Raw genomic sequence first — 128510 nt, 5'->3', positions numbered from 1 at the left:
CGATAATACCTCGGCTAATATCCTTGTAAATGATCGACTAGGATGCACTTTGAATACAAATATCTACTTCTAATACACCCCACCCCCACCCCTCATTCCATCTATCTGTATTGCACACTATAAAAATATGCATCGGTTTATACGTGTATTTTAAGAGCACCGAAGCGAAATTATTGATCTTTCTTTTATTATTATTACTCTTTACGATGTATTTATAAGTCAAAAAAAGGTTGAAGCAACGTGATGTATCGGTTTTCACTCTCCTCTTGTCATTATTACGCTTTGTTTAATAGCAAATGAAGGGTAATTCTTGTTGTCGAAAAAAAAGAGAATCGAGACGAATCATGCAAAAAAGATTAATGTCATAGGTTTCCAAGAGGTTTTCCTCTTATTGTTCATAGGTATTGCCTCATGTCCTCTTGTAAGCAAGTCTGGAAAAATGGCGTCGTCGCCCCCCCCCCCCCAGACAAAGAAGAGTAATGAACATTAACAATTAAACGGGCCGGACATGGCTTATGGGGCAAAATATCTATAAAGGTGCGAATGAACGAAACGAACTTGCCAGAATATTGACCTGTTTAATACAACAACGCTAATTTCGTGATAGATTTCGGGATACTATTCAGAAAACGATATCGAATTTCGCATCTTCTTTTTTTTCCTTTATGCCGTTTTCTCTAGGTGGTCGCAGCCCCGAGCCCACCCACACACCCACACACACACACATTCCAGCACTGTTTTATTCCAGACAGCGTAATCATGGTAATGTCGACAGAAAGTTTGAGAATTATTCTGATTAAAAGACAAAAGGTATATTAGACGTATTAAGTTGCATTATAAAAATGTATTTCGGTCAACATTTGTTATGGCAGTCAACCAGGCATGCTAGGTACCTGATTGTTCTGATGACGTGGAAAATAGATGAATAAAAGTGTATGGTTATGCTAGTGGCATCGCCGTATGCAGATATGATTTCCGGGGGGCAAGACGCATTACAAAACCCACAGAAACTCGAAAATTAGGGGCGAAGCGACCGAGCTTAAAAATGTACTTGCATCTGTACTTCCTAAAGTGAACGTGAATGATTTCGTGCACACATTTAAAAAAAAGTTTTCTGAAAACATACAAGTATTAAAAATGTCTGAGGTGTAAATGAACCCCGTCCCCCTGTTGCCTGTGCCCATTGCTAGTAAAGTATAGCTTAATAAACTTTAATGATTACAACCGGCAAAACATTGTTTGATTAAATGTGTTTGCCTTGGTAGTGAAGGTTGATCATTATCTGTAATAAGTTAAACTGTTCTACATGACTTTGCATAATATTCGCTGGCACGATGCCATTCTAGTGACTGATTGCACTGCATTAGTTCTAAGCTGTTAGGTCCCACCGTGACAAAAAAAAACCACGAAAAGTTTAGGAAACTTTTGCCAATAACGATGCTAATTTCTCGTCAAGAATACAGCTATTGTTCATAGAGTTCGCTACAAATTAATCAGAGAAGTTCTCCACTTAAATTCTGAATAAGTGAAATAAGCTGGTGATCACGACAATGCTTGCTTCCAAGTTACTTGCCATTTCTGGTATATGGGGTTCGATAGCAGCCATGGCAGCACGGGCAACTTATGAAGCAACATCATTACCTTACGGAACCTGGGCACCAATGTTTTATGGTAAGTCATGACATTTGCATTTCTGTGATCAGAAAGATACATTATCAGTAGTATTTGGCAGAATATTATTCGGTAATTCATAGAAATTATAATATTGTATGGCCTAATCTCTATCTTTTTCCGACTACAATATCCTCCTTTCGAGGCCCAGGTGGCTGAACTATTATGCAGTAACTCGAAACAAGGAATCCAAACACAAGTCTGCAAGAAAAAAGGTGGATGTTAAGATAGACATTAATGTAACAAGGAAACAGCTTCCATCAGAAAACTCTCAGGTGTCACTCGGAGATTTATTTTGCAATTGAAACGAATCTTGTGCTTTCATTTTTCCTATTTCTAATGTCAAGGATTCCTTGTTGTTGTCGCTCTGTGCATCTCTGTCCTGTTCTTGTGGATACTGACTCTTCGTCCATCTCCTCAGCAGGGAGTTCTGTCGGTCCTGCATCAACTTTACTATTCTGGTACTTCTTACATCAGAGGAAAGTATCACCTCCAAAAACATAAGGCAGGATGGATAAACCCACGGTGTGTGCAAGGAGATTTTCTCATGAGAGTTCTAAAGGAGAATGGGGACACCGACTACGGAAGGAACTTTAAGCTGAAGAACATCCGGAACGTAGAAGAATTCCGCAAAAGTCATCCGTTGACGACCTATGAAGATTACAAACCCTTTATTGAGCGCGTGATGGCAGGAGAGCGTGGTGTTATGACCCAGGCAATACCAGACGCGTTTATTCAAACTTCCGGAACGACTGGTCCCTCAAAGTATTTCCCACAGAGAAATCACAAGTATGTCTTAACAATCGCACTCGATATTCTTTTCGCCAATATTCATAACATCTGCCCACGCCTCGGACTCCTTCAGAAAAGGTTATTCCAATATGTCCATCCTGTCATTTCTAGAGCTAAAAGTGGAGGGAGTATCAGGTCTGCCTTGTCATTTTACGAGGATGATGGCCTCGTTGCATCATGCTATTCGACACCACCCTTAGGCTTTCGAATCCAGTCCTTTCAAACAGCGAATTACATTCATCTTCTGTTTGCCCTCCTTGATCCGAATCTTGGAGCACTCGGTGGCGGCTTTATAGGTAGCCTCGCCTCTATGATGAATCAGTTGGAGCAATGTTGGGAGGACATTGTTTGTGATATCGAGCGTGGAACAATTAATGAGAAGGTGAAGTTTGATGATGATGGCATCAGATCGTCTCTGGAGCAGGCTCTTGGCAACGGTCATCCGGAGAGGGCGGGCGAGCTTAGACGTCAGTTCAAACAAGGGTTCGATGGCATAATGAGGAGATTGTGGCCGAATCTTGAGCTCATATACGGAGTAGATAACACTGGAATTTGGCCGGATCTTAAGAAAAAATATGCTTCAGGTATGTTAATTATGTTCTTTCTGAAAGGTAAAAAAATGCCGCCGTTTCCATCTTGTCCATATGTCCACCTCTTCAGTCGTTCATCAGTGATCTTTACACTGAACAGGATAATATGTTCAGAATACCATGAACTAAAATTGACAGTAATTATCATTATTAAAGTTAATGGAATATTTGGGTTGACGTGTCTTTAAGCCCCTTTTTTAAAATTAATTTCCCTACTGGAAATGAAATGTTATCAGTCTGACGAGTCTAAACGATCATATAATTAGTTTAAAACAAGGGTTATGTAGGCGATTGATCATGATCAATCAAATTGAAAGTTCTTTGGGATTTTCTTTTTCAATCTAGGCTTGCAATTAGTGAATCTTGGATACGGAAGTTCAGAGGGGATGTTTCTCGCATGTTCTCCTTGGTATCATGAGGATAACCGTAGTATGGTATTCTGGCCAAGCTTGGCCTTCTTCGAGTTCATCAGACTAGAAGACTCGTGAGTATATATATTTTTTTTTCTAACGATCAAACAATATTATACTATCAAGCCATTACATTACCCTTATAAGCATGATGGAGATATGATAACCTGAAAAGTGTTTCATGAAAAAAATATGTCCAACAAACTGTCGGATCTATCATCTTTCTTAGATCTTAATCGGTTAAGAGCAATGGTAAATGCCGGATGAATAAGGACTTGTCGGATAAAATGTACTGCAAGTCCTTTTCCGAATTGCTACTGACGTAGTTCTCAGCTTGCTGCGGACACGTCCAAAATAGAGACTACGTAGAGTCTTTCCGGGTAGCTGAGGAAATCGGAACATGCTAGATTACAGGCTTTTTTCAGGTTTCAAGAACTAATCGAAGACGTGTTTCAATCAGCCCCTCTGCGGGTACAGGTTCCGATTAGCACTAATCAACTAGACCAAGACCAAGTTCCAACTTGCTTTACCATGTTTCAACGGCCATGGTGCGACAAAGGTTTGGAAACGGCCGTTGAGTACACATTAATTTTCATCCCCGGTATTTCAGCAAACCAATATTTTATGCCTGCAAGCTTTTCATTAGTCCTTATAGTTGCTGAGACAAATTTACAGGACGATGAAAAAGGATGACCGTGGAGACGTTGTCGTACGGTTATCACGGGGTAGAATCCACGGCAATGATTGGTCCATGTAAGAGACCACGTGACCTATAGCATTTTAAAATGCTTGCTGGTATCATTAATTAACTAAAGAAAGTCTTCTTAGCGGCGCACCGTCGCACAGTGGGCCAGGCGAGAGCAAAAGTGCGCCAAAACTGGTTTTTGGTCATGAAACAAATTTTGTTTAACTAAAGAACTCAATGACATCAAAGACCAGATACCGGAGACTGCGATCATCGGCACTTTGGATGTTTCTTCACTGTACACCAATATTCCCCACGATGAAGGTGTCAAAGCATCATGTGAAGCCTTGGCCGCCAGCGGCCATTCCAGTCCCCCCCATTTCCGATATCAAATCTCTGATGTCTCATGTACTAACAAAAAACAACTTCACTTTCATGGACCAGCACTACCTACAGATATTCGGCACAGCAATGGGTACTCGGATGGCTCCTTCATTCGCCTGTCTCTTCATGACCAAGCTGGAACAGCAGATGTTAGATTCAGCCCCCTGTCGCCCTTGGATTTGGTGGCGTTACATCGACGACATTTTCTTCATCTGGACCAGGGAGGAAGATAGCCTCCACACATTCATTGACCACATTAATTCCTTCCACAGGACCATCAAATTCACTTCTGATTTCTCCCAACAGGAAACCCACTTCCTTGATGTCACAGTCCAGAAAAAGCCTAACGGTATCACCATCACCCTGTACACTAAACCCACAGATACCCACCAGTACCTCCACTCATCCAGCTGCCACCCTCGTCACTGCAAAACCGGCATCGCTTACAGTCAAGCCCTCAGACTTCGCCGCATCTGCTCCGAGGACCCTGATTTCTCCTTCCATACCAGGAATTTGCAGAAACATCTCTGTGCCAGGGGCCACGGGGCCAGGTCAGTCCAGCTGGCAATCAACAAAGTTCGTTCTCTCCCCAGATCTGAAGTTCTCAAACCTAAAAGTGACAAGACTACCGACAGAATACCGCTTGTGACCACCTTCCATCCCAATCTACCCCCTCTCCGCAAAATCCTGTGTGATAACCACCACATTTTACACACTTCTGATCGTCTCCAACAGGCCGTTCCCGATACTCCCCTTCTAGCATACCGACGCCCACCGAATCTCAGGGACCTCATTGTTCGTGCTGAATTGCCCTCCCTCACTAACCATTCTTCTCCCATACAGCATGGCACCTTCAAATGCACCAGCAACAGGTGTATCATATGTGAAATACACATTCATGAGGGCGACACTCTCACCAGCAACTCTACCAGCCTTTCTCACCGGACCAAGGGTAACATCACATGCACTACCACTAATGTTGTATATCTCATCACTTGCAGAGTTTGTAGGGTACAATACGTAGGGGAAACCAAGACCACACTCAAGAAACGATTCTACGGGCACAGATCCACCGTCAACACAGCAAAGCTGGACACTCCAGTTGGCCGCCATTTTAACCTTCCCAACCACTCCATCACTGACATGATGCTACAGGGCATCGAATCTTTAGGTACCCGTCCTGACTCAGTCCGTACTAGCAGAGAGAAGCTCTGGATGAGACGACTTCGCACCATCCAACCTCATGGCCTGAACATCCAAGAGGGGAACGACTGATTACCCCTTCTTTTCCACTTTCCATTTGTGTACACATATTTTTTCCCTCAGCTTTTTTAGATTAGTCACTTTATAGTTTCTTCCTCTACTTTCCTCCCATATCTCATACAACCTGAGCTCTAATTTTTCTCCCTTATTCAGGCAATATTATAATCATCATATATTTATTTATTTTTTCTCTCCACCCACCTCTTATATTTACCACTTATTTATTTTGCCTTTGTAATGTTTACTTAATACACCCCCTCTCTCATACAGCATCAGCTTCTTTATTTGCTTTTACCCTTTAGGCATTTTCTTCCCTTCCATATATACAGGTTTTTTTTTTATATATAGTCTGCTGTTTTTCCCCCACACCCAGCGGATCACTATATAAGTTTTGTCTACCATATGTATATACATTTATATATTTATTCACATAGATTCCTTCCTGGATATATTTACATACTTTTATACTTACAGATTTATTTGTACACTCACTTTCCTCTCTTAGTTTTTTTTTTTTTTGCTCTTTCATACATACTTATGTCTTTTGCACATGTTCAGTTGTTTCCCATTCTTTCCCTTTTTCCCCCACTCTTTTGCACCAGTTTTTTATGCCTTTCTTTGTTACCTGTTTGACCCACCTCTCACTAATTCTCTTGTTATTCATCTCTTCCTCATACCCTTTATCACTGTTTTGTTCCAGATCCTGTTTGATGTTGCCTGCTCCATATCTTAATCCCTCTTGGCTTGAGGTCTTTCTTTGGCCTTACTCACACCTACTTCCCTTTGTGTCTACCCACTCCTTTTCTTTCTTCCCCTTCATTAACCTGATTGGTCATCTCTTCTCACTAATGCCCCTTTTGTCTCCTTGTTTCTAGCGTTGCTGTTGGATGTTTGTGGTCTATATCATGGTTGTTTCACTTTATATGTTTGTCATTTTGCCTCCGACGAAGATTCTGCTAGGATCGAAAGCTTAGGCCCCTTTTGACTCTAGTTTACTCCATTGGCTCTTTTTTTTAGATAAGCAGTTTTCAGCAGCTTCTTTTTGCCTTTAAATTTTGTTTTTTTGTTCTAAGCAAAGATAAGAACCTGTAGGATGTCTCCATACAATATTTCTCCATGAAATTGATTATTAGTTGCCCATTTTATTCAATATTACCGGAAAAATGACCCTTTACGGCTACCGCATGTGAAAATGACACGTTTTAGATATTTCACTGTTTCAACAAAACGGATAGCTTAATTTATTTTTAATTCACGGTACTTTTTGATGAATGATTGTTTTAAGTGATCAAAAATTTTCAAGATAAAATGATGATCCCTTCAGAGGTAATTTTGGACGAAACCATTTGACAATGGGGGGTTTTAGCATTTTTTTTTTCATGAGCATTTCTTTTACAAATTGCTGCCGATTGCTGCAATATAAATACCATGACGGTCTTTGTTATAGTTCATGCTTTACAATGATACCAAATTTAGCTGCAGATACGTGCATTTTCTGGAGATATAACCAATTTTCCAACCACATGTTCGCCGTATTTATCACAAAAAGTCGTTCCAAGTTAGTGTCCCATTATGCGCGTGCCGAACGTTGCGGGTCTTTGGTGACATTAAACAAACTCCCCGCTCCCTTCGGGACCGTATAAGACCGTATCTCTGTGAAACTCACCGTCGCGTGGTGGGAGAGGGGGAGGGGGGTGTCTGGCTCAGGTGTCTGGTTCTTTAGACTGGTATCTTCCTAAAATATTTTCGTTAAACATACGTTAAGACAAGCTGTCATTTGCACTTCCACTAACTATATAGTAATACATGTAAAACAACTTCATTTTGATGTCAAACTGTTCCATCCCGTGTTGCATATATGCTGTCATTCTGAGAAGATTAATTCTTAAGGTAGGATTCCCGGGTAAGATTATTAATTTGTTTTGTTGTTCATAAACCAAGTCCTACTGTATATCGCTATCATAAAGCAAGTCCTACTGTATATCGCTATAACACACATGACTAGGGATGTGATTGGTTTCACTCAGTTTTCTGCCAAAAAATGAAAATGACAGATACGTGGGATCTATACATGTATAAAGTTGCATTATCATTATTAGTATTTCCCCCCCCCCCAAAAAAAAAATGAAGGGTTTGTAACTTCACATACACGTATGAATTCGTTTATCTCTTGGCTCATTCTAAATTTGCTATAAATTATTGTTAAAATCAATCAAGAAGGAAGTGCATATTATCATTTCAAGGATTGATTGGTCTATGACTCTTATTGACTTTATATGTATTCCACAGACTAATGGTTACAAGTGACATTGTGATTAGTAGCAAATTTTTAAGAGTACAACAAGCACAGCCTCTTCCTCCTGATGTTCAAAGTACATGTATGCTAAAAGATCCTCTCACCAAAGACATAATGGTTGTTGAGATAACAGAGAGAGACTCTGTTTCGGAATAACTTTGTATACGCTGTTCTTGGTGAAATATATAGGTAGGCCTTGTACCGATTAATCTGCAGAGGACCCGGCCTCTAGGCCTCTATTATTTATCATTGGGATAATTATTTTAAAGATTTCACTGTCCAATACTGGCATCAATCCATTTTAATTCATGTAGGTGTGGTTAATCATTGTACCCATTGAATAAAAATACCCCTTTGCATTTTTTTTACAATTTCACTTTGAATTTTACAATTCCGGATTCATGGTAGGGCGCCCTCTTTAACCCTAAATAGACTGGGCTATTTCGACGCCTAAGAAGACGGAGGGGGGCTGATTCAGCCCCCCCCCCCTTATGATCTCGGCCGTCGATCGCGCGATCGCGACGGAAATTGGCACACGCATTACCCTTGGCATTACCTACAAAACTATAACATCAAATTCTTCAAAAAATCTCATGTCTCATTAATGATGCTAATTTATGCGTAAAACCATAAGTTTGCTCTAATTAATAAAATAATGCCCCTGAATTGCTTATTTTTATTTCACATACTCTAGATAGGCATCTGATCAAATTTATTTTTAAAAATTTCAACATCACATTTATTTTCTTATGTTTTCTATTGTTTTCTAAATTTCTTATGTATTTCTTTGTTTTTCGAATTTTTGTTTTTTTATTGTTTTTTCAATGTAAATTGTCAGGGGCTTAATTAATTGATTTTAAGCAGTAAAAGGAAAAATAATGATACATTTATGAATTTTGGCTGAAAACACTATTTGCATTGGATTTGTACACAAATTCACGTTTTTGAGTAATTTGGGGTCTGCATGCACTTACAAAATGTTGCGTAATTTCGGAACCGAGTACCCGGGGGTCACAATTTTGGTCTCAAAAGTTGCCCGAGACTTAAAAGTAAAAAGTCAGTGAGCGACGCGGTCAAAAAATTTTGCGCGGCGGATTTATCGCGAAAAATGTCGAGGGGGGGGGGCTGAATCAGCCCCCAGTCTTTTTAGGGTTAAGCGATACTCAAGTCACAAATTGAATTGTTTGTACCCCGAGCACAGACTTTTTTTTTGTTTGTTTGCCTGTTTATGTGTTTGCTGTTTGCTAATATGCTTCCTTATTGCTGAAATTTCTCTAAAACTAGTTTCTGAAAATTTGAAAATTATTGTAGAATTAGAAACATGTAATTTCTTCTCAAATGTTAACAGCCAATCAGAAAACAGTATTTTAATGACGTCATCAATATTTGAAAATACTTTTATTGAATTCTACGGGTGAAATTACCCCTATCTACCAAATTTAATCGTATAAATATGTGAAAAAAAAGGGTTTTGTCGCACTTTGGGTTCATTCTGGCCCACTGTGCGTCGGTAGATGGCGCAAGAGTAGTGTTGGGCCGAAAAGTAACCAGCGTCTCTATGACATCTCCACTATGAGTTATGGAACAGGGCACACCAATGAAATCGCCTACCCACCTACCGATGATATATGTCATTTGATAGAAAGTAACAGGTTGGGTCGTTTATATAATCGGTTTTGCTGATGCGACAAGAATGCGTATAATCGGTATTCACTTTTGTTTGATATAATATTCGTTTTAGGAAACAGAGCCAACCTAAAACTCTTCTAATCGATGAACTCGAGGTCGGGCAGGAATACGAGATCGTCTTCACCCAAGATAGTGGGCTCTATAGATATCGGGTCGGAGATGTCTTACGGATTACCGGATATCACTACAACTGTCCTACATTCGAATTCATGTATCGGTGAGTAAAATTACCAAGTGAGGAAATCGTAATAAGGATAATGAGAATATAAATTGTGAAATGAAAGTGAAAATATAAATCCATGTGCACGCTGTTCCCTGCTGCAATTTATGTACAATTCAACAAGGAATGGCAAAAAGGGTTAGCGAATTAACAAATGGATGACACATCGCAATACTTCTGACGTGATATCCATATGTTATTCAATAACAAATGCTTTTTTTTCTCGTCCACGCAAAGAACCTGCGCTGGGTACGCAGTTCCCAGGAAAGTTGTGGATTGCTTCCACAATTCATCTTTAGTTTTTGGCTTTTGAGTAAACGTGGTTGAAAGATTGAGCGACTTGCCATTATCTGGTTACCTTTATTGTGATACATTCGACGGGCTGCAAGGAGTTATTCATATGACCTATAGGTGTACTTCTACTGATTGCAGAGGAAGATATGGGAACATAATGTTAGTGTTTGGGATTTCATAGAATGTGGCATAATTTTTATCCTAGAAAACGACTGCGGTTAAGTCAGAATTACATTGTGGCTATATCGAGAATGTAATTAATGTTACTTTTTAATTGGTGGTATGGATCTGTAATCGTAATCAAATGAGTGGTTATTAATCTATCACGTTGTTGATCATTTATTTTCGCTAAGAGGAAAATTTGCAAATGGCTGGTACTATAGTGACTTGTTCTATTGACTGTTCCTGGTATGTAGAGGAGAGTGAATTTCAAATAACGAGGATACCTAAAACAAGTGAAAATTAATAATCCACAACATAAATTTTATTCGGGCATAAATTATTGCACACATTTGTTACCTTTTAAACAGACCAAATACCTTCGGCTTCGACTCGGGAGTGTTAGAACTGTTCCGAAGTTACGTCGTGTGTGTAATTCTTACGACAGTAATGCGTATACGGTTTTGTGTATTATTGGTATGTCATTATAACCTCTTTCGGCAGAATGGGCTTAATCCTGAACTTGCGTTATGAGAAGATGAATCAGGTTGTCCTAAAGGAAGGTCTCCAGTCGGCCGTGGGTCAGCTGAATGGTGTAATTCTAATCGACTATGCAGTAGCCGAGAGCACCCTTATTCCGAAATCATCACCAGGTACCTTTTAATAATTACATACATTAGCGACATCGGAGAACCGACTCCGGACCTACCTTAGTCTAGATCTGTGCCGGTCACACAGAAACCTTGTTAGCCTAACAGAGAGCTAACAGTAAGCCCAGTGACATATTTCGGATTGTGATGTCAAAACATTAAGTAATGTAACACTTGGTATCGCTGCCACATTACCGGTTTTAGCAGGGGCCCTGTTAGTTGATTGTTGGCCCTCACAACGGTTTCTCTTCGGTCTGTACGAGACGTTGCTTAATTGTTCGGAAACCCTACACTCACTCACAGAAAGGTTTTCAAAACAAAATAACTACTGACGTCCAGCATTGTCCAGAGCGGCCGCACTGAAACGTTGTTAGCCAAACAGAGCGCTTACAGTAAGCCAAGTCACATCTTTCGGATTGGGAAGTCAAATCATGTATTTCAGTGTGTAAGTAGTGCATTGTTGTAATATTATGCATCGCTGCCACCGATTGTAGCTGGGCCCATGTTAGTGCATTGTTAGCGCTAACAACATTTTCTACAACGTTAGGTATTTAGAATAAATAACTACTAACGTCCAGAGCCGGCCACACAAACGTTGTTAGCGCTAACAGCAGTAAGCCCAGTCACATCTTTGGAATTGGGAAGTTGAACACTTATTGCAATGTGTAAGTAATGCATTGATAGGCATCGTTGCCCCGTTAGCGGTTGTAACAGGGCCTCTGTAATCATGGTAATAGTGCATTGTTAGCGCTAACAACATTTATGTGCGGTCAGTACGTGCAGATTTAGACCAGACCTAAAGCTATTTCCAATAGGTCATCGGTCAAGGATTCCGTATATTGATATGAATGCATCTTCAACCTTCAACTATAACACTCATTTCCTATCTGATATTCACCATGTTCACTTCCCAGCCATTATATTATATAGACCCCTCTGAAATGTCATAAATCGGTGATAAAATCTCAGTTCTGTAAAGTTATATTATATTGTATATTATGAGTTTCCACATTTTTTTATATTCTTAATTCAATCACACTGCCACGTAAGCTCAATAGCATTTTACGGGGGTCATAAGTGTCATTTGCTTTGATAAACTAATTTTATTGCTCTACACAATGTTATAAAAGTAGGTCGTACACTGTAAAAAAGGAATATTGGGTAAAATCGTGTTTACACTTCGTAATTCCGAAGGTTCGAAATTCCGAAGGTTCTTTATTCCTAAGGTTCGTAATTCCGAAACACGAAAATTCCCTATATCTCGATGTTCGTTAATCCGAAAACGTAAAAGGGTTCGTTAATCCGAACATTTGTGGGGTTATTCCGAAGGTTCGATAATCCGAAATCGAAATAAAGTTCGATGTTCCGAAGGTTTGATAACCCGAAAACGAAATAAGGTTCGTTGTTCCGAAGGTTCGTTAACCCGAAAACGAAATAAGGTTCGTTAATCAATTGGTTTTCGGACTAACGAACCTTCGGAATTACGAACCTCATTTCGTTTTCGGACTAGCGAACCTTCGGAATTACGAACCTCACTTCGTTTTTGGACTAACGAACCTTCGGAATTACGAACCTCATTTCGTTTTCGGACTAACGAACCGTCGGAATTACGAACCTTCGGAAATACTTCGGAATAACGAGCCTTCGGAATTACGAATGTATGCGAAAATTGCAACAAGCACGAGGGTAATCATGACTGTGTCCAACCAATTTTGGGCAGTATTTTTACCCAATGCGGGAAGCATATTGTCCTGTAAGGTTGAAAAATATACAATGGGCAACATTTTCATCAAACAGGATAAATAAAAATGCTCAATGTTCATGGACACATCATAATCCTCATGGAGCCTTTTTACTCCACATTTGTTTAGAGTGTGTGGAATCCGTTGCATAAACATTACGATCAATGTCATTTTGTCATTCAGCTACAATGTTAATTTGTTCACCAGCCATCCAAATCAGGGATTTCCTTGTTGGAGTATAGTTCTAGGTCGTGGGAACGGGTTGTAAGTCCACCACCCAAAAATGATGATTTGAATAAAAAAAAAGAGAAAAATCAAACTAGCAAAACGCTGAAAATTTCATCAAAATCGGATGTAAGATAAGAAAGTTATGACATTCTAAACTTTCGCTTATTTTTCACATTTCAGTGACATGCGAATGAGACAGTCGATGATGTCCATCACTTACTGTTTCTTTTTTTTTTTTTTTTTTTTAGATTATACAATATATCATGTTTTACAGATTTAACAGTAAGGACCAACTTGACTGAACCATATAGTATTAAACAGTGCTAATTCCACATGTTCAGGAGGTACCGATCTTTGTTTCACTTAACAATAAGGAGAAAAATATCATATTTCGTATAATAAAACTAAAAAGAAATAGTGAGTGGATGACGTCATCAGTCTCTTCATTTGCATACTGACCAGGATGCTCATATAACTGTTTTGTGAAATTAAGCGAAACTTTAAGATGTCATAACTTTCTTATTTTACATCCAATTTTGATGACATTTTCAGTGTTATGCTTGTTGGATTTTTCTCTTTTTATTCATGTAAAAGAAAGCAATTTCTGAAGCATTATCTTTTCCTTGAAGCAATTGCTACTCTTTATTAATCTGACAAAATACTGAAGTGAAATACATGTAATTATAAACGAATTCGATTGATTCCTGGTTTTGGGTGGAAGAGATAAGTCGGCTAACAAAACTACCATGCCAAGACAACACGAAGCACTTGCTTTTTAACAGTTCGTTCTTGGATTTCTAATTGATTTTCCCTTCAGCTTTTGAAGAGACAGAAGACATGCCGTATTACGTGATGTTCTTAGAGCTTGGTCAACAGGCAGCCACGACACCAGATGAAATCATGAAATTGGTTAGTACATATCAGGAACATCACCTGTTTGCAGTTATTTGTAATAAGTAATAGATAGTGTTGCAAAACTGGGTTCCTTACTTTCTTATGCACTTTCGGTTTAATGCCGAAAAGACGCACATCAATAATTTTGCAAAGTTAAGAATAAGCAATAGTAAATTTATTATACATGTTATAGAACAAGGTAGATATAATAGGATTGCTGTTAACATGGTAAACGATAGAATATGCCCTGTTTGCTCGACTTTTGTAGAGGATGAATACCAATTCACTGTACACTGTGAGGCCCTCGAAGAACCCCGAAATGAATTATTTAACAAGTTAAAGGAGGCACTGCCGGGTTTTAAATAACTAACAAAAACGAATTCCAATTAATATTATGTAGCAATGACATGGATATTAGCAAATTATGTGTTATAGGAGCAAGTTATATGTACGTGGAGAAACTTAGGATGCATGAAAGAAAAATATGACATTATGCTTATGAATTTGCATAATGGGTGTGTTAATGTTTAGGTATATTATGTATGTGTGAGTATGTGTATGCATTTATCTATCTCGCATCTAATATTTCATCCAAGATTGGTATTTTTTTCTTTGTATTTTTTTTAATACCTCGTTTTTATTATTTTATGCTTATGTTGTATTATTATTTTGTCTTATGTTTCTTTGATTTTGATGATGATCCTTAAATGTCAGCATGTTATATCAATAAACTTTTGAATTTGAATTTGTGTAGATTGACAAGGAGCTCCGTCATCGAAACAGCGATTACGAGAGACTAAGAAGAGAGGGCGCCATCTCCCGACCTCGTATTCACATCATGAAACCCGGCACGTTTGAAGATTTGAAGAAGTATGTAGTAAACACGACCAATACGACTGCGAACCAGTACAAGGTCCCACGAAGGCTCCGTACCGTTAATATGCTTAACTTCATGTTTGATCACGTGGTTTAGACTCGTCACCATCGTCATTAATTTTTTTTTCATTCATTTTTTTCCTCAACACGTGCACACGTATGTATCGATATAGCACATACAGACATATAGCATTTTCATTTCTTTGAGGAAAGATAAAATAGCAATGTAGATAATATTCCTTGCCAGACAACTGTGCCTATTTTAGCTGGTTATATCCCCTTTAGTGTCCCGCGATTAAAAGAATTCCCTACATAATAGTGGACTAACATAATATTCCGAACCCGGACGAACAGCTTTGACATTTCATTAGTTTACTAGGTGACCGGTAATATCGTGACTCGAGTATATTCATTAGGAAGACGTTCTTCATGAATATATGATTCAGCTCAGATGTCAAGAGGCCCTGGCTCGCGCAATATTATTTGGAAAGCCCTCGCTTCGCTCGGGAAGCAACCGCCAGGACCTCGACAAGAGGCTATGCCTATTTCGACTCTCGGACTTCCATGGTGCGGTTAGTGCCCCAGACCACTCGTCGAAACCGGGTACATAATTTATGTCTGACAGACATGTAGCATTGTCTTATTGTCTTTGTTGTTGAACGGAAGAGTTTTCAACCTTCATCCCAAAGACATCAAAAGATAAGAGATAAAAAATGATGCCGGGGGGGCACTCAGTATACGGAGGGGATCCCCATTTTTACACTCAAATTTCCGTTCCAAGGTAATTGCATTTTTGTCTTATTGAGAAAAAGAACAAAGATAGCCGCTCCAAAGCATAGCATTTTCTTCTTATCGAGAAAAAAGAAGAAAGAAATCCGCTCCAAAGCTTCGCATATTTTTCGTTACGCCGCACGAGCTGCAATTTTGGTGAAAAGCGGCCGCAGAGCACTGTCCGACCATCGCCTCTGCGCGAGCGCACCCGGCGGCCGTGCCGCCGGGCTAGCTGCATCATACACGCATACCCGTTCCATAGGGATGCGTACGCACTCACACGCTGGCGATCCGTTCCAATGACCCCCGTTTACACAAACATTTGTAGTTCCGAAGCCCGTTCCGAGGACCCTCCTTTTTACAATAATCCCGCTCCAAGGCCCCTGTTTCGCCCGCGGCATGCCCATGTCCTGTCCCTCCTTTTACTTCCATTATTAAATGCACCACCCCTTTCCTTTCCTCTTCATTTCACTCTCGCTGGTATCGATATTCTTTATTTTTTGCGATTTTTTCGTACTGATATTTGATTAATGTTTCTTTTTATTGTTTCCGTTCTCACTGTTTTTGTATATATTAAACTGGTTTGTTGAATGCTGATTTATTGACTCTTAGTCATGGGAATCGCTTCTCGTACAAGCATTTTTTTCTTGGCAAGCCCATCCTTACTATTTCATTTATTATCTTTGCCATAGTCTAGAAATAATGCCATTAATCATGTCAATAAATGGACTTGAATAAATGATGTCAAACTGGGGTGGCAAGCAATGAGTTAAAGGAGACCTGGGGCCGTTTCATAAAGCTGTTCGTACGTTAAGATCGACTTGAAGAACGACTTGTGAACCTTTACGTTGCCTGAGCCGAACGTCACGCGCTAAATAATCACCAATGAACATTAATGGTGAATATAAGAAAGGATCGCCATTCGTTCTTAAAGTCGCTCTTATAAACTTACGAACAGCTTTAAGGCCTGGTCACACCGCCCGAGCGTTGCTGGAGCGGTCGTGGAGCTGTAGGAAGAGAGGGTCGAATTTCGCTCACAAAATTGGGGAAGAAATCGAAAACAAAAATCGGAAACATAATCGAAAATGGTGAATGGTAGCGAGCGGTGATGATTTTTTTCTCTCCGCTCCACGACCGCTCGGTGTGACCATGCCTTTTAGTCCGGCAGCCCAGGAGGTTTATTCAACCGAAAGCCGGACAAGCAAATGACCCCATAGCTGGATGGCATGGACCTTGAAGTTTACAAAAATGCATTGCTGCCGGGTTCTATGCGTGGTCTTCCCTCTCAAATGACGTAATATATGACGTCACTACAAAATGGCCCTATTTTACCATTTTGCAGACATTCTACACATAGCATGAAGTCAAGGGAGAATATCTCAGCCAAATCATGCTTGTTTTGTATGAAACTTTCACAATATATTGTTCAAGTAGTGCACAAGAGATATGCAAAATTTCACGAACAGAAATTATTGTTTACATATGCAAATTACGTAATGAAATTTGCATATCATTAGTTTTGGAGATTTCTCGCATAAAAAATTGTCAAAAATCGATTCAGAAATTTATTTTCTTTTTTAGTGTACTTTATTTGATATTTTTCCTCTCAAACATAATATCATTGTCTTTATCTATATCTGTACTTTAAGAAAATATATAACAGTAATTGAAAAAGACATTATAGACTGTGATTTCAGTCCCCTTTCCCATATGGTGCGCACGTAGAAATCGTGCGTTTTTGGCCTATTTTCACCATATGGCTGAGGTGTGCGAACGATATGCCTACTTTATTGATGTTTCCTGCATATTAAATCTTCCAAACAACATATTTTCCTCTTCATTATGTCTCTGGTGATCAATCAATGATTTCAGCAAAAATTGATTGCCCACTGGGCAGTCTATAGGCTACGTTTTCAGCCTAGTTTTCAACAACGAACCTATACCATGTATGACTGCATCGTTGTAGTCGAGTCGGATAAGGGGGTTTCTATGTACCATCAAAATATTTTTCACTCAATGTTTTGGTATTTGCCTAAAGTGTCTAGTTAATGAATCTTGATGTTCCCTTCCCAAAATCGTGTCCAACAGAGTTCAAAATTGATATCTTTGGCGGCCCTCTTGGACTTTTTTTAATGAAAATCAATTATTTTCATATTTTATTGCACAAAGTCTGACAATGGGAAATTTTAAATCAATACGCATTTCACTAGGATTTGGATAGTAGAAATCGGTTGAAATTGTTTTCTGAATAGTCCGGTTAATATATTAAAAAAAAGAATTCATCAAAAATTTTGAACCAAAATGTTCATGTGCATTGACATCTATCTGTTTCATCTTGCATCCGATCGCCTTTGTTGATGTGTCTAACATGCAGAAAATAACGTACTTAGCGATCGATAGAAAGGTATGTATTACTTGTATCATGTGTATGAGGGTAAAAGGCATTTTCTACACAAAGCAATTTTTATGATAATTAAATCTCTTGAAAAAGATAGAAGTTCGAGGCATTGCTCTGCATTTTCATGTTGCATGCAATTACTCTCGGGCACCTTAAAGCATAGTCCCACAAGAACCAGTAAAATGTTACGTACAGTATCATACCATTATCCATAGCTTGACTATTATGATATCGTGCATTTCGGAGCCCCCAATGTGGTAAAATTTTGTTTTGAGTATGTAATTTTTTCCTTTAAATCACTTTTCTCTATCAGCTACATATAAAGAAATTGGGGCATAGCAAAGCCTAACCCTCAGGGGCTGCCAAAGTCACCCAATCTTTTTTTGTATCTTGCCAGTTTCTCGGAAAATTAGTCATTTTGAGGCAAACAGTGTTTCTGCCTTGCGGTAAAGCCCTTGTTTTTGTTTTGTAACCACATAAAGATGACAAAGTAGGATCTTCTTTATCAGTTACATATGTCTATTTTCATTCTTTATTGTAAAAAATGCAATGTTTGAGCCCCCATTCAGACAAAAGGGCATTTCTGCTATATTGTAAAGCTAGCTTTGATTTTGGAAACCACTTGAAAATAAAAGAAGAGGCATTTTTTTCTATCAGCTACATGTAAAAAAAAAGTGCTGGCACATCGACTGCTACCTTCTTCAGAAGCTCCAAGATTGGCAGATTTTCCCCATATTGGAAAAAATATGGAAAAGGGGTGGGTGACTTTCGGAACCCCCGGAGGGGATAGACTTTGCTGTGCAACCACTTATTAGCAGCAGATTGAAGAAAGTCTACTCCTTTAATTCCATGTAGTTTCAAAAGAATGAAACTGGCTTCACCATATAGCAGAAACGCTTTTTGCCTGAATGGGGGCTCGAAAATAGCATATTTTCCCCAAAAATAGTTAGATTATGAAATAGGGTAGGTGATTTTGGTGACCCCCTAAGATGGTATGTTCCAATATGCCAACACCTCTTTATATGTAGCAGATAGAGGAAACTCTACTCTTTCGTCTCCATATAGTTTAAAAGCAATAAGAGTAGTTTTACTACGTAGCACAAACACCTTTTGCCTCAATGGGGGCTCGAAAATAGCACATTTTACCATGATTTTGCAAATTACGTAAAAGGGGCGGGTAACTTTGGCAGTTCCCAAAGGGGGTAGGCTTTACTGTACCAGCACTTCTTATATGTAGCAGATAGAGGAAAGTCTACTCTTTTGTCTCCATATAGTTTAAAAGCAATAAGAGTAGTTTTACCACATAGCAGAAACACCTTTTGCCTCAATGGGGGCTCGAAAATAGAATATTTTCCCATAAATAATTAAAATATGAAATAGGGTAGGTGATTTTGGTGACCCCCTAAGGGGGGTATGTTCCAATATGCCAACACCTCTTTATATGTAGCAGATAGAGGAAACTCTACTCTTTTGTCTCCATATAGTTTAAAAGCAATAAGAGTAGTTTTATCACATAGCAGAAACACCTTTTGCCTCAATGGGGGCTCGAAAATAGAATATTTTCCCATAAATAATTAAAATATGAAATAGGGTAGGTGATTTTGGTGACCCCCTAAGGGGGTATGTTCCAATATGCCAACACCTCTTTATATGTAGCAGATAGAAGAAACTCTACTCTTTTGTCTCCATATAGTTTAAAAGCAATAAGAGTAGTTTTACTACATAGCAGAAACACCTTTTGCCTCAATGGGGGCTCGAAAATAGCATATTTTCCCATAAATAATTAAAATATGAAATAGGGTAGGTGATTTTGGTGACCCCCTAAGAGGGTATGTTCCAATATGCCAACACCTCTTTATATGTAGCAGATAGAAGAAACTCTACTCTTTCGTCTCCATATAGTTTGAAAATAATAAACGTGGTTTTACTAAATAGCAGAATCACTTTTTGCCCCAATGGGGGCTCGAAAATAGCATATTTTCCCATTAATGGGCAAAATACGTATAATTATCGGGTAACTTCAGCAGTCCTCAGAGGGGTAGGCTTTGCTGTACCAGCACACCTTTTTTGTAGCAGATAGGGGAAACTCTACTCTTGTCTCCACATAGTTTAAAAACAATGAAAGTGGCCGTACTACATAGCAGCAACACTTTTTGCCTCAATGGGGGCTTGGAAAAGCATATTTTCCCACAAATAGGTAAAATATGAAAAAGGGTGGGTGATTTCGACGCTCCCTGAAGTGGGTATGCTTCAGTATGCTAGTAGCAGATAGAGGAAACTCTACCCTTCTTATCTCCATGTAGTTTAAAAAGAATGAAAGTGGCTTTATTCCATATCAGAAACGTTTTTTGCCTTAATATGGGCTCCAAAGTGGCATATTTTCCAATAAATGGGTAATAATGGTATTTGCCCTTTAACTAAGCAAATAAAGACATACATACTGTCAGGAAGCGTTACAGTATTATCGGTATATTATATCTCGTGTCGAATGCTGTATTTTGAAATATTTGTTGATGTTAATGATTGAACAGATAGATCAATGCACATGCAAATTTTTGACCAAAATCATGCCCATTTCGGGATAAATTTTATTTCAAAATATATCATCAGAAAACGAATTAAATCGATTTCTACTATCCCAATCATAGAGAAATGCGTATTGATTAAAAGATTGTCCCATTGTCAGACTCTGTGCAATAAAATATGAAAATAATTGATTTTCATTTTAAAAAAGTCCAAGAGGGCCGCCAAAGATATCAATTTTGAACCCCGTTGGACACGATTTTGGGAAGGGAACATCAAGATCCATTAACGAGACCGTTTAGACAAATACCAAAACTTTGATTGAAAAATTAAGTGAAAAATATTTTGATGGTACACAGGAACCTCTTATCCGACTCGACTACAACGATGCAGTCTTACATGGTATAGGTTCGTTGTTGAAAACTAGGCTGAAAACGTAGCCTATAGACTGCCCAATGGGCAATCAATCTGTGCTGAAATCATTGATGTATCACCAGAGTCAAAATGAAGATGAAAATATGTTGTTTGGAAGATTTAATATCATGCAAAATGCAAGAAGCACTAATAAAGTAGGCATATCGGTCGCCCACCTCAGCTATATGGTGAAAATAGGCCCAAAACGCACGATTTCAATGTGCGCACCATATTGAAAAGGGGGCTGAAATCACAGTCTATAATGTCATTTCCAATTACTGACATATATTTTCTTAAAGTACAGATATAGATAAAGACAATGATATTATGCTTGAGAGGAAAAATATCAAATAAAGTACACTAAAAAAGAAAATAAATTTCTGAATCGATTTTCGACAATTTTTTATGCAAGAAATCTCCAAAACTAATGATATGCAAATTTCATTACGTAATTTGCATATGTAAACAATAATTTCTGTTCGTGAAATTTTGCATATCTCTTGTGCACTACTTGAACAATATATTGTGAAAGTTTCATACAAAACAAGCATGATTTGGCTGAGATATTCTCCCTTGACTTCATGCTATGTGTAGAATGTCTGAAAAATGGTGAAATAGGGCCATTTTGTAGTGACGTCATATATTACGTCATTTCGGAGGGAAGACCACGCATAGAACCCGGCAGCAATGCATTTTTGTAAACTTCAAGGTCCATGCCATCCAGCTATGGGGTCATTTGCTTGTCCGGCTTTCGGTTGAATATAGTCCAGGATAGGCCCCATTGAAAATTGACCAAACCTTGTTTTTTTATATATACAATATTTTTTTATGGTTTCTTGTCAATTCGAGGGTGCTGATTACGAATCTGAATGATGCCACTCGTGTAACCTTGAGCATTTTCCGCAAATTGGCAAAATCCAATATGGCCGCCAAAATATGCAAATTACCCATGAAACTCATAAAATTGTCCTCACATTGGCTGTGATATGCATGAAATTGTGTGTCAGGAGTGAAATACAGTCTTAAAAATAATTTTGACAAAATATTTATTTTCCTGATATTCAAAATGGCCGCCATAGGCCATTGTATACACTATCATGTACATTATGAATAGGAAAACTAATTTTCACAAAAATGAGCACTAAACTGCAAAAATCGCGATGTATGAACGAAACAATATATGCAAATCATCATTACTAATGAGATATATTATTTATTATGTCAAATATTGGAACATTGCTGTATTTTGATATCTAAAATAGCCGCCACTGGCCCAAAGAGTATTATGTACAATGGCAATGGCCGGGGCCAAAAAAATGACATGATTGAGCATTAAAATGCAGATTATTAAGATAAACGAGTGGAATACTGACTAAAAACATAATTGTAAAAATGCCATTTATGTGGTAAATGCTGTATTTTGAAATTCAAAATGGCCGCCATAGCCCCTATATTAATCATGTACAATGCGAATAGAGAAACTAATTTTCACACGAGTAAGAAACAAAAAATGCATGTAATTGTGATCTATGAATAAAATATTGTCTGACAACGTGTTTTATAGCAAGACATATCATTTCTTTTGTCATGCATGAGATAAATACTGTATTATGAAATTCAAAATGGCCCCTATAGGCCCTAACAGTATTATCTACAATGTGAATTGGGACATATAATTTTGTGAGAATTTGGATTTGCTTGACTATGACATCCATATACATGTAATCCTGTTGTATGAGTAAAACGTTATTTGAAAACATTTTTTTTAATCATCGCATTTCTTCTACCATACAGGTGATAAATACTGTATTTTGACATTCAAAATAACCTCTACAAGCCCTAAATAAATTATGTAACATGCGAACAGGGAAACTAATTTTCACAAGAGTGAGAATCATAAATTGCATATAACTGTGATGTACGGGTAAAGATATTATCTTAAACATTATTTCTAACTGAATACATCACATATTGGTTGTGGGCATGGTGGAGGTAATAAATGCTGTACTTTGAAATCCAAAATGGCTGCCATAGGTCCTAAAAGTATTGTATACATTGTAACATGGGACATATAATTTTGACAGAATTTGGCTTTGCTTGACTCTAAATATTGCATGTAATTGTGAATTGTGATGTAAAGGTGAATTATTGTCTAAAACCATGTTTTCTAACTAGATATATCATAATGCTGTGTAATTAGGGTGATAAATGCTGCATTTTTAAATTGAAAATGGCCACCATAAGCACTTATCGTATATATACAATTTGGGTGGAGACAAATGATGTTCACAAAAAGGGCATATGACAGCCATTTTGAATGTTGAAATACAGTATTTATCACCTAAATTACATAAGATATTATATATTTTGTTATAAATCATGTTTTCAGACAATATTCCACTCATACATCACCATTTGACCAAGCAAAGCCAAATTCTGTTCAAATGATTTGTTCCCATTCATATTGTGTATAATACCGTAAGAGACTGTAGCTGCGGCCATTTTGACTTTAAAATAACCGTATTTATCACCTAACTGGCAGAATAAATGATATATCTTAATAGAAATGATGCTTTCAGACAATATTTTACTCATAGATCACTATTACGTGCATTTATGGTGCTCACTCCTGTGAATATTGGTTTCCCACTTTGCAATGTACATAATACGGTTAATGTCGATGGCGGCCATTTTGAAAGTCGAAATACAGTATTTAACACAAACTTGAAACCTGAATGATATTTTTCGTTATAAAATACGTTTTTAGACAGTATCCAATTAATTTATCACATATCTATGCATTTTAGCGCTCAATCTTGTGATTTCTTTTTTCCCATTTCTCATTGTGTATAATACTTTTAGGGCATTTGGCAGCCATTTCGAATATCAAAATACCACATTTACCACATACATAGCATATTTATAATATATTTCGTTAATAATTATGTTTATAGTCAGTATTCCAATTGTTTAATCTTCATAATAAGCATTTTAGAGATCACTCATGAGAATTTTTTGGCCCCCATTGCAATTGTACGCAATAATGTTTGGGCCAGTGGCGGCTATTTTAGATATCAAAATACTGCAATTTTCCCATATATGACATTACAAATTATATATCTCGTTAGTAATGGTGATTTGCATATATTACTTCGTTCATACATCGCGATTTTTGCAGTTTAGTGCTCATTTTTGTGAAAATTAGTTTTCCCTATTCATATTGTACATGGTAGTGTATACAATGGCCTATGGCGGCCATTTTGAATATCAGGAAAATAAATATTTTGTCAAAAATTATTTTTTAAGACTGTATTTCACTCCTGCCACACAATTTCATGCATTTCACAGCCAATGTGCGGACAATTTTATGATTTTCATGGGTAATTTGCATATTTTGGCGGCCATATTGGATTTTGCCAATTTGCGGAAAATGCTCAAGGTTACACGAGTGGCATCATTCAGATTCGTAATCAGCACCCTCGAATTGACAAGAAACCATCAAAAATTATTGTATATATAAAAAAACAAGGTTATGCCTCTTCTATCCTGGACTAATAAACTTCCTGGGCTGCCGGACTATTTATGAAACACTAGTCCAGATCGGATCTTGGTGTTTGGAAGTTCCCTGTCCCAAAGCTAACATAGAGGGCACATGTCTCGCAATCTCTAATCAGCGCCCGGAGGGGCCACTTACATTGACGAGTGGATACCATGCGCGACCAAAAAAACACGTAAAAAGAATGTCTTTTTCACGATAGGGCACGTTACGTACGTAACGTGATAAGGGTGTCAAAAACACAAAAATAATGTTTCACTAGGAAAATTACGTGTTTAGGGTCGAATTTGCGGGGATGATAAAACAAAATTAAAATGTTTTATAAAGGATGTCCTTTTTGCCCCAACACTACGTGTTTAGAGTCCTATTTGGGCGAGGTGTAGAAAGTGGGGTCGTACTGAACCAAATAAAGTAAAGCCGACTACCGAAGGACCCGTAACAATAAAACATTCCTGTACTTGTTTAGGGTTCGGAATATTTGCCAAGAGTATCGTTTTGTTTCCGATAATTGTTAAGGGTAGGGTTTCACACGCCAATACTTGTTAAGGGGTGCATTTTCAGAATATGGAAATTACGTGTTTAGGGTGCTTTTTGAGACCCCATGGTCGCGCATGGTATCCACTTGTGAATGGAAGTGCCCCCCCCCCCCGGGAATCAGCGCCAATCCACTCATCTTCCTTGGTAGGGAGGGAAGATGAGGTCCAATCTGGACTAATGGGATATAAGCTAAAGCACTTAGTCCTCGAATCGGACACCTAATGGTTCAATAATCTGAGTGTGAATATCAACTCTATTATAAAGCCGCATCTCGAGTATGGAATTCCCAGTTTGATATTCATTATTCAAAATCTAATATTATTGTATCAATAGATAAAGTTCGGCTAACCCGGTTTCAATGGATTACCAACATGGCGCAATTTTTTTGTCCAATTGAGATTGCCTAACAAAGTATTATGTGCCATTTTGGTATAAACCCATTGGAACCATGTTGGCCAAACTCTTATTAATTGGCTTTGAATATGATACTGGATTAACGCCCTCTCATGTAGATTTTTTTGTTGTTGTTGAAACTCTTTTCTTGTAACACTAGTGAGATCAGAATCTTATGTTATTATATATACGAATATCACATTGGGGATTCCATACTCGAGATGCGGATTTATACGCCCCCCCCCCCCTCAAAAATATATTCTAAAACTCTGCCCGGACCTGTCTTTGTTTGTAAATTTTGTACCCGTAAATACCAAATTTTAGATTGCAGCTTTTCCATCGCATGGGTGTTGATACAATATTTTTAACTTGAAACATGAACAATGAAATAGTCTATACAGATAATAAATAATGAGTCCATTAAAATCAAAATCAGGGCTCCGTAACACAACGCATAATGATTGATCGTACATTGTAGGTAATGCAATCAATCGTAAAAATTTGTTCTACGATCATTGATAAGCTTTGTGTTACGGGCTCCAGCCTTCAGTAATGATACATTCGTAATTCTGATGTTACTTCACACGTGGTGGTGGTGATGATGATGATTATTAGGATAATGATGTGGTTGATGATGGTGATGATGATGAGGATCATCATGAGGATGATGATGAGGATGTTGATGATTGTGATGGTGACGATGATGAGGAGGATGATGAGGAGGATGTTGATGATTGTGATGGTGACGATGATGAGGAGGATGATGAGGAGGATGATGATGAGGATGATGATGAGGATGTTGATGATTGTGATGGTGACGATGATGAGGAGGATGATGAGGAGGAGGATGATGAGGATGATGATGAGGATGATGATGAGGATGTTGATGATTGTGATGGTGACGATGATGAGGATGATGATGAGGAGGATGATGATGATGATGAGGATGTTGATGATTGTGATGGTGACGATGATGAGAATGATGATGAGGAGGATGATGATGTTCTTGATGGTGACGATGATGAGGAGGATGATGATGATGAGGAGGATGTTAATGATTGTGATGGTGACGATGATGAGGAGGATGATGATGAGGATGAGGATGAGGATGTTGATGATTGTGATGGTGACGATGATCAGGAGGATGATGAGGAGGAGGATGATGAGGATGATGATGAGGATGATGATGAGGATGTTGATGATTGTGATGGTGACGATAATGAGGTTGATGATGAGGAGGATGATGATGATGATGATGATGAGGATGTTGATGATTGTGATGGTGACGATGATGAGAATGATGATGAGGAGGATGATGATGTTCTTGATGGTGACGATGATGAGGAGGATGATGAGGAGGATGTTGATGATTGTGATGGTGACGATGATGAGGAGGATGATGATGAGGATGATGATGAGGATGTTGATGATTGTGATGGTGACGATGATGAGGAGGATGATGATGAGGATGTTGATGATTGTGATGGTGACGATGATGAGGATGATGAGGAGGAGGATGATGAGGATGATGATGAGGATGATGATGAGGATGTTGATGATTGTGATGGTGACGATGATGAGGATGATGATGAGGAGGATGATGATGATGATGAGGATGTTGATGATTGTGATGGTGACGATGATGAGAATGATGATGAGGAGGATGATGATGTTCTTGATGGTGACGATGATGAGGAGGATGATGATGATGAGGAGGATGTTGATGATTGTGATGGTGACGATGATGAGGAGGATGATGAGAAGGATGATGATGATGATGATGATGATGATGATGATGATGTTGGTGATGATGACGATGATGAGGATGATGAGGAGGAGGATGGTGATGATGATGAGGATGAGGATGAGGATGATGATGATGATTATGATGAGGAGGAGAATAATGAGGATGATGATGATGTTGATGATGATACTGCTGATGATGATGATGATGATGAGGATGAGAGATGAGGGGAGGAGAAGCAGGAGGAGGAAAGTTGGTGATTAAGGCCGTGAATAATGATTTGGAAATTTGAAGATGTATATCCTGTTACTTGTGACAATGTTAATAACGATTATGATAATTATACTTGCTTATACAGCGCTTAACACTTTATCAGAAGTCTCTAAGCGCTCTGCAATAATGCAGCACACTTAAATCACGCATGCTGCGTTTCAAGGATTCAAGGAATAAATTCCTACCAGGTAACCATCTCACCTGGGTTGAGTGCAGCACAATCTGGATAAACTTCTTGCTGAAGGAAAACACGCCATGGTTTGGAATCGAACCCACGTCCCTCGGATTGGAAGACGAGAGTTATAACCACTAGACCAGTACTCCCGACCAGTAAATGATCACAACTCGGTTGTCAAAAAATCAAAATAATCTGAACCAAATACATGCAATCCAAGGAAACATCCAAACCCGTCAATCTCGTTCACAAATAATGCAACTCGGTCCTCATGTCCACAGGGAGCCTCTTCAGAACCGAAACACAATTATCAAGCAACCCTTACATATCCTGAAATAGATTTAAATTCTTCAAACTCGACATTTCTTTGAAAAGTTTGAATGGGGAGGTGTTCTGAAAAATGCGAAATCGATAACTCAACGCAAAAAAGTCTTAACTTGGCAATTGCTTGGATGGGCATCTCGCAGTGCTGTGTAAAGTCCCACCCCCCACGTTTAAGTATGCACTGACATATCACCAGTTTATATATGCACGCAGTTTTTAGAACCCTGATTGAAACTTTAGTCCGTAAAACGAGATTTCATGCGAATTATGCTCATTAAAAAAACTTACTATGTAATGGAAGGTATACAGATGATCACAAGCTTAGTTTTGAAGCATACTAGTAAAATTAACAAAGTCCTTGACATATACTCAAGGTCTAATGTTATTAATAAAAGTACAAAATTTCAACATTAAAAATGCTTGAAAAATCTTAAATCAGATGTTGGGTCGGGTTTATTATTTTCTTATAATTAAATCAATCATGTCTTTCCTTAATATCTCCCAAATTTCAAATGATTGCAATAAACTCAACTAATCGCCTTTCTTATTTAAAATCTCTGCTATGACATGATTTATTATGTAAGTAATGTTAAGTTCCAAATGTAGATTGCATTGTTTATTTTACATGTATATAAATTAGAATAATTGTTGTCTTTAATATGTATTTGCACGGCATGTAAACAAGAAGAAATTCAATTTATGGATAATACGTAAAGACTTATACTCATGTCAATTACAAATGTTCGTCCGAATGAGCGAAGCGACCGAGCTCCAGAAAATAGAGGTAATTTAAACCCGGGGCTACTTCCATTCACAAGTGGATACCATGCGCGACTATTGGGTCTCGAAAATCACCCTAAGCACGTAATTTCTATGGTATTGACGTGTGAAGCCCTACCCTTAACAAGTATTAAACACAACCCCTAAGCAAGTACAGAAATGTTTTATTGTTACGGGTCTTCGGTCGTCGGCTTTACCTTATTTGGTTTAGTACGACCCCACATTTTACACCTCGCGCAAATCGGACTCTAAACACGAAGTGTTGGGGCAAAAAGGACATCCTTTATAAAGCATTTTAATTTTGTTTTATCATTCCCGCAAATTCGACCCTAAACACGCAATTTCCCTAGCGAAATAGATACCCTTTTTTCATTATTTTTGTGTTTTTGACACCCTTATCACGTTACGTACGTAAAGTGCCCTATCGTGAAAAAGACATACTTTTTACGTGTTTTTTGGTCGCGCATGGTATCCACACGTCAATGTAAGTGCCCCCCCCCCGGGAATTTAAACCATAAAGCATTAATTTTCTCTCTTTACATTAGGCATTTTAAGAATTCTGTTTTTTTTATCTGTTCCCCTCTATTTGCATTGCATGCAAACTTTCAAATTGCCCCTAGATTTTAGGCCTACTTCTCTGTCAGGTCAATGCCAAACATTTAAGATTGCTGCGAAGTCCGGATCCCGAACAGGGGCCCGTTTCATAAGACTTGTCACAATATACGAATCTGCAATAAGTTACAAGCTACTGAAATCGTACAATTTGATTGGCCAATAAAATGATTCTTACAGCAATAGCGCATTTGTTGTTATTTACAACAAATCTGTATGAAATTGCACTCGGGCAAATGAACAGAAGGAAAGAAGAGGATTGCGTAAAAGGCTAAAAGTTTCCAAATATATCTTGTCAAAATCAATTCTAAAATCAGTACGATGTTGTTGTGGTGGGGGGGGGTATATGTTTTACTAAAATTGTTTCCACTCTTGCGATTATTGAGAAAATTTGTCCCATCTGTGTGATTTCTCTATTTATATACCAATTATATGAAGGCTGATTTTAATTAAATTTAGTATATACGCAGATCCATGGTGAATGGTATGCATAAGTAATTAGATTATCAAATGATTCTAGACCGAATTGCTTTCCTTCACTTCGCTGAATAATTGACCCAAATGTCCATTCATAAATCGGGAAGAATCGAGAAAAAAGAGCTTGCGAACTGGCTGATTGAGATTAAGCTTAAATTTTGATATAAATTTGCGAGGTGTTTTAAAATGTCAGTGTGTTTTAACTTCAATTTGTTTTATGTTTTTAATAATTACTTGTACCTGAATTTTCGTCCACCTTTCAATCAATAAATTTTTCACATTCTTCTGCTTTTATTAGCGATAAACTTTACCGAAATGATACTTATTCCATATTGACACCTGCATGACAGCCCACCTACATTATCAATAATGAAGGGTTCTTGGTCTATTATTAAAATCATCTTCTTCGTGCGCCCTGCTGTGTTTGAGAGGGATCGGGGGTTTCATCGTAAAGGGGCATAACAGCGCTAAACCAACTAATCCCCGGGGGTAAGAGCTATTACCCCTGTCAATCATATTCGGCTTCCCTGGGTCGCATGGTTCGATCCGCATGAAGATCGTGCCAGGAAAACGTCATACCGATCGATTTATAATTACCAAGAATTCGAACCTTTTCGGCCTTGGCGTGAATGTATAGAGCGACCTTTACAAGATTAATTAATTAATTTTTCTAGTAGGAAAAATGACAAATTGCCGAGGATGATACAGTAATCTACTTTTTTATCACTTTCATTACACGACGGGTCCAACATACGTGATTATTTTTAACACTCTAAATTTCAAGGATGCAAAATGAATCCCATTCGGCTGTAAATCGTTACTAACCGAAAGTTTGATAAAGATTTAAACCTTGTTGAATAGAATTTTAAGCTAGTACGTTTATAATCTAAGAGAATTAATAATAATGTTTTTTATCTGCACTATACACAAAATGTATCACAGCGTTTACAATAATCAGCAATAAAAAACAAATATAAATCTTAAGTAAAAAAAAAGGATATAATTATATACATTAAATTGTATCAACTGTTAGTTGGTGTTCTCAACTGCGCCAGATGAGGCCTGGTGGCCTCTTGCTTGCTGCTTCGTTCACCAACAATTTAAGGGACAAGCCCATAAAGGTAAAACTTTAAAGGTAAAAATTAAAGGTAAAACCTGAGGATTAAAAACGTTAATCCAAGTGTTGGCTGTTCCTCGTACACAGCCGATGTTTTTTTTCTTCAAATGATTAATATTAACAGATTAAGAGTAAATAGACTCGCCTCATTCATTTAATGGGCCCAATGCGTATTTTCCACAAGACTTATCTATCCATGTAATATTTTCATTTGGTTACATTTGGAAGTTTAGTTACCTCGAGTTTTTTCATAGGCCTTCATCACCGTAATTTTGGAAATGGAGTGCAATCATTGATAATATCCGAGCTATCTTACTTTAGAAAAATATACGTTACCACGTTGGTATAAATAATGCATAAAGCATTTTCATTTATTTGATGCAAGATAAAAGAGCTATGCGGTAGTGAACCCTTTGCGCGCTGATGTTGCAATTTTGCACATTCGTACAATTAAACTCAACAATTGTAATAATTAGTTTTCTCCCCTAACTTCAAACTAGATAAGCTAATAAAAGACAACAGTTCGTGGATAACATCTATATAACAATAATAAGTATTAATGGTACAATATGGATATCTTGAATTAAAGAAAATAACATGGGAACTATTGTCATTATTATCTTCCCAAATTCCGTGCCGGGAATCAAACCCTACATTTTCATGGGGTAGTCGGGCGCTATTGACCACTCGACCACGGCACCTTACTGCCAGTATTTCTTTTTAAGCAAGTGCACACCTAGTTACCAATAATTCATACAGTGGCGTACCTAGGATTTTTCCACAGGGGAGGGGGGATTCCAAAAGAATTTGACAAGCAAAAAAAAAATGTTTTTAAGCCAAAGATAGGATTTCGTACCAGAAAAAAAAATGACAAGCAAAAACAAAATAAAATAGAATTTAAAAAAGGTCTTCAAGCTCTTCAGGGGGGGGTAGGGATACGTCCTTTACATGGGTTGTGACTCGTCAGGGGGGCAGACTCCCCCCCCCCTCCGGTAGGTACGCTATTGAATGCATATCTATATTTGAAAGTAGGATAAAGGAGAATTGCTGATTAAATGCCTTGCTCACGGGCATAGGTGCCGCAGCCGGGGATCGAACCCCGGACTTTCCATGTATAGCCAGGTACCTTAGACCACTCCGCCGCGGCACCGTTTTATTCCTTTCGATTAACTAATCGCTAATCGTCCTTTTACTTCAGAAGATAGTTGGTTTGTCTTGAGTTCATTGGACAATTAAACAGTGGGAATGATCAGTTACGAAATCGACATAACAAACCATTAGCAATCGTCTCTTGACCACTTCGTTCGAACATACTGTCTTTTTATAAAAAAAAAATAATAGAAAATGGTGCCGATCAATCACTCCATCAATAACAAAATTACATGTTTTCTAATCGTTTGAAACCCTCCAAAATATAGACTGACATCTGGTCATTATAAACGGGTGGGGCTAAAAGTACTATGGTCGAAGGCGCTACATGTATAATGAGTACAAGTATGAAAGTGCGAGGTTCGAAACCATGTCACAATATTCATGTAGGCCTCCATGAACATTATCTACACTGGACCTTCGTGTCCCTCGGATGGTGACATTAAAGGTCGGCCCAACAATGATGTAAGAGGTAACAAAATGAGCGAGCAGAATTTAGCACAAGGTAGTCAAATGGACACAATTTTTATTTAAAACAATCGAGTGAGCGAATTCGTCGAATTTTGACCTTCTTGAATTGAACATCCGATTTTGTGAGATTGGGACACAATATTTAGAAGTAGTATGATGTTTTACCTTGTTCCTTTCCGCTTTTTTCCCCCTCTTTGGTGTCTTTTTATGAAATTTCATTTCTTTCTTGGGGGTGGGGGCAAGGGCCCTATGCCCACACCTAAATACAAGTCTGTCAAACAGTTAACACGCATCGCGCCTTCTGTCATTCGGAGATCATTATCCATCAATTTAACCTCGTATGTTTATACCAATATTTGGTGTATTAATGTTAGAATTTTCATTTGGTAAATCAATTAGCACCTGTATATCTTAATATATGTTTTAGTAATGGGGCAAGGGCCCTATGCCCACACCTAAATACAAGTCTGTAAAATTCTTAACACACATCGCGCCTTCTTTCATTCGGAGATCCGATATTGGGTGTACTAATGTTAGCATTTTTCATTTGGTAAATCAATTAGCACCTGAATATCCTAATAATACCATCAAATTATACACACCCCCTCGTAATCTTCGTTCAATCACTGACACTTGCAGACTTTGCATTTCCTTGTCAAAACTCTCCTCTGCCGAAAAACGGTTTGCTGTAGCAGCTGCCAAGACTTGGAATGCTATCCCTCTGCTCCCAGTGTTATTGGCTTCAAATTTTCCCTTGAGACATATACCTTTTTTCTCAATAATTAATTTCCCTTTTTTATCTTGAATATTGTAGTAATTATTGCAAATGTTAAATTGTTATTCCTACATTTTACGCGCTATTGTACTTTTTGTTTTTAGCGCCTCTAAATACCCATTATTATTATTATTATTATTTGGTTTTATCTTATTCTATTTCATTATCTTGATTTATACCAGTTTGTTGATTGTAACATCGTTCTGTCAAGTTGTTTCAAACAGGAAAAATTAGAGGGTACCTGACAGGCAAATACTATTTTTTTAAGTTGTGAAAAAAAGGGTAATCAATATTCACCTTACTACAAAACAAAGTAGGATAATAATAGCGGGCCTTAATATCTAAATTTAAAAAAATTAAAATAAAAAGTTTGTGGGTTTTCGAGAGAAACGCGTAATCGAGAGAGGGGGGGGGGGGCAGATGGAGGGAGGGGGGGGGGGAGAAAGGGGGTGAAAAAGGAAATGCAATATTTTGGGTTCCAGGAAAGTTATATGGGCCTATAGGAATGGAGTGACATTGCTCGTTTAAACTTTATATCAGGGTATATTAATGTTCTTTTGCTCAGAGGTTTGCGATAAGAAACTGACGAATTCGAAGTCCCTCGTCAAAAATGTTTCAATCATAATTCCCGTCAATTTGACAGATAATCCTAGAGGGCTACAATATGAAAAGACGTCCAATAAAAGTCTTAATGTCAGAAACCATACACGGATGGCACGCCCCTTCAATACGGCCCATGTATACAATCGACCCTAACTAACGCCAATCACCGTAAATGACAGCTGTCCGTCCATTCAAGCCAGTCCCAACAATAGCGATTCGCGTATTGTTCTCCGTGTCAGTCAGCTGAATAACAATACAGGTGTTTTTCGCACCTTTTGTAAAGAAACAGAGAAGGTACTCAAAACATGATTTAGTGTAGTTGTGATTCGCGAACCATTCAACCGGCGTACGAGTGAATGATAGACTATCGGCTCGAATTCTCTGGATTCGCCAGTTGAGCTTTGATTCTCGGACAACTCTCGTCACTTAAGTTATCAACAGAACAACCCACTGGAATCACCTTTTGCTGTTGTGCAGTTTTACGATCAGCGGCTCGTAACGAAAAGGTCATTCCGTCAAGTTTACGGCCATAAATTGGACAAAACGAACAGAGGTTCTGGAATGTAGCGCCTGACCCTATACGAACTTTTCGTCTTTATTTTGTAAACATTCTTCAAGAGTTATATTTGGTTTACCATACATCCAGAAACAGTTATTGGACCTGATGCGCAATTGAGGAACTTGCAAGCTAAAGACTGCAATGCTCAATGCAAACACTGTAGTTGTAAACAAATATCCAGAGGAATAACTATTTCTACATATTCATAATTATTCTTTCCTCGGCTGAGCTAACTCAGTTTTTTTCCCTCGTCAAGAACTTTTCGCGTCTTGTGTTCAACCTAAGTCATCCAACATCCCTAACCAGCGATGGTTCGTGTTATGGATACTGCCACGCTCTGCATCTTCGCGCTCCTCGCAGTGGTCATCGATGACGGCGACGCGTACATGTGGAATTGGATGTGGAGTGGATCTGCCACACAAGGGCGAGCTCCTCCGGGTATGATCGACGACGGCGACGAACCCGTGGTCAACGGCGACCTCGACATCAGCCATCCTAAAAACATCCAAGGTCGACTTCTTGTCAACGAAACAGAAGCTCGGTATTATGAGGTAAGAAGAGGCATCTCATCTTCCTTCGACATACTTTTTAAAACACTTCAATACCAATTTTGATGCGCTGTAGACCTAGTAAATGAAAATGTCACTTTCATGTTAAGCGAATTGAGAAGAGTTCAAAAGACCTGAAATGGCTACCCTTGCCAAATATGACGTCATTTTCATTATCATTTTCAGAATTGACCTACTTTTGGATTATTCATTACTAGTTTGGTGATTACTTTCTCATGTGCATGAGGCTTATCGCAAAATCCTCACCATTTTTGGGTAAATGCTATTCTCAGGAGATTCCAAGAAATATTTATTGCAACGCAAAATGTTACCGTCTTCTGGTCAATGATTACAACCATAAATGATATGGGATTATTAGCCACGCATTTGAAATAAAATCGATGCATATTCATTTAAGTTTTGAAGAAAAAAATATGCATACAAAGTTACAAACAAAACGATTTGCGTTTAATTTCTCAATTTTAGGCCCGAGTCTGTTGTTCAACCAGAAGTTCATAGAACAGTAGCCTAATTTAGCTTAACCCGACCTACCTTGTGTGAACTTCCTACTTTTTCCTCCATGAGAATTATTGAATCATAAAATATTCTAATAAAATCGAAACATTTCATAAATAAATGATATTCCAGAGGTTTAAAATACATATGCACCATGACATACGTAGGGAGTTTTGAACATTGTGGCTGTTGTCGAAATGCAACACTTAATCCCTTGATATCTGTCAATTAATCGGGGCGCAATTAAAGGCCTATTGTTCACTTTCACACGTCGACGTGGGGCTATTGCTAGATTACAATGGGCCCAGGGTCCAGAGTGATTAGATAGCGTTACAGTCTCAATGGGGCACGATGGGGAGTCGGGTCCTGATTTCAAAGGAATTCATTCTGGATCGATTCCTGATGAACTTTAGAATTGGAAGCGAACCGAATCATTACAGACGCCCATCAGGATTCGACATCTCGTCTCTATTAGTGTCTGATACCTTTATTTCATTATCCAAACGCAGAATGTCACAGAGACCAGACGACGCGTTCTGAAATAAAACTAAGAAAAGTAAAATCGATACTTGGGATCCAATGCCCAGCCTAATGAGGTCGACGTACAGTGCGATAGTCATTTAAAATATCCTCCGCGGCGCGATGCTTTCAGCAAGCGAAGTCCGATATTTTTACCGAGCATTGGCGAGATACCATAAAACAAACTTCTTTTCAGAAGTTTACTTCATGTCTAGGCATACCATGTTTATTGTGTGGACAATATATTTGATTATCATGAATGCTTTCTGATTCCCTTAGTAATGATTTTAGAGAAAGCAGGTTGCTGTGAATTAAAATAGAGATATATCATGATGGTTATCCTTTCACGATAAAAAATGTTGATTTTGGTTGATAATGAGTAATTTGCACACAGGTAGAGTGTGTATATAAAAAAATGTAAATAGATTTTTAATGTAAAGAGTTAATATCAATTATTGTATTTGCAATTAATGTTCTTACACAGTCGATAATCTTCAATTTATCATTTATTTTTGCACAAATAGGACCTCCCTTGCGACAGCGACAAGAAATGCGGCCGTGGCCGTTTCTGTGACCTGCATTACGGTGGATGTCATCGACATCGTCGACCAGGACATCTCTGCAGACGAGACGGACATTGCCAGAAAGGATACGATTGTATGTTTGGAACTTGCCGCGAAACCATTCCAGAAAGAACGCTAGGTAGGCATGATTCACTGGCGTATAGACCGGGGGGACCCGAAAAATATTCATGACAAAAAATGGATGGGAAAAAGGGAAAGGGATCTAAAGGTAAAGTTTGATAGTCTCTGTTCAATACAATGTCAGTATTTAAAACGACATGAATAGATAAATGAATAAAATAAGTTTAAAAGATCAAACTTTTTGTTCTCTTGCTTTGCCCGCTCCAACTTTTATAGAAAGTTCTGTCTGGCCCCACTCAAAAATTCGCTCGTTATGCTACTAGCATTGTCGCTAGATTTTTGTCCTATAAAGGCCTTCAACTGGACAAGTCATATACTACAAATAAAATCAAAGCATAATACTTTATCATTTTAATAATATTTGATAAATTATTTATCTGAGTTGACAAAATATCAAACCTTTGTGCGAACATGAGCGTCTCAAGAAAAAAAAAACAATCTTTGGTATTAATAGCGAAGTTTCCTAAAAAGATTTATCCAATACCAAATTAATTGGCAGTTTTACATATCATATCCAGTTCCTCTTCGCCGCCTCTCCACCGCAATTACCTTTCCAGCAGATATTTTCTAACATATCGAATGACTTTGCGGGAAGTGGATATTTGCACAATGTCCACAGGCGTTGTATTGGAGTTATAGTGTCAATATTTGCCGACAAAATGTCACGTTTTAGTACAAAATCGACACCCATAAAGTCCAAAATGCAACAAATGATCAGCAATAGTTAACCGTAGTCCATTTTTGAAAAAGTGTGTTCATAATGTGTTGTTTAAAATGCGTTTGAATCCTGTGGGTAAAGTTTGAAAGACTGCTGTTGCATATTTTTATTTGGGTATGCATGTATGTAGCTTCACGTGCAATGTGTGTCATATCATTTAAATTAGCATACAAAGGTTAACAAAAAAATAATAAACTTCATGTATAAAAACTGGTTCAGCTAGGGCTTAACAATACCCTGATTTGTTATATTATAGGTCTACATGAATCGCAATCGCAAACGTAATCTAGAATTAACTGAGTAGGTTGAAACACCCTGTATCATGCTAATATTTGAAGAGAGTTTGGCACTTACTTATTTAATCCAGACGAGTGGTTTAGGCGTGGAACACCTGTGGTGAGGTAGACAGTTCCCTCCGTCTCTTTCGAATGATCTATTGATTGACAGCTCCTTTATGTTTTTTACTAGCGTCACGTGTTGCGAATTTACCCAATCTAAGCACTGCTTGAAAAACTAATGTTTTTGGACTTTTCCATTGTTCTTTTAGGGGCGCGTTGCAGGAACGACAAGGATTGCGGTAGCAACATGTGTTGTGCGAAGCAGCACGGTGAGTCGGTGTGCAAGCAGAAACTCCCCCTTCAGGCGAAATGTTACATCCCACCAGGCGGGATGGAATACGTCATCGATTCGATGTGCCCGTGTGAGGATGGGCTCGTGTGCAGCGAAACGGTTGTAATGGAAAGAAGAGAGTGAGTGTTTTTTTTTCTTTCTTTTCAAATCCTCTCCTTATGCTTCTCCTCCATCTTCTTCTTCGTCGTTGTCGTCGTCTTTTTCTTCCTCTTCGTCTTCCTTCTCTTCTTCTTCTTCCTCTGCTGCTGCTGTTGTTGCTTCTTCTCCTTTTCCTGCCTCCCTCCCTTTTATTTTTTTTTTCAATTAGAATTTATTTATTCAAAATATCTATTGGTTATGTTATCTTACCATACTTTGTAAAAGAAATTGTTGGCTCTGAATAAAAATCATAACTTAACAACACCAGAGATTTGTTCTTAATGATATGTCATACAAACAACCAATATTGGCATCAATAACCAGATGAATATGTAAATATCATGAACATCGAAAGTATATGATGTTCGCTGCTGCTGCATTTAGTCTTTATATATTCGATTGATAAAAGTGATTGTTTACGCTGGGCGTGTTCAAGAAAAAAGTATTATTGTAACTTACAATTATCTTCCCAAATCAACGGTTTTGTAATAATTTTTCCTCTCCGTTTCTTTTATTCCCTGCAGGCAAGAGTTCGTTCTTCGCTTTTGGACGGATCGAGGTCATATGCGATGTCAAGCCCGGTGAAAGTTATTCTAATAAACACTAAACCTGTGCTATACATTCTTGCTCAAGACGTACTGTGTGCTGCTCGTCTGCTTCCGAAGGTTTCCGAGTTCCTCCGATGGTTGCCGATTGCAACCAGTGGCTTCCGATATCTGTCGGAAGCTCGTCATGGATAGAAATGCTGCGTCAAGATTTCCGGCAGCCGCCAAAGCGACCGTGACAGGAGAGCCACATTTTCTACGAAATCCAGCATAGTTATTCATCCATTCTTAATTTGATTGAGATGGTTTTATGTATATTTCTGTCCTTGTAAGATATAAACGTTTTGCCTCTATTTCAAATAGAATTTACAATAGAATCTTTAAAACGTTTGATATATAAATTATATTCTCTGAAACGTGAATTGCTACATGTGATAGTGTGAATTGAATTATCAAACTACGTAGGCTATGTTGATCCTATTACGAAGGTCATTCTAACAAAATACCACCTCATAATCGGATTTATATTTCACAATTATAAACTGAAACTACTCACAGAATGAAAGGAAAATAAATGCTAGAAAGTTATGCGAACTTTTCGTCTAATTAATCATATATTACTTTGAACAAGACGAACGAATGGATTTCTTCGAGTACATTTTTTTATTTATACAAATGCATTTTTTTATTGTTAAATGAGGATAAGGGTGCTTGTCGGGTATTATGTTAATTTTAAAGACCTACATAATCAAACAAGCTTTTATTCTATTCATTACTTAACATACAATGACCTTATCATGTCATGTAATAATCTTTTGAGAATGATTGATTAAAAATAATAAATTTGATTAAATTCAGCGGGACCTTTATTCAGTTATATTCATAAGCCCGTAATATACGACAAAATCAATGACAGCTCTGCATGCAACTTATAGATCAAATTGTCAGTCGATGTTGAACGATCAGAAGTGCTGATTTACACGTGATATAGACTTGCGTTTGATGTTCTACAAATGTCGCGTGTCGTTGATGGCATCAGTAAGAAGTACACACGCGATCTGCCTTTCATATAATAATTATACATGCTTTATTCAATCGATGGGTAAAATAACAATCAATCAAACATAGCGATGTTATTTTCATATATTGATCTGATAAGTTTTGCATTATGATGAATGTAATAAAAGAAAACAGATATGTAAATTAATGTTTATTTGCTTCGTTTTCATGATGTAATGGATAGCAGTTATAAGAGGAAAGGGGACATAACCAACCTTAAAGGTATTGTTTAACTTTGTGAGCAGCCGATTTAAAAAATTCTCAATCCAAGATGAAACATGTGTTCAAGTGCATGTATTAGAACTAATAAACCATGAAAACAACCATTATTGAGAATGAAAAGCTAAAACTACAAAGCGAACCCCGATTTTGTAAATAGGCGTCTTATAGACGCCTAAATAGTACACATAAGTGTATGGGATGAAATTAAGATGGTGTTTCCGGTCACTTTATATTTCAATTTTTGAAGCACTAAATAATTATTTTCGAACCCAATTTTGTCTGGGCTTCATTTGTAACATATCACAGACACAGGTGACAAGTGTGACTTTCTAGCTCAGATTTTTTAAAAGTCAAACCAATGTTAACCAATCACTTTAAGGAAAATAGTGATTATGCTCAAAGCAATTTGATTCAGACATAGATCAAGAGGTAGAGAGAGGGAGTTAATAGCAGAGAGAAACGGGCCACTGGGAACGATTTTTTTTAATGGGGGTGCTGATGTGAATTTGAAAAAAGGCCATGGAGAGAAGGGAGGTACGCTGAGAGGGAGAAATGAGAAGGGGAGAAACAGGGAAGGAGAGAGAAGCAATGGGGGAGAAAGAGAGGAAGGGGAAAAAAGAGATATGGAGAAAGAGGGGGAGTAATCGAATCGTGTCTATCACGTTTCATTAAAAACAAAAGGAAAAAGAAAGGGCGAAAATAGCTTATAATTGAACTTTAATTATAGCAGGGTATCATAACTATAGAGAAATAATTTATACCTATTTCGACGAAGTTGGAAACCAATTTAACACCCGTCTTAAAACGGTGAAAATGAGAAACGTGAAGAAAAGGGGGCGTTGGGCTACATGTTCAAGTATATATTTTACTTACTATAGATTAGGACGGGAAGGGGCCAAGGAGAGAAAGAGAAATAGAGAGTGAACGAGAGAAGGCGAGAGGGGAGACAAATAGAGGGGAGAGAGAGAACGAGGGGGACAGATAGTGGGGGGGGGGGCGTGAACGGGGGTAGGGATAAAAAATATAGCAAAGGAGCTGAAATTGTGAAAGGTTCCAATTGCGTTATTATGAACTTTAAAATTGAGAAAATCTCTAATCCTTATACTTCCGTCCATCTTCGAACATCTTTTTCCTGTCATCTCTTTCTTTGTCATTATATTTGTTTCTTCTCATATTTTTTCCTTTCTTTTAACTTTCTCTCTCTCTCTCTCTCTCTCTCTCTCACGCACACACTCTCCACCTATCTGTCCGTCTATGTGTGTCTTTCTCTGTTTATTTGCGGAATACTACTATGTGGAACTGAGGTCATTTTAAGTACGATAAGTGCATAATTTAGCTGTCTTTTGAAATATAAATGACAGTGGATAAATTAGAAAAATAATAAAGAATAAAACTGTAAATCGAGAGAGAGAGAGAAAGAGGCAGGGGCTACATTGAGAAGGATGGTAGTGGAGGGAAGGAAGAGAAGAGGAAAGTGGGTTGGGAATGGGGTGGGATGTGGGGTAGAGGGGGGGAGCAGACAGAACGGGGGTGAATAAGTGACTGACAGAATAAGACACGAGGAGAGTGAAAAGGAGACTTTGTGAGACCGCGAAGGAAACAGACATAGATTGATGATGTATAATTATATGAACACGAGGAGATAGATAAAAAGGAACGCGAGTGAGTGTTATATTTAGAAATAGTTCGCGAGCCAACAGCTAGGGTCCGCCGTCACTGGGCCTACATCCGATGACTGCTTGAGCCCGTCTTATAGCGGTCATGATCCCCGACATTCCAGACCGACTCAATACATCTCCCCTGGAATAATGGGGGCGAAGATGAAGCCCTATACCAGTGCAGTAAAGGCCTACCCTATTACAGTTGAAATCAATCTTACCAAGCTCAATAGCCTAGATGCAGACATGCGCTTTTGTCAGAGGCAGCACTCGGGATGGGGAGGGGTTACAAACCCCTGTGATTTTCAAGTAATGACAGAAGGAGAAAAGAGGGTAAAAAACGAAAAAGAAAAGAAGAATGAATTCTATAATCATACCCCTGAAATTCAATTGAGAGAGAAAAAAAAGTAATCTTGCCTTGCCCCCACACCCCTCCCCCTCCAAATAAAAATACCCGGCGCCGTCCCTTGCTTTAGGTATATACGAAATGATTAACTGCATACCCTTTCCCCGGCGATCAGCTACATCACTATTCATTCGGTATACCTCCATGTCTGTCGCTAATTATTCCCGCCAAAAAAGACGATTTGGTTAAATACTCGGAAGGATTTTTCTTTACAAATTGTAGCTGTTCCAAGGTAAGCACGTATATCGCATTTCTTCATTTTAAAAACTATACCAATATAATTTGAAAGGATTAAAGCTAAGATACCCGCATTATACACGTTATATGAGACTATGCTTTATGGTTTGTAAGACCTTTTCAATGTGCAATCTTCGTTATTTTCATATTTTGTTTATATGATGTTTAGGTATAAACTAAAAATCTGGAATTATTACTACAGTGTTTGTACTAGGGGCAAGTGAGAAAGGATGAATAAGTGGTATTCCCCGGTGGATGGATTTGTATAGTCAATGAAAAGGATGATCTTTCGTACCAGTTTTCGGAGATCATGCACTTTTATGAAAAGATAAGAACTTGGCATCGTTAGCAATGTCGTATACAGGAAGCGCCCTTGACATGCGTGAGAGATACATTGTTGCACCTTTCTGGTTTAAAAGTGAACGAATACCCAACTGGTACAAAGTTGCACCTGTGCAGTGGCTGTACGGGGCTATATGAAGCAACATGTAGGTGGCTAAAGTTTCTTACAAAAATGCTACTTTCACATCTACAGTAGATTGAAGAATGGTTTTAACACAAATCCTGCTGAAAAGAACACATTGTCACACAGTGTGTTTACATTGTGGACTATTTTATCACTCACCCTGTTAAAATACTCAAATTCAGCAGTGTGAAGATATTCTCACACTGTGGGCTCAGTGTGACTGTTAACAGCGTGTTCACACGGTCGACTGTGTGAACATGTGATTCACACTGTTGAAATGCTCAAATCTAACAGTGTGAAGGTGATTTCACATTGTGTTCCACACTGTAAATACACAGTGGGACACTGTGTCCTTTCCAGTACACTCTAAGAAAACGTGTCTAACAATTTAAAAAATACGACGAAACAAAAAAAAAGGAAAAAGGTATAAACTGAATTATGTTATGATGAATAAATGAGAGACAAAAAAAAACTTAGGCGTAAGAGGAGTAGATAGATGACAATTGAAATATCATGACTCGATCCGAAGTATAATTAAAACAACATTTACACTGGTGTTGTATACCAATTAGCGGGCCTATACATTTCTTTCAATCACTACCCCGAATATACGAGCCAAGGTGAGGTGAAGTTTCACACTCATTGACATTATCACATTACAGAGATGCCTTTAGGGTGTTGCGGTCAGGGTCTCTTAACACAAAGGTTTGCAATTGATCGTACGCTTGATTTTTTACGATTGGTCGCACATTGTAGTCAATGCAATCAATCGTAAAGATACTCTTCTACAATGATTGCTATGTTTTGTGTTACGGGCCTTAGGTTACCTTGTCGGTTGACCTTAAAGATGGGGTTATGTGAATCGATGTCGGCAGTATATGAGTTGATTAACGCGGTGGATATGTAGGTATTTAATAAAGAAGAAGAAGAAGGAGAAGAAGAAGAAGGAGAAGAAGAAGAAGAAGGAGAAGGAAGAGGAGAAGATGAAGAAGAAGAAGAAATAGTAGTACTGGTAGTAGAAGATCAAATTCGATCAAATAAAACAGTGTTTATATTCTAATTTAGAAATTAAAGATCGTATGAAATCAATTTAATTCAATGTGAAAAATCAGTTACATAACCAAAGCACAATTCTTCCCAGTAGTACTCGTCCCGTTTAACACACTATAGATGAGTGTAGGGATTATGCGACACGTTCTTGTTATACAATTTTCACTTACTAGCTTTTTTGGTTTTCTTTAATCTATATATGAATTAATCCATTCATCCTTTTATTCATTTTTATATGGATTTAATTACCTTCTTATTCATTGTTATGAAATACATTTGTTTTCGCGGGATTTTTTTTTCTCGTTCGATTGCAATATGGTAAACAGTTATGAGACTTATCCATCCGTTGAGGTCTTTTTATTGGTCATGTTTATCATGAAATGTTATGGAAGGAATGATAATGTCAAACAATAATGCACATGCATTTTTTTTCTTGAAAAAATAATCCGTTATGTAATCATGGATAATCTCGGAGAATGTTAAATTTATTATTTTTTCAATTTGTTTCCCCTCCACAGGGATTTTATTATTTTGATTATTATAACAAGATATCTTTTCAATGACAAATCAAATTAATAACAACGAAATACAGTACAACAGTAATTGCAACAAATATATAAATTGAACTGTCAGGTTCACATAATAGTAAACAATTTAAGGAACAAGCAAGGAGTAAATGAACAATAATATTCATATCATGTATTATTGTACATGGAAAGGGAACTGAACAGATCACTTCATGTAAACATGGCACGTAATTGAAACCATTTCTTTGTAAACTTTACCATTTTAAAATTTGACTCTGCGATATATTTCTCATTCTTGAAATAATTCTGAAGTGCAAATTTGATATTATCAAAAACAGGTAATTGATGTTTTACTCTGGAAGTGTAAATCATCTGCCGTATCACTATCAATAAACAATTTAATGCATAATTACTTGAACCTCTTAAACCAAATATTTTTTTATTAGAGAAAAATATTCTATTTCCAGTTTTAAGAAATATCCATTGTTCAAACCTGTCCCATATATGTTTAATACATGTACATTCACAAAGTAGATGAGTAACTGTTTCACGATGTAGATTGCAAAAAGTACATTCTTTTTGTTGAGCTAAATTAATTTTAAACAATATTTCATTTGTATATAAAATACGTTGCATTATTTTGAACTGAAACCAAGGTAAATTCACATCGGTAGTACAACTGAGGTGAGGTAGTACAACATAACAAGTGCTATTGTATCAGGGATAATAGGTTCTTGGAACTTGCTACAGTGTGTGCCATTTATTAATGTTTATAAAGATATTAATTAACATATTGCATTAAGTTTCCTTGAATGTTAACTATTTTCTTTGTGACGTGTAGTGGTTGTTTTCTTTTGATAAGATGTTGATTTTTAAAGGGGAAGATATCAAGTTTTATTTCAAAACAGAGAAACATTGAGACTCAATATCTTCTCAATTTTACTTATTGTTTTTTCTCTCTCTTTTTCTCATAATAAAGATCAGTCTACAATGGCTACAGGTGAAGACAGCAAGGAGATGAATCACGTTGGACCTGGTCCGCCTGAAAAGTAGGTATAATAATGGGTTGGTTTATTTGCTTAACTATAAGGATTCTTTCAAACGCAACAGCCAACACTGTTCCAGGGGCCGCGGAAGCGGGAGGGCTACAAAAACGTAAAAATGATCATGTGATTGTGATTTTATGCATGGTCAGCCCCCCCCCCACTTTGAAAACCGTTCCGCGGCCCCTGTGTTCTAATGTCCAAATGGCGATATCAAGTCCGTCGGTGTCCTCTCGGTGTTAGTGTTAGTTTTATTTTAAATGTGGGTTTTTTTCTTCCAATTTTGACATTAAGGATACTCTTTCAGACGAAAGCAGCTACCAACAATGCACTATCCTATATCCACATGACGATATGAAGTCCATCGGCGTCCTTTCGGTGTCAGTGATAGGTTAATTGTTATGTCAGCTGAACACCAAGTTTAAAAAGAGTCTGATCCTTGGATAACTCTTGCTAGGGGTTGAGCTTTCAATAACCTGAATAATGTGATTTTGATCATTCATGATAAGGGCCTGGGAACGATTTTTTTTTTTACTGGGGGCGCTGATTTAAATTTGAAAAGCAAGAAAAAAAAACCAAAGAGGTTCTTACTTCGAAATGGAGATCCGATGGGTCGCGGGAAATTTGAAAAGCGAGAAAAAGGTTTCCGAACTGAAGGTTATTTTTGGTTGGATGCATTTTCTTATAGTCATCTTCCAGAATACCTGGGGTTATTGTCTATGGAGAACAATACACGCATCACCCCAGAGGAAATTCTACCCCGGCCTCCCAGGGCCATGTTTATGATAACTCAGACTAGGTTATAAGCTGTACTGGGGATTGCTATCGAAATTGTGCATGCTTCCAACACCAACACCCAACTTGACCCCACACATTCTCTTTTGCGTTTTATTTATCCAGTAAAAAGTTGACTGAACGGCTCTCGGATGAGGAGCTATTGGACCTTATTCCGACCTTAGAGAATGGAGATTTCTACCCGATAGGTCTCAAGCTCGACTATGATAATGACACCCTAAATCAAATCAGAGGTAAGCAATTGTGTACCTTCACTGTAAAAACTGTGGTGTTAAAACTGACACCAGTTGGTGTTAATAGACGAACACACCCTGAGGTGTTAAAATTACACCCTAGAGATTGAACATAACACTAAAGAGTGTAAACATAACAACCAGAGGTGTTATAATAACACCTATAGCTGTTAAAATAACACTGTCAATTTAACACCGGAGTAAAATGACTGGAGTGGTCCTCTATGTACACCAGTTAACACCACAGTTTTTGCTGTGTATACATCGATCTATGCAATTTAAAATTCTTATTTAGTATTTCAATCAGAAAAATACAATGATAAATCATTACTTTGAATCAATAGAGAATGAGCAAAATAAATAAAGCGTTCACACATAGATTATTTTTTTTATTTTATACACTATTGAAAAAAATGCACCTAGATCTGCGTAAGTAGAGAAACAATATTCAAATTAGAAAGTCAAACTTACTTTATTCACATCCCTTAAAATGAATTAAAGAATCCATATAATACATGAAATATGTGAACGTAAGAAAAAAAAGAATCAATAAATGAAAAAATAATATGAATTCAAAAGGAAAGGGTATATGATAGAGATATGCAGTCGATGTAGTGGATTAGCAAGGCCTAAAGACCTATCGAAGATAATCCCTTAATTTCTACGCATAGACTTTAACAAATAGGCTAACAGGGATTAAACATTACAGCCAAAACATAACTACAAATAAACCAACCAACACAAATAATTAAACAAATGTTCTTTCTAAGAGGAAAATCAACATGTTTTTAAATCCCTGTGGGCCTTGGATTCCCCTTCTGGATAAAACAGTGTTCCATTACAGTGTCCCGCAGTGTGTTCACAGTATGGAACACAATGCGCAATCATGATCCCACTGCTAGATGGCTCAAATTGCCAGTTTTAATCACATTAAAGAGTTTACTATACACTTCCACACATTCATGTTCATGAACAATCGTACCTTAGTGGTGTCCACAGTGTGAAATTATCTGTGATTTGTGAATCACATCGTATGAACCAGCATGTAATTCCACTGTGGTCGTGAACACAGTGCGAATACTGTGATCTTTACATCAGGGATATTTGTATAGAACTGAAATAAAATGATGATGCATAATAATGCTGTGGAGCGTCGTGGTCCAGTGGATTAGTCTACAGACTTTGAAACAGTGGGTTGTGGGTTGAAATCCCAGCCATGGCGTAGTTTCCTTCAGCAAGGAATTCGTCCACACTGTGATGCACTCAAGGCAGGCAATGCCATGTGAGGTAAATGGGTGCCGGCAGGAAGTAATTCCTTAAAAAGTTGTGCGCACCTGAATCGGTAGCCTAGCTTAGCAGGGGTAATTATAATAATGGGGGCCGTTTGGAGAACATTTTTCGGAACTGTAGAGGTTACCCTGGGTAAATATACCGTTATTGTTGTAATTATTATTATTTGTCTTTATTATTCATTTGTAGCCTGTATGTATTTATGTTTTTATTATTCATTTGTACGTAAGGTGACCACCCAGATGACATAAGCGCGGCCTTCAAGGCCCTTTTCCTCAGTTGGGAGAATTACGTCACAGTTTCGCCCAAGGCAGCCAGATTAATGCTTGCTGAAGCACTCAAGTTCGTCGAGAGGAAAGATCTAGCCGGAAGAGTTATAGGTAAATAATCTACTCTTGATTCGGCGTTGATTCATGTTAGCTTGGACGGACGACATAAGCATGGTTAGGGGCTTTTCGACTTGCGAGGCCACGTCTAGTGGATGTGACGTTAGTAAGTCATAATAATGAAGCAACGCGAGATACTAAGCAAGCCAAAACTCGACCATTGTGGCCTGGCCTGGCATGTCAACTGTTAATAGCAAAGACATTCACTCTAATGCATAATTGCAGATAGATCCAGATAGATTGTGATAAGGGGCCAATCGAAATCTGGATTATCTTTGAATTACATGAAAGTAGTTTGAAATCTCCAGACATTCAAGTTTAAATTCTTTGAGATTTAAAAATGAAAATGCAAACTAAATCCACAATTCGATTGGTCTTAACTACATTCCACCTGGATACATTTATCACCCTGTAATTTACGGTTTATGTTCCATTGGTCTAATGCAAATTCGTCCAATTACCAACTCGTTTACTATAATTTGGTTTACTATTACGTCTAATAACCAGTTGGTCCAATAGCCAGTTAGTCCATATCCCATTTGGTCTAAATGAAATGAATGAAAATAAATTGGATATTAGACCAGCTGGTTATGAGACGAAATGGTTATAGACGAACTGGTGCTCAGATGAAGTGATGATTGGACCAATTGGTTATTGGACCGAATGGTTGCTAGACGAAATGCTGATGGACGGAATGGCCTAAGACTAAATGGAGGTTCACAATGTGTTGAGAGGACAAGTTGGCAATAGACGAATTGGCAATTTACCTAATTTACTAAATCACGTATTTCCCTAGGTAAGTGGACAAACAGTGCGTGCTTACGCGTGTTCGTATATCGCAAAGCTTCACTCAACTGACAGGCTTTATGGCGTACTCATGTAGCCCTCCACGAGCGGACATGCAAATCGAAATTATCAGTTAAACTAAGATCGCCATTTTGAAAGAATTCTCCAGCCAGTAATTCAATCATTGGATCTTTTTGAATTTTTCTTTCCTTATTAAGTGATTGTCCAATTGATCAATTACAATGTAACTATTCACTCTTTAGTATACCATTGACTTTCACTTATCTCTTACCCATCCTAATAACACGGCATGTAATTTATATTTGGCCGAGGCAGCCTGAGGACAAGTTGAATGAAAATTATGATTTGGAACAAAATTGCTGACGACAACGAGAATCGGTGAAAGGGGGAGGGAGAGCCCATGACCCATAGTACATCTCTATCATATTTCCACATCCAAAATCTACGTTTGTATACTCTTTAAAACAGTTACCTTACGCTATTATGCAAGCCGTGCACATTTTAGTAATATTTAAAACATCTACTCTTAGGAATGAATTTCTACAGTAGTTTTGCTAGAAGTACGTTCACTATTTATTGTTTATTCGAAGTCCAGTATTGTTTATATTAAATGACTTTCTTTTATTTTACTTCTTAGGTGAACAGCCAAAAGACGAGAAAGAACGTGTTGAATACATGTGCAATAAACACAACTTCAGAGAAGCATCCTACTACTGTAAAAAGAGTAAGGAGAAAATATGTGAGCGATGTCTGGAGGAATATGAGACAGCCAACATCGTCCCCGTCAATGATATGCACATCGAGATCAAACACAAGTTAAAGAGCAGCTTCGATCGCCTGAACCAGGCCAGAGATCGTCTGGAGAGGATAAGGGAACAAGGAAAGGGTGGCATGACCGGTATGATCACGAAGACACAAGTAGGTATCCAAGTCATGCGTGAAGGTATTTACAAAGTATTCTCCGAAGCTCATGACATGATGTCCAAGGAAAGGGATGCACTCATCGAGAAAGCGAACGTCTTGGAGAGGTCGGCGAGCCCAGAGGTGTATGGGTTCGCCTTGTCGAAGCTGAAGAAGTGCGAGCTGGCCCTGATGGAGGTGAAGGAGAAAGCACAGTATGTCAACGACGTCACCAAATTCGAATCTGCGTCTCAGAAGATTGATGTCATTCTAAATGCTTGTCTTGATAGGGGACCCCTTATGAATCTGAACAAGCTGGAGATGAAAATGGTAGCTTGTCCTTCCGTTTACCTGGGACACTTAGAGGAAGTCTCCGGATGGGAATTTGTGGAGCAGTTTGACCTTCCCGAAGACAAGAAGGAAGAGATGAACGTCTGCATCAAACTGACGGATCGGAAAATCGTGGTGGGATACAGGCTAGGTGGAGCGGATATCATAGATCTAGATACCAAGAAGACGAGCAGAATCGCCTATGATGTTAGGATCAGTAGTATGGCTCTCATGAGCTCGGGACACATTATTCTCTGTACAACAGACAATAAGCTAGGCATGATCACACAGGCAGGACACAAAATGTCTTCGTTTTTCTTCACTCAAAAGACCAACAAACCATGCTGTGTGAGCGTTGATGACAAGGATACGATATACATGGGTTACTCCGAGTTCAGCAACATTGAAGTGTTTGAGACCACTGGAGGATTCCTGAGGAACATCGCCACCGTCCTGCAGCCATGGTGCATGTCCATCATGAAGTCGGGCCACATCGCCGTCACCGAATGCACCATAGGTCTTAGAGATGCTGTCGAGATCATGAGCCAGGAAGGACGTCCCGTGGGACACATCATCGGTCGCTTGGGATGCTCTCCTTTCTCCTGCATCGACGAAGCGGGCAACATCTTCGTCGCTATGGTAACCAATGATGGGAGATGCACTCTCAGGAAGTATTCCCCAACTGGAGACCACTTGGAGACAGTTGTCGAGGAGCTCCAGTTAGAGTGGCACGAGCATCGTGAGTGGCTCCAACTAGCCAGTCTGTCACCTAATGAACTTGTTCTTTGTGATAGGGGATCTGTTTATGTGTACCGACGAAGACCAACACTTTCGATGATGACCACAATTATAGGATCGGATTGATTACCCTTGATGTTCAATAATTATGATGTGTATACCATAGCATTTTTTTCATAGCACGGGACAGTTAAGAAAAATGTTTTATACGACTTGTCAAGTCGTATAAAACATTTTTTAACCCAATCGATTCATATAGGTGACTTAGTATATTGTTTTAGTCGTGTGTACAGTCATGCACAACTTATAAAAAGCTTTGTGAAACAACACACTGGAATGTGAATTTTAATGATATCTCCACCTGACACTTCCCTGCATATTTGACAAAAATTATGATCAACTTGTGTATAGAGCCATTAATCAATTTTAAAAAGGTTACAAAAACATGGGTACGTTTTACAAGTCATGTATTTCTTCAAATCTCTTACAGTTCCCCCAAATTTGATCATCTGAAGACCTGTATGTACCCCTTATTCATTTGTCAGACATAGACAGGTTACTGAGTTAAAATAAACTAACCTTGACTATCTTCAATAGGAGGGTGGTTCATTGTGGCTAATACAGTATGTGTACATCTGTGTGTGATCATCAAGAAAGATTTTTGCTACCCTTTATTCCCTTTTCCGGCTTTTATAACAAGACCGCTTCTCATCGAATGTTAAACATTTTGCTTTTCGGTGAAATGATGGTCGCTTCTTATAATTTGTACTGAGAGTAGTATTTACCTGTTCGTTATACTTTTCCATGCCGATATTATTTTGTTCATAAGTCTGGTCTATCAAGTTCCAAATAATAAATTTAACTATGAGGTTTATCAACATTTGGTAGGGATATCTATTTATGGGATATACATGTATGTATATAACTTAAGACGAACGCACTATCATGACTATGTTCTATGTATACATTGTATGGGCGTTTTGTTGTGTGCGATTACTTTCATGTTGCACAAGAACGTATGAATATGTCTTATATAAACCAGGGGGCTTCAAACCGTCAGATTTTAGTGATATGGATGAGACGACCTAAATGTGACGTCATTCTTTTCCTCAATTAAAAAATATTAGTTCGAAAATAGGGAGTAGATAAACTACTTACATATCTCCCTTTGATCTGCCGCTACCATTCTTTCTTTCTTTCCTTCTTTCTTCTTTCTTTCTTTCTTTATTTCTTTCTTTTTCCTTCTGTTTTATTTTTCCTTCTTCGCTTTTTGCTTTTAAATTCTTCAAGAATTACAGGAATGGCCATCCCCTATCGCATCCTTGTACCCCTCCGCCCATGGACAAGCACATTGACAATTCTGTGTGTAAACCCACTGCTTTCTTCATGTTAACATAATGTAATAAAAGCTTATCTCATGAATCGGTTTTTGTTAACAATGTTTGACCGTGCATGTGGGTTGGATGTCGAAAAATACAATATTTTTCAGGGTTTTTTTTCAAAACCTGAGCGGTTAAACAAAAAATATTATATCGAAAATGGGAATTACGTTTCATTTCAAAGGCTCCATGTAAACATTATTACATGAGAAACCTAGAATTGAACAATGCAGAGAAATGTGTACGGATGATAATTCAAACCGAGAGCGTATAGTGTAAAGAGAAATTCGATGAAACAGGTGGAAAAAGGCGAAAATTAGAATAAGAGGGTGACAAAAAAACTGGAGGAAAGGAAGGAAAGAAAGAAAGAAAGAAAGAAAGAAAGAAAGAAAGAAGAAAAAAGAAAGAGAGGGAGGGAGATGTGAAAGAGGAGCAGAAGGAGGATGGAAAGGTGGATGGGTAGGGAGGGAGACATATGGCATGAGTTTTGTACTAGGATTTGGTTCCAACGTAGTTTGCCTATATCTTTGGTAATATGACAATTATTATGAATTCTACTCATACATCTCTCACATTTTCCTGATCAGATAAGCTTTCACTGATCTTTATAAAAAAAAAGCAAACAAATACCAGTGTACTGTATGAAGTAGTGATTAACTGTTCAAGCAATTACAATAACCTTTTTTATAATTATGTTTTTATTGAAATATGAATGGCTTTTAGTCGCTAATTTTGAACAAGCGGTTTGATCCGTTCAATTCATATTCATTGTTTGCGCCCTATAGAGTGCCGTCGGGGGTATGTGCCCCTTCATGTACCCCCACGGCCACACCCTATAAACCTGTTACTGGGGGTGATGCGACAATGCAACCCCAAGTAACAATATAATAATCCCGAATTGCCTGCCCTTCCGCCCCCCCCCCCCGGCCAATACGCGCCTTGAATCCGATTCAGTCAACAGTTTACATGAAACTTCCCCGAAATAAACAGTTTGATCAATTATTTGTAAGGGAAAGTCGTAAATCATCCATATTTGTAAAAAAAAAAAGACGTAGTGATTACGTGCATAATACGTTTCGATTCCTTTTGTGAAAAGACCGAATAGAAAGCAATAATGAACATTGTATTGATTGCGATACGTGCCAATCATGCCAATGCATCCTCGCGTATTTATAAACATTATATAAGCTCACATATAGAAACAGTTTCGACCGTCTAGACATATCCCAGGGGCGGATCCAGCTTTCGCCAATAGGGGGCCGACAAATATTTTCATCAACATTTTTCTCGATTGGCCGCTATAATCTGATTTTTTTTTTTTGGGGGGGGGCGGGTTCAGGGGGGTAATCCTAACTAAAGACAGAAGTCTTGAGTATATGTTAGTTCTTATTGTTATAAACAAGATAAGGTATCTCATGTGGTCTTAATATATAATGCGAACGCGAAGGGCGAGCTAAAATTCTTTGATATTTTATGTCCTTAGAACTGAAGATTCTGAGCAGTTTTTATAATCATGAACAAAGATAAGTATCCAATTAAACAATGCGAGCGCGAAGCGCGAGCCGAAATTTTATTATAGTAACGTGAAAAGGGACTCAATTAGGACTGTTTTTTGTGATTAATGAAGAGGATACAAGTATCACCAATTAAATAATGATAGTGCGAAGCGCGAGCTCAAAAATTTTGATATTTCAACCTGAAAACTGGACAGTCTAAGCGCGTTTTTATTTAAGTAAACAACAAGCTGTATATCTCAAACAATTGCATGCGAGCGCGAAGCACGAGCTTAATTCTGTTTTATATTGACATAATAAAGAAGCATTTTGACAAATTTTGGCAAGAATTTCCAAACAGGATAGGTATCTCACAAAGTAAACAATGCGAGCGCGCAGCGCGAGCTGACAATTTAGATATAACAATTTGTGTAAATCAAACAAAATAATGAAAGCTTGATGTGCGAGCTAAAATATTGTGTGCAAATTGATTTCAGAACTGGATATATGAAGTGTCATTTAATCCTCTTAAATGGGATTCATTACACAGGCTATGCGAGCGCGAAGCACGAGCGAATTTTTTTATATAAAGTCTATTTTTCAGTTCTTTCCCTTATATTTTTCTTGTTTCCTTTCGGGGTTGGGCCGGCCGTTACGAGGCTGTAAATTGCACACCATGGGTATGATATCTCTTTCTTACTTTTCTTTCTGTTTTTCGTAGTTACTATTGCAGGTTGTCAAAAAATAGGGGGGGGGGTCCGGGGCCGCCTCGGCCCCCTCCTGGATCAGCGCCTGTATCCAGTAAATACTATACGAGTAAAGCTGTATTCGGCCATTCTTTCTACCTCCATGATTCGGCGAATGAGGCTTCATCATGGCTGTCAGCAAAACACTGATCTTTTGTGTAGTGTTGTTTATCGTTGTTTCTTGCAAGGAGGTCTTCCCTGGTTCTGGTAAACGCGCTGGTAATCATGGTCAAAATGGTAAGCAGAATTTTCAAAATTTGTTTCACAGGCCTGCGAGATTTTTAAAATCTTATTCCCTTCATACTTATTTTAGAGTGTGTAACTGTGTATGTGTGTGCTATAATGAGAGAGTGCGTGAGTGAGTGAGTGAGCGAGCGAGTGAGTGTGTGAAATGTGAGTGAGTGAGTGAGTGAGCGAGCGAGTTCAGTGTGTGAGTGAGTGGGTGAGTGAGTGAGTGAGCGAGCGAGTGGGTGTGTGAGTGAGTGAGCGAGTGAGTGTGTGAGTGAGTGAGTGAGTGAGTGAGCGAGTGAGTGTGTGAGTGAGTGAGTGAATGAGTGAGTGAGCGAGAGAGTTCAGTGTGTGAGTGAGTGAGTGGGTGAATGAGTGAGTGAGTGATTGAGTGAGCGAGCGAGTGGGTGTGTGAGTGAGTGAATGAGTGAGTGAGTGAGCGAGCGAGTTCAGTGTGTGAGTGAGTGAGAGGGCGTGGGCGAGTGAGTATCAAGTGGACGGCTGTGGACGGGAGTGAGTGAGTGATTGAATAGATGGAAGGATGGATGAAAGAATGGATGAAAGAATGGATTAATTAATGATACATGAATCAATGATAAATTCATTTACAGGAGTTTAAGTAATATGAATGATTTTGTGGACCCCTATAGCAGATGTGTATTTGTCTGAACAATGCAAATGCACAAGAAAAATATCGAGGCTAAACCATAACATAATAACATCTGAAAATAGACAATATTATACCTTTAATTCAAAGTTTCAATGTCCATAATTATTTATATCTATATTTACACTCATTCTGCAAATCTTGATTTGCAAACGTCAAATCTTTTGTAGTTTACCATGTAGCAGTATACAACTGTAGCAAATCGAACTAATCCGAATGATTACATAAAAAATAAAAAAAATGCATATTCTCAATACCTTTGGTATCAAAATTCATCTCCGTACACTTCAATTACCATTATCACGTTAATGATAAAGATATACCTTTAGGATCAAGCATCCTAAAGTGATCAAATGACCCCCCCCCCCACTATTTTGAAAAATCCATAGACTGAGCTACCTCCGATGTATACGATCTAAGGAGGATAGCATACCAGAGCTGATGTTTAGGTTTTCGCCTCTTTCCCGCCTCTCTCCTTTATTTCTTTTCATATGTACATGTAACCTGTAAATCAATGTCAAATGACTTCCACAGTCACACCTTTATATCGCCTTTTGTTGAAGATGGAAAGCGTATTTTGTTAGCTTTTTTTTCCTTTCATTTCCAAAATTTTATCGACCATAGTAAGGAATGCCCTATTGATTTCTGGACTCCACCTAACTTCTTTTCTTTCCTTGTTATCTTAAGGTGAATTCTTGTGATTTAGCATTGACAATTAGTTTAGACAATGTCATTCGTCGTCAAACTTTAATTGCGTGCATTTGTTAAAAATGGTCGATAACCTCTTACTACTTTTATTCCTCACATGCAAGTCATGCTAATTTGCAATTCCAATACGCTCTTATTTAAGTCCTGCCTTGTTTCTTGGTAATCTTTTATATCTGAATTTCTTTTGATACCTAGTGAATGACGACTCTCCTCGGGGTCCACGAGTTTTTTTTTCCAAAATTCCTTCCTCATTGATAATGTTTTCTTTGATGACTTAAGGGGGTATCTCACTGGGCTTGAAACTAGTTCGCGACTAGTTCGGGACTACAAATTTTGCTAGTTGCAGAGACGTCTCCGCGACATCTCTGAGACGTCTCATGAAAATTACAGAGTCTCCGAGGAGTCGCAAGAAGATTAAACATGTTTAATATTTTTGGAGACTGTTTCTAGTCTCCGCGACGTCTCCGAGAAGTCTCCATCAGTTGCTGCGACGTCTTGGAGACTAATGATATCCGCGACTGCTGAGACGTCGCCGCGATGTCTCCGCGATGTCTCAGAGACGTCTCAGAGACATCGCGAAGACCTGCTGGAGACCAACAAAAATTATAATACATTGCGGAGACGTCTCCGCGACACTTCTTCACACTGTTTGACCCACTTCAGAAACCACGTGACTGAACGCGTGCTGATATCCCTCCTCCTGCTCCTAGTCAGGTGTATTATCTTTCAAACGTTCCATCGAGACGTCTTCTTGGTGAGAGCGCAAGCCATTTTTGTCTCCGAGACGTCTCCGCGACTGCAGCGACTGATAAGTTGGGGACTGTCGCGGCGACGTCTCCTTTGGTGAGATAGGGCCTTTCGTTCCTTTCCAATAACGTCAATTACCAGCTATTTTTTAACAAGGGATGCCCTAAAATCTGGCATAAAGATAAACAGGACATCAAATTCCAGGTAAGGCGTACGGAATGTGAATCTTGTTGCATGCTTGTCTTGTTTATTTGTGTTCGTTTTCTCTCTCTATTTATATCTCTCAGTAAACTTGAAATTTTTTCTTGCATAATCACTTCATTTCATTTGTAAATTTTTGGCTATTTTGATTTAATCGCCTTGCATGCCGGAGGTAATTCTATTATATTTAATTGAAGTTTTCTGCCATTTAAAGTACTCCTTTGTATATTGCATTTCTTGCATGCCCTCTGTATTTCATGTTTGAACTGTTCTGCATGCCGATTGTACATTTTAGTCTCCCCCTTCAAACTTCCGAATGTTTCAGTCATTGCATGCCCTCCTTTTTCATGTTCGAATTGTTTTGCATGCTGAACTGCAATTAAGTACCACATTCTTTATCATATTGTCTATCCAAGCTTTCAAACGTTACATTTTTGCATGGCCCCTTCATCTCAATTTAAAGGTGTTTTTTTCTCTTTCATAATTACGTCAATCCTAAAATAAGGATTCTTGGTTTAACTGTCTTTTCTGTTTAACGAATGTAATTGCCAAATCAAGCAATTCAATGCATACATAACCTCATCCTATATCAACTATGTTAAATCATTAGGAAATGTTACTTTTCATTCTTCTAAATTAGGTATACAAAAATGCAAACTGTCAAATGCACAGGGTTTGCTGACTCGATGAGGAAAGTGAGGTATAAATGCGCGGCCTTTCTCGTTCCAACCTCTCTCTCCATCTCCTTCCTTTGTATTCGCTCATTCCCTGTAACACTCTTTTCATTATTTTCTTTCGTTTTTTTCATGTCCTTCACTTAGAATGCCGAGTCTACGGAACCCTGTTCATTTGGCGTAATGCGTGTCTATATGTATGTGTATTCATTGTGTATACATGTGTGTGTTTGTATATGTATACCTGTTTATATATTTCTTTAAAGTTATTCCATAGAGCTATTACTTATTCAGTTTTTATATAGTAATTGACCTAATGTTGTTTCAGATACAATGCATGTCTCACCGGTCTGTTTCGTCTTTTTCTTTGGCCTCTATACTCTATACAGTTTCATTTTTTTATACACATAGTTTACTATCACACAGTCAACCTACTTTCATTCATACTTTTCGGCACGCTTTAAGGGTACCGAAATTTTATAACCTGCATTTCTGCGAGCTTTTTTCTGCCTTCAAATCTTTTTGTACTTTAATAATAATAATAATAATATAGGATATTTATATTGCGCACATTTCCACCTTGTTAGGTGTTCAAGGCGCTCCTATATTACCCGGCTAAGCTAGGCGTTCATAGCGCACACAGCTTAAGGAATTACTTCCTACCGGTACCCATTTACCTCACCTGGGTCGAGTGCAGCACATCGTGGATCAGTTTCTTGCTGAAGGATTACGCCATGGCTGGGATTCGAACCCACGACCCTCTGTTTCAAAGTCCGAAGACTAATCCACTGGGTCACAACGCTCCAACGCTCCACTTTACTATATATGCTATAATTATGATCTAGAGGCCAAAGAAAAAGACAAAGAGAATGATAAGAAAATGAAGTTGTAATGATAGTTACTTACTTAAAGCTACCACATAGCTTTTTATGTTTCATTCATAATTAGTCTCATTGAGTGAACTGCAATAATTATTTTTAGGGCATCTCGCCAGGAACTTGTAAAGATACTCCCCCTTTTCCTTTGTTCATTTGTTCGTTCGTTCGCTAAGCCTACGAAGACTTTAGTTTGATGTTATTGTTACTTGTGCGTTCATGTGATTTTTTTCGTTTTGTCTTGTGTCACTGTCATTTTTCTTTTGCATGTCAATGTTTGTTCCTCCCATTCATTTATTCATGTATCTGTTTCTCTGTAAACCTACTCCATATGTTTTAAGCAGGACTCGACATTTTCTTATTTTTCTGAGCACTAAAACGAAATTCAATTATGAGATTCTATTCAATCTTTCACGTCTGATTTAGCAGATGAGCCATTCTTTTCTTTGAATGATGATGACCTTTTTGATTTACTCCAATCTTCGCCAACTAGTCATACAAATTAAAACACTGATGCAGCATATACTGTTTTGTTGCATGCACTTTAAATTTAGAAACCGAAACTTTTGATTTGCACCCTGGTGAAGACGAAATTCTAAGTCCTTCATCTGAATATATAACCCAGTTTCAATTTAAAGAAATTACTAAACAATTCTCCATAGATACGTTTTCTCTTTTACACTTTAACATTAGAAGCATAAGTAAGCATTTTGAGGAATTCCAATTGTTAATAGATAATCCTTCCAAATTTCCCTTTTCTATAATTGGACTTTCGGAAACTTGGTTATCCAGCGAGTCTAACCTTCCATTTGCCCTGGATAGATATGACTTCATCGTTAAAAGCAGACAAAATAGGTCTGGTGGAGGGGTTGCCCTCTACGTTTCTAAAAATTACGATTATATATATAACTCATAAAGAATTTATTAAATCAAACGAAATTGTAGAGTCTCTTTTTATAGAAATTAATATTCCCACTTCTAAAAATATAATCATAGGCATTATGTATAGACCTCCAAATTCTAATTCAAATGATTTTTTCCCAGTGTTGTAGTCAAGGCTCAAACCTCCAAGGCCAAGGCCAAGGCCAAGGCTTTAATACCCAAGGCCAAGGCTTCAATAACCAAGGCTGAGGCCAAGGCATGGAAACCCAAGGCCAAGGCCAAGGCCTGAAAACCTCAAGGCCAAGGCCAAGGCATTTCAATTGTACAATACATGGAAAAAAAATTAGACAACAATGCTTAGGCGGCATACATGACACACAGGACCAATGTATAAAAGGTGTGAGCGAGCAAAATTTTTTACCCTTGTACATTTAAAACGAAAATAATTTCATGATAGATCATGTAGATTTAGACATAAAAACATTTAATTATTGTTCTAGGCGATTCACATTGCAATAATTATTATTACCAAGGTGATCTGATCCTGGTATGCCCATTCTCAACATATGTCTTTCTCCTCTACCTGGTACAGGGGAGGCAGAATGTAATTTTTTTTGGGGGGGGAGGTCAAAGCCAAAAATGCCTTACAATATAAGTCAAAATGAGAATTTTGGTGCAGTTCAGCAAAGCTTTTATAAGGGATTTCTAATTGATAAGACAGATATTTTGATTTAGGCTTTAATTTCCCGCTATAGAAAGCATAGCGAGCAAGTGGTTTTGAAAAAAAAAATCAATTTTGAAGTTGTAAAACTTGATTTTGGGTCAATTATGGTGCTAATCACTGTTAAAAGGGCATCCTTGCGAGATGTTGTAATAAGATGTAATAAGAAATGAAATTTAAATATTTTGAGCTGTTTTTGTAATCATGAAAAAGGTGTGCATCTTACTAAACAAATTAACGCGAGCACAAAACACAAGCTGAAATTTTTACTGACCAGAAAAGGAAGCTGTTCTGGACTGCATTTAGTGACTCATAAATAGGATACATAACTTACCAATCAAATAATGCGAGCGCAAAGCGCGAGCTCAAAAATTTGTAATATTTCGACCTAAAAACTAGACATTCTAAGCATTTTATTGTGTAAATTCAATGCGAACCTTACTTAACAATAATTTATGCAAGCACAATCCAAAATTTGTTGATTTTGAAACCTACAATTTTGCTCTGTATGCCATGCTTGGCCCCTCAAAATTTTTGGCTCATCATGCCATTGATGCCATAGCCCATTTGGAAATGACGAAATTGAAGTTTGTGTTCAAGTTTACCGAATCTTTTCAGAATATCATTAAGACTTAAAACATTCTTGTTGGTCAAAGAAAATAATACAAGGAAAACCTAATGGAATAGAAATCAACCTTGTTATCATTCTTTAGAGTAAGCTATTTTTAAAGTATGAAAATTGTTGTCAAAATTGCAGTCAGATCTGTCAGAATTATTCCTGTCATAAAATCAGTATAATCAGTGGCGTACCGTGGGTCACGGCATTGGGGGCACCTGCAAAAACTTGGAACTGCCTAGTGAGCTCGCAAAGCGCGCCCAGTTGCCAGGTATACTGACCTAATAGAGATATTTTTATAAGGACAGTGCCAATAAACGGACATGTATCTCACTAGTCAAATAATGCGAGCGCGAAGCGCGAGCTTAAAATTTTTGATATTCAAACCTAAAAAGGGACATTACAATCAATCTTTTGTAATCATGATACGTACCTGTCTCGCTAAATAATGCGAGCGCGAAGCGCGAACTGAAATTTTTGTAAATATTGACCCCAAACAGGAAGATTTTAAGGACTATATTTTAGGAATCTTTTATCTATTAAGATTATACACATCTCACCATAGTCATTTAATGGGAGTGCCAATAAGCGCTTGCTGATTTTGTTAGAATTACATCTAAACATGCACATAAAGCACTTGTAATCATGATTAACATACCCATCTTACTAATCAAATCTTGCGAGCGCAAAGCGCGAGCTGAAAATTTAGGAAATTCAGACCTGAAGAGTGGCATTTTAAGGCTTGTTTGTAGGAATTCAAGAACACCTTACGTAGTTCACTAACCAAATGATGCGAGCGCGAAGCGCGAGCTGAAAATTTTTGATATTCAGATCAGAAAACAGAAAAAGAGACATTTTAAGGACTCATTCTAGGAATTGATGGAGAGCAGACATCTTTCACCAATCCACTACTGCGAACGTAAGCACGGACAGGAAATGTTTTATATTAAGACCTTAAAATGGGACAATCACTTAAAGTATTCATGAAAAAGAAGCATACTATTGTTCATGTAAAAGAATAACTCGAAGTGCGAGGAAATATATTTGGTAGTTTGGTGTATATTGACTTGAAAACGGGAGGTTTTAGTATAACAGGATTATATATCTCGGTAAACAGACAATGGGAGCACCAGGAACAATGAAGACATATATGCCCTGAGCCAATTATGTTTCATTTATATGAAAAAAATGTTTCTTATGTAATGTAACATAACATAATTATGACATTATAATGAACATTAATGTCTTCTTTCCCACTACGTTTCTCTTCCTTTCTCCCTCTTTTCCTCCTTTTTTTTAGTCAGCCGATAGGGGGGGCATGGGGGCACGTGCCCCCATGCCCCCCTGTAATTACGCCACTGACTATAATCCTAATCATAATTATTATCATTATTATTGATATTGTCATTATCCTTATTAGTCATGATTACATCATATTACCAATAAATAATATTAATTTTCATCATTTCTCTTTGTTACATAATTATGTGATGATAATTGCAATTGATGGCACTGCTAAGTACACTTACTGCTTCTGCTGCGGCTGACTGGTAGTATTTAGTGTCATTAGATGTACAGAACAATTGAAACATTTATAATTACTTTTATAAAACAAATGAAAGTACAAAATACAAAAAGCCTTGAAAAAGCCTTGAAAATGCCTTGAAAATGCCTTGAAATTTCAAGGCTCAAAATCCTCAAGGCCAAGGCCAAGGCCCTCTCAATGCCAAGGCTCGAATGTTCAAGGCCAAGGCTTTGAAAAAATAGGCCTTAAGGCGCCTTAAGGCCAAGGCCGAGCATCAAGGCACTACAAGACTCCTCTACCTTTCAGATTTGTTAAAAGATCCACTCTTTGTAAACGAAGACGTCTTTATAATGGGAGACTAGATTTAATATTAATATTTTGAAACATGAAAATAATAACATATCCCATGAATTCCTCGATATATTCTTGACTGCCTCATTCTTGCCTTTGATATCGAAACCCACTCGTATGGCGACTCATTCCGCCACACTCATAGATAATATTTTTTGTAATACCCTGCCTTCGCCGGATTCTTCTGTAGTCATATCCGACATAACCGATCATTTTCCAATTATGTCGCATTTCACCCTTAGGCGCCCACTAAACAATCTACACCGGCCATCAAGGCGAAGACCAACTCATGAAAACATAGCCCGACTTGACGCTTCTTTAGAATCTTCAGACTGGTCGCGTGTCTACAACTCAGATGATGTTAATGCATCATTTGAAAACTTCCTTGATATTTTTTGTAATAAATTAGATACCTACATTCCAAAAGTAAAAGACAAAGAAACGGCGTACAAAAAACACCAAGACTTCGTTTATAAAGTTCCTAGGCATAAGTGTGATAACAAACTTTCGTGGAAATATCACATTGAAAATATTTGTAAAGCGATTTCATGCAACATCGGCATGATAAATAAACTGGAATTTCATTTTCCTCCACAAACCCTATTAATGCTTTATTCTTCTTTAATCTTACCATATTTGAACTACGGCATTCTCGTTTAGGGCAATACCCACCAAGTTTTATTAAACAGACTTCTCTTATTACAAAAGAAGTCTCTCCGTATAATTAACCATTCTTCATTTCTTTTACACACAGACCCATTGTTTGCTAAAAACAAACTGCTGAAAATAAATGATCTATTATTTTTTCACTTAGGCCAATTTATGTATAAATATAATAACAATTCACTTCCTCACGTATTTGATTCAATGTTCCCACAAAATCGTTCATTTCATCATTACCCTACTAGACAGTCTAATGAGTTCCATTTACCTCATTTAAAGCTTGTGTATAGTTTTGGTAAATCCACCAAAATGCACCTATCACTATTCCAATTCATTGCTAGCTAATATGAATGGATATGCCCTATAACAGTTATGATGTGGAGGATATGAAATGAAAATGTGTTTTACAGGATAAATTTTGCGATTTTACATGGAAATTTAACTTGATCGGGGCACCCGATCAAATTAAAATATCTGTGTGTTTTTGTCTTTCAATTAAATCCTATTCCAAATCATGGAATGGGCTGAAACTTTCAAGATATGTTCTTTGTCTGTAACTTTTGGATATCTAATCACTAAATTTATAAGATAAGTGCTTGAATGCCCATTTTTTAATTAAAAAAAAGCATCGCCAAGAGAGGGCGATTTGAATATTTGAAATTTTCTCAGAAAAGTGCAGTTGGAAAAAAATCTAACGGTCGCTACGCTTCATTAAGACTGTCATATTAGATGATATTCGATTATCAATCACATTATTGACCCTTTACCAAAGCTATACACAGGCTTTAAGAACACTATTAGCTAAAAAAAAACCATTTACATACGATGGCCCGAGATTCTGGAACTCCCTTAGTGAAGATATCATTAAAAGCCCATCCCTCTGTTCTTTTAAAATGAAACTTAAAAATAATTTTCTGAAATCATACAGGTCATCATTTACTGAATTCTAAATAATTTTATCATTAGATTCACCATTTCATGCCTCCTTAACTTATTTTTTTAATTATCATTATCCGCGTGTTGAAATCCTGCTCTATTATCTCTATTATCTTTCTTTATCTCTTTTCCCTTTTTATTTTCGTATCCTTTGTGTGTTTCCATTTTTTCTTTTTTTTTCTTTTGTTTCTTGTTCTTTGTTTTGTTTGTACTGCTGTTCTCTGTTTTGTCACCTTCGTGTCTGTCTTCGTAGGCAATTCTAAAATAATTATTTAGAGGGGTCCACACAATACAAGCACTGTTTTTTAGTGGATCCCTCCATTTTCTCAGAATTTTATTTTATAATAATTATGATATTTTGCTTATATACTATGTTTTGTTTTACTTCTACTTATAGATAAATATCATATACTGTGGATAGCACAGAACAAGCCGAGATGTGAACCATGGAATTGAGATATTTCTACAGTAGATTTGTAGATTTTATTCAATCTGAAATGATAAAACAAAACAGCATATTTTGAGTCATCTCATCCTGAATTAAAACATGCACTTTCAAACGAATATTTTGTGTAACCTGGTCTTGATGCATCTTCATTTGTCCATCAAAGTATTACTAAATATGCTGAACAAAATTGACTTTCATTGTTTATAGTAAAAGCATGGATTAAGACTAATATAAACCAACTGAAAGTCTGAATGTAGCAGACAATATTATTTTCTATCAAAATCACTCCTCATACAAAAGGCAGAAAAAATCATTGCCCAAATTTTGCAGGGCGTCATCAACGCATAGTCGAGTTCAACTATGCCGAAACAAATCCCTTATAGCTTTTAAAACTGCTTTCTCTATATTAAATGTACATGCAATTATTCATGAACCAAAACTAGTTTTCTTCCGAAACTGATTCTATTCATTTTTTAAAATACACTTCATGAGTTCACCAAACGTTTATGTATCAGACTCATGACCATGTTTTTGTATCCTTTTGTATATCTATATAAATTTATGTAATTTCACCTCACAATGAGCAATTTGTCTTAAGCATAGATATGTTTTAAAATACATCCAAACTTTGTAATATGAAATTAAACCCACATATTTTGTCTCTTTATTCTCACTAAAAAAAGTCTTATATTTTCATGCTCTTGCTAAGATTATAAATCCAAACAGAACTAAACTTCCTGGAAATGTTCATATTCACATTTTCCAACATCACTAATTGCTCCCAAAAACTAAACAAAGCTTTCAACTGAAGCTTTTCATGAATTAAATATTCAGATTTTCGACATCTTATATCTTTTACTTTATAGCACAAATTTCAGTTATGTGCATTTAAGACAATTGTAATTAGATTTAACACGAGCCTTTCAAGCCAAAATTTGTCTACTAACTTCAACCTCTTTTCACGTGTACATTTATAATGAATTTTTACTTCTATTTTTCGTCAATAACTCTCTTTGACTTTCTTGACATAATTATATAATCAACACATTATCTCCCCTATTATCTGATTAATCTACGAAACTTACTTCTATGACGGGACACAAATGAACATTGCTGAATTTTTGACATAAAGGTGACGAACTGCAACACCTCCGTTAACTCATGAACGTGAAAAATCTGACGCTGAAGATAGCGCACTGCTGTAAATTGACGTGTTGACAAATTTGCTAAGGTATCTTTGAGATAGACAATTAAAACAAACGTTATAACAATTATATGGCGTTTAATTCAAAACAAATCCATTTTTTCCAAAGTTTAATCTCCTCTCCAATTGAGACTTTCTGAAGGATTAAATTTTCTCCTATATTCGGGTTCTTACCAAAACATACTGTACATGCCTGAATTTATTTTGTCTGTATGTAACTATTTTTTACCTCATTACTTTGTTCTGTTGAAAATGATGTAAATAAATTGATGTTTTGCTCGCTAGAGGAGCCCTACAAAAAATATAATCTAAAGCACATCATCATGACACGAGTTGCCAGGGATGTTTCTCTCCGCTGTTTGTTTTTCAAACTATTGTATTTTCGTTCCACTGTCATATTTTGCACTGTCATCATAATTTTTACAAAATTCCATTGCATATCTCACTGAGTGAATCTTTTTAACAGTCAATAAGTTCAGAATTATATTGTCATCATTTTTTATCATCGTTCTCATTTTTTTTCAATTAATTAATCTATTCATGGATGTATCCATCCATTAATTTATCCAATCCTTTGGTATGAGTAGTAGTAGCAGCAGCAGCAGTGGTAGTAGTAGTAGTAGCAGCAGTAGTAGTAGTAGTAGTAGAACTAGTAGTAGTGGTGGTAGAAGTAGTAGTAGTAGTAGTAGTAGTAGTAGCAGCAGCAGCAGCAGCAGCAGCAGAAGTATGTGTAGTAGTAGCAGTAGTAGTAGTAGTAGTGGTGGTAGTAGTAATAGTAGTAGTAGTAGTAGAACTAGTAGTAGTGGTAGTAGCAGTAGAAGTAGTAGTAGTGGTAGTAGTAGTAGTAGTAGTAGTAGCAGCAGCAGCAGCAGTAGTAGTAGTAGTAGTAGTAATAGAACTAGTAGTAGTGGTGGTAGAAGTAGTAGTAGTAGTAGTAGTAGTAGTAGTAGTAGTAGTAGTAGTAGTAGTAGTAGTGATCCAATACAAAGGACTCTGGTGGAGACTTTGGTATGAACGTATATACAGGTTTATTATACAGGCCAGCTAGGCAGGTCAATCAACAGGCATGGTATCCATGTTGCGGGAGGTGTATGGAGTGCTTAGATATCCATACTGATATCGTAACATCCCCCTTCTTCTGATAAGATTGAGAATTTCAAATTTCAATGATATTGTTTTCAAACAATACTTTTGGTAGTCTGCAAATTTTGGTAATTTGGCTTAGTTATGATTTATCAGATAATAATATAGAAACTGTTTGGTTTGTGAGAATAATACCAATTTGTGATAAACTGTATGCATCTTCAATTTTACATAACTTCAATCTTGTGCAAAACTGAAAATAATTTGGATAACCGGATTGATCCTGAAATCAATATTTCCAAACAATAAGTTTTGGTTATAGTGTCTTTTTGATAATTTCGTACACTATCTTGACATACCAAAAATAATGTACAATGTTTATACATGCACATAATAAACTTAAAACTACACTAATGTCTTCAGTGTTGTCTTCTTTCTTCTCTTTCTCTTCTTTGTTTGAGAGTTTAGAGTGTTCATAATGTTCAATCTTCAAACATGAATCTCTCTGGTTTGCGAATAGTGCGTCCAGACCTCGTGGTTTGTGAGTGTGTCTGTTGAGATTGATTAGAGTTAGAGTTGGACATTGGTGTTCGTTGGACGTTGTCTTCCTCTGGTTGAGTTTCTGTGGAGTGGTCTTCTTCGAACCTCACACGCTTTGGAGTTGGGTTGGTGGATGGAACTTCCCTCAAGTGAGATCTATTTCTCCTCAAGATTCCTCCATTCGGCGTTGAAACTTCGTAGGATCGAGGTTCTTCACAGATTTTGGATACTTTGGCTGGTATCCAAGTGTTGTCTCTTGGATGCAGAACTCTCACTGGCTGTCCTACATGCAGTGGTGGCAGATCAGAACTTGCATGTCGATCATGCACTTCCTTCATTTTGTCTTGCCTATTCAAGAGAAACTCGGTGGCAGCAGAATCTCTCGAAAGATAGTGACTTGGCAATGTGGTTCGGATGGGTCTTCCAAACAACATCTCTGCTGGTGATCTCAAGTTATTGTCAACTGGTGTTGCTCTCAGGTGCATCATGGCTAGTTGACTGTCTTGGCTAGTTTGAGAACACTTTGTCAACAGATTCTTGATTGTACGAACCATTCTCTCAGCTAATCCGTTGGATCTTGGATAGTGCGGTGAAGAAGTGATGTGCTTGATATTCCACTTCTTGCACATGTCTTGGAATGGTTTTCCGACAAATTGTGGACCGTTGTCGGACACAATCTCTTCTGGTGGACCGAACAGACTGAAGATTCCCGTCATCTGTCTTGCTATAGCTGCACTGGATGTATCGGTTAGCTTAGCAATGATCGGATACTTGGAATAGTAATCAGTAACGAGTAGATACTCTTGTCTATTGAGCATGAACAAGTCACTTCCCAGTCTGGTCCATGGTGCTGGTGGTACATCATGGGGATGCAGTGGCTCTTTCTGCTGTCTTGCTTGGTGTTTCTGGCATGTTTCACACTGCTTTATCAGCTGATGTTTGTTGATGTTTGTTGATGTTTGGCCAGAACACTGTCTCACGAGCAAGTCGTCTCGTGCTTTCGATTCCCATGTGTCCTAGATGAAGCTGTCTAAGGATGTCATTCCTTAGTGTCTTCGGTATGATGACTTGACTTCCCTTGAAGAGTACTCCGTGTGATACTCCGATTTCATCTCTGTAAGACCAAAATTGACGAAGGGATGTCGGCAATTCTTGGATGGTCTCAGGCCATCCCTGAGTGACTATTTGCCATAGTGATCTGAGAATAGGATCATTAGCTGTTTCTCTCTGAAGCTCTGTTCTCTTGTGTTGTCCGAAGTATATCAAGTCAATCTGGTGCGAATCTTCGGCTTCAGAGCAGATGGATTCCACTCTGACATCTAGCGGAACATCGCGTGCTTCCTTGGGATTAGGAAGTCGGCTCAAGGTATCGGAAAGAATCATGTCTTTTCCTGGTCGATACTTGACTTGACATCGGTATCCTTGGACTTTGATAAGCAATCTCTGTAGACGTGGTGTAGCACTTCTAAGAGGTTTCTTCCATATCATTTCCAATGGTCTGTGGTCTGTTATGACGGTGAATTCCTTCCCGAACAGATATGTATGGAAGCGGTTGATACCAATTACTAGGGCTAAGGTTTCCCTCTCTATGTTGGAATAGTTGGATTGTGCAGTAGAAAGACTTTTGGATGCAAATGCAACTGGTTTGCCTTGCTGGAGCAGGCATGCTCCTAGCCCTTTCATCGATGCATCTACCTCAAGAGTTGTCTCTTTCTTTGGGTCATAGAATTGTAGACATGCACCTGATGATACTGCACTTTTCAGGCTGTTCAAGGAATGTTCATGACCATCGTCCCAGATGAATGGTACTTCCTTGTGTAGAAGTTCTCGAAGTGGCGCTGACTTCTCTGAGAAGTTAGGAATGTATGCTGCTAGGTATGTGAATAATCCTAGGCATCTCTGAACATCTTCTTTGTCCTTGGGTGATGGCATTGAGGTGATAGCTTCTACCTTGCCTTGCTCGGATCTGGGTAGATACCTGATCTAGTGTACTTGGAACCAAAGAAGTTGATGGCTTCCTTCTTGATAGTACATTTGGAGCTTTTGAACACTAAGCCTTCTTGCTTTGCCGTCTCCATGAGTTTGTAGAGATTCCTATCGTGTTCCTCCTCCGTTCTTCCTATGATCGCTATGTCATCTGCGATGCATATGCAGCCTGGCACATTTTGGACAATCCTATCCATATGCTGCTGGAAGATATCCTGACTAGTACATAACCCAAATGGTAGTCTTTGGAAGCAGTACCTTCCAAATGGTGTACGGAATGTGGTGAGATCCTGGCACTCCTCTGCTAGGTGAATCGACCAGTAACCAGCCTTCGCGTCTAACTTAGAGAAGTACTGAGCTCCTGCGAAGACAGGTTGGACCTCTTCCAAGGTTGGTACCTTGTGCGGGCATCTCTTCAAGGCATCATTTAACCTCCTGGGGTCAAGACAAATCCTGATGGATCCATCTTTCTTCACAACAGTGGTCATGGAGCTGCACCAATCGGTGTGGTACTCAATTTTTCTGATGACTCCTTGCTGCTCCATTTTGTCCAGTTCTGCCTTGATTTTGTCTTTCAAGTGTACGCTGCACTTGCGGGGTGCGTCTATGGTAGGTTTAGCATCATCTTTGACATGAAGCATTGCCTTCCCTCGGAAACTACCAATAGCGTCAAACTGATTTGGATATGCTTGTTTGAGATCCCTTACACTTGTGATAGGTGTTTGTTTAGGTTTAGGATTGGTTGTAGGTGTTTCGTTGTGCATTGAGTGAATTGTGATAATTCCAAGGTCAGTGCAACCTAACAACCCTAGGATCGCTGGACCCTTGACATCTGCTACATAGAATGTATGTGTTGACCATTTTGTACTCTTGTATCTACACTTTATGTCTAGTGTACCCTTACATGGAATTTGTGTCTCTCCGTAAGCTATAAGTTTTATTGTTGTTTGTTTCACTACTGATTCCCACTTTGGACCGTATATTGCTTTGGCGGTACGTACTGTGATAGTGTTAGCACTTGCCCCCGAGTCCACTTTTAGGTAAAGCTTATGTTGACCTACTCTCTGTGGGCATATTATGTCAATGTTAGCAAATGCTACAGTACCTTCTGGATTTACAACTGTGTGTGGTCCATTAGTGTGTAAGGTGTCGAACAGTACTATGTTGAATGGACTATCTGTAGATTGATAATGATCATGATCTGTGGTAGTATCATGGGTTATGTCCATTTCGCTTATTGGTTTACTCTTTCGACTTTTCGACTTTGATCGTGATTTGTTTTGTCTTGGTTTCCGATCATCAGATACCGTGTCTGATCTTCGGTCATCTGATCTACGATTCTGTTTACGACTACGATCATTTTTCGATTTACGACAGAATTTGGCCCAATGGCCCTTGGTGCCACAGGCACGGCACTCATCGTCATACGCAGGGCACTGACGAGGTTTGTGGAAACGTCCGCAGTTACCACATGCTTTTCGTCCCTGGTTACGCTTGAACGAATCGATATTCTGTTTAGGGTCTAGTGTCTCGAGACATTGTCGGCTCGCAGCAACTGCCTCGTATTTACGACCTTCTACCAAAATTTGTTCGACCTTGTAACCTTTCGGTTGATCTAGCAATGACTTTTGGAATTCGAGACTTGGAGTTGACGCAATCACTAGCTCCATGATTCGCTCATTTAACTCAGCTTCCTCGAAATCGCAATTTTTGGCTTTGTCCCTACACCTGGTAACGAATTCATCGATCGTTTCATCTGGTTTCTGCCTGTACCGCATGAGCTCTAAGCGGTGTATGCGAAAATTGATATTGACCTTTAACTGTGCCTCTAATAGTCTCCATAGCTCTTGCGGTTTTTCTTTATCGGTCTCTGATAGCCCCGATGCATTGATTCGACGCAAGCCTTCATTGCCTACAGCAATCTTGATTTTTATAGCCACTTTTCTCTGATCAGTTATGTCTTGGTCTGCTAGAATCAGCTCCATTCTTTGTCTGAAAAGCTGGAACTCTTCGGGTAGGTCTGTTGCCTCCCAGTTCATTTCTGGATATTTTCCACTACTCATTGTGTATGTTCGCTGTACGTATTAGGTATTTAAATGAATGAGTGTAGATATTAATGTCTGATTATATCCACGTGTGAACGCTCCTTACAGTCACAGGTCGACTGGTGATGATACCTGTAACGCACTCACAGCCCTGTGTGAATGTCATTAGGTGTTTCATGCAGTGAAAATGCTGGTCACTCCCACTCACTTCTCACACTCCAGATTTACAATTAATATTAGGAAAATATTAATTCATTGTTCACACTCCAGTCCAGAAAATTAAGTAATTTAGGTTTTATCAACTTTTAGTGTATGTTGATCTTATGATGCAGACCTCTGTGCCAGTGATTGAACACAGTTATAACTTATTCAGGCTATATTTGATTGTTTACAGTTACCGTTAGCATCTCGCTCCTTCTCACAACACTGTGTGATTTGCTGTGACAGTGCATTGGGTATGCACAGTACGGTACGGTACAGTAGCGATGCGATAGCCGGGGCGAGCGGGCACCCGTTGGTTGGGTTAGTAGGTTATATGAAGCATGCGAATTTCGGTAAAAAGACATGCAGTTTACTTCCCAACAATACAGTATCTGGTTACTTGATCCCTGTCATTTCAAAGGCGATCACTGGTTTCAGCTGCCACCATGATCCAATACAAAGGACTCTGGTGGAGACTTTGGTATGAACGTATATACAGGTTTATTATACAGGCCAGCTAGGCAGGTCAATCAACAGGCATGGTATCGGCATGTTGCGGGAGGTGTATGGAGTGCTTAGATATCCATACTGATATCGTAACAGTAGTAGTAGTAGTAGTAGCAGCAGCAGCAGCAGCAGCAGCAGAAGTATGTGTAGTAGTAGCAGTAGAAGTAGTAGTAGTAGTAGTAGTAGTAGTAGTAGTAGTAGTAGTAGTAGTAGTAGTAGTAGTAGTAGTAGTAGTAGTAGTAGTAGTAGTAGTAGTAGTAGTAGAACTAGTAGTAGTGGTAGTAGTAGTAGTAGGAGTAGTACTTTGTTGTTGCTGCTGTTGTTGTTGTTGCTGTTGTTGTTGTTGTTGTAGAAGTAGTAGTAAATTGCCCTTATTTTCATTTTCATCCGTTACTAGCATTCTATTGTCATGATTGTTTTAATCTCTTCATAGCAAAGAATGTCATTCTACCGACTCCGGTTCCATCCGATTGTCTGAAGTGTATTTGCATTGTGGAATCCGGATGCAAGATGCCCAACCCTCTGTGTCAGGTGGACGTCGGATCTTTGTCATGTGGTCCTTACCAGCTGAAGCAAGACTATTGGAATGACGCTAAGTTCAAAGGCGGTGACCTCGATGGGTGTAAGTCCACACCTTTCATATTTGTGTCTGTCTGTCTCTCTCTCTCTCTCCATCACTGTCTAACTATTTTTCTATCTTTCTTTTTTTCTTTCTTTATATTTGTCTATCTATCTATCTTTCTTTCTTGCTTTATATCTACTTATTTACCTATATATTTATCAATTTTTCTTTCTATCTATCTATCTATCTATCTTGATGTATATTTACCCATCTATTTATATCTGCCTATCTATCTACCAAGCCATTAATAATATATATATCAATTTGTCTTTCTGATCGAAAGAAAGAAAAAATAAAATAGAAAGAAAGAAAAAAAAAGAAAGGGAGAGAAAGAAAAAGACAGAAAGAAAGAAATCTATATGTCTATCCAAATCGATTGATCTATTTGTCCATCTATCTGTCTATCTATCTCAATATCAATCTCAAAATGTATAGATGTAGGCAAGGGCTGATATTCATTATTTGTTTTCAATTTTAAAAGTGAAGTTCCCGTCTATTTCCGTACGAACAAAATAACATTCAATTCGAAATCGTAATGACGTAATTATCGGCTTCGATTTGAAGCCGCTGTAGCCAATCGTAATGGCCTTGATGTATGAAATGCCACTCTCTATAGTTCACGATCAAAATCATGTATAGAGGTGTTTAATGGGTTGTACACATCTGCCCGCTTTCTAAACACAGTTTTAATTTGAATTCGGTTTCATTCTATACCAAGCTGTAGTTAAACTATGGAACGCCATGTGACATAAGTCTCTTTAACAGGTCATTAAAAATTCATTCAGCTCATTTGACACTCAAAATCATTTTTTCCGAGGATGACACCTTAATACCTTTCTCCACCATTAATACGTAAAAAGAGCACATTCATACAAGTAAACATTGTTAAAAAAAAAGATTTTGACATTATCGGTTTGAATTTTACCTCAGAATTAGACCATATAAACCATAGCCTAAATTTAAAATACAAGCCATCTACCTTATCTAAGCCTTCCTTTCTCACTTCTTGGTGATCTCTTTGTATTTTGTATCCATAGCTTGGAGAAAGTGTTCTGCTGACTTCGGATGCAGCGGAGATGCAGTCCAGGGCTATATGGCGCGCTACGCTGTCGAGAGGCGCCTCGGTCATATCCCTACGTGTGAAGACTTCGCCCGCATACACAACGGCGGTCCCGATGGTTTCAATAAGACATCAACCCTGAAGTACTGGGCCAGGGTGAAAGAGTGTCTCCAATAAAGCGAGAAGGACAATATAGTCAGGTTGTCCTCCGATGTATTTTGTAGATATCATTCCATTCTTAATACGCTGACTAAAATTTTAGAGAACGTTGTTTATGCTCCTCACTCTAACAACTTTTGTAGAAAGGTTAAGTCCAGCCCACAGAAATGTTGATGTGAATCAATAGAGAAAAATGAAACAAGCTTAACGCTGAAAATTTCATCAACATCGGATGTATAACAAGAAAGATATGACATTTTAAAGTTTTGTTTATTTTTCACAAAAAGTGATAACATGTATAATGCAAAACGATGATATGCTAATGAGAGAGTCGATGATGTCATTTACTTTCTATTTGTTTTTTTTTCGTTCGAATTACACAATATTTCAACTTTTACAGAACTGACAATAAAGTCTGACCAATTTTGATAATTCAAAAAATGTTAAAACAATCATGACAATGGTTATGATGATAATACCACATGTTGAGGGAGAAATAGAACTGTGTTTCATAGGGCAATAATGAGAATATCGAATATTTGATTTTATAAAATACAAAAGAAATAGTGAGTGGAAGACGCCATCGCTTTTTTCATTTGCATACCGACCAGGATGTGCATATAACTGTTTTGTGAAATTAACATTAAAATCATTACTTTCTTATTTTACATTTGATTTTGCTGAAATTGTCGGTGTTATGCTTGTTTGGTTTTTCTCGTTTTATTCAAATCAATTTTAAGTTGGGGTAGACTTGTCTTAAACGGTAAGGCAAGCGATGTTGTTTAGATTTTTTAACATTCACCCGTTAGGAGGAAGATGATCAATAATGGGGGGGGGACCTGTATATCGCCATTTCACAATGCGTTTTTTGAAATATTATTTCACTGTAATCATTGACGTATTGTGCAACATTTATTCAAAATGCAGGGCGTGACTCTTATGACTCTTAAACGTGATTGGTTAACATTGGTTTGACTTTTAAAAAATCTGAGCTAGAAGGTCACACTTGTCACCTGTGTCTGTGATATGTTACAAAAATGAAGCCCTGAAAAAATTGCGTTCGAAAATTATTATTTAGTGCTTCAAAAATTGAAATATAAAGTGACCAGAAACACCATCTTAATTTCATCCCATACAGTTATGTGTAGTATTTAGGCGTCTATAAGACACCTATTCACAAAATCGGGATTTGCCTTGTAGTTTTAGCTTTTCATCCTCAACAATTGTTGTTTTCAGGGCTTATTAGTTGTAATACATGCACTTGTACACATGTTTCATCTTGGTTTGATTTTTTTTTTAATTGGCTGCTCACAAAGTTAAACAATGGCTCTTAAACGATATTGCCAGAAACAAAACCAACACAAGTTTAAACAGCATGGTTCTTTATTGTTAGAGTGACGGGCTAAGAAGAAATCTATAGTTGTCTAAAATATCTTCACTCTTCTATTAGGACATGTGATCCTGAATTGCACGCCCTTCTTGCCTTTGCTGAACCTATTGCACAGATCTTGCTAAAAAGAAGTTTTCATGATGTTATTTTTAGGGGGTTGGTGGTAGTCAAGCCTTTGGGGAGAAAGTTCGCGATTGATTGTTATCAATTCACTAATAAATTATTATACTTGCAGATGATATAAACTTGTTTGGTCATCATTGCTGCATCAATTTCATATCGACCAAAAGTGTTGGTAGCCTTGAGCATGGGCGGAAATCCCAGGACAATTTTTGGTGAAAACTTTTTTGTTTTGCTTGTCAAATTTTCCAGGCCCTGGTCCTCCCTACCTTTGGGAACAGATTTCCGCCCATGGTCTCGAGGGCATGGTGGGTGGGGAATCTTCACCACTACAGTTAACGCAGTCACGTAGTCGAAGACGGGATGCGACTCTCATAAATAGAACATAGGTCCTGATTCATAGACTGTTATGAAAGTAATAGAGGCCTTTACATTTATTTGTTTATTTGTTTATTTATTACATACATGTAGACTATTGCGAAAATAATATAGGCCTGTACATTTACTTATTTATCTGTTTATTTATTACAATTTTGTAAAATCCATTCTAGTGTAGAACACATTTGCCCCGTGACTTATTATGTTGTTTCCGTCAAGCCAATCAAAAAACTTTAAGTACTCTTTAAAAGGAAAGACAATCTCTTGATATTACACTACAGAACCTCCGGTGTTGATTTAACACCAGCCCGGAATCTATATTATGTCAACACGAAAGAAGTGTTGCAACAACACCAGTTTGGAATCGAACCAATGCTGTTTTAATACTAATTGGTGCTGTATAATATAAGCACCAAACTGGTGTATTTTCCATCACTTTTCTGGTGTGGACATATACACATTCCGGGTTAAGTGTGAAATTAAGACAAGAATTTTGCAGTGTGTGGATGAGATCTCAAGCAATAGGACACAGAATAATGAGCAAAACTCAATGAGCTCAAGGGAGCTTTCCTTTCGGAACATCATAGTTCAGCCAAAATAAAGTTTCATAATCATACTGGTTCAGTGTTCAATTATTATAGTATTAGACATTCAAATCAAATTTTTATCTTGAAAAAATCCAATGTTCATGTCAACATGGTCAAGTGATTTATATCACCGATTGTGTATACATCCATTTATTTTTTTACATGTTGAAAGACTAAAGTGGAATCATTCAATAAATGTGTTTTATAATTTTTTATCCGCCGTTTTAAAATAAACACATGCACAAGCTTGTACTAGTAATGCAAATAGTATTTTCCATTTTATTCAGTGTATAATAAAAGAATAATGAAGATTATTTTCTAGCTCAAGAAAGAGAGATCCACTGGAACGAATGGAAAGAGGGAAGGAAAGAAAGAAAGAAAAAAAAGAAAGTCAGAAAGAAAGAAAGAAAAAGAAGGAAAGGAAGAATGAACGAAAGAAAGGGGGAAAAAGAAAAGGAAAGAAGGAAGGAATGATGAAAAAGAACGAAAGGAAGGAAAGAAACTAGGAAAGAATGGAAGGAAGAAAGAAAGAAATGAAAAGAAAAAGAAAAAGAAGAAAGAAAGGAAAGGAAGGAAGAGAGGGAGATTTGAAAGAATGAGAGAGAGGGGAGAGAAAGAGGAGGATAGAAAAGGGGAAGGGTAGGAAGGGAGACATGGCATGAGTTTTTTTACTAGGATTTGGTTTAAACGTAGTTTGCCTATATCTTTGGTAATAATGACAATAATTATGTGAATTTTACTCATACATGTAACTCTCATATTTTACTGATCAGAATAAGTTTTGTTTATCCTTTATCAAAATCAAATACCAGTGTACTGTATGAAGGAGTGAAGAACCGTTGAAGCAATAACACAAACTTAATATGAATGGCTTTAATTGTCGCTAATTTTGGAACAAGTGGTTTCTCCGTTTGTTCTTTCGATTAGGTTATCTTTGTACCTTTTTTCAGTTCCTATTCACAGGCCTATTATTTGCGCCCCAGAGAGTGCCGTCAGGGGCATGTGCCCCTGATCCCCACCCCGTAGACCTTTTACTGGGGGTGCTGCGACAATGCGACCCCAAGTAACAATATAATAACCCCCAATATTGTCAGCCCCTCAGCCCCCCGCCCGACATGGCCGATACGCGTCTTGAATCCGATTCAGTCAACAGTTTAAATGAGACTTCCCAGAAATAAACAGCTTGTTCCTTTATTTTCAAAGCAAAATCGTGAATATTCCATATTACATGTATTAAAACATAAAAAAGTCAGTGACTATGCGCAAAATACGTTTCGATTCTAACCTTTTGTGAAAAGACCGAATAAAAAGCAAATATGAGATCGGGACTTCCCCCGATGAGCGTTATGACCATTTGCGGAAGTAGTCAAAAGGAAATGAACATTGTATTGATTGCGATACGTGCCAATTGATGCATCATAGCGTATTCATATCACGATAAAAGCTCATAGACAGAAACACTTTTGACGACATTTCGAGTGAAGCTGTATTCGGCGAATGAGGCTCTATCATGGCTGTCAGCAAAACACTGATCTTGTGTGTAGTGTTGTTTATCGCTGTTTCTTGCAAGGAGGTCTTACCTGGTTCTGGTAAACGCGCTGGTAATCATGGTCAAAATGGTAAGCAAAGTTTTTAAATTTTATTTTACAGGCCTGCTCGATATTTTTTTCCATCTTAGGCCCTTCATACTTATTTTAGAGTATGTGTGTCTGTGTGTGTGTGTGTGCGTGGGAATGTGTGTGTGAGTGAGTGAGGGCGTGGTGAGTGATTGAATAGATGGATGAAAGGATAGATGAATGGATGGAAGGATGAATGAGTGAATGGATTAATTAATGATACATGAATCAATGATACATTCATTCACAGGAGTTTAAATAATATGAATGATTTTGTTGACCCCTAGCAGGGGTTTCGCTTGTTGGAGAGGCCCTACAAAAAATATCATCTAAATCACATTATGACACGAGTTGCTGGGGATGTTGCTCTCCAAAGTTTGTTCTTCAAAATATTGTATTTTCGTTCCACTGTCATATTTTGCACCATCATAATTTTTACAAAATTCCATTGCATATCTCACTGAGTAAACCTTTTTAACAGAATTATATTGTCATCATTTTTTTATCATCGTTTTCATTTTTTCAATTAATTCATTAATCTATTCACCTTTTTATGTATCCATTAATTTATTCAATCATTTGGTATGAGTAGTAGTAGTAGTAGTAGTAGTAGTAGTATAGTAGTAGTAGTAGTTGCTGTTGTTTTTGTAGAAGTGGTAGTATACTGCCATTATTTTCATTCCGTTACTAGCATCCTATTGTCATGATTGTTTTAATCTCTTCATAGCAAAGAATGTCATTCTACCGACTCCGGTTCCATCCGATTGTCTGAAGTGTATTTGCATTGTGGAATCCGGGTGCAAGATGCCCAACCCTCTATGTCGGGTGGACGTCGGATCTTTGTCATGTGGTCCTTACCAGCTGAAGCAAGGCTATTGGAATGACGCTAGGCTCAAAGGCGGTGACCTCGATGGGTGTAAGTCTCCACCTTTCATATTTTGTCTGTCTTTCTCTCTGTTCATATTTGTCTGTCTATCTATCTTTCCTTCTTTCGTTATATTTGTCTATCTATTTATCTATATTTCTTTCTTTCTTTATATTTATCTATCTTTCTATATATTTATCTATCTATCCACTGTATATATCTGCCTATAAAACTCCGGTGTTGATTTAACACCAGCCCGGAATCTATTATGTCCACACCAGAGAAGCATTGAACAAAACCGGTTTGGGTATTAGTGTAACACCAGATAGGTGTTTATACCCCTTATACAACACCAATTAGTTTAAAAACAGCATAGGTTTAATTCCAAAATTGTGTTGTTTTCATACTTCTCTGGTGTGGACATATATAGATTCCGGGCTGGTGTTAAATCAACACCTGAGTTTTTGCAGTGTAACTACCAAGTCATTAAACAATTGATATATTAATTTTTCTATCTGCCTGCCTGTGTGTGGATCTATATATCTATCCAAATGGATTGATTTATTTGTCCATCTATCTTTCTATCTATCTCAAAATGTACAGATGTAGGCTAGGGCTGAAATTCATTATTTATATTCAATTTTAAAAGCGAAATTCCTGTGTATTTCCGTACGAACAAAAAACCCCATTAAATTCGAAATCTTAATGACGTAATTATCGGCTGCGATTTGAAGCCGCTAGAGGCCAATCGTAATGGTCTTGATGGATGAAATTCCACTCTCGCTAGTTCAAGATCAAAATCATGTATAGAGGTGTTCGGTGGGTTGCCAAACCATTGGACACATCTGCCCGCTTTCTGAACACAGTTTTAATTTGAACTCGGTTTTAATCTATACCGAGCTGTAGTTAAACTATGGAACGCCATGTGACATAAGTCTCTTTCACAGGTCATTAAAAGTTCATTCAGCTCATTTGACACTCAAAATCATTTTTTTCCAAGAATGACGCCGTAATACCTTTCTCTACCATTGATACGTAAAAAGAGCACGTACATACAAGAAAACATTGATAAAAAAATAATGAAATAAAAAAAAAATAAATAAATTACATTATCGGTTTGATTTTTACCTCAGAATTACACCATATAGACCATAGGCTAAATTTAATACAAAATTAATACAATTTAATACAAGCCATCTACTTTATCTAGATTTAGATTTTTTGATTTTTTTTTAGATTTATTGATTCATTTCTTTTCTTTCCATTTTTCACATACAAGTCAAAAATACATAAATACAAATACATAAATACAATTACAAAAATACACAAAAGTAACGACCTTACAATTGCAAAGATTGGGTAATTATACGAACAAAATGCGATATTTATATCATCATTTTATAAGACTTAACATTCTTAAAAGCATGAGTATTCGTGTGTGTCTAAGCCCTCCTTTCTCACTTCTTGGTGATCTCTTTGTATTTTGTATTCATAGCTTGGAGAAAGTGCTCTGCTGACTTCGGATGCAGCGGAGATGCAGTCCAGGGCTACATGGCGCGCTACGCTGTCGAGAGGCGCCTTGGTCATATCCCTACGTGTGAAGACTTCGCCCGCATACACAACGGCGGTCCCTATGGTTTCAATAAGACATCAACCCTGAAGTACTGGGCCAGGGTGAAAGAGTGTCTCCAATAAAGCGAGAAGGACAATATAGTCAGGTTGTCCTCCGATGTATTTTGTAGATATCATTCCATTCTTAATACGCTGACTAAAATTTTAGAGAACGTTGTTTATCCCCCTCACTCTAACAACTTTTGTAGAAAAGTTAAGTCCACCCAAGAGAAATGTTGATTTGAATCAATAGATAAAAAATAAAACAAGCATAACGCTAAAAATGTCATCAACATCGGATATATAACAAGAAAGTTATGACATTTCAAAGTTTTCCTTACTTTTCACAAACAGTTATAATGCAAAACGGTGATATGCAAATGAGAGAGTCGATGATGTCAATCACTCTCTGTTTGTTTTTTTTCGTTCGAATTACACAATATTTCAACTTTTACAGAACTGACACTTAAGTCTGAGCAATTTTGATAATTCAAAAAATGTTAAAACAATGTTCATGATGATAATACCACATAATGAGGGAGAAATAAATCTTTGTTTCATAGGCATTAATGAGAAAATTAGAATATTTCCTGTCAAAGTTTGTTTGGGTTAAAATTACCTAACAGTTTTGGTGATAACTGTTTTGTTTTTCTTTTTTTTTTGCTTGTCAACTTGTCGAGGTCCTGGTCCTCCCTACCTTTGGGAACACATTTCCGCCCATGGCCTCGAAGGCATGGTGGGTGCGGGGTCTTGACCACTAAGGCTGACGCAGGCACGTAGTCGAAGACGGGATCCGACTCTCGTAAATAGAATATAGGTCCTGATTCATAGACTATTGAGAAAGTAATAGAGGCCTTTACATTTATTTATTTATCTGTTTATTTATTACAATTTTATAATATTCATTCTAGTGTAGAACACATTTGCCCCATGACTTATTATGTTGTTTCCGTCAAGCCAATTATGAAACTTTAAGTACTCTTTAAAGGAAATACAAGCTCTTATGTTACACTGTGTTGATTTAACACCAGCCCGGAATCTATATGATTGTGTCCACACGAGAGAAGTACTGAAACAACATCAGTTTGAAATCGAACCGATGATGTTTTAATACTAATAGTTGCTGTATAAGCACCTATCCGGTTTTAGACCCAAACCAAACCTGTGTTGTTTAATCACCTTTCTGGTGTGAACATATACAGATTCCGGGCTGGTGTGAAATCAACACAAGAGTTTTGCAGTGCGTGGATGATATCTCAAGCAATAGGACACAGAATAATGAGCAAAACTCAATGAGCTTAAGGGAGCTTTCCTTTTGGAACATCATAGTTCAGCCAAAATAAAGTTTCAAAAATCATACTGGTTCGACGTTCAATAGTATTAGATATTCCGGATTTCTGTTGAAAATATCAAATTTTTATTTAAAAAAAATCTAATGTCCATGTCAACATGGTCAAGTGATTTATATCACCGATTGTGTATATATCCATTTATTTCTTAGCACGTTGAAAGACTAAAGCGGAATCATTCAATACATGTGTTTTATATTTTTTATCCGCCATTTTAAAATAAACACATGCACAAGCTTTTACTAGTAATGCAAATAGTATTTTCCATTTTATTCAGTGTATAATAAAAGAACAATGAAGATTATTTTCCAGCTCAAGAAAGCGAATGAGCGAAGTATGAGTGTTCATTAAAGATGTAAGAAAATCATTTCATTCATTAGTTTTTCTGGGGTGGGGATGTGTATTAATGAAACATGATCTCATTCATATGAGCGATTCCTAATTCATGTAATTTGACTTTACTATGATTACGAAACCGTGCAAACATCGAGAGAAAAAAATTATCAATATTGCTTGGAAATGATGAATGATAATTTTCCTCTTTTTTATCAAATGGTGATACAAATCGTGATTGGATTGAATTCGAATCGTTCTTTTTGAAGAGTTCTTTGTTTGGCGAAAATAAATTACAAGTCTTTGAAATCGTCCGTTAAGCGTCTGCGCCGCTCCAAGACAAAAATATTCAAGAAATCATCTTTTTGTCAAGATACAGTGAAATCTTTAAAAGAAAATGAGAATTTTCTCTTTTTCCTCTCTCTACGACCATTTTCTGGACAGGTGAGTTAATGTTAGCAAGAGTACCCTGACTTGCTCTTTAATTATCTTAGACAAGTTTGATCTGATTCCATCTCCTTTTTTTCTTCGAAAAATCGCCCAAATCATAAACAAGATCAATATTAATTATTATATCATTTGGAATGACCCCTTAGCAATAGCATGAAATTGTTTTCATGCTAATGAGAATCTCATTATTGTTGTTCTTACCAGCATTTTGATCCTGTCTTAAAATGTGATTAAAGCAAGGAAACGCCCAAACCGGAAGCATTAAAACCTCGACTTTCAGATTCTGGATTTCCCCAAGCTAGGAAACAGTCACATGATATCAATGATATTTAAAACCATCTATCACTTTCTAATATTCGCACATTTATTAACTCTTAACATGCCGCAGTCGTCAATCGGCATCGTCTGATACACATTAATCCCACAATACTGCAATTCATCAGGCATTTTAAGATTCAAGAGATGAAGGAGAAAAGAAAGTCCAAAAATATACATCGCGGTAAGGGGAAATTATAGGAAAATGAAAGTCACTCGATAAATGAAGAAATCGCCATGAATTATGAAATTATAGTAGTATTTCCATGATTTCATAAAAACAAATGCGTTTTCACGGATTTCCGAACGAAGCTATCGTATATACGGTTAACAAAAAGGGTACAAAAGGGAGTGTTGAGCATATCTGACGACTAGCCTGTAAATCGCCTTCATTTGAGTTTCTTGAACATTACTTTGATTGAATTATCAAACAAAAGAACAAATATTGATTGAACTTCTTAGACATGTAATTTCTTTTCGAAATTCAGATGCCTTCAGCCAAGTATTGTTTTGGGTTCCTTTCTTCAATATTTATTTTCACTTACATGTGACTAAGGTATCACATTTATTTATATCAGAAAAAAGATATTTTAAGCCATGTAAACTTTGAAATTAATGATAGGTCATTTCTCTATCAAATTTGTGATAAAGTTATAATAAATCATCGATAAATCTTGGCTTCGTTTTTTTTTGGGGGGGTGGGGGCGGACTGTACAGTAGAAATTGAATCACATTGATTTCTGTAAAAAAAATAAAATGAATGAAAAAAAACAATATATAAACATTAGCATACATTGTAGAACATAATGTAAACTATGCGCGATGCGAAAATATACAGTCGCAGCTTAATTGAGAATTTGAACATGCTCGAGTAGTAATTTTGTTGTTTTGGGAACTGTCATTGATCATAGCGCCGTCACACTGGCGAAATCGGCTCCAGGTCTCCAGGGGCCGGTAGCACAAAACTTTGCAATGATCGAAGAACATTTTTGTACGATTGATTCCATTGACTACAATGTACAATTAATCGTAAAAATCAAACGTAAGATCAATCGCAGACCTTTGTATTACCATGGTTACGGGACCCATGTTGAACAAACCCATGGCGATATTTCCATCGACATGCCACCTGTCGGTTCGGAGTCTGCTTTGTTGGTGGGACTGTTTCATTGCGGAACTATTTCCCGCCAATCCTGTTCACGCACACTTTGAAGGAGTCCTTGACGTCTTTACGGAACCTGTTGCTTACCAGGTAATACACGAAGAAGTTGACCGTATGGTTGGTGAGTCTCACCGTCAAAAGGATTCCAATCAGGGCAAAAAATCCCTGAATCTCTTCCCCCTTCTCTTCTATCACGTGATGGGGAATGTGGATGATCACGATATGCGGGAGCCAGGTCAGGAAGAAATACATCGTCATGACGAGTAGCATCCTCGTGGTCTTCCGTCCGAAATCGAATTCCTTTCGGCTCTTCGGCTCGGCAAGTCGATCCTTCTCGAGAGAGCGATGTTGTTGTTGTTGTTTAGGATGTAGGGTGGAATAGGAATCCGTGTTTGTTGCAAGCAATCGTGCCGGGCCCTTGCTATCGTGTGACTGTTCCGTGGTTATCAATTCAGGTTTCGTCTTCGACCCGCCAAATGCCTTTTTTGATGGCAGGGGGGAGTTCGTTTGACTTGAACATCCAGGAGTCATCAAAGACGATGGAATTTGGATTCTTTCAACTTTGTTTTCATGACTTCCTACATCTCCCGACTGGTGGAGATTGGAACTCATGCCTGCATGGCTGATCATCGCGACGAGTGGTCTTGGATGATTTGAGCCGACTGCCGCTTGGGAGAGTTGACCGCTCACCAGGTCGGCGTGGATCATCGCTCTCTTTCGGAGGAAAGCGTAGACGAGGGCGTAAAGTATGGTTGTCGTCGTAAACGATACGATGAAGAACACCGTCTTGGATATCGTGTAACCCAGTGATTTTGGCTGTTGGCAGACCATCATCTCGTGAAAGGAGCAAGCAAGAGCAAAACTCGCAAACCTACCAGCGAATACTGTCGCGAGGACAACGAATACTACCAGAACTGCAATCCACTTCCGTACCGACACTCGACGTCGCATAGGGTGGCAGACTGCTAAGTAACGCTCGACGCTGATCAGAGTGGTCAAGAAAAGCGAAGTGAGAGCTGTTACCTCTTCTATAGAGAATTTCATCCTGCACAAGGCGGATGTCAGTAGGTCCGGGACCCCGCTTTCGATGATGAACGCAGGCGTGAATGAGCAGGCGATGAAGTCGATGGTGCCTTGGGCCATGATGAGGACATCGGTGCTCGTCTTCCGTTTCTTCCACGCGTATGTCTGCAGGATGATGGCATTTCCTGGTAAGCCAGAGACTAGGACCAGGATGTAAAAGACCAAGCTGATGATCGCATTGTTGGTCATTTCCTCTTGGTGTACATCCCCGTCGTGGTGTTCGTGGGCCTCGTCCTCACATGCGTTATGCTCATCGAAGTCTGTCTCGACCATATGATCATGTAGGTCCATGATATGATCATGATGGTCCATGATATGATCATCATCCATATGATCATCATCCATATGATGGTCGCCCATATGATCATCATCCATATGACCATCATCCATATGATGGTCGTCCATATGATCATCAGCCATAATAATGGTAGAGTAAATCTTGGACCAAAGTAAGCAAAAAAAAAACAATTACAGCAACAACTCTGGTGTAGGACGTGGAAGGGGATACACTATCGTCTCCTGTCAGTTTGAATTAAAATATTTCGACTTTGAGGTGGGTCTGAGCTGTCCTTTCTCAAAGCGTTCTATAAAATATGTCCTATTGTCTTCAAAGAAACTTTTTCATATCTCGTTCTCTGTAATCACTCAGCAATGTAGAAATGTTAATCCGGTATGAGCAGTACAGCATCCTTAGCAACAAGCATCAAGAGAGCATTTGGCGTCTTTTACCCTGACCATCAAAAGTGGGAAATGGAGGATATAGGACCGAAATCAAACAATGTAGAACACAGATCCAAAACATAGAAGAGGACGTGATACCCGTCTATATGAAAATATGACGAATATGAAGTGTTTCTGAAGCTGTTATATGTCATTGCTTTACGAGTGTGCCATGATTTTCTGCAATCACGGAGGAAACGTCTAAAGCACCCTATTTATCTCCTACATGAATAAATGTGGGAATGTAAATATGGTAAGTATAAAAAAGTACTTTCAACTCTTCCCCATTTCTTCCACCCACAGATGAAAATGATTGGTCGATTTACAGTTTGAATTGGCTGAGTAGCGGAATTTTCAACAACAAAAGTAATTGAGGTAGGCCAATAGTGTGAGAAGAATTTACATCTTTGATAAATGAGTAGGGTGATTCAAAATCAAATCAATAGGCTTAATTGTCGAAAATTTTAATTGTTCGTTTAATTGGTAATGTTCATTATCTGATTATGACAAATTAAATTTGTATCATGCTGTGTTTTTAAACGGACATTTTCTAGTCATGTTTGAAAGAGAAAAAAATCAATACGAAATATTAAGCGAAAGACTGGGAAAAGATGGAAAGCAACTTCATAAGGGATATTAGAAAGGCGGTAGTAATAACAGATTTGTATAGGTGTAGAAGCTGTTAATTAATCTTAATTTATAATAATTCGCTAATTACGTCTGAGCAATTTTCCAAAGTAATCTTGACGATTAGATTTTGAGATGTCTCATTGTGTCCTTGTTTTCCTACACAGTCGAAAACTTGATTAAAAAAATTCCAGGTGGAATGGTGTAATTGGATTTTAATAATTGATTAATGTGGGTATAACTCGTACTCTCTGTTCTTCAAAAGAGGACTGTAGCTAACAAAAAAGAGTTTTTTTTTCCTGTTGATGATCCTCAATTACACGACGACTACAAACATGAAAATGCTTGAATACAGTTTAGTAGCTCGGTAGAAAACAGGAAAAGTAAACAAATACAATAGAGATTCGGTAGCTAATGTATCTAGATCATTATATTTGATTTATATCCATATTATGAATATTCACGAGTATTCTAGATGAACGACTGAACAATTTGTGATCATGTGACAAAGATCATTTCAATACTGAGGAAAACGCATCGATGCAAATGGAAATAGCTCCGTGTAGTTTTGTTCTAGCTCCGTAAATTTTCGATATACTTTTATGGGGAGAATTGCGCATGCTCATGCTGTATGTACTCTCAATGTTGAACTGCGCATGATCCAAGATGCGTGGTACTGGGGCCCGTTGCAGAAAGAGTTGCAATCAATCGCAACTCTAAAAATCATGCGCAAGTCCCGAATGCGCGTTGTTGATTGGTCGAAAATCAAATTGCGCGTGATTTTTAGAGTTGCGATTGATTGCAACTCTTTCTGCAACGGGACCCTGATGATTCCAGTGAACGAGAAGGCTAATAACGATTTTTAGCGCGTGTGATAGCAAACTAGAAACACGAATGCTAATCACAATCACGAATTCATTTTTTTTTTAATTCTCCGGATTCTTTGAAAGGTGATGAAATTTTATTGAAACAGAAATCTCAGCATGACGATGATAAACAACACAATCCTTCCTTTTTGTTTAAGCAGATGATATCCGAATATATAAAGGTAAGGTTCTTGTTGTTGTTTTTTTTTTTCCGAAATCAGATTAAAAAAATATACAATATACAAGAGAGATACATACAATAAATGGAAGATCACCCGATTCAGCTGTATTGACAAAATACTGCTATTCTTCCTTGGGGTTAAGATCACAACCTCTAAACATAAGCCTGCTCGGCGACCGGGCGGCGAGTCTTCATAACCAATTTCGCCCGGGCACCCCGGGGGGGGGCCACTTCCATTCACGAGTGGATACCATGCGCGACCATGGGGTCTCGAAAAGCACCCTAAACACGTAATTTCCATATTCTGAAAATGCACCCCTTAACAAGTATTGGCGTGTGAAACACTACCCTTAACAAGTATTGGAAACAAAACGATACTCTTGGCAAATATTCCCTGAAATGAACCCCTAAACAAGTACAGGAATGTTTTATTGTTACGGGTCCTTCGGTCGTTGGCTTTACCTTATTTGGTTTAGTACGACCAAGAGGTGATATCTCCTTGGTACGACCTCACCTTCTACACCTCGCACAAATAAGACTCTAAACACGTAGTATTGGGGCAAAAGGACATCCTTTATAAAACATTTTAATTTGTTTTACCATCCCCGCAAATTCGACCCTAAACACGTAATTTTCCTAGCGAAATAGATACCCTTTTTTCATTATTTTTGTGTTTTTGACACCCTTATCACGTTACGTACGTAACGTGCCCTATCGTGAAAAGGACATCCTTTTTACGTGTTTTTTTGGTCGCGCATGGTATCCACTCGTCAATGTAAGTGGCCCCCCCCCCCGCCCGGGCACCAAACGGCGGCTGTCCGGGAACCACTGGTTGGGGGGGCATCGCTCGGTCACCGATCAAGATTTAGCGCGGAGTTAAAATTCTGGCGGCGACTGCTCACTTTTCACTCGACGCCCTAAATACGCTCGGTGCCCGGGTGGACGCCGTCCGGGAGCTGACGTAGTCGAGCGGTCGCTGTCGAACGATTTAGGTCAAAAATTGAAGTCGTTAGATCAAAGGCTGTCAATCGGTCACCGGCTGTCGCCGGCCACTGGCCGCTCAGAGATCAGTCGATCATATCACGGCAAATTCAAGATCAGACGGGCGATATTACATAAAAATAGGCCAGTGGCCGGTCTGAGACCGATTAGGAATCGGTTGGTCGTCAGCCGATCAGGGCTCGGACGCCAAACAGAAATGTTCCCCCGAGTTGACCCAGTTTTGGCTTTGAGTAATGGGTAATCAGCAGGGCACTACTCAGCCACCGATAAGTCTCTATAGCCCGCTCGACTCCTACAAAAGTCGATGGGCGATGCCTCAATTGCAGCGACGCCCGAGAAGGAAGGCCACTTAGCAGCCGGTCGCCGTTCTGAGTTGTTACTGAAGCCCAAGGTATATGCAAATGGTCTGCTTATTCCTGGGGGCCCGTTGGTTAAAAAATGTAGCCATTAAAATACTTTTTTTTTGTATTTATGTTTTTATTGTAAAACAAAATAATATATACAACAACAACAAAACTTCATAGCTACTGTACTTAAGATATTTTATCTACACAAAATATCTACTCAACTGATGACAAGACGACACATACACAGGACAAACACGATTCTCTCAGTAGCAAAAAAATAAAGAATAAATAAATAAGTAAATGAATTAATCAATAAATAAAAAATACATAAAGGCATCCATATTCCAGAATATGGAGAAAACAATAATTTTGTGAGGGATAAGCATTAATCTACATTAAAGGACCACTTCTTGAAATGCAGTGCCAACTTATCATTCTTTTCAGCTATATAGTATTCTGTTTTCTGTTTTACTTTGACAAAGGTTATGAAAGCCTGAAAGTTTAAATCAATTTCTTGAAACTTGCATTTATTTATTTATTTATTTATTTCAAATATTTAAAAGAAGGGTAGCTCAATCAGCAACAAGCTGGTTTTCGTTGAGGCCCTTCGTGAACAAACACAAATATAAAACATGGTAACATATTCAAATATAAACAAAGAATAGAGCATAAATACTAATATTGAAAAAAATGAAATGAAATGAGCATAATTAACTATGGAAAATAACAGAACAAATAAAATATAATACTGTAAAGATGTTAACTAAAACTAAACGAAAATATATACACATGAAAAGAGATAAAATATGTACAAAATATAGAATTTAAGACATAAAAATAGGAAATTAATACACATATCATGTTTGCCACCAATATCAAAACCAAAAATGAAACTGATATCAGGATAGACTGTTGTTTCATAAATAATACTATCAATGTAGTCTGTAAGCTTCTTTCTAAATGGTAAGACCTTTTCACATCCATTAAAAGACTTTTTAATGTGTAATTTTCAATGTCATCATTTTGTTTGCTAGATTTTTTTGTGGCAAAAGTTGTTTACAACGGGCCCCTTGTGTAATAGTAAAATAAGTGGAACGCCTCTGGCAGTCTCGCATGCATTACGTGATTAAAAATAGCAGCCCAGTGCTGACATTGGAACAGCTATTAAATAATTATTCACAAAACAAAATACTCAAATGATAACAAAATACTCTTTCAATTGACCAAAATGACCTTTGACCATGATCATTGTGCAAAACAATTATTTATACTTGATTACCCTTAGTCGAAGCTTCATGAAGTACACGTAGATCCATAAATTTTTGAATTTATGATGACAATTGCACAAATGCCCCCAACACTACCAAATTTCGTTGACCCTAAATGACCTTTAGTAATGCTTGCTGAACCTTATGTTTAAGTTTCATGAACTAGGTCTACATACTTTCTAAATTATGTTAACATAATAAAAGAACTTAACCTTGGTTAAGATTCCGATTTTGATTCCCCCAACATGGTCTAAGTTCATTGACCCTAAATATATCAATTTGTTTGCGCTCCTTTTTTGCAGTGCGTAGCGTGTTAAATTATTTCCCTATGGAGAATAGAAAATACGCCGTTTTCGAGGGATTTGCTAAGATATCTCCCAAACGCGTCAACAAGGTGATCTATCAAAACAGAATAGAATAGAGCAGATTCTCACCTTGAAATGATATGATTTTCATTTAATTTTAGTCAAATAAAGTTCTGTCACTTTTGAGGTTTTTGGAACCTTTCTTGATGATTTTGGAAATCCATTTGTACATGAGCCAATGGGCAACTGCGGGAAACAAAACGTTTGGTGCGACTTCACATTGTTGTAAAAAAATATATACGTCACAATAGACCCTATCAAAAAAAGACATTTTGCTGAAAATGCTGTAGATTGCGAATACCTAAGAATGATTTTGATTGGATAAAAAAACCTCTGTCACTTTTCACATTTGCAAAAGCTTTTGCAATTGGTCACTATAGTTTGGCGGGTTCAGCCGATGGCATTGTGTGTACACAGTATAGTACACAGTACACACGCATAGCTAGGCAACGCAGCGCGTGAAGAATTTTGCACGTTTCACTATTCGTACAGCGACGACTTGAGTGTATGTTGGATAGGACCGTACCATTTTTGACCGGGGGTGTGCCAATGAATGCAAGTGATCAAGAAGAGTTACAAAACTGAAGGGAGTGAGAAAACAAGGAAAGTGAGAGGGAAATTTATGAAAACAACTAATGCGAGGAAAAATGACAAGAAAAGGAGAGAAAGGAGAAGTGAAAACACGCAGCTGAGTGCGCTCACGATATGTAAGTTGAACACCCCTGCACCGCAATGTAGCAGCCCGCCACTATACACGTAGACTGCCTGCACGATGCGAAGACAGCGGCGCGTATTAGTGACTGTGCGTTAAACGTCCCATTTCTATGCCTTATAAGAGGAGCGTTTTTTGTACGCAACAAATTGATATGAACCTTTCACCTTGGTCATGTGGCCTGAAGCTAAAGCAGGATGTTCAGTAATACTTGAAAACCCTTTCATCCAAGCTCAACTATTAATATACTTTTAAGTTATGATGACATCAAAAACTTAACATTGACTAAAATTTCAATCTTTGCGGCGCGCCATCGCCGCCGTCAGAAAAGCGGCGCCCATCTGCTATGCAGGCGAGACAAAAATACATGGAAACAATAAAGTGGTGGAAAAAAATTGTGTTTGACTGACTAATGTTCCAACTTTCGCTAACATGCCAACTATCTTTCGGTCACATTTTGAAAGCAGATAATGTATTAATATCAAAATTACTTTAGTTTAAGGTACATGCAAATGATCGGTTATTGGTAAAAATAAGTTATGGAGACAATAAAAATAGTAAATGAAGAGGCTTTAATAGGAGGAAATTATACTTTGCTTACAAATTTTCGGCATTCCTCCTATTTGTTTGAGATCGGTATGCTCGATATGTAATGAAAACTCGTCAGAAGACATTGGAACTAGTGGGATTCGAACCTGCCATCTACTGCTTTCCGGGCAGCTACTTAACCACCAGGCTATTCTGGTTAACGGCTAAGCCACGGTGAACTGGAATTCAAATACCCTCGATCCAGGTTCGAATCCCACTGGTTCCATTTTTTTCTGACTTATGATTTTCATTACAGATCGAGCATACCGATCTCAAACAAATAGGAGTAATTCCGAAAATTTGTAAGCAAATTCTTTTCAAAGAGACAATAAAAGGTGATCAGATTTTGCGTACATATATTCCAACAATCACTAGTTTACCAATTTCATTCTGAACGTCCTTCAAAAGCAGATATGTAAATACATAATTAAAATGATTTTGTTTAAAGTATATGTTAATGATCGGTTAACTCGGTTAAATCCTGATTAAAAGTCAAGGTAATATATGAAAACAATAAAAAGGGATTAGATTTGCGTTTGAAAAAAATAAATATGTATTCTAACTAGCGCTTACTTCACAACTTGATTTCGAACGTCTTTTAAAACAGATATGTATAGATGATCATTAATTGTGAGAAGTATATGCAAATCATAGGTTACCTCCTGGTTAATAGTAACAACAATGCATGGACACAATAAAAAGATGGCCAGATAAGGTGTTTAAAAACATATATGAATACCAAGTCAATGGAAAGTCATAGCAAGAAAAGACATAACTCTAAAAATGTCTCCCTAGTCTCACAGCTATATGTGACCAACATTCAATCTGGTAAATTTGCACTATATACCAGTAATTTTTGTTTATAGAAAATCTCAAAGAATTTCTAGTAACACTGTACAGTACAGCACATTTGTGCACAGTGTGCAATTTACTAAAATGTATCACCTAATATAGCCCCCTCTTCCGGCGAATCCCGATTAATCGGCCATTGGCCCCAGTCAAAGACCTTATTGACAATTTTCATCTTACACATCATTCCGGGGGTTGATTCCTATGTAGCTGCATCGTTATACTTCGGGATTTTTTTTTTTAATAGTTTTATATGATTTTGGACATAAATACAGACAAGCTAACATGCAAAATTAATGAGCATTTAGCTACAGCAATCAATTTTTTAATAATTTGCGTGTGTTTGATGGTCTAAATTATTCATTTTATTTACTAACTTTCCGAGATAGACAGATAGAAATAAGGGACTATTCTATTTTTTTTCTTTTTTTTCTTATATGAGAGTCAGTTCCAGACAGTATTCGATCCAGAGTGTGAAGATGTCATTCTTAGAATAGTTTCTCTACTTTCGGGATAATAGAAAAAAACACATCATGTAATTTCATTTTCATTGCTGAATAAGAATATCATTGAACATTTATTTAAAGCAACAAGGACTGATTCATTATCATGGTTATGTAATCATAGCTATATTACACGTGGTACCGTACACTAGGATAATGTTTAAACCTGGCTTCATATACCATACAATATATTATGGCCATTATCCTCTCTACAACAATTATGTGCTCGTTTTTTCAAGGACGGTAAATGTACACAATTACGGTTTATACTCCATACATTCAGATATATATCATTAACAAATTTTTTTTTTCAATGATAGTAATAGGAGACATATTGTTTTGTGACGTATTTGCAACATGCATGTATGAAAGCAGGCATGGTTTTAAATAATATACTTGCAGTTGTAAGATCGTTTAAGTGTGCACAGATTCAGTCTATATACACTGTGATTTAAAATAATTTGTATGTGCATGGCCATTAAGTCTAAAAAAAAGTTCAGTCTATTAATATGTACATGATATATAATTTACAATTTCTTTTTAAAATGCGTTCTATGGATGTTAATGAGAAACCTTCTTTGTTGTTTATAAAACTTATACCTTGTTTTCACACGACTCAGCTTGAGTGTTGAATCCTCAAGCAGGGTCGAACGCTGCGAAAACGGCAACTGTGATCGCGCTTATACTAAAACAGAAAAGGCGAATTCGACACGGCCCTGGGATCACGAACGAAAGTAGAAGAGACGTATACCGGATATGCTGTATTTGACCTAGGTTTTGCGGGTTCGACACGGCTTTCTGTTTACGCATGAAAAAATAGGCAAGTCTGACTCGACTCGGGGGGTTTAAACCTACGATTTCGGCGGATCAAAAAAGGCGTTGTTCGACACGATTCGCGGATCACACTGACAAAAACATAAAATTACCGTGTTAAGCAAGCACGGCTTGCAGGACGAACCCCCGAGCCGAGTCACTGTGTGAACACGGTGTAAGTTTCAGAAGTAAAATGTGATCCAGGGTATAAACCAATCCTTTTACGATAGTTCCTCTATTTGCACTCGGTTATCATAGTGAAACACGCCATGCAATTTCCTTTTCACTATTGAATAAGGATGAGACTGAAATTCGTTTGAGGGATCACGAACTGATTCATTATGTCATCATAGCTTTGATACAGGTGGCACGTTATACATATTAAATGAATGCCTATAATCAGGCATTATATTATGATGATTATGTTGATAACTATATATCTGATCACATGGTGAAGGGAGAAATGAAATGCATATTTAAAGTGATAAAACGCTGCTCTGCAGATACATAACAACCATTATTCAGAAGGTAACGTTTTAATCTGGTATAAAGTGTACAATTCAGAAAATGGTTAAAAACGGGTTTTTCCGGAATAAAAAAACGTATCGCACTTAAATCAACCTGTTTCTACAGAGCGAATAATTCGATTAACTCACATTCCGGGTCGCAATACCGCGTCAACACTCTCATGGATCTAGAGGACAAATAGCTTTTTGAATATGAGAATATCTTCCCTATCACAAGCAATAATATTCCCTGATGACGTCATCATCACTCGAGATCCTAACAGGTGATTATATCTATTCCCCGGTCTAGTTGATAAAGGGAATGATGCTACCCTTCTCTTCTTCATATCACCCTCACTCATGACCTGATCAATCACACACGTCTTGTTCTCATCATCTGATGTCACGACGTAGAGGTCGTCTGTCATACGATCAATACACACATTCAAGATGACGTCACTGTGGGGGATTTCCCTATGATCACCCTCTCTCTCAATGATGAGTGCTCTGCGATCAGGTGGTGAAGGTCGAGCGATGATGTGACCTGATGACAGCACATCGTACATTACTATCTTCTCTTTACACGTGATGGTATTGACAATCTCATCATTAGCTGGGTTGATGACGTATATCGCAGACTGACCCCATTCAGCAGCGATTATCATCCCATCATGATCGATTGCAACGCGCAACCCGAGATCTAGATTCAGTAAGAAAAGTAATAGAAATTTTAGAAAAATTCAGAAAAGTGTCAGGACTCAAAGTTAATAACGATAAGACGAAGGTTCTATTATTAGGTTCCTCCCAAGGAAAATCATATGATTTATCTTTTGGCCAAAAGGTGGATTTTATAAAGATTCTCGGTGTATTTTTTTCTTTAGATGTAGAAGTAAAAGAAAGATTGAATTATAAAGAAATATTAAGTAAAATAAAGAAGTTGTTAAACTGGTGGAAGCAAAGAGATTTAACTTTGATGGGCAAAATACAACTATTAAAGCAGTTTATCTTTTCAAAATTCATATATGTGGCATCTCTTACACCAATTCCAGAATGGGTTTATGTTGAGCTTGATCAGTTGACTTTTACTTTTTTGTGGGGTGGCAGAAATAAGATTAACAAAAAAACGATGTACTTAGATTACCATCAAGGTGGCTTGAAAATGATGAATTTTCAATGGTTAATAAAGGCACAGAGAGTTATGTGGATAAAAAGACTAAAAGAAAATAATACAATGAAATGGAAACAATATTTCTATTATGCCACAAAACATTTGGGAGGAAATTTTATATTTTCATGTGATTACTTGCTTGGATTGTTGGAGATAGCATTGCCGCAGTTTTATATAGATTTGTTAGAAGTATGGATAGAGACGAAGGATTTTCGTTTAAAATCTGAAACATTTAAAGGAAATGAGATATTTTTTAACAATAAATTTGTACGAATTGAAGGGAAATGCATATTTAACCAAAAAATATATGAAAAAAATATTTACAGATTGAAACATATTATGGATTATGATGGAAACTTAAGGCCATTTTCGTACTTCCAAAGACAGGGTTTAAACATAAATGATTTTCATCTGATAGAGTCAATTTATAAAACTTTTCCAGTCAGCTGGAAACGAAATATGAAAATAGATAGCAAAGAGGCTTCTCTTAGGGAAGAAATATCATTTATATCTGGAAAAAGAATTTTGTCAATGGAGGAGTTAGTATCTAAAAACGTTTATGCAAATTTTATGAAATGCAACTTCTCAATACCTGATGTTTTCGAAAGGTTAAAAAACAAATATAGTTTCTCTTATGAAAAGATTGAACACATTTTTATGAGACCAAGACAATGTACTCTGAACAGTAGATTAAGAGAATTTCAGTTTAAAATGTTACACGGCATTGCTTACACAAATCATCACTTGTTCCGTTTTAAAATCTCACAAAATAACCTTTGTTGTTATTGTAAAAAAGAGGAGGAAACATACCGCCATCTTTTTTTGGAATGTGAATATGCTTGTCTGGTTTGGGATAATTGTAAGGAGATGTTTGGTTTTATTTCTACGGGTAATTTAAGCTGGGAGGAAATTCTTGTAGGGGTAGAATTAAAGGACGAAGGAAAAGAACGCTTAATCAATCACTTTTTAATCTTTGTTAAATTTTTAATCTTCAAAGGGAGGGAAAAGGGTGCACATATAACCATGGATGAAATTAAAAGGAAATTTAAAGAAGAAGAATGGGAAGAAAGAAGGCTGGCGCTAGGTAGAGGCAAGATGTCTCTTCATTTAAGGAAATGGGAAAATCTTAATTAAAAGAATAAATAGGGAGAGTGAGGCAAAGGTATATATACGAGAGACAAAGCCACAAAACAAAATAAATAAAAACACAGAAAAAAACCAATACGGAGAATTGCATTCCCTTCCATGTAGAGTATAGGCATAAAGGGGAGAATGCTCCTAACCTGGGGACGGAGGGGAGGGAGGGGGGGTGGGAGGTGGAACAACATTTTTATCTTTTTTCTCTCTGATCATGTCATATATTTTGTTAATATTTCATTTTGTAATTGCTGAAACGCATTAGTATATTAATTTCTAGTATTTTTTAAGTTTGATGTATAAGTTGTATAATTATATTGTAATGGATTTATTGTATACTTTATAATTATGTTTCAAATAGTTTGTACAAATTGTTTATAGAATCTGATTATGTACATGTATGTTGATTTGAGAGAATATAATAAAACATCCTTAAAAAAAAAAAAAACGCGCAACCCTGCATCGTTATTCGTCGTCTTTGTAGGTATTGTGACATCACTGATGTGATTCCACTGTCTGTCGTATACACTGATGCACCCAGGTAGACTGTCTCCTGTACAACCTTTGATGTATCTACCACATACTATCTTGTCATCATTCAGTACTGCACATGAGATTATATATGATGTATCACTACCGTTGATCACTCCCTGTGTGGTTTTACTATTCAAATTTAACATGTACGTATCTCCTTTATCAATCCGTGCTTCTGTGATCATCACCTTATCTTCATCTATACATCCAACAATCCAAGGGTACATGATTTTATCTGTGACATTGATTGTATCAATGAGCTTCCACTCTCCATCATACCCATCGATTCTTCCATCATACTTCTCTCTCCCAACACCCTTCACAAACCTCACACCAGATACAACACGATTTATTTCTTTCACCTCACCCTCTTTCAGTTGCTTCTTTAGTTCCTCACTCACTGATGCACTCACGCGATGTCCATCTATTACAATATTTTTATCATCTTCAAGAATTCTGTCTAGTGTCTCTTTTGCTTTCTCTGCTGATTTGGTGTCGTCTTGCCACGATTTCTCAAGCTCTCCAATCTTTCTCTCGATCTCTTGAGCGATCTTCTGAATGTCAGCATGCATAATGTGTTGTTTATCAGTTATCGGTTGTCGTCTTTTCTCTGCATTTAAACGATTTTCTTCGTGCCGCTTCTCTCTCTTCTCATTGTTCTTTTCAATTTTATCCTGGAGCTTTCGAATCTCCTCTTGCAATTGCTCATTTTCCCCATCAATTTCCTTGTCGATTTTATCAGCATCTTCCCTTTCCCTGGCTGTCTCTCTTTCGATCTCGTTTTCGATTTCGGAATCAACATCATTCTGAATACCTTGTAAATGTTGGTCTTTGGCTTGTCTGGTCTTATGAATCTCATTCCCATAGATGCGACATATCTCTGATTTATCAATCGCTCTATTCTTTAGAATGCTGAGATCTTCTCTATTTTTCTTCAGTGCGATCATGATATCCTCATGAACGCATTGTTGTTGGCGATGATCTGTCAACGCACATGGATAACATAATGCTACGTTATGTGTTCTGCAGTACAAACGTATTGATTCGTTATGTTCCTGACAGAAGAGATTAGGCTCACCTCTTCGTACTATTCCGATGCATTCTTTTTTCAAAGCACAGTCATGACAGAGTTTCTTCTTTTCCTTCACATAGAACGTGACGTCGGTAATCGATTCACAGTGAGCTTCTTCACAAACAGCGCCCTCTACTATTGAGCTGAATTCAGACGTCATAATAAAATGAATTAAAATGAATAAGGGTGATAACTGTAAAGAAAGGGCAGAGAGAGAGAGAGAAAAGAGATATCACACTCTAATTAAAGACATGTAAACGTTAGAGAGAGAGAGAGAGAGTGGGGGAGAGATGGGGGGAGGGTGTACAAGATATTTGTATACGGAAAAGAGAGAATATTGATTTTAAAAAAGTGATATTATTTGGCTCAATAAAGAGGTAGACTGGGAAAAAGAAAACATAATTATTGGGGATGGAACACAATTGATATTCTTATCTTTGAAGTCCTGACCAATTCTCATTTCAACCTTCCTTATAAATGTGTGCAGCTCGAAGTGACTGCACTATGAGTGCCGATTGTCTTGTTTAAAGGGGTGGTCCAGGCTGAAAGTGTTTATAGCTTAATAAATACAGTAGAACTCATTGAGCAAAATGCTGAAAATTTCGTCAAAATCGGACAACAAATAGCAAAGTTATTGAATTTTAAAGTTTTGTAATATTTTGTAAAAACAGTCGTCATGAATATTCATTAGTGGGCTGATGATGTCACGTCTCCACTTGTTCTTTTGTTTTTTTATTATATGAAATTAGGTTTATTAACTTTTTTCCTATAAGAACTAAACACATTGGATTGACAACTGATTTAGTGCATTAGATATTTATTGCTGCAACTTATTTCATTATAAGGGAGACATATTATTCACACAAGTATGAAATAATGAAAAAAATATGATTTTATGTACTAACATAAGAAAACGGAAAGTGGAGATGTGATATCATCAGCTCGCCTTATGAATATTCATGACGACTGTTTTTCGCAAAATATTGCTAAACTTTAAACTTCAATAACTTTATTATTTGTTATTCGATTTTGATGAAATTTTCAGCGTTTTGCTCAGTGAATTCTACTCTGTGTATTAAGATATAAACATTTTCAGCCTGGACCACCCCTTTAGATATGAACTAGGAAATCAGCACTCGTAGTGCAGTCACTATACAAGCACTGTACGTGCTTAATTAGCACATCATTTTTTACAGCGAGGGAAAGATGAAGGTCAAGCACAACCCAGAAAAATGTTGATTTGAGTCGACCCTACACTGTGTAAAAAATGAAGTGCTAATTTAGCACATACAGTGCTTGTATAGTGACTGCAGTTCGAGTGCTGGTTTTCTAGTTTAAATCTGAACTACAAAATCAGCACTGGTAGTGCAGTTGCACTGGATGTGCTAAATTATCACTTCATTTTTTTACAGTGTTTGTAGAAAAATTAAACAAGCATAACCCTGAAAAATGAAAAATCATCAAAATCAGATTTGAAATAAAAGAGTTATGACCATTGAGATTTCTGCTTATCTCTCACAAATTAGTTAAGCACTACGTGCAAATGAGAGAGTTGATGGTATCACTCACTCACAATTTATGTGGCCTTTTTATTGTTTGCATCTATATTTTCATTTTCTGTATTGCTTCAACAAAAAAGACCCTCTTCATTGAACAAAAAATTGTTAGACAATTCCTAATTAAACATGTTCAGTGATGAATAAAATTCTCGAAATTGTCGATAAATAGCTGCTCCATTGCTTGGCACGGTGTATAAAAAATAAAACAATAGGTCTATTGGGGTCTATCACAAAGTGACAACATTTAACGAGCTGGCATACACACTACATGTATACTGCTTGCTCTTAAAACATGGCAATACCCATGCATAACTCGATTCTTTCCTAAGATAATTTTGTTCTATTACTCTTACTGCCGTGTTGAAAGAAAACGAAAATCTATATTATCCCCATCGCATACAGCAACACTTCGTAATATTATCACACAGGATGCACAGTCCTTACCTTAGTAAGTCGAAAGGCTGACCTGGTGATTAAACACAAACTCAGTTCAAAGGAAAAATGAAAGAAAACACAAAAGTTGAAAGCGGATCATGATACATGTACATGATACATGTAACAAGACAACTGGTTGTGCAAATGAACTTCAAGGGAGGTTTAGACTGTGGACTTTGCATTCAGGAATGATTTAATTCGCCTCTTTATTTGATAAAGGAGAAAAGTGAAAGTTATCCCTGGCTGACTCCATGAATGTCATTGCAAAATACGCTAGTATCTGTACCTTATAGGGGCTCATGAGATTTGCTAAAACCCCCCAAAAGTGTTAATAACAACATAATTCATACCCTCGTCGTTAATAGATCCTCAAATATCCATAGTTTCCCGAAAATATGAAAAAAAATGTTTTTCTGCGTTTTTTTTTCTCTGAAACTTGGCTCCAGCAACAGCGGTGATAGGTATTCTTGGGCAACTAACAAAGTACCCATAAAATGCTAAAAGGATCAAATGACACTACTTAACTGCTTATCTGAAGCAGTAATAATACCAATTTCCATTCATTTTAAAAATAATTCTCAGATGTGCATCATTGATTTTATATGAATTTATTCATAAGTATGACGTCAACGGGTCAGGGGGCACGTCTCAATATGACCGGAACGTATTTATATTGTGCAGCCTTTAAACACTTTCACCGATCAGTCGGATTAAGGGGGAAAAATCCAGACCGCCACGAGTTCTCTTTGTCTTCTAGTTTTTATTGAGGCCTTCTGTTTTTTTTATATTATTTGACTCAACCATTGAGTTCTAATGAGAAAACGATTTCTTATTGTTTATGTTGTGATAGGTAAAGGATAATAATAGCAATGATTGGATTTATATAGCGCTTTTTCCAGAGGATACAAAGCGCTGTTAATTGCATAAGACAAGTTAGGGTTTATGGTTATACAGTGCGTATCAAAAAAAAGTTTACACTTTGAAAAAGCCCTGGGAATCAAAAAATATACAACATGTGGGAAACTTTTTTCACATACAATAATTGGTTTGGGTCTCATTTATCCAATGAGAGTAAAAGTTTTGACAGAATGTTACACTTGAGTGAGCTCTGTCAATTTTTGTAAAGCTCGCAGAAATCTGTTTGCGCAGAAATGCTCATAATGATCATAATTTCGCGATGTGTCAAGGGGAAAGGGCGAAATCAAACTTACCCTGCGAAACATTTCTCATATATTTCCCTTGCACTTTTAGTCAGTTGAAATAAAACGGATACATTCAAGCATTTGGTAACAATTTTGCCACCCAAATTGACATTTCAACACATAGTAAGCACAACCTTTACCTTTTTTTTGCCAGATGGATCTGAGGACATAACTTAATCTGAACAAAAGGTTATATCAGACATCTCCAGCATTTTTTTTTCACTAAGTCTTTATTATTTAAAGTGGCTTTACATTTTATTTTCAATCTAAAACTTGTTTCTCCACACTTTTCCAAGCTTGACAATGATTAACAAAATGAAAATCAAGCCTAAGCCATTTCATGTAAATCACAGCTCATTGTAAAGAAAATATCGTCACGATGGCCACGGTGTGAAGGGGAGTGGGGTGGGGCGCAATGCACTCTTCGAAGTGTTTTGGACAAGGAAACAAGTTAAAAATGGCAAAAAATATCTTCAAATCAATTTCACTGGCTAAATTCAACGTGTTCTTCATGATTACGGTCTAATTTTATTCGCATAACTATTTCAAAGTTCTGCGCAAATCATTTTGTGGTGCTCACTCAAGCGGAAATATTTTTTTACAGTTATATCGCCATTTGCTTAAATGGATCTGTACTAATGTTAAAATGTGGAAAAATCTTCAGGATATTACAAATTTATAAACTTTTTTTTATACGCACTGTATAAGTGTGTTTTGAGATGTTTTTTGAAGAGGTTTCGAAGAGATGGAGGGAAAGACGGGGGGGGGGGGGGGCAAGAGATTGAAAGGAGTTGAAACCGGCCTGTTTTCTGGACTTTGGAATTACATAGGAAGGGGCAGGAGTAGAACGAAGAGAGTAAGTAGATCTTTGTTGCTGAAATAATGAAGAAATGTAAGAAGGTAGTGTGGTTGACAGAGACTTATAGGTTTGAACAAGTATTCGATAAAGGATGACAAATAATGACGGGGGCGATGATCCATGTTTCGGAAGGGGGAGGGCAAACAAATGCGTCGAATTGCAATACAGCAATGCCCGCCGAAGAACAATTTCGAATATTATATTATTTTTTTGAATTCAATTAAAGATCTATTTTTAGTAGCATTGCTGTGTACAGTTAAATGGCTTTATAATGTTTTCTTACAACAAAAATAAAAAGGAAAAAAATAATCAGATATTTGTATTTCATATCATACATTATTTTCAAGTTGTCTAGAGTATGGCGACGAATATTATGTTTGCCTCCCAATATTTTCATTGCAATAGGAGGGGAAGGGCGATCGCCCCCACCCCTACCCCCTCCCATCATCTACACGTATTATCTGCTTTGATTTATGAATTATGACCATGTATATATCCTAAAATGGGCGATCGTGTTGCAATTATGAGAATTAAAAGAAAACGACCAACAAAAAGTGAGAAAAGTACCAAAAACCGATAGAAAACTGAAATATGATATTATTTTGTGATTTTATACATCACAAATCTTTTTTTTGTGAGAATTTTTCGAAATTTTGGCTCTCTCGCTTCGCTAGCCGATACGCCTTATGTACATTGTAAACCCCTCGAAATGTTTGACTCACTACGTCACTGAACTGTCTAGCACTGATTTTATATCAGTTACATTAATTTAGTAATATTTTTTTTCAAATCAAATTAACTTAAAGGGATAGTTCAACCTGACAAAAAGGTCATCGTTAAAATAGCAGAAAATTAATTATTTCCTAAGGTTGGAGAAAAATCCATAATAGAATAAAAAGTTATGAGAATTTGAATATCATGCCTAAATACAAGAATCGCTAAACTAATAGAGCTAACAATATTATTATTTCTGGCGATCGAGTATGAAGATTGTACATCAAGAAAGAAAAGAGCCATTTTGTCTATGGCAATTTTTTTTTCTTATATCGATATGCTACTATGCTTAGAGTCGTATTTGCATTTCTTAATTTGTTAACGCGTATATTACTTTTAATTCATTTGTAGTGTATCCGTCTACCCTTATACGTGCTTTTGTGTTGGAGAAAGGTGCCCCCATCCCCCTTCCTTTGTGATGACAGTTCCCCTGCCTGGAAACCAAACTGGTCCCAAAAGATTTTTCATATTTCCCCACAGTTATCTCCAGACAATACTTGATATATAATATCTTTATCTTTTCAAATGTTGCAAGCGCCATTAATCATGTTAGTTATGATAATTGGTGCTTGGTGGAAATATTGGTTCAAGTCCGGAATGAAAATCGGAGGGGGGGGGGTTGCATTGTATATATATATATTTTTTCATCTTAAACAATGTAAAGCAAAATAAAAAATACAGAAATGAAAATATGACCTCCGTTTTTCAAAAAAAAAAAAAATTAGATTAAAAGGTAGCAATTTTGTTAGGGTTTTAAGGAGTTTTTCGGTAAAACAATAGACAATGGTGGTCTTTGAGCTCTTTTTTATCACTGGTCAATAAAAATCCTACGGGAAGGAAAATGCTTTTGGAATGGAAGTGACCTTTGACTGTTTAATGTGTTTTCGTAATGTTTTTGTTGGCAACAAAATGTTCGACCTTTTTATGCTTACGACGAGGTTCTCGAGGTACGCCACTCCTGTAAAGTCATGGAAAATGAGAATTCAATACACGAAGCAACCTCTGGAAAAATCTTGGGGGTGCTTCAGCACCCCCGCTTCCGAGGGCCTTGCATGGTTACCACCAATTCATATACATTATGTACATGTAGCATTTCCATTTTGTATGTAGGATAAAGGGCACTGTCATTTCCATTCTTTTGAACGTAGGATAAAAGAGCACCGTCGATTCCATTTGTTTGAATGAAGGATAAAAGAGCACTGTCGACATCGTCGAGGGTATAAGTGCCGTGGCAGGGTATCGAACCACGGACCTTCATGATTGTGTCTCGTCAGTCGCTTTAGATTACTCGGCCCACGGAAACACGCATTCACACTCCCCTCCTTCTTATGTGTGAGATGATATTGCATGTGTGTGAGAATTCTCACACACATGCAATATCATCTCACACATAAGTAAAAAGACACACTCATTCCTATCCCCCCCCCCCTTCTCTCTCTCTCTCCCTCTCATCAGTCTGTCTCATTTGCCATGTTTGCGATCGGCCTAGCATCCTCCCTTTCATTCCACACACTTATCTCACAATAACCACCACCAGCATTTAGATGTCACAACATCCATCTTTCCTTCCTACTCCTCTGTGCTTCGTAAATGCCGTACATATTCTTTCTCACCTCGCTCGTCTCTCCCAACCATTTACAAATTAATCATGTTAAAAGGTCTGCATGTGCCCCTTTATTTTCTATAATTGATTTTTTTCAAAAGGTGCAAATTTCCTGAACGAGTACATCATTGCCATAGAGACGGATATTAGATATCTGCTGAGAGAAATGTCAGTAGTTGCATTTCGAATGATATCAAATTCATTATTGATTAACCACAGGTAATTTGGTGAGTTCTCGGGTGTGAATAATTCAGATTATACGCTCAGGTGAGCTTTTATAAGTTTATAAAAGAAAGTAATAGAAAAATATGAATTAACTACGGAGATAATTTTTATACGAGAATTGAATACAAATCGCAAATTAGAAAATGGAGGACTCGAATTGAGAGGGAGTGTATTTTAAACTTGGAACACGTCCTTCTTCGAAAAGTGTGAAAACAAATCCTTGGAAAAATAACTGTCAGCAGAAAAACCTCATATATTTTTCAATTGAAAATCATATTGAAGAGAATTGATTACAAATTGGTGTACTGCTAATAAGAAATTTGAAAGGCTATACAGATTCCTCAAAAATTTTCGGCATGTAAGTGTTTATTTTAGCTGTTTGTAAAGATATGAGAGTTTAATTCAGTTGACTGGTTTTAATGTGAGAAATGAATACATGACAAAAGTCCGACGACAAAGTGTTACAAACTAATAACATGTACATGTATGATGTATAATATAATTTTTTAACCGTATAAAAACGACAGTGCAAGAATGTCAATCAGGATACATTATACAGTCTTGTGCACATATTAATTCTGGCAAGTAAAAAAAAAAAATTGCAATTGACTGACGACAGATTAAAATCCTAAAATTACAAAATTCAAAAATACCCCCCCCCCCGTATGAAAACTGATGTATTCTTTTATTTATTTTTTTTTGGGGGGGGGAGTAGGTCACACAAAAGTCAAGGACAGCTAGTCATAGGCCTCAATATCAATATTGGTTCCTTTGAATAAATCGGATAAAAATGGATTTTATCAAATACAGCACGTCTCGCAGTACAAAACTAAATTGAACATGAATTACAAATAAAAATAAACATGAGATATTATTAAATATACAAGTAACATTTGAAATCAAGAGGTCATTTCCATAGGTCATACAAGAAGGGATTACTTGGGCTTTAAATATCTTCATCTATTATGAAAAATGGAAATGGCCCGAAAACATACTTTACATGACATGATAATCGAATACTTCATGTAATAATCAACACTGAAGAAAAGATTGTAAACATATTTTCATAAAGGCAGGCTGTCAATAACTATCAAAACTATTAAAAATCCTACGAATGGATAAAACAACTTCAAAACGTTTCCTGCTAATAACCGAATACGTATCATAATTTGAACTACATGTATGAACCCTAATTAAAAAAAATGTCCATAGTGTCTAGGTGCACCTTCTCTTTTATGACTTTCACAACTGAAATATTTAAGAAATCAAAGACCATTTATGACTTTCACAACTGAAATATTTAACAAATCAAACACCACTAGGAGTTTATATTTTTCTTCTATTTAAATCATTGGTAATCATAAACAATATTATCGGGAATTGCAGTTTTCATGATTCCAGAATATGCGTGCTAAACTGCCTCAAATCATTGCGTTGATAATTCGATGACATCTTTGAATTTCGTTTGACAGTGACACACTGGCGAAATCGATTCAAGATAGGCCAATTTCTATAGTCAGTTACAAATTCCATACAATCCATCGGTCAACATTCGGTTGTGTGACTGTATCATCATCTACTACCCTTTTCATAAACCTATCCTCCAATTAGCCGCCTAAGAGTAATGCGGATAATTCAATAAAAATTGCGTTCATAAACTCCGAAAATAAGCCGCATTATTTTTACGAGCGCCCGTCCTGAAAAAGGGGGATAATCGCCATGACAACTGGACACGCCCCCTCCGATGCGGTTGTGTTGGAAAAGGGTGACCTTGTGACCGCACCATGGCAATTATCCGCATAATTTGGAAATGCGTTCATAAACTCAAAATCTTGTCCCGATGCTGCTATTATGCGGATAATAGCAGCATCAGAGTAATGCGGATAACTCTTGTCCTCCTCCAATTTTACGACCAAATTATGCTGCTATTAGCCGCCTAATTCATTTTAATGGGGTTTATGAAAGGGGTATACGTATCTCTTCGTCATCACCAAGCCAAGTCTTGATCAACGTCCTATCCTTTCGCCTTCTCACTTTGAATTTCCTCGCCATAGTAGCCATTGCCCTTATACAATTTAAATCTTCGTATATACCGTGTGAGTAAACAATAATAATTATTGACATCTCACAACTCCAAATTCAATGGAACAAATATTCATGAACATACAATCATGTCTTCTCCCAAATATTTTGATACCATATTTGTTTTGTGTTTTCACGCTTGGCTCATCAATAGGTATTATTTGCAGTGATGTAAATTTTGACTTCCGCCAAAGTAAGGCATGACTGCAATGAATGAATCCAGACGCCAATGTGGTCGAAATCCTACATGAGTTAGTGAACATATTTGCTAATTCATTCTCAATGAAATTGACTTTATAATTAAAAGTGAAATGCCCTTATTAAACAAATACAGTGAAAAAAAAAAAACAAGTATTTTGAAGTGGAGTTTAATACAACCCTTGTAAGAAAATGACATCATTGACATTTGGATTCATTCATTACTATCATGCCTTAATTTGTGCGCAAACCAAAATTTACATCACTGCAAAGAATACCGCCTGGTCATCGAAACGTTAACATGTTTCACATAAATATGGCATCAACTTATTTGACAGAACATAGTGTTTTAGGGCATATATAATAAAGATATCATTGAATTGGGAAATTGCGAGGTGTCAATTTTTTTTTCTACGCACACGGAAGAACGCATCTAACCTGGTGGAGGTCTTGCAAAGAGTTGCCTTGATCCGATCAATCGCAACTATAGAAAGCCAGCAAAGTCAACATATAACATACATGTTTGTTCAAAATTTGTTCTCGATACGAATGTACATCCCTAATTTCATTGATTTCTTGACAATTCGGTGTGTTCTCGTTTGTTAACAAAGGACATTTTACAAGCTTCCTGTATAGAAAAAAAATATAACACTGATAGATTTCCATAGAGTTACGATTGATTGGATCGATCGTAACTCTTTGTAAGGCCCTGGTGGAGGTCTTTTCACGTATTTGTCTCCCCAGAGATCATCTTACTGAGGCAACCCCTTCGAAACCACTTCTGGTAGTATTCCCTTTGGAGTTGTCCTCCAGAATAGAGACTTCACTATACTATACAGTGCGTATCAAAAAAAAGTTTACACTTAGAAAAAGTCCTGTAAAACTATTAATTTGTAATATCCTGAAGATTTTTCCACATTTTAACATTGGTACAGGTCCATTTAAGCAAATGACGATATAATTGTCAAAAAATATTTCCGCTTGAGTGAGCACCACTTACTTTTGAAAAGTTAGTGAAAAATGATTTGCGCAGAACTTTGAAATAGTTATGCGAATAAAAGTAGACCTTAATCATGAAGAACACATGGAATTTAGCTACTAAACTTTATTTGAAGATATCTTCTACCTTTTCTTACTTGTTTCCTTGCCGAAAACACTTCGAAGAGTGCATTGCGCCCCACCCCACTCCCCCACACACCAAGGCCATTGTGACGATATTTGTTTTACACTGAGCTGTGATTTACATGAAATGGCTTAGGCTTGATTTTCAATGTGTTAATCATTGTCAAGCTTGGGAAAAGTGTGGAGAAACAAGTATTGAATGAAATATGAAGTGTAAACCCACTCTAAATGATAAAACCTTAGTGACAAATGCTGGCGATGTCTGATATAAACTTTTGTTCAGATTCAGTTATGTCCTCAGATCCAGCTGGCACAAAAATGGTAAAGGTTGTGCTTACTAAGTGTTAAAATTTCAATTTTGGTGGCAAAATTGTTACAAATTGTTTGAATGTATCCGTTTTATTCAAATGACCATAATTGCAAGGGAATTTTATGAGAAATGTTACGCAGGGTAAGTTTGATTTAACCCTTTCCTCTTGATACAGCGTGAAAACGAGCATTTCTGCGCAAACAGATTTCTGCGAGCTTTACAAAAATGGACAATGCTCATTCAATTGTAACATTCTGTCAAAATTTTTACTTTCATTGGATAGATGTGACCCAAACCCAAGATAATATGTGAAAAAATTACCCACATGTTGTATATTTCTAAATTCCCAAGGCTTTTTCAAAGTGTAAACTTTTTTTTGATACGCACTGTAGAGACTTCACAGCCACATTTCTTACTCCCTGCACACGCTACAAACCACTTCTACAAGTCAAAGGTCATAGGATCATGAACAATGGGTCGATATAAACAAATTAAGATTTCTTACAATGCAAAGATAAGCCTAACCTATACAGTCAGCGCAATTACGAATGCAATTATGATGTCTATTTACTGCATATTTCTGTCCAGTTTACTTGCAGCACGGGTACTTTGGAAATGACTCCTTGACCTCTTTCCTGAACGAGCTATTGACGAAATAGTAGACGTAGAAGTTGACAATGTGATTGGTGAGCCGAAGGTTATAGAAAACGGAGAGGAAATTTTTCAGGTGATCCTTTCCAAGTATCATTGACGAATGGATGAACGGAAGGCAAATCTGCGGGATCCAAGTGGCGAAGAGGAAGATGGTTACAACAAGAAGCATGCGAGTTGTTTTTCGTCCAAAGTCTTTCTTGTTCTTCTTTGCCGGATTCGGGCGTTGATTGCCGCCTTGCTGAACTGCCTCTACTGCTGTTGATGGCGCATTATTATCTAGTTTCATCTTGTGCTGTTTGATGGGTTCCGTTGTGGATTTTGCCGGATGAGACCCAGGGGTATCCCTGTCATGGTTGATGGACGGTGGTTTGTTGGTATTATATGAAGACTCTGCTGTATCTAATTTCGATGAATTGTGTAATGGTCGAGATGGGTTCTTCATGAGAGTGTCGTCCGAGCAGTGAGGAATGTCACTTTTTGCTCCAGCGTGATTTGCCCTCGAATTCGACTCGAGCGAACTCGCGATGGTCGAGGCGGCAACAGCAGCTGTGGGTTCGTTGCCACCCGTCAACTCGGCGTGAATCTTCGCCCTCTTTTGCAGGAAAACATAAATCAAGATGTAGAGGATACTATTCACAACAAACGACACGGTAAATACAAGTGAAATAAACGTTACGTATAAGACGATGCCTAGAGGATTCAGTGAAACAATCTTGCAAACTACTCTTCCCTTAAACAGGACCAAAGATATCGAAATGGGACTTGGTAAGTATATCAAGACAGAGAAAACGGCGCAAAGTGTGATGAGTGCGATCGACTTCCGTACCGTCAACCGACGTCGGAGGGGGCGACATACGGCCAGATAACGATCGATGCCGATCAGGGAGGTCATCAGAACTGCGTTCAGCGCAAACATCTCCTCCGCGTAGAACGCAAAGCGACACAAACCTATCGTAGCAAGGTGGGGGAAACCGCTCCGGACGATGAAAGGTAACGAAAACGAGCATGCAAGGAGATCGATGACCGCTTGGCCCATGATGAGGATGTCCGTGCTCGTCTTCCGCTTCTTCCAAGCGTAGGTCCGCAGAATGATAACATTGCCTGGTATACCGAAGATCAATGAGGTAATGTAGTAAGTGAGATTGACGGCGGTGTTGTTGCTGATATCGAAATCTATCCCGATTTCCTCGATGTCCTCGCTGGGACTCGACTCATTGGACGTCGTTAAGTTCGTCATCAGCATTGACCAATTAGTAGGCCTACCATCCATTGTAACCGCGTCTATCTTGCGATGAAATGAATTGCTCTCAAAGCAAATATAATTTACACAGTGTAAGCTCAATAATTAACAAAATCAAATATCATATCGGTAATAAAGTGTAACTGGCTATAATAAAGACTGTCTCTCAAAGTTAATAAAATTTGTGTCGCGTAAGCTCGGTGTTCGACAGAGTCAAAAAGTGACACAGTCTCTTGAAATATTGATTGATAATTTGTATCCAAACGTGAAAATGAAATTGCGTCTAGTCGCCATCCAGGGATTTTCAAAAAATGACTTGATGATAGTGCGTGTCACTTATAAAGTGGCCGTTAGATATGATTCCTAATAAAAAGCCGTCATTGATACGATTAAACAGTAAAACGTGGAATATTTTGAGCGTCGCCGTAATGTCAATTAGATGAGACAGAAATTGGTGGGGGAAAAAAAGAGAGAGATCAAAAGATAACAAGAGAGTGAAAGTGGGAGATGGAAAAAGAGAGGGAGACTGAAAAAGTGATGGAGATATAAAATAAAGAGAGGGGGATGGGGTAGTAGAGGACATCAAGAGGGACCGACCATTCAGCTGGTCTTATAAAATAATAATCAATTATTTATCACAAATTCAAATCATCCAATAGTATCTTATTATAATTATACATCATTTCTATATCGTCTACAGTTCGTATAGGAAATGCAAGCTTCGTGGAGCTTAAACCTAACAAGGGTATAAATTGATATACGTGATATGAATTAAATCGGATTATTTAATTCCCCGAATAATCTGTTATTACACTGTCATAATTCTGTCATGTAAAAATAAGTGAATCCTCTTATGAAAAACGGTCCCGCCTAAGCTATTCACAAGTCTATTATCAATGGTCATATTTGCGTATGATCCGTGCACAGCGCTTACCAGCTTGTCAATTTTGTATCTTTCTTTTCATTGTTTTATCGTATGTATTATCATGATTATCGTATTTTACTTTGCTCAAAGGCCCTACTTCTATAAATGAATATGAAGTAAACTTTATATTTCTGTGAGGGTTTATTCAATTCATTGTTTTCTCTTTTGTGTGGGCTGGAATCTCAAATGAGAAGAATAACTCAATGATGTAAATCATCTGTCATGTAAAAATCATTTTAAAAATGAGGCTCAATAGTATTGAAACTTTCTACAATATCAAAACATTTTTACAATAACAGTTTAAAGTAGGGACAGATCAATGCAGGTTTTACTAAAAGGGGACGCCGAATTCTATTTGTTAACTAGCTAAAATTAAAACAATAATAATAAAAAGAATTGTTAGCATTTCTCAACCATGTTTGAAAGATTGTGGAGATCCGATTTCGTTTGAGGTGAGCATCGCTCCCCTTTGGCCAACATTGCTAGATTTCGATTACTTTGTGAAGAAGAGCGCGAACGGATCGGGGGGGGGGGGGCATGAAGAATGTTTACCCAACATGTCCAATGCCATGTTTCCTTCTACACAATGTGAAAGTTAATGTAGCGCTGGACGATCGGGACTTCTTGGAAGAACGCCTCTCTTCACAGAGCTCTTTGTACGAGGCTTTGTACGAGGCTTTTGTACTGGGCGTCCAGTAATAAGAGCCCTCCTTCCACCAAGTGCAGTCTTCCTTCGGCTCACTGCAGTTGGCTGCACACCGAATTTCTTTGAGGTGAGTATCACTCTCCTTTGGCCAACATGGCTAGATTTCTTTGACAAGGCAAAGCCGCTATTGTACTTGCCAAATGTCGACAAGACAGATATGAGAGCACTGTCCGTAGTCATGGCAGTGATGTGCTCGAATTGCTCAACAAACTTAATGAGCGGAGCGTGGAAGGATTCCTCGTCCTTATCAAGTTTGAAACGTAGGGTTTCAAAAACATTGTCAAGCTTGTTTGAAAGGCTGCTAGTGCGCGTTCTCGTTCCTCTGTGAGAAAAATTATTTTGAAGATCTCTGTGCAAAGAGTCTGGCCTTTCGATTTGAGTATCCTGTACATTTGACGTGGAGGCAACAATCATCTCGTCGTCATCGTCAGAAAGAAAGTCGGCTTGCTCGACAGGGAGAAGGTCCGCAAACCCTTCGTCCGGTAAATCATCTCTACCTGAAGAAAGGAAAGAATATATATCATATATATATATATATATATATATTTGAGATCAGTAGTATGGAGAGGGCCGTAGCAAGGTCAATACCCGTCTTCATCAAGCTTTCGGGCACATGCCCTTCATCAGGATCGTAGGGTCAGTAAGTATAGTGTTGTTGACAGTAAAGTTAAGTGTGAAGTGAGATACTTCACACTTAACTTTACTGTCAACAACACTATACTTACTGACCCTACGATCCTGATGAAGGGCATGTGCCCGAAAGCTTGATGAAGACGGGTATTGGCCTTGCTACGGCCCTCTCCAGACTACTGATCTCAAATATAATTATGAAGGAGACCCGTACACGTACATTGCCAAGATTGATCACATTTATATATATACAGTGCGTCCCAGAATAAACGAAACCGAGATTTAGCGATCATTTATCATAACTTAATCATAAATAGAATAGACAAATGACCTACCAATTTAAAGCTTAGAATCTCCTCTTTCATCTGATATTACTTAGGTTATTTCTTATTCACGCATGAGTGAGCAAAAACAATTTGAAGAAAGGATACCAAAAACTCATTTGGCGGGGGTTATCTGGGTTTCAAAAAGAAACCCACATTTATGAAAAGTTTAATATCTGCTGTTTAATTTGGTACCAAAATAACAAAAAATGGTCAAGAAATAAAAAAGTTCTGTTCCTTTGAAATAAGGCTTGTATTTCCATAATTTCATGAGATAAACATGTTTTCACCGGTTTCCCACAGAAGCTTTCACATGGTGAACAAAAGATTTCATGCATGGCTAATCGTCAACAAAACAGAGTGTCGAGAGAGTTTGAAAGCCATCCTGGAGAACCTCTTCATTTTATGAAATTATTGAAATTCAAGCCTTATTTCAATTGACCAGAACTTTGTTATTTCGTTTTCTGGACCATTTTCTGTAATTTAGGTATCAAATTAAAGAGGGGATATTGAACTTTTCAGAAATGTGGTTTTCTTTTTGAAACCCAGATACCCCCCGCCAAATGAGTTTTTGATATCCTTTCTTCAAATTGCATTTGCTCACTCATGCGTGAATGAGAAATAATTTAAGTGATATCAGATGAAAGAGGAGATTCTAGGCTTTAAAATGGTAGGTCATTTGTCTATTTTATTTATGATTAAGTAATGATAAATGATCGCTAAATCTCGGTTTCGTTTTTTTCTGGGACGCACTGTATATATATATATATATATATATATATATATATATATATATATATATATATATATGTATATATATATATATATATATATTGTGAAAGAAATGGATGAAGAGAACAATGGTAGGCGTAGCTTAAATCAAGGTCCTCAGAGCTATCTGCACTTTGGAAAAATTGGTAATGCGAAAAAATGTCTCTGCCGGGAATCGAACCCAGCCCCCCAGCTTTGAACGCCTGTACCTTAACCACTAGAGCACATAGACGGGTTAGCGGCTAGGGCGATCCCGATCCGATTTCCTTTATCGGATGTAGGTGGGTTTTGAACAATGACAAGCCACCATGCCTCAGCTGGATCAAAGCTAATGCTTTGATACAGTACACGTACGGGAGAAAGTATACAAATGTTTGAAAGTATACATGTACAACAGCTTTGCCAACTCTTTTATTTAAATCTGACGAACCTTTGATGGAGGTAGATTCCAAGGTATTTTGCTGTGTCTCCTTTGTCCAAGGTGTATCCATGAAGGATATACGGCAATATGACAGGCTACCGTTTGTTGGTTACATGGAGACTTGGGGTTGAACTCCATCAGCCAGTCAGCCTCACATTGCTCCAAGGACTTGATGTCTTCCTGCAGTTGAGCACTGTCATTATATCAATATGAAAGTTAGGGTTCATGGCCATCCATATCACTTTAGTAGCATGTTATTATCTAATCTGTTTCAGCCTGGAGAGATGGTGAGAAACACCATAATAAATATTTCCCCCTTGATTTTGCTGTTGTTCGATAATTTTTTTTATTTAATTTTTTTTTTGGGGGGGGTAGGCGACTGCTCGGTATATTTCAGCAAGAGGGGGTTCTGATTTATTTCTATATGTTACTCAAAATGAATGATTCCCATACTAATAATTACCCGTTGCGATTTGGTAAAACAGTTTCCTTTGATGCGGCGTTGTAGCTGGAAGACAATTCCAATTGGCGTCATAGAACTTCTTCATCACGGCGTACAGGTGTTTGCAGGGCCCACCACTTTGTTCATTTGGGACAGTTACACGTTTGTATCTACATGATAGACAACTTCCGACTGCGCACTGGGTACAGCGTAAGTAGAATCAGTTTCCTAAGTAGGACAGAAATCAAAAATGAAAAGACACTAAAATGAGCAAATGTGATATTAACAAACAATATGTTCAGGGTGATAAGTATATCATGGGACATCTAACACCGATATCTTGCGCATATAAACCGATTACTGTGAACCTAAGCATCGGTCGATTTGGTAACCGACATTGGACCTGTCGCATAAAAAAAATTTAATGATGTGTCTCAGTTGCGGAAGTAGATAACTAATGCACTTTATCAGTTGTCAATCCATTTTTTTAGTTCTTGGTAGAAACATTTTTAATAAAGACAATTTCATATTAGTAAAATAGAAAAGAACAAGTGTGGATATGACATCATCAACCTACCTAATGAATATTCATGAGGACATGCCTGGAATTGTTTCCACGGAATTAGTACAAATTTTTAAAAATTAAATAACTATGTTATTTGTTATCTGATGTTGAGCAAATTTTCAGCATTTTGGTCTGAGATTTTATTTATACTTCTTATACTGTTTAAACTTTTTTGTAATTGTTTAAACTTTTAAGACAACCTGTTTAAGAAGTTGCTTAAAAAGTTTAAAGAGCAGTTGTTATAGTGAGGGGCTTAGAACTTGAAACAGCGTCATTGTAAAGGTGAGGACGTGATAATATAGGCCTACATTCATCTACTAAGTAGTGGAAGTAAAAGCAAACATCTCTTGATCAACTTGTTAGTTTCAAAGTAAATTCACAATATACCTATTTTATAATCCATGTTGCCTATGCATCGGGATGAGGATTAACTGATTCGAAGCATGAAGAATACGACAATTCAGATGGTTAACAAAAATATATTACTTCAAAAGACGGTTATTTTCAACAGAGGTATTAGTGTTCGGTTTGTGAAGATTAGAAAAATGAAAACGTTAAATCCTTGAGAAAAATTAGTTTTCGCTTCAACATGCCAGGTATTGTAAAAAATGAATAAGAATTTGAAGACAGACTCAACAATATACTCTAAGACATATGAAATCAACCGAAGTGTTTTAGCATTGAAAGGAGAGATATTTCATGCATTATGAAGAAGTTTTGGGGAGAACAATTTGTTCATACAAATATTCATTAAAAAAATGAGCTTGATTAGTGTAAGTAATTAACTGAATTAGCAGCTCTTTGATTAAAAGTAAGACATATTGCAATTAATTGTTATCATAAAGGATGAATGAAAGTGGAAAGGAAGATATTATGATAATCCTATCAAAATCGATTCTTTCTTAAGAATGTTAGAATACTTGTATCTGCATTGTGATGATACTAATAATAGGGTTAAATTAAGCACAAAATTCTGGAATTAATTGGTAATGATATCATTTACATCCAAAGACATTTCAACGTTATTTGACAACTGTGAGTAATGAGTATTGAACATATCTAAACAACAGAATTGTTTACCATTCGTTTCACATGAAAATAAGAAAAAAAGTATTGAGGTAAATTTGGGCAAACTGTGACTTAACCCTAAAAGACTGGGGGGGGGGCTGATTCAGCCCCCCCCCCTCCTCGACATTTTTTGCGAGAAGTCCGCCGCGCGAAATATTTTGACCTCGTCGCTCGCTGACTTTTTACTTTCAAGTCTCGCGCAACTTTTGAGACCAAAATTGTGACCCCCGGGTAAGCGGTTCCCAAATTACGCAACATTTTGTAAGTGCATGCAGACCCAAAAATTACAAAAAAAACGTGAATTTGTGTACAAATCCAATGCAAATAGTGTTTTTAGCCAAAATTCATAAATGTATCATTATTTGTCCTTTTAATGCTTAAAATCAATTAACTTTATCTTTTTTATGGTCAAAATAATGTCCCCGACAATTTTCATTGAAAAAACAATAAAAAACAAAAAGTCGAAAAAACAAAGAGATACATAAGAAATTTAGAAAACAATAGAATACATAAGAAAATGAATGTGATGTTGAATTCTTTTAAAATAAATTTGATCAGATGCCTATCTATAGTATGTGAAACAAAAATTAGCATTTCAGGGGCATCATTTTATTATATAGAGCAAACTATGATTTTACGCATAAATTAGCATAATTAATGAGACGAGATTTTTTTGCAGAATATGATGTTATAGTATTGTAGATAATGCCATGGGTACCAATTTTCGTCGCGATCGCGCCATCGACGGCCGAGATCATAAGGGCCCCCCCCCCCCCTGTTGCACCCACAAATGTAATAACGCCCACAAATGTAATAAAACTTTACCCACAAATGTAATAACGCCCACAAATGTAATAACACTTTACCCACAAATGTAATAATTTTTGATCGCCCACAAATGTAATAATGACTTTACCCACAAATGTAATAAATTTGAAGGGATTTTTGGCGAATCCGTTCTAAACTAAAATCCTATAGTAATGCGTTCATATAGCACAAAAGTGCAAAGTCTTTTTTTTCAGACCGGGTTAATAAAACATCAACATACAAGTCCAAAGTCTTTCTTCCAGACCCGGTTGTTTCAAAAATAATAATATCAATCCAAAGTCTTTTTTCCAGACCCGGTTATTTAAAAAATTGTGATATAAGTCCAAAGTCTTTTTTCCAGACCCGGTTGTTTCAAAAATTACAATATAAATCCAAAGTCTTTTTTCCAGACCCGGTTGTTTCAAGAATTTTAATAAGTCCAAAGTCTTTTTCCTGACCCAGTTATTTTAAAATTTATAATATAAGTCCAAACTAAGATAATGATAATGATATTCCTGTGGAAAAAATGGGAATCGAGCTTAGTCTTTTCTCCAGACCCAGTTAATTAAAACTGGTGGAATTAATGTCTTTGTTGTTGTTTCAACTCATACGGTGTATATTGTGAATATATGCACTAAGAGTAAATTGAGAGATCAAGCGTAGTCTTTTCTCCAGACCCGGTTACCTGTTATTTAAACATTATGAATAACAGTTTAACAGTATAAAGACCCCATAATCTTATTAATGCTGGATATAGCGTAGTTTTTCAGCCCGACCATTTTTTTCTTCAAAAAACCCGCTAATAGTAAGAATTTAAAAAAATCAAAGTCTAAGACCAAGCAAACCTTCAACCTAAGAACCTGTTTTAAAAGAGGTTTAGAGTGTTGTCTTTATTCCAGACCTAAAACAGTTACGAAAAGAAATCTTCTAACATAAGACCTTATATTCTTATTCTCGTGGAATAACACGAGTTTTAAAACATACTCTTTCCTCCAGACCCGGCTATTTAAAAAAAAGTAATTGAACAACTTCGAATCTAAGACCAAATTTCCAAAGTTTCACCCAGTAAAAATATGTCTTTTTTAAAAATAATACTACTTCCCCTACAAAACATTGTAATAATGCGTGGGTAAAGCAGACATCCTTTCTCCAGACTTGGTTACTATTTGAAAAATAAAATAGTTTTTACAAATATTCTAAAACGAATACCCAATAATCTAATTACTGTGGGACAACATGAAGACCGATTGTCGAAGATCGACTTTCCTCAAGACACAATTATTTCAGGAATAAAAAATCACTAAAACTCAACCCCCAACAACGAATCTAAGAACCAACAATCCTCCAAATTAAGACCATGCATGTAGAAAAGCACATGTTTAGAGCGTTGTCTTTATTCCAGACCCGGTGATTTAAAAATGATTTAAACAATCCTAAAAACAAAAGACCCATCTTCTTATTCTTGTGGAATAACACGAGTATTATGCTTAGTCTTTCGTCTGGACCCGGTTATTTAAAAGATAAAGAAATATTGAAAAAAATGACAGCTGAGACCAATCTTCAAAATTAAACCCACTTAAAATGCTTGGGCTTAGAGTGTTGTCTTTACCCCTCACCGACGTATATTATAACTTTTGAAACGACCGGGTCTGAAAAAAGACTTTGGACTTGCATTATAATTTTTGAATTAACCGGGTCTGGAAAAAGACTTTGGACGTATATTATAATTTTGAAACAACCGGGTCTGGTAAAAAGACTTTGGACGTATATCATAATTTTGAAAAACCGGGGTCTGGAAAAAGACTTGAACTTGTACTGTAATATTTCATTAACCGGGTCTGGAAAAAAGACTGAACTTTTGTGCTATATGAACGCATTACTATATAGATATTAGTTTAGAACGAATTCGCCAAAAATCACTTCATATTTATTACATTTGTAGGTAAAGTCATTATTACATTTGTGGGTAAAGTGCATTATTACATTTGTGGGTAAAGTGTTATTACATTTGTGGGTAAAGTGTTATTACATTTGTGGGCGATCAAAAATTATTACATTTGTGGGTAAAGTGTTATTACATTTGTGGACGTTATTACATTTGTGGGCGTTATTACATTTGTGGGCGATTATTACATTTGTGGGTGTAACACCCCCCCCCCCCCCCCGTCTTCTTAGGCGTCGAAATAGCCGAGTTTATTTAGGGTTAAGTCCTGGCGTTAGTTCTATTGTTCTTGTGTTAAGTTTCCAGATTGATATATCAGATGTGCCCTAAGGGACCTGGACATTACTGGCTGAATCAACGAAATACTAGAAAAAAAACTGTCTGATGGTCATGCCTCTTGTAGTCTGGATGACACTTCATCTCATCGCTGCACTCTTTCTTTCACATCATAACACCTCGAAAAAATATTATGTGTAAAAAAGTCACGTATTTTTTTTATTATTATTGACATGGCATCGACATAGTTTATATGGATACTAACTGTGTTTTATAACTCGGGTTTGTTAGCTATTTTCTATATTATCTCGAGTTCAGACTCTAATTTGCAGATTAATATTTTACCTTTTGTAGCATGTTTAGAGGCCACTGTAATATGGAGGCTTAGCAGTTTTGTCGCGTTGACATTAATCTTTAAAGGAATATATATTTTCATCTTGAATACTACCATGGATGAAAAGCAAGTTAAAGTTAGTTTGTGGTGCGTGCCGCGATCATTGTCCACAGTACTAACCAAATGCCTGGGTGAAATCGACGGGATGGAAGTCTATTTCGAACTGTTTTCTTACGCCGATACGGCGTCTAATGTGTTCGAATCGGTAGTGGGTCGTAGGCTCCCGTTTCAATACGATGGAAATGAGAAGGATTACGACAAGATGAGTGAGCTTTTCAACGCAATGTCAACCGGCAGGAGAATCATTAAAAGGAGAGCATCGTAAGTTTAGTTTCCAAGATCATTTCTATTTCTTCTCAACTAGTATACCCAGTTGTTGTGTGTCCGGACAGGTTGTGTGTACGGACGATCAATTTTAGAAAGTCATTTGGAAAAATTTACAAGCGAAGTTTCATCAATTTTTGTCTCACCTGCGAAGCAGAGTGAGACTATAGGCGCCGCTTTTCCGACGGCGTCGGCGGCGGCGTCAACATCAAATCTTAACCTGAGGTTAAGTTTTTGAAATGACATCATAACTTCAAAAGTATATGGACCTAGTTCATGAAACTTGGCCATAAGGTTAATCAAGTATTACTGAACATCCTATTAATATTTCATGTCACATGACCAAGGTCAAAGGTCATTTAGGGTCAATGAACTTAGACCATGTTGGAGGAATCAACATCGAAATCTTAACCTGAGGTTAAGTTATTGAAATGTCATCATAACTTAGAAAATATATGGACCTAGTTCATGAAACTTACACATCAGGTTATCAAGTATCACTGAACATCCTGCATGAGTTTCACGTCACATGACCAAGGTCAAAGGTCATTTAGGGTCAATGAACTTTGGCCGAATTGGGGATATCTGTTGAATTCCCATCATAACTTTAAAAGTTTATGAATCTGATTCATGAAACTTGGACATAATAGTAATCAAGCATCACTGAAAATTTTGTGCAAGTTTCAGGTCTCATGATTAAGGTCAAAGGTCATTTAGGGTCAATGAACTTTGGCCGAATCGGGGGTATCTGTTGAATTACCATCATAACTTTGAAAGTTTATTAGTCTTGTTCACTAAACTTGGACATATGAGTAATCAAATATCACTGAACATCCTGTGCGCGTTTCAGGTCACATGACCAAGGTCAAAGGTCAATGAACTTTGGCCGAATTGGGTGTATCTGTTGAATTACCATCAAAACTTTCAAAGTTTATGGATCTGATTCATGAAACTTGTACATAAGAGTAATCAAGTATCACTGAACATCCTGTGCGAGGTTCAGGTCACATGATCAAGGTCAAAGGTCATGTAAGGTCAATGGACTTTGGCCATGTTGAGGTTTTTTGTTGAATAACCATCATATCTCTGTAAGTTTATTGGTCTCGTTCATAAAAAGTGGACATAAGAGTAACCATGTATCACTGAACATCTTGTGCGAGTTAGAGTAGTATTCAAAGTCAGCACTGCTGCTATATTGAACCGCGTGATGCAGGTGAGACGGCCAGAGGCATTCCACTTGTTAGTAGAAAATGTCAGGAAATATTATAAAGAACAAAATATAAGATGATTCCTTCCATTGAATTCACATGTTTGGTGTAATCCTAAGACAAAAAAAAGAAGGCTTTAAAAATATAAAGTGTCCGGACACCCGACCCCCCATCCTATACATGAGCTCCAATAAGGTCGCCTACGAGATCTTTTCGCTCTATACCGTATAACTGTTTTCAATAAATTTCGATCTCTTCAAGGGGCGATGCTAAAAATTTAAACTAATTTTTTTGGGGGATCACGGTGGATTTGAGAAAATATTCAAAATAAATACCTTTTAATACCTTTTGAATTTTGCTTCGATAACTAATGTACAGATTTATTAATGCATTTCTTTTTTTTTAATTATTGAGAAAGGCTTAGCCCCATCAGAAGGCAAATACTGTTGTCCTTGTGGGGGCCCTGTATAATTAAAAAAAAAACATATATATGTGTGTGTGTGTGTGTATGTATATATATATATATATATATATATATATATATATATATATATATATATATATATATATATATATACATACATACATACATACATACATATATATATATATATATATACATATGTATATATATATATATATATATATACCATTGGAAGATACATAATCCTAACCATTAACAGATGGAAATTTCAGGTGTATAGATTGAGGAGGAGATTGGGTGGGAGAAAAATAATGAGAAAATGAGATAGAGTATGCGCCCATATAATATAGTTAATAGGTCTGGCGTTTCTTTGTTTTCAGGTTCCTCGACATCAAGCAAGATTTAGAGAATGCGTCAAGCAAGTATGTTGTCAATAAAGATATTGCTCACACCTATGCTCAAGAATATCTTCCCCGAGGTTTCAGATATGTGTTTCTAACTCGGGAACCTTCGAGAGTTTTCGCATCTTATCGGAAGAGCCGCATTCTTGCTGCGGCGCCATCAATTCCAGAAAGCCGCAGACCGGAGCACGCCATTGATGAGCGGTTGTTCGACATCATTCGTAATGATGTCGCATCGATACGCCCAAAGCGTTGGTACGAGAAGCAGCATGAACTTTGGAAATACGTCAGAGAGCACATCGAACCGAATCCTATTATCATTGACGCTTTCGACCTCGCCTCCGAACCTCGGAACATTTTGAGGGCTTTCTGTAATGATGTTGGATTTCCATACAGCGATGACCTTCTACAATGGACCCCCAGTCAAGAATTCCCAACGAACTTTGTGACACCATTAGAGAATATGTCTCAAGCTATGGGCCAGCATCTTTATGCCTCAGCTTTAAACAGTACAAGTTTTGTGGCGCCCCGTGAATCTGGGCCCATACCGCGTGATCAGCTCACAGATGACGTCATCCAATGCGTTGACCATTCAATGCCATTCTATCGTGACATGTATGAAAATAGATTGCGGCCTTCTTAAAATATAATATGATGAATCTGTCCGTGTCTGTTATGAAAGCAATAGGCCTACTTTTGTTTTGAAGATTCATGCATTGATTAAATAAAACATGAACCATGTTTTTAAATGATTGTTCAGAAGTTAAGTTCATGCACAAAATTATTTCATTTTTCATTGGAAAAATTGCATCTCCATCAGATTTCCACCTGTTTGCACATTCAAACTTCAATCTCAGGCACATTTCGGACAAGTTAATTGAATGTGATTAAAGATGAAAATGTTGGTTTGATGTTATTAAACGAAATATAAGGGGGTTGCCGGAGGGATAAATCCCTAAAAGAAAAGTAAGTGGATCAACTTTCTTTTTTTTAATTTCCTTGTCTCTTTTTTCTTAAGTCAATTTTGACATATTTTATATATTTCGTCTGATTCATTTGAGCCAAATTCACTTTCTAATTCTTCCCTTTTTTCCTCCTTCACTTTCATACATCCCCTTCTGTCATTTTATTCGAGATACTGTCAGAGGCGTCGATCATGGGGGGGGGGGGGGGGGGGGGGGGGCGATCGCCCCACCAATGAAAATATTAGGGGGGCAAACATATCATTTTGCCCCCCCCCAATAATTCCGGATATGGCAAAAAAAAAAGATTGTAATATTCAGCAAACGAGAATGAGATACACAACTCGTTCTTTATTTAAAATTGTGCTCAAAATGCCAGCTTTTCTGATTGGAGTATACAAATTTTCAGCTCGCGCTTCGCGCTCGCATCCTTTCTATAGCAAAAACCCATATTTTTCATGATTAAATAGGTGAATGCAAATGTCCCTCTTCACTTTAAAGCCTCAAAAGAACTGCTTCGATTTGCAATCATCTTTTCTTGGATATATATATTGTTTTTTTTTTTATAAAAAACTGTCATTTTTTTCAGATCGAAAAATCAAAATTTGCAGCTCGCGCTTCGCGCTCGCATCTATTCTTCTTTTAGATACCAATCTTAATCATTGGTACCAAAAATGCTTAGAATATCAAGCTTTCAGGTCATAATATAAAGAAATTTTAGCTCACTCTCGGCACTCGCACTATCTGTGTATTGAGATATGTATCCTCACTCCTCATGAGTTACTACAAACAGTTCTAAACAGGCACGCTAAAAAAAATCTGCTCGCGCTTTGCGCTCGCATTAATTTGTTGGTAAGATACGTGTCTGTGTCTCATGAGTCATATATAGGCCTATATATATATGCGTGTGTGTGTGTGTGTATGGGTGTGTGCGTTTGTGTGTGCGTGTGTATGTGTGGTGTCTTGTACGATCCAGCGCCTTTGGAACGTTAATGATTTTGCCCCCCCCCCCCCCATCTGAAAAATGGATCGACGCCCCTGGATATTGTTTTTCCATGAAGTAGGTGGTATTTCTAGTCTTATATTGTCCTCTGTTGTCTCTTTTTGTAACATTTTTTTTCCCAGTGCATATTATGTAAAGATAATTTAGGACACAATTGAAATTAAACTCTAGGATTACTGAGTTTTCAGTAGCATGGTAGGGCTCTGTAAACCGAAAGGGTACACTCTTTCTCAACATATTAGTGTGCAAACCCAATCAAAATATCATATTACAAAAATTCTTCAGAATGCACGCTTTAGGAAAAAAATACATTCTGGAACTTAACTCCATCTGTTTACCCCATACTTAACACAGTTTCTTGACAAATTCAAAGTGGTTGTAGTTCTAAAAGCATTTTTTAACTAAACGAATATGTGCATACTAATTATTCTTTGAGTTTTTTTTATAACACATCATTTTTGGCAGGGAAGAGTCATATGTGGATGTTCTACCTTGTAACTTCATAATCCTATTAACGCTGTTATCACCAATTCTCAGTAAAATTGAATGTGATGTGTAAAGATTTGCTTATACTTTAGCAGACCATGTAGATAACACAACACTAAATAAACTAACGTCATTAAAAATAAAATCATACCGAATATTTGACTAATTCTTGTAACGTATGGAAAATTGAACATTCGATGCTCTTACTGTAGGTAGAACGTGGCATATCATAGTGGACAAAATAATTTAAATGTTATGAATGGATTAAATGAATTCATTTAGCTGAGTTTATAATGAGACTACAGAGTATGCATCATCTTTACAAATTATAGTAAAATGCATTTTCTTAATTTTTTTTATTTGATGTTTTGTTTGAGGAGTGAAGAATTTAGATTCGTTGGATAGGAAGTTTTTAAACACTAATTCAGTCAACACGAAAATCCAACAGACCAACGAATCTATTGAGAGAGAAAAAAATCTCCTAATAAAACATGCAGAAAGTACGGATATGCTGTGTGGAGTTCAATAAAGAAGCACTCTAATGAACTAGAAAATGTATAAAGAAGGGTCACTAAATTGGTACCTGAAGTAAAGAAACTTACATACGAGCATTATACCCAGGGAACAATACAGCGTTGGACCGACGTTGGGATTTTTTTCCAACGTTGCCTCAACGTTGGCAGGCAACGAGGCATCAACGATAGAAGTGTACATGCAGTAACGTATACATCGTCCGACCAACGTTTTAAACGTTGGGCAAACTTGTCCAGCAACAATGTTCCAGATACAATGTTGTCTGAATCGTCAATTACGACGTTGCTTCAACGTTAGTGGGCAACGTTCAAGCATTGATGGATGTAGACGCACATACATCGTAAGTCCAACAAATTTTACAACGTTGTAACTTTCCTGTTGGCTCCAGTACTTGTTCTAGCCTTCACAAAAGAGATCATGGCAGGAGCTATTAGTGGTTCTGTCTGGTTTGCTTTCTTAATAGTGATCTTTAGGACGTTGCTCAGTTTTGATTTGCCTTTGCCTTGATTTGATGTGCCTGGGTGAACCCTCCTTTCCACATCTATGACAATTCTCGTTCTCGTTCTTGGCCCAGGTTGTGAGGAGAAGGAAGAACGTCGTAGGTTGCTTGTACCAAGAATTTAAGTGTGCCTGTTTCAATTTCCCATATGTTCTTCACGCTCCCATTGACACCAAGGTCCCTGCTGTACGAGGCCAACTGCTTTATCTATACATCGTTCGTGCTCTTTGTGGCGGATTTCGTCAGAAACCATCTTTCGCTTCATTTTCGTGCTTGCCTTAAGAAGTACTGGGTTGGATTCATGCCTTGCCTTGCTCTATTGGTTAGCGCAGGCCCAACCATATCATTGTGCCTCAGCAAATATTCCATTTCATCACATTCTTGCTGGGCATTCCATTTGCGTCCTGTGCTAATGTCTGGCACAGTCTCCTTAACAAACTGGTCATTTGAGTCCCTAATGGTTTAGTACATGTGAGCCTTTTCACTTTAAACTCCTGTGTAAGTGCACTCAGGAGTATAGCTTCAGCTTTGTGGAATGGCCATAGAAGCCTATGATCCTTGTGCATGGAGGGATGCCAAGCCACTTCCGGATGTGCACTGAGATTCTTTGCTCCATCCTCTCAACATGCTCATACATCATCAATGGCCACATGATTCTTGGGAAGAAACAAAACTTTAGGCACCATAACTTGAGTTTATTTAAGTGTTGGAAGGGTTCATCTCGTTTGGACCTCGTTTATCTGGTTCTTGTCAGATAGCTCCTTCTTCAGTTCTTGAACCAGTTCCCTAACCTCCTAATTGAGGCATCTGAAATCGATGGAATGGCCTCTCCATCAACGTTGTAGTCCTGCCATCTACCTTTCCTTTCTTCATGGTCAAACCCCTTGACTTCCTAGGTTTGAACTGCACCGGCTTATCAATTGATCTAGCCGCTCCAGAGCCTTATGTGCATCAGCTGTGCATGGAGTGAGTGAGGTAATGTCGTCCATGAAAGCTCGTATTGGTGGCAGATCGAGTCCAAGTTCGATCTCAACACATCTACAACTGGAAAATGCAGCTCTAGTTATGACTTCCAATTCCATGACAAATAGAATCAGGTAAATGGCATATCCTATGATGCCTACCTCGAGGTGCTTGTAGGCTGTTGTATATTCCTTGGTAGAAAATCTCATCTTAAAATCCAGGAAGTATCACTGTAGAAAATCAAGTTTCTCAGGAATGTAGAAAAAATCTAAGGTCGACCATATCATTGATTGTGGCAATGAACCGTATGCATTGGCCAAGTTCAGCCATAGGACTGATAGGTCCATCCTCCTTCTCTTTGCCTCTTTGGTCGTGTGCCATATCATTGCAGAGTGTTCAACACAGCCAGAAAATCCTGGACTTCCTGCCTTCTGAATAAGTGTGTCAACAAATCTATTCGCGAGAAGGCACTTGGAAAGACGCCCAGCAAGGATTCCCATCGTGATATTCCCGTCAATATCAAGAAGAGATATTGGACGGAATGATTTTATCCTCTCATCATTCTTTTCTTTAGGTAAATACACACCTTCAGCTTTATTCCATTAGTTTAGCACCACGTTATTTATCCACAGTACCCTCAACAGCCCCTACAATAGCCTCCTAATCCTCCTATTTAAATACTTTATATGGCACACCATATGTCCTTGAGATGAGCCAGCCGTTGCCTTCTTGACAAATCGTTCTACCTCAGATAGGCGTGAAAGGTCTGTATCAAAGTTTTCGCCTGGAGAAGTTGGACTACCAAGTTTTCCATTGAAGGGAGAGGTAGGTTCCTCCCTCTGTCAGAGTAGGTGTTTCTCAGGTGGTCTTGTAACTCCTCTCTAGTGGCCTTCAGCTCACCAGATTTTACAGGGGTGAAAAGAGCTTTGGTGAAGGCACAAGGATCTTCGTAGAATGTGTGTAGTTGATTAGCCCGTCCTTTCCTATTCCTTCTAAGCCTCTCAGCCTTGGACAGAGCTTTCAACCTCCTTCTCTGCTCATCTCTGAGGTCATCTAGAGATTTCATTTCAATGGTATTGTTTTTCTTTATTGCCACCTTCCAACGCCACTGCAGGGCTCGTACACTGTGTCGTATGTCATGGCTACCTTCTGCCATGTCTACTCAGTCTCGATGTATCCGCCTGTGGCTTCATACTTCTTCGGCATTTCCCTTCATGGATTTGACCAGTATCTTGTCAAGCTGTTCATCCATGGCTCCCCACATGTCCTTACTCGTTGAATTGGGCCACGTTTGCTCATGCTACTTGGGTTGTGGGACGTAGCGTCGGAATCGGTGGCTCTGTGGTTGTCATCCTGGCCACTATTTTCATGCGCCCAGCCAACTGCTCACTCCTAGGCTGCTCTCCTAGTGCAGCCTACCTTCGCCTTGT

General features: G+C 37.5%; 9 protein-coding genes across 9 annotated transcripts; 6 read left to right on the top strand and 3 right to left on the bottom strand.

The window, feature by feature from the left end:
• Positions 1-1533: 1533 nt before the first annotated feature.
• On the top strand, positions 1534-3541 carry LOC121426581 (4-substituted benzoates-glutamate ligase GH3.12-like). Its single transcript, XM_041622933.1, has 3 exons — positions 1534-1671; positions 2019-3047; positions 3399-3541. Exons 1-3 carry the CDS (start codon positions 1551-1553, stop codon positions 3539-3541), a joined length of 1293 nt encoding a protein of 430 aa, XP_041478867.1. The 5' UTR covers positions 1534-1550.
• Positions 3542-6958: 3417 nt separating this feature from the next.
• On the top strand, positions 6959-15627 carry LOC121426580 (GH3 domain-containing protein-like). The gene is made up of 5 exons (XM_041622932.1): positions 6959-6981; positions 9833-9997; positions 10958-11106; positions 13891-13982; positions 14722-15627. Exons 1-5 carry the CDS (start codon positions 6959-6961, stop codon positions 14938-14940), a joined length of 648 nt encoding a protein of 215 aa, XP_041478866.1. The 3' UTR covers positions 14941-15627.
• An 18674-nt stretch (positions 15628-34301) lies between these two features.
• LOC121426387 lies at positions 34302-39666 on the top strand. Its single transcript, XM_041622673.1, has 4 exons — positions 34302-35045; positions 36602-36779; positions 38047-38248; positions 38792-39666. Exons 1-4 carry the CDS (start codon positions 34803-34805, stop codon positions 38850-38852), a joined length of 684 nt encoding a protein of 227 aa, XP_041478607.1. The 5' UTR covers positions 34302-34802; the 3' UTR covers positions 38853-39666.
• A 5753-nt stretch (positions 39667-45419) lies between these two features.
• On the top strand, positions 45420-51157 carry LOC121426765. Its single transcript, XM_041623157.1, has 4 exons — positions 45420-45486; positions 46381-46508; positions 48029-48178; positions 49629-51157. Exons 1-4 carry the CDS (start codon positions 45428-45430, stop codon positions 51083-51085), a joined length of 1794 nt encoding a protein of 597 aa, XP_041479091.1. The 5' UTR covers positions 45420-45427; the 3' UTR covers positions 51086-51157.
• A 3515-nt stretch (positions 51158-54672) lies between these two features.
• Positions 54673-74309, top strand: LOC121426344 (lysozyme-like). Its single transcript, XM_041622615.1, has 3 exons — positions 54673-54814; positions 72819-73007; positions 74045-74309. Exons 1-3 carry the CDS (start codon positions 54706-54708, stop codon positions 74242-74244), a joined length of 498 nt encoding a protein of 165 aa, XP_041478549.1. The 5' UTR covers positions 54673-54705; the 3' UTR covers positions 74245-74309.
• Positions 74310-78092: 3783 nt separating this feature from the next.
• LOC121426535 (lysozyme-like) lies at positions 78093-81039 on the top strand. The gene is made up of 3 exons (XM_041622880.1): positions 78093-78320; positions 79045-79233; positions 80678-81039. Exons 1-3 carry the CDS (start codon positions 78212-78214, stop codon positions 80875-80877), a joined length of 498 nt encoding a protein of 165 aa, XP_041478814.1. The 5' UTR covers positions 78093-78211; the 3' UTR covers positions 80878-81039.
• A 2982-nt stretch (positions 81040-84021) lies between these two features.
• LOC121426664 lies at positions 84022-87343 on the bottom strand. The gene has a single exon (XM_041623036.1). It carries the CDS (start codon positions 85903-85905, stop codon positions 84418-84420), a length of 1488 nt encoding a protein of 495 aa, XP_041478970.1. The 5' UTR covers positions 85906-87343; the 3' UTR covers positions 84022-84417.
• A 6933-nt stretch (positions 87344-94276) lies between these two features.
• LOC121425869 lies at positions 94277-98911 on the bottom strand. Its single transcript, XM_041621953.1, has 2 exons — positions 97589-98911; positions 94277-95532 (listed from the first exon to the last, which is right to left on the bottom strand). The coding sequence occupies exons 1-2, from the start codon at positions 98901-98903 to the stop codon at positions 95021-95023; spliced, it is 1827 nt and encodes a 608-aa protein (XP_041477887.1). The 5' UTR covers positions 98904-98911; the 3' UTR covers positions 94277-95020.
• Positions 98912-109546: 10635 nt separating this feature from the next.
• Positions 109547-111190, bottom strand: LOC121426924 (arg8-vasotocin receptor-like). Its single transcript, XM_041623335.1, has one exon. The coding sequence runs from the start codon at positions 111034-111036 to the stop codon at positions 109702-109704; it is 1335 nt and encodes a 444-aa protein (XP_041479269.1). The 5' UTR covers positions 111037-111190; the 3' UTR covers positions 109547-109701.
• Positions 111191-128510: the final 17320 nt, after the last annotated feature.

The sequence above is a fragment of the Lytechinus variegatus genome, chromosome 13 (genome assembly GCF_018143015.1).
Source record: "Lytechinus variegatus isolate NC3 chromosome 13, Lvar_3.0, whole genome shotgun sequence".
Classification (NCBI taxonomy): Eukaryota; Metazoa; Echinodermata; class Echinoidea; order Temnopleuroida; family Toxopneustidae; genus Lytechinus; species Lytechinus variegatus.
The sequence above is the reverse complement of the archived record's forward strand: the minus strand, read 5'-3'. Positions and strand labels throughout refer to the sequence as shown.

Bases quoted from the DNA above. Each gene is read 5' to 3' on its own strand.
- LOC121426924 (XM_041623335.1), bottom strand. From the start codon at position 111,036: ATGGATGGTAGGCCTACTAATTGGTCAATGCTGATGACGAACTTAACG.
- LOC121426344 (XM_041622615.1), top strand. From the start codon at position 54,706: ATGGCTGTCAGCAAAACACTGATCTTTTGTGTAGTGTTGTTTATCGTT. The intron at 54,815-72,818 runs GTAAGCAGAATT...ATCTCTTCATAG, and splicing joins TGGTAATCATGGTCAAAATG to CAAAGAATGTCATTCTACCG. The intron at 73,008-74,044 runs GTAAGTCCACAC...TTGTATCCATAG, and splicing joins AGGCGGTGACCTCGATGGGT to CTTGGAGAAAGTGTTCTGCT.
- LOC121426580 (XM_041622932.1), top strand. From the start codon at position 6,959: ATGACCCTTTACGGCTACCGCAT. The intron at 6,982-9,832 runs GTGAAAATGACA...TATTCGTTTTAG, and splicing joins ACCCTTTACGGCTACCGCAT to GAAACAGAGCCAACCTAAAA. The intron at 9,998-10,957 runs GTGAGTAAAATT...CTCTTTCGGCAG, and splicing joins ACATTCGAATTCATGTATCG to AATGGGCTTAATCCTGAACT.
- LOC121426664 (XM_041623036.1), bottom strand. From the start codon at position 85,905: ATGGCTGATGATCATATGGACGACCATCATATGGATGATGGTCATATG.
- LOC121426765 (XM_041623157.1), top strand. From the start codon at position 45,428: ATGGCTACAGGTGAAGACAGCAAGGAGATGAATCACGTTGGACCTGGT. The intron at 46,509-48,028 runs GTAAGCAATTGT...TTTGTACGTAAG, and splicing joins CACCCTAAATCAAATCAGAG to GTGACCACCCAGATGACATA. The intron at 48,179-49,628 runs GTAAATAATCTA...TTTACTTCTTAG, and splicing joins TCTAGCCGGAAGAGTTATAG to GTGAACAGCCAAAAGACGAG.
- LOC121426581 (XM_041622933.1), top strand. From the start codon at position 1,551: ATGCTTGCTTCCAAGTTACTTGCCATTTCTGGTATATGGGGTTCGATA. The intron at 1,672-2,018 runs GTAAGTCATGAC...TCTAATGTCAAG, and splicing joins CTGGGCACCAATGTTTTATG to GATTCCTTGTTGTTGTCGCT. The intron at 3,048-3,398 runs GTATGTTAATTA...TTTTCAATCTAG, and splicing joins TAAGAAAAAATATGCTTCAG to GCTTGCAATTAGTGAATCTT.
- LOC121426387 (XM_041622673.1), top strand. From the start codon at position 34,803: ATGGTTCGTGTTATGGATACTGCCACGCTCTGCATCTTCGCGCTCCTC. The intron at 35,046-36,601 runs GTAAGAAGAGGC...TTGCACAAATAG, and splicing joins CAGAAGCTCGGTATTATGAG to GACCTCCCTTGCGACAGCGA. The intron at 36,780-38,046 runs GTAGGCATGATT...TTGTTCTTTTAG, and splicing joins CATTCCAGAAAGAACGCTAG to GGGCGCGTTGCAGGAACGAC.
- LOC121425869 (XM_041621953.1), bottom strand. From the start codon at position 98,903: ATGACGTCTGAATTCAGCTCAATAGTAGAGGGCGCTGTTTGTGAAGAA. The intron at 95,533-97,588 runs GCGTTTTTTTTT...TACTGAATCTAG, and splicing joins GAATAACGATGCAGGGTTGC to ATCTCGGGTTGCGCGTTGCA.
- LOC121426535 (XM_041622880.1), top strand. From the start codon at position 78,212: ATGGCTGTCAGCAAAACACTGATCTTGTGTGTAGTGTTGTTTATCGCT. The intron at 78,321-79,044 runs GTAAGCAAAGTT...ATCTCTTCATAG, and splicing joins TGGTAATCATGGTCAAAATG to CAAAGAATGTCATTCTACCG. The intron at 79,234-80,677 runs GTAAGTCTCCAC...TTGTATTCATAG, and splicing joins AGGCGGTGACCTCGATGGGT to CTTGGAGAAAGTGCTCTGCT.